Source organism: Chelonoidis abingdonii, chromosome 2 (assembly GCF_003597395.2).
Source record: "Chelonoidis abingdonii isolate Lonesome George chromosome 2, CheloAbing_2.0, whole genome shotgun sequence".
Classification (NCBI taxonomy): domain Eukaryota; kingdom Metazoa; phylum Chordata; order Testudines; family Testudinidae; genus Chelonoidis; species Chelonoidis abingdonii.
The window spans coordinates 150,332,821-150,476,999 of NC_133770.1; the positions used below are offsets into that span (position 1 = coordinate 150,332,821).

Below are 144,179 nucleotides of genomic sequence, written 5' to 3' on the forward strand. Positions count from 1 at the left end.
ATCTTCCTTCTTGGGGTTACCCTGTGAGCCCCAATCTCAGCACTGGGACCTTCCCTGTCCCCTTTTCCTAGAGGATTGTGATCTGTGCTCTCTGGGCTAAGAGTATCTGCTCTTTGGTCAGATGTACCTTTTCCCAGCAGCTTACTCGGCTGCTTTCTGTGTCTTACCAGCCTGTGTCTTACCCCCTCCCTTCTGCCAGCTGGGTCCTTTGCATGTTCACAGACAACCTCTGCCTGGCAACTTTCTGGACTCCACTTCTTGGCTGTTACAGGTGTGGGAGCTACATCTTAACTAAAGAGACACAGTTACTTTCCACAAGCATATCAGGAACCAGTGGCCTGGAAAATGGACCTGGATTGGGCTACCCTCCATCACCCCTCTCTCTGTTCCCGAGAGGTCAGCTGTGTGACTGCTCCCCTCCGGAAGGTCAGCTGCACAGTTTCCTCTCAAAACCTGAGTCGCAGGCTGCCAGCCTGGGTGCACAGATGCTGAATCAGTCCCTCTGTCCTGGGCAATTCTCTCCCAAGTGAGCACCAGTGAGGAGACATTCATGTTCTCCCTCTATTCTTACTCCATTTTCCTTCTGTGGGATCCCTCCAGGACAGATGTCTCTGTGCCGTGTAGAGTGGGGTCTGTCCCTGGTTCAGCTGCAAAGGGCTCACCGCTGGAACAGTTCTCTCAGTGATAGGCACTCCACCCCCCTTCCTCCCTGAGGAGAGCTGCCTTCAGCTGCAGTGCAGGAGCGGGTCTCAGAGATCCCCCCCTCCCCCCAACACACATACCTGGAAGCATGCTGCTTCCTTCTGCTGCAGAGGAATCAAAGAGACTTTCTCTCTTTCCTTCAGCTGTTCCTGGCGCTTTACCCTTTTCCTCAGGGATCCCAGCAAGATGATTCTTCTTACTGCTTCCCAGCATGAGCTACATGGAAAAAATCATTTCCCATAAGCCTATCAATGGGGATATCGTCCACCACTCCCATCTGTAATATACTTTCTAAACCCTCAGTTTCTATGTGCATTTTGGCCAGAGGCACATGAATCCTGACACCTCTTACTAATAAAAGCTCTGCCATCTGCCCTGGCAATGTGGCACCTTCTCGAATTACGCTCTGCTTAATCACAGAAATCTCTGCACCTGTATCTTCCCATCCTAAGTATTCCCTGCCATTCATTTTGACAACCTTTATGTGCTCCAGTCCCACACAACCAGTGTGATACGTGTCAGGTGTCTCCGAGGCTTCTGTGCTAAGGACAGCAGTATTAACATGGGCTTCGGGCTGTCTGCTTCCTCCCAGCACAGGGCATGTATTCCTCAGGTGATCAGTGGAATTACAATGATAGCACCTTCTGGGCTCTTCTGTTTTTACAGGGGGGTTGGGATGGGGATTAGAAGAATGGTTTTGGGGAGGTGAGTGCCCAGTCTCCCATCCATCCTTCTTTTTCCCAAGCGGAAAATGGGATCCTCCCTTCCCACTAGGTTTAAACCCTTCTGTCTATAGTTTACTCTCAATAGATGCCTGGGTCTGCTCAAAGGCATTGACTAGAGACACCAGCTCATTCACAGGTTTCACCTTTTCACCCCTCAGACACTGTTTCACATTAGCTTTACATATACTTAGGAAATGCTCCTGAGCAACATGGTCAAATATTTGTTCAAAACTTTCAACACCTTTTCCTCTCACTCACTTTCCCTTTAGATCTTTCATCCTGTTTACCTATTCTCCATTACTCAGACCAGCATTTCTCTTAAGATTTCTAAATTTCATCCTATATGTTTCAGGGGTAATCAAAAATTGTTTCAAGACAATTTCTTTGAATTTACACTAGCCGAAAGCATCTTGAACTGGCAGTTCACTGAATATATTCAGAGCTCTACCAGTTAACTTTGCAACCAAAGTGGGGATCTTCTTGTTATCAGAAATTTCATGAACTGCACTCAGCCTCTCCAAATATTCCATGCTATCACCTGTCTCTTTGTATGCAGGACTCAGCTGGTCCCATTTGTGGAATTTTGGAGCGATGGGAATCAGTGGGGCGGGAGGGTCCTGGTTCTACTTTTTCTAGCAAGTCTGGTGTCTGTGCTCCCCTTCCTTCTCCTCAGCTTCTTTGGCTTGCAGATCTCGGAACTATTGATGTGCTGCTCCCTCTACCTGCTTCAGTTCCAAGCCCTCCAACAAGCTAACACCTTGGCTTGTTTCTGGGCTCTAATTTCTAGTTCTGTCAGTTTCATGGCCCTTTCATGTGCAGCTTCCTCCTTGGCCTTTTCTGCCTCTTTTAGCTTCAAGATTCATTGGTGCACTTTCTCCTTTTCTGCTGCTTGCAGTTTCTACAGCACCAATCTTCCAACTGCATCACCCTCACTCCATGTCCTTTTCATGCCTTTCTGTTTCTACTTCCCTTTCCCAAAGTAAGCAAGCAGAAAATAAAAGGCAGTTACCTTTTCCGTAACAGGTGTTCTTCGAGATGTGTGGCTTATGTCTATTCCGCAGCAGGTGTGAGCACTCACCACGTGCACCGGTGCTGGAAGTTTTTCCCCTAGCAGTACCCGTGGAGCGGGGAGCTCCCCCCGTGAACCCTGGAGTGGCCCCTGCCTGGCGCGGTGTCAGGGGAGCTGTGCGTTCCCTCCACCCTCAGTTCCTTCTTGCCAGACAACTCCAGCTGCGGGGAAGGAGAGCGGGATGTGGAATAGACATGAGCAACACATTGCGAAGAACACCAGTTACGGGAAAGGTAACTGCCTTTTCTTCTTCGAGTGATTGCTCATGTGTATGCCACAGTAGGTGATTCCAAGCTGTATCTGCTGGAGGTGTGTAGGAGTTCACACGTCCTTGGGATAGAGTACCGCACCCTGCCAAACCTGGCGTCATCCCTGGTTTGGGAGACTATCGCATAGTGCGAGGTAAACGGTGTGAACCTAAGACCACGTGGTGGACCTACAAATGTCCTGAATAGGGACGTGGGCCACGAAGGCAGCCGATGAGGCCTGCGCCTGAGTCAAGTGTGCCCTAATAATGGGCAGCAGGAGGACACTCATCAGCTCATAACAGAAGCGGATGCATGAAGTGATTCAGTTGGAAAGCTGCTGAGTGGAAATCAGCTGGACGACGTGATAGCAACCAGGAAGGCCACCTTCCATGAGAGGTGAGACCAGGAACACAAGGCTAACGGTTCAAATGGGGCCCCCGTAAGACGAGCCAGCACCAGATTCAGGTCCCATTGTGGGACCAGGGGCTTAGAATGTGGGTAAAGCCAGTCCAAACCCTTCAGGAACCGGCCGGTCATAGCATGGGAGAATGCAGTGTGTCCTTGCACCGGGTGTTGGAAAGGCAATATGGCTGCCGGATACACCCTGACTGACGAGGGCATCAGGCCCTGGGCCCTCAGGCGAAGAAGATAATCAAGGATAAGCTGGATCGGGGCGGCCGTTGGGGACACTCCTTGGTCTGCCTCCCACCTAGAAAACTGAGACCACTTTGCCATGTAGGAGCGGCAAGTGGAAGGCCATCTTCTTTCGAGGAGGAGCGCTGAACCTGTTCTGAGCATGTCCTCTCCTCGCCACCTAGTCACTGAGCAGCCACACCGTGAGGTGAAGAGCTGCCAGGTTGAGGTGGAGGAGGTGGCCTTGATCCTGAGAGAGCAGGTCCAGGCGGAGCGGCAACAGCCATGGCGGACCCACCGCCAGGCCCAGGAGGGTCCCATACCAGTGCTGCCTGGGCCATGCCGGGGCAATGAGGAAGACCCTGGCCTTGTCCGTCTTTATTTTCTTTAGGACCCTGCTGATCAACGGGAATGGGGGGAAGGCAGGACCTGGCTGTCATCATCGGGAACCTTATGATCGAGTCGATGAGCCTTTAGGGGTCTCAAACCTATCTGGGGGGAGAGAGGCCCTGGCCAACGTTGTGTCCAGGAGCGCCCCAATAAACTCTATGCACTGGACTGGGACTACCGTGGACTTGGTGTTGTTTGCCAACAGGCCCAGGATGGTGCACGTGAACAGGAAGAGTGCCACATGATCCCTCACCTGCGACCGGGAGGTGCCCTTCACCAGCTAGTGGTCCAGATAGGGGAATATCTGGACCCCTCGGGGTCTGAGATAGGTCACTACTATCGACATGCACTTTGTAAAGACCCTGGGGGCAGTGGACAGACCAAATGGGAGGACTGTGAATTGGGTAGTGATTCTGTCCCACCACAAAACAGAGGAAGCGCCTGTGCCCCTCGAATATGTGGATGTGGAAGTACGCGTCCTGTAGATCGAGGGCCGCGTACCAATCCCTGGGATCCAGGGATGGGATGATGGAGGCCAGGGAAACCATGCAGAACTTGAGTTTCGCCATGTACTTGTTCAGGCCTCGCAGGTCCATGATTGGCCTGAACCCCAGTTTGGCCTTTGGGATAAGGAAATACCAGGAGTAATACCCATTGCCCAGGAACTCCTTGGGCACCGCCTCTATCGTTCCTAGTTTCAGGAGCCACCCGACCTCCTGCTTGAGCAGAGACTCGTGCGATGGGTCCCCCAAGAGGGACTGGAGCAGGGTGTGGTTGGGCAGGGAGGAGGTAAACTGTAGGGTGTAACCTTGCGAGATGGTGTTGAGGGCTAATCTGTCTGAGGTGAGCTGTGACCATTCCAGGAGGAACGCACACAATCGATTGGAAAAAGGGAGTTTTTTGGGGTGTGGATCCCTGCTGAGAACTGGCGGGATATCCCTGAGTGTCCCATCAAAACCGCCTTTTACCCACTTGCTTGCCGTTAGAGGATCCAGGCTGGGGGGCAGGCCGGTATTGTCTTTGTGGGTGTTTCTTATAGTCCCGTTGCTTTTTATGGGTGGCCTTATACTTCAGGAGGGTGGCCTGGCTGGGAGCCTGCTGCGGCTTGAACTTGGGCTTTGCCGGAGCAGGGACATAGAGGCCCAAGGTCTGGAGGGTCGTGAGGGAATCTTTCATGCCGTGCAGCCTTGTGTCTGTTTCCTCAGCAAACAGCACCTTACCGTCAAAAGGGAGATCCTGCATTGATGACTGCACTTTGCTGGATAGCCCAGAGAGCAGGAGCCAGGACACCCGTCTCATGGACACCACTGAGGCCATAGACCGCGCGGCTGTGTCCATTGCATCTGAAGTGGCTTGCAGGGATGCCCTTGCGGCCGCTGCCCCTTCCTCCATGAGCACCTTAAACTCCTTTCTATAGCGCTCCCGGAGAGAGTCCTCAAACTTGGGGATCCCAGAGATTAAACTACTAGCGATCCAGGAGAGGCTGATGGTTTGCTACTCTCAGCTGGAAGCTTGACGATGAATAAACTTTCCCCCTGAAAGCATCCAGCCTCCGAGAGTCTTTGTTCTTTGGGATTGAGGCTGGCTGCCCCTGCCGTTCTCTGTGGTTGACCGACTCGACCACCAAGGAGTTGGGTGCTGGGGGCATAAACAAATACTCGTAGCCCTCTGAGGGCTCCTCCATCTCCTGTGCCACCCTTTTAAGAGGTCTTGGTGGGCCCAGTAGTCCTCCTGTGGGATGGAGGGGGGCGGGGCCGCAATGAGCTCCTCCGGACAGGGCAGGGAGGCCGATGCGGTGCTTTGGGTGTCGGCCGGCACCAGAAGATCCACCACCTGGTCAGACTCTGGGCACGGTGCTGAGGATACGGGTCCCACCATCTCCTTTCTTGGCGGTCTAGGGATGGAGGCCAATGGTGCTTCCGATGCCCCAGCCACCGAGCAAGTCCCCACTGGGGGCTGCGCCGGAGGCCACAGTGCCCACTGGTACCACTGGGCTGGCCACGATGCTCGGTGCCACTGCACTTGCTGAGGCACCAGCAGGGCTGGCTGTTCGGGCTGGGTAGCCTGGCCTGTAGATGGGCAGCTGTGAGCAGAGGCTGGGCTGGCGTATGACCCACTGCTGCCTCTGGACCTGGAGTAGTGGCGATGCCGGGATCTATGTCGGCCAAGGGACCGTGATCTCGAGGTGGAGGAATGGCTCCGATGGTAGTAGCTGCTCCGCGAACGGCCTCAATGGGTGGACCTGCGACGGCAAGATGCTGGCGATCGACGCCCGGGGCTATGGTGCTTTGGTGGAGACTTGGAGCGGGATTCCGAGTGGGAACAGCATCGACGGTTGTGCCACAACTGACTGCGATCCTGCCTTCGAGACGAGGACCGTTGGTGGCGTCCCATCTGTGCTCACTCCATGAAGATGAGCAGAGCCGGGAGTCCCGGTTGGAAGGCACCCATCCAGACAGTTTAGCCGGCGTCGAGGGTGATCCACATGGACTGAGCCCTGAATGATTGCTGGGTGGTGAGAGGTGTCGGGAATGTTCCCTCGACCAAGACCGGTACCAGGCCGACAGAGACTGCGGCGATACCAGCAGCGGTTTGCCTCTGGAGCATGGGGACAACATTGGCGGAGCTCCTGGCACTGGCATGGACATGACATCCCTGGCCGCCTGGAGGGCTTAGGGCATAGATGGCATCCAGACATCTGGAAAGGCCTGCTCCGAAGAGGCCGGGCTACTCCGCTCAATGTGAGTCCGAGGCCTAGGGCCCAGTGGGGATCGAGGGCTGCCCGACATGGGTCTAGCCTCTATCCCAGACTTCCCTCTGTGCTGTTGCGAAGAGGGAGTCTTTCTGGTCCTCTTGGCATGCTCTGTGCAAGGGGAGCGGTGCGGACTGGTCGATGGTACCAGAGGGTCTCCAAGTACCAATGCCGCGGTGCTGGGTACTGGTTTGGAGCGGCATGCTGGGGTCAGGACCAGTGCCAATTCCATCTGGATGGCCCAGAATCTAATGTCCCTTTCTTTTTTGATCCAGGGCTTGAACGACTTGCAGATCTTGCATCTTTCGCTGATATGGGTTTCTCCCAAGCAGCGCAGACAGTCTGCGTGCGGGTCACTCCTTAGCACACAACACCTACAACGCACGACTCACTAACTAACTAAGCTAACTGAAATAGCTCACTGACAACAGGTACTAATGAACGAAGGAACAGTTCTGGGGACAAGCTGCAGCAAAGCTGGAGCTGAGCAGTTCCAATGCACCTTCACTGGCAGCAAGAAGGAACTGGTGGGGGGGTGCCACTCCAAGGATCGCGGGGGGGTGCTCCTCCCCCCCACGGGTACTGGTAGGGGAAAAACTTCTGGCACCAGTGCATGTGGAATACACATTAGCAATCACTCGAAGAAGAAAAAAAGTGTGACGTTCCCCTGATGTTATCTGGACTGGTGATCTGCTAGGTCACTCCAATCCTCGACTCTGGGAGCCAGCCTTCCCTGCTGTGCTGTGAGACCCCGCACTCCTGGGCTGTCCATGCACAGCCTCTGGCATGTAGGCTGCTTTCAGTTATGTGAGTGACTTTGGGACAGCTGCTGCTTGGATTGTGCAACCGAATGACACCAGCCAATATCTTCGGTCCCAGACACAACCCTAGGAACCTCCGTCTTGCAGTGCCCAGTTATGCCCGCTCAATGTTGCAAGCTTATATAAGTTTGTCAATTTAACAAAGAAACTGCTATGTACCAGGCATGTTATCCCAAGGGGAGTCTCTGACACACTGCAAGCCAGACGCACTGCTTCAGGTAGAATAAACAGACCGATTTATTAACTACAAAAGATAGATTTTAAGTGATTACAAGTCAGAGCATAACAAGTCAGATTTGGTCAAATGAAATAAAAGCAAAACTCATTCTAAGCTGATCTTAACGCTTTCAACGTCCTCACAAACTTAGCTGCTTCTCACCACAGGCTGGCTGGTTGCCCTTCAGTCAGGCTCTCCCTTTTGATCAGCGCTTCAGTCGCATGGTGATGGTGTCTGTAGATGTAGGTGGAAGAGAGAGAACAGGGCAAAGGTCTCTCCCTTTTATCGTGTTCTTTCTTCCCTCATGGCTTCCCCCCACCCCCCCAATCAGGGTCAGGTGAGCATTACCTCATCACAGTCCCAAACTGACCAAGGGAAGGGAGGTGACTCACTCGAGAGTCCAACACATCCTTTTGTTGCTGCCTAGCCAGTGTCCTTTGTTCCCGTGAGGCTGGGCTGGGTTTGTCCCATACATGCCCTGATGAGGTGTGAACTGCCCCTCTGCTTCTGGAGAGTTTTTGCCTGGGTTTGTTTTAGCCATGAGCAACATTTTCAGCCTCATAACTATATACATGAAATTATAACCTATAACATCACTATAACAACACTGCTCAGTACATCATGAGCCTTCCGAAGACACCCGACATGACAAACTTTGCACTGATACCACACAAACATTTTACAACAATGGACATGTGGGTGCAGGGTGTTCCCCTGATGTACAGCATGGCAGAAAAAGTGTAACCTTTCCTTGACTATTTCTAGCCTCTACACTTGAAGTCTCACTTAAAATCTCTACAGTGGCGTATGAAGAGCAAATCTCACTCAGAGCTGCTCGCTGTGCCACTGTGATGGGATGCCTGGGGTACAGCCTGAAACTGTGGGACTGCTGGGCCCCCTTACCTCTCTAGCCTGGGATGTCTGTCATAAAGCTATGCCAGTGACAAACAGCAACCCCCTTCAGGTGCTGAGATCACTCAGCCATCAGCATGTGGAGACCCACATCCAGCTAAATTGCATGTAGGATCTCCAAGCCAGGCATGAATTATACAGAGGGGTGCCAGCCAATCACCCAGCCCTGCACCCCAGAACTACACTGTCTTACACTGCTCAAGAGTCCCTTGGACAGTGCAAGCTCGTCAGTTAGTTCACCACTCCTACAAAAGATAGGGTCCTAGAGGCTGAGGTGTCCAATATGGGCTCTCCAGCAGAACCCCCAAAGCATTCAAATAAGCAGTGGCCCCTGCTGGCCTATGTTGGAAGCACAAGACTGAGAGGGAGATTTTCACTCAATAAGAGCAGCAAGTCTCCGGTGGGGCCGGGACAGAGGAGCTGGGATCCCGTCCCCCAGGGGGACAGGTGCAAGGCAGAGGGATTGTGGTGAAGAGGGAGGATTGGAGGGGAGTTTGATTCTCCCAGTCAAGGCACCTGGCTGCTCACACCTCCCCTGCTCCTGGCCCACACACATGGGGAGGTAAATGTAGGTTCTTTGGCCAGGGGTGTGGAGGGTCACAGTGCTGTCACAAGGCGGGTGCCGGATGCCCCCACACTGTCCTGGAGGGAGAGTTTGGCACAGGGCACTCAGCTGTAAAAGCTGGCGCCAGACACCGCCTCTTGGCAAGCAGCAGCTGTCGAGCTCCGAGCGTGACACAGACCAGCCAGCACTGACGTGACTGGTGACGTAAGGTATTGCTCATGTGGCCACCTTTGCACCAATCCAGAAAAGACAATGAGAACCCAGCAAAGGCAGATTATAAATGCTGTGTGTGTGTGTGTTATAGGACAGTGTGTGTGTGAGATAGAACTCTGTGTGTGTGTGTGTGAGAGAGAAAGAGCTAGGACAGCGTGTGTGTGTGTGTGTGTGTGTGTGTGTGTGTGTGAGAGAGAGAGAGAGAGAGGACAGCATGTGTGTGAGAGAGATTGAACGAGCAAGAGCACTAGGGGTGTGTGTATGTATGTGTGTGTGTGTGTGCATGCATGTGTCTGTGTGTGTGTGTGCGCGTGCATGCCAGAAGCCTAATGCAGTACAACCCAGAGTGTTAGGACCCACTGTACCCATTCCCTGAGGCTGTACCTCGATGACTTGGGGCTTTATGAAACGCTGGGCCTCCCTGCTGGGTTGCAAGTGCTGCAGGCCTGCCGTGGGGGTGAGATGCTGCTTGCTGAGCTCGGATGAGACTATTCATGCCCGGAGGCCTAGCTCGTGTTCTATCGTATCTGTTGTGCTGTAACCAGCTGTGGCCATCACTCACACTCGCTTCTGTTTAAGTCTCTGTTTTCCCTGGTAACACATTTCCTTTTGCTTCACTCTCCTTGGCCTGCAGGGCTGTGTGTGGCCCGGGAGAGCTGGGTGATGGGAAAGCTGCTACGCTGTGGTGTTGGGGTTTCTGTGGGGATCCCGTGATCAGGGGCTGGACACTGTGAGGGGCACGTTGAAGGGACTCTGGGGCTGGGGTGCAACCCACAGGAAAAAGGTAGGGCTGGTGCAGCCTGGAGGAGTGTGTGTGAGTGGCAGGGAGCTCACCCTCCAGCTGGCACAGGCAGCAGAGCCCCTCATGCTGGGGGCAGGCAGCCCTGGGTACCCTGAGAAGCATCAGAGGGGGTCAGCTGCATCATTCCCAGCTGATTTGGGGCCCTGATTTGTGAGGTGCTGAGGCTGCCTGGGCCCCTGTTCTCTCCTGGCCATCAGTCTGCTCCCTCAAGACCCGTCTGGGACTTCCCACACCTGCGCCTCCCTTGCTAGCGGCCCCTTTCCTAGCTTGCTGCATAGGGCCCATGCTGACACCCCCGGGCCAGATGGCAACCCCTCAGCCCTCCAGCATGCTGCCAAATTGCTCAGGAGTCCTTGGGAGCATAAGCTGGGTGGGGGCTGCTCACGCTGGTGCCCAGGGCCTTTCACCACCACGGAGCCTGGCTCAGAGGGAGTGCGGGCAGGACACACAGGCCGCTCCCGGCAGCCTGTGGGCCACGTTATTGGCACCTCTGGCTCCTCTCTCAGCCTCCCCAGGCCTGGCTGAAAGAGGGGGAATGGGAAGCAGGACAGGGGGACTGTATTGCTCCCCCTGTCTCGCGTCTCTTGCTGCCAGGCAGGGTGAATGGCTGTTGCTGTGGTGACAGCAGCTATGCTCCCCCTCTGCTTCGTTAGCCCTACCCCAGTGGTTAGCCAGGCGGCCTTAAGGGGAACTGCTGAATCTCTGCCTCCTGCCCCACAGGTGGATCCAGCTGCCCCCTCACCCACCTCAGGATAGCCATCAGCTGGGGAGGAGGGGGGAATGCTGTGAACTGGGAGGGACAGCCAGAGGAGATATGGGCAGGAAGCTGGGGGAATGGTGTGGCTGGGTCTCCCTCTGCCTTCGGGGACGTTCTCTGGAGCGCTGGGATTAAAACTTCCCCCTGGTTCAGTCTCTCTCAAACACTGATGCGTCACTTTCTCCAGTCCCCACCCCCAATTTTAATTGGGTTCCCCCCGTATGACAGACCCCATCTCCTGTCTCAGGCTGGAGGAGGTCCTGCTCCATGGCCATGGGGAGAAAGGAAGCAGGCGGGGAGCAGGAGGCCAGGAAATGACTCATCCAGGGAGCAGCTCCTTTTCCCTTTCTGAGGGGCTGGAGCAAAGGTCCAGTTTGGCCAGTCACTGCCCAGGTCCCCGCCATAATGTTCCCCATGGGCTCCAGCACTTACAGGCCGGTGCTCAAGAGAAGCCAGACTTGTGCAGGAAGCAGCAGGGCCAGGATGGGCGTGAGATGAGCCCCCCCTGCCTTTTGGCTCCAAGGTCATGTGTCCAAAGCCAGCCCAGGCTCAGAGCTGCTGCAATCCCACGGGGGCTCCGTGGCTCCCACAGGATGGGACTCAGTGCACAGAGAAACCAAGGAGTGAGGAAGGGGTCAGGGACCTTGGACCAGCCTGGCCATGTGGGCAGGGTGGCATAGGGCTCCCAGAGCATTGTCGGCCAAAGGCCGAATCCTGCTTGGCCTCACGCTACTGAGACGTGCTAGAAGAAACCAAAAGTAACAGCTCATGTCTTGGTTAGTGACACCTCTGCCCAGGGTAACCACAGAACTGTGCCCAACAGGGCATGACATCTGTCCCTCCTGAGCTGCCCCTGCAGCCAGCTCAAGGCTTTTGGTCTTAACTTCCCACGTCAGGATCTGCCTTCAGCAGAGCTGGCCTCTCCACCCACCACCCTACCCCACTGTGGCAATGCAGCTCCATGGCAGCGTGGGTGTGTATCAGTGGAGGGCTCCTGCCAGGGGGACCAGCAGATGCTTAACCCTCCCACTGAACCCAAGGGCATATCTGTTCTGATGACCTCTAGAGCATGTAAATGGCTGGATGTGCCTCTGAGATCCTACAGGGTGCAAGAAATCCTAGAGGAGAGAAGGAAACTCCCCACCTGGGGTAAGAAGTGCACAGCACTGCTGGGGTTTTGATAGGCTTTATACACCCACCTCATAGAGCTGGAAGGGACCCTGAAAGGTCATAGAGCCCAGCCCCTGCCTTCAGTAGCAGGACCAAGTACTGATTTTTGCCCCAGATCCCTAAGTGGCCCCCTCAAGAACTGAACTCACAACCCTTGGTTTAGCAGTCCAACGCTCAAACCACTGAGCTAACCCTCCTCCCTTTCTCTCAGGGCCGCAATACCAGCCCTTCTGGTCTTGTCTGCCTGGCTTTTTGGCTGCTTCTGCCCCTTCTCTCAGAGGCATACGCTCCCACCAAACATCGTCAAGTAAAACCTCCTTCACCCACCTAGTTCTGAGTCCTGAGCAGACCCACGTGGGCCACATTTGGGGTGAAGACTGCTATTATCTCATAATGGAGTCACACTGTTTTGTACAGCTATCGTAGCTGAAGAATGGCAAGTAGACACCCCCTGCCCCAGGCTTAATGACGTGTCACCCAACCCACAGCAGCTTTTAGCCTCATGACACCTCTGCGTGGCAGGGCAGAGCTATTGTCCCCATTATACGGATGGGAAACTGAGGCACACATACTCAGCTCTATGAAATCAATGGGCATGGGGCACCCAATACCTCAAAGGCCTTCATGTAGGCCTGACTGACCTACCTGAAGTCACATGGTGGGTCTATGGCAGAGTAGAAATCTGAACGCTAGCTCCCTAACCATTGGACAATCCTTCCTCTCAAACTAAGTGGCATGGGCTTATGTTCTCCCTCTAGTTTTATGACCTCCATGCCTCCCTTGGTTATTTCTCCATCCTCACTGGTATCCACAGCCCTGCCCCATCTAGCCAATGCAATTAATGAACGTTCCCTCCTCTCTCTCTTCCAGCTCGTTAAAGAGAAGAAATAAAACCAAGTAGGAGGCAGGTTCCCACAGCACCTAACTAAACACCGCCACCCTAACTCAGCACTGTGTGGGTTGACCCTTTCATCATGGGCCCCCAGCTGAGTTTTCAATCCCAATTTAACAGAATCCGTGTGTAAGAATGCAGGCAACACATGACCAAACTCTCAGTGTCAGTCCATTGTGAAATCCTCCCCAGCCAGGAGTTTGACTGTTTGGTTATTTTTAAGCACGTCCGTGGCATATTCCTCATGGTTCCTCCGGAAGCTTTGGGTGTCTGATTTCTTCTATTATTTCACAAGGGTCAGAAGTTAATTAATAAATAACATTAATAGTTAGCACTAAGTCATCACCAGGATCCTTTTGCTTAGTGGTACCACATTTGCTTTTATCCCAAGCTCCCACTACCTCCCTTTTCCAAAATAATCCTCAGGCTCATTTTGCTCTGGCAATTGCCCAAAGATTAATCGATTTAAATGGCCCGAGGGTGTCTGCCTCTATTTTGTAAATTCTTCCTGCTCATCTACTTTCATTCATTGACATCAGACTTAAGAGTTCAGGGTCTCATTGTTAAGTTCACCTCCTGACCTTGGTTATTAACGGATGTGCTTTCTCTCTGTGCTGATGGAGTTTCAAAATTCCCTCTCGCTCTAGTTCCGTGGCTCAAACTTTTGTACTGGTGACCCCTTTGACATAACAAGTCTCTGAGTGAGACACCCCTTTATGAATTAAAAACATTTGTTTATATATTTAACACCATTATAAATGCTGGAGGCAAAGCAGGGTTTGGGGTGGAGCCTGACAGCTCACAACCCCCCATGTAATAACCTCACGACCCCCTGAGGCGCCTGCTCTAGTTAGCGTTTTGGCTGTGGTCTTTACTTTGCCCTGCCTGACACCATGGGGACATTCACACTCACGCCCAAATCAAAATCTGCCCCCCCGTGCACCAGTCTAGTTGCCGCTCAGTGTTGGGAGAAGCAGGCCCGGTATGTTTTCCTTACAAATCTTCGCCAAGGGAATACGTGTAATTAGAAGCCTCTGCACTTCAGGCTGGGTTCTTCTGTCAGCTCCAAGCAGCCCCTGCCTGATTCTTTTGTGTGAGCTTCTCTCTCTCTGGAATTATTGTGTCGTATCCTGTGTTCCCCCACTGGCAGATGTTAATATTCCTTCCTGCTACACCTCCCTCACTAGCTTCCTTGTCCGACTCCTTCGGGGCCTCGGGTCAGCCCATTTCAGATGATTCCTGAGCGCCCAATGGCTCTTTCATTTGCAGCGCTTTCCTCTGGGTCAGACTGGCACCAAAGAGCGCAGTATGGGAGGGCGGGGGTGCTACTTTGGATTAAGAGTCAAGGATTGAAATATAAAGGGGAATGAGCAATGGGGGGGTCAGCTCCCAGGCTGGGAAAGGAGGGGTAGCCAAGCACTGGCACCAGCACTATGAGCGTGCCCGGCCTCTGCAGGAGCAGGCAAAATGCCATGAAAATTGACGATCCTATCGCTGCACCAAAACCCAAAAACCCAACCCTGGGCTTCCCTCCCTGTCCCAGCTTTTCTGGTACATCTCAGTCCTGACCTGCAGACCTCTGCTATCTCAGCCCTGGACTCCCCCTGCATATACAGCTCTGCCAGTGCCCCTCAGTCCTGACCCACTGTGCATTGCTATCCCAGCCCTGGGCTCCCTTCCCACACTGCTCTCCTGGTGCACCTCTGTCCTGACCTGCACTCCCCCTGCTATCCCAGTGCTGGGCTCCCCCACTCCAGCTTAAGGTGACCAGATATAAAGTGTGAAAAATTGAGACAGGTGGGGCGGGGGCGGTTATAGGTGCCTATATAAGAAAAATTCCCAAATATTGGGACTGGCCCTATAAAATCGAGACATCTGGTCACCCTACCCCCTGCTCTGCCAGTGCCCCTCAATCCTGACCCACAGGCCCCTGCTAACACAGCCCTGCATCCATCTCCCCACAGTTCTGCCAACCCCACCACATCCCAATGTGCAGCCATTCTAGCCCTAGGCTGAACAGAAACGGCCAATTACACCAAGCCTCTGGCGTTTGTGGGAAGTACAGAAACGTCCCTGTGGGTGGGGGAAAGCCAGAGAACAGACATTTCCTCTGAGCAAGGCCAGTGCTCAGCCCTCCTGCACCATGCTCCCCCAAGCACTACCCACACGCCCACAGCCCTGCCTCTTGCCAGCCAGGTGCCCTCTTCTACTGTCTCTGGGTGTAAGATGGTTCCTGGGCTCTGCCGCCCTGGGCCTGTGGCTCCTTTGCTGATACTCTGCCACTATGTAGTGGCCCTGAGGATGGAATAATTAACGCTGGAGCTGTGCAGCTAGCTGCTGGGCCCCTCCTTGTCCCACTCATCTAACCCGTTGCCTTTGTCAAAGGTGACGATCCCTGCTGCTGGGGAACAGGATTCCAAACTCCATTCCCAGCCTGGAACCCTAGATCCAGCCAGTTTGAGAGCAGAGGGGGCTGCCTAGCCAGCAAGGCCTGGAAGTGAATGCTAGTTCTGATAAGGCAGACACAGCCCTAAACCAGGGGGTGCCCAGGTATCCCATCACGGGGCTGGTCGCATTTCCCCAGAGGAGGCTGAGGGGGCATGTGAAGGCAAGGGGAACTCTGCTTCTCATGAACGTGAGAGCCCTGCCATCTTCACCAACACTAGGGCATGAGCCAGGGGCAGTACCAGTCAGAGCAAGAGACTGGGGCTGCAACACGCTCAGAGCCACTGTGAATGGGGCTGCGAAGGGACCCCTCACACACACTGATGCTGGCACCCTTGGGGAAGTGCCACCGGGCTGGAGCACAGGCATGCTTGGGGCCAGGAGACCCCCCGCTGCACAGCAAAGAGACAAGAGGCTGACATGGGGGTTGGGGAGGGGAAGAGCAGGGCAGTAGTTTGCAGGTTCAGGCCTCCCGAGGCGCCCACCTAGGATGAAATCCTAGCTGTGATCCAGGCAGCCGGGCCCTGAGCTGAGCTAAGGTGCTGCTGGAAGCAGCACGCAGCCGTGGGCAGAGCCCTCTGTGCCCAGGGGCAAAGACTGCATGTGCATTGCTCCCCACCCCCCTGTGAGGGATGCACAGGGGTGGAGGGCTGGGTTCACACAGGGTTACCATCCACTCACAGCCCTGACAGGCACCAACCTTGTCAGTGCTTGGGTGGGAGGTCAAGGAAGAGAAGAGGGCTACTGACCCCAGCACAGTAGTAGGGGGCACTGTGCTGCAGGGAGCAGGGTCGGGAGCTCAGCAGGGGGTGCACCCCCCCATAGTCCCCACTGACCCCAATGCAGTGGAGGGGTGCTGTGCCATCTGCAGGGCAGGGCTCAGCACGGGGCATGCTGCCTCTAAGCCCCTGGACTGACCACAGCAATGGGCTGCGGCGCTGGAAGGGCAGATGAGCAGCCCTGCTCCTGGCCAGGTGCTGGGAAGGGAAAGGCCCTTGGCCCCTGAGATTTCTGGGCCCATGGGAAGGAGCCACACCCTGCATCCCCGTTGCCTGACATACCCCACATGGGGCAAGGTTGCCCCACTCACCTGCCTCTGTAGCACACGAGGGACACCTAGTGGATGCAGCTTGCATGACTGGTGCCCCCTGGCTGTAACCCAGGCCCAGCTTTCTCCATGCAGCCCCACGGCCCCGAGGGATCAGGAGGGTGGGGGGATAGTAGGGGGAGTTTTGCTAGAACCAGCCGTGGAGCTGCATCACTGCTGCTCGACCTCTGAAGCCAGGTCTCCCCAGGGAAGAGAGGCTGAAGGCCAATCGCTGCCCCTAGCACAGGGCAATTCCTGGGCCTAGGGAGCACACGGCTGCTCTAACGGGTGCTAGGCTCAGGCCAAGTGACCCCTATCCTGGGCAGAGGTAGGTATTAGCCAAGCTGGGACTCCAGCCCTCTTCCAGGGAGAATAGATTGCATAAGCTGGGAGCAGGCAGTGCAGGACCTGAGCTTCCCCAGGGAGAAGGCAGAGGCAGGAGTGCTGAACTCCAGGGCACTGTACAGGACTGGAGCCAGAAGTACACAGGCATGGTTCCTGGGTGCTGGCAGGCCCATTTGACGGGGCCCAGATGGGTGAAGGGCCCAGCAGTGGGCACCAAACGGAATGAGAGGAGCCTCAGCTTTTAATGGGGAAGCCAGAGACAAGCTCAGGACTTAGTTCTTTTTTCTTCAATAAGTCACTCAGTCTGAGAGTGTGAGGGGTGGCAAAGCAATGCCCCGGGGCAACATGGCTTGCACCACTCTACTCCACCTGGCTTTGGCCCAGCGAGATCAGAGCTGCAGGAGCAGCCTTCACCCTTAAGAGATGTTGGATGTTTCAGTGCCAGGAGCAAGAAGCCAGGACGGACCCTGCAGCCCAGGCCCTGGTCACACGGTGTGGGGAAGAGGCTGGGCCAGCCCCCTGGCTAGAAGTTTTTATTCCCAAGCTGCAGCCAGGATCCCAGGAACCAGCACACACAATGTGATGCGGTGCTCCGGGGAAGGGGGACTGAGGCAAAAGGCAAAACAGTGGGGCTCCTGTGGAAATGAGGAAAAAGCTGCAGCAAGCCCACGGGGGGAAATTCTCCAACACAGGGACAAGTGAGCAGCTTGCACAGAGCAGTCTGAAGAGCTCAGGGGAGAGACCTGACTGACAAGGGGGCACCTATGGGTGCTGGATGGCCCAGGAAGGGATGGTTCCCCAGGGCTGGGCTCCCGGGGGAATGAGTCTCAAGAGCACCGGCCTGCTAAATGCCAGACGCATCCTCAGGCAGTGCCCAGAGAGCTGAGTGAAAGCCTCACGCCATGCTGGGAGGGGAGTGAGTAGGTTCCCCAGAGGGGCTTGGAGAGGGCCTGTGCTGGGAGCTCAGGAAGGCACCAGGCTAGCATCTCTGTTCACATGGAGGACAGAGGGGTGCTGGTGTCTCACCCATAGCAGCTGGGAGCAGGGTGCATCTCATGGAAATGACCCAGAGCCCCTTGGGGCTGAGCAGCAGAGGAAGAGCCCTTGGCTCAGGGTGTTCCCCACCCAAGCAGATTTGGCGGATGCTGGCTGTTCAAAGAGATGCACAGGGCTGCATTGGGCTGCCCTGGGGCTGGGCCATGGGCTTGCGCTGCCCAGGCTGTCAGGCTAAGGGGCTCCCTGTACTGGGGATGACAGGCTCCAGCAACGAGGCCTGAAAGGCAGCAAACATGCGGCTAGGACTGCCCACCAGGGATGCGGAGAGGAGAGTGCAAGGGCAGAGATTTGATGGACTCTCCTGTGATGTAAGCAGAGCTCTGCAGAGATCCACGCTGACCAACACTGGCTTTTCCAGCACCCGCAGGTCCCTTGCTGCAGTGTTTAGAAACCACCCCAGACTCCATGCAACCCTGGAGATTAAATGGTAAGTGGTAGGGAAGCCGTTTAAAGTCAAGTGGCCCCTTCCTTCTAGGGAGAGATGGGCCTTAGCAGGGACTGCCATGAGGAACCTGCCAGCCCTTTTCAGAGGCGCTGTGCCACTAGCCCCGGGCTCCCCCTTCAGCGGAGCACAGCACAGCACACACCAAGATCCCTGTCTCATGTTTCCCTGTCCCCCCACTAGAGCCAGTCCTGCGGGGCTCAGCCAAGCAGCGAGTGCCTGTGATTCAGCCAATGGCCACTTTGAAAATCCAACACTGGGTTCCTTTGACAGCAGCTGCGGGGTGGACAGGCAGGAGGGACATGAGGGATGTGTGTGCCATGCCTGGGGTTTGTTAGCAAGGTGGCAGGGATCTGGGGTTACACAGCTGGGAGTGGGCTCCATGGCAGATTAACACACAGGCCCACAGGATCATGCCCAGGGTCCCCACCAAAATCTTGCTACTCACCTGCCCGAGGCCCTTTTTGGCAAAACTGGGTATTTGTCAGGATGTCTGGTTCAAGGCTTAAAAAGGGGACTGTCCTGGCTGAAACGGGACACATGCTCACCATAAGCTGTGGTACAGCAGCCCAGACGCCCTGGGCAGCTCCTAGGGAGCCCTGGCCCCTCCACCTGCCCTGGCAGCCCCAAAAGCAACTCCTGGCCTGTGTTCCTATCCCCCAGGGCATGGGGAGGGTCTAGGCCTCCCCACAGCAGCCAAGACACCCTAGGCAGCTTTTACCATGGTCCAGCTCTGGCTTTGGGCTGGGTCAGGCCAGGGGAAAAGCATGAGGGATCCAAATGTTCTTTGTGCCTAGGACCCCACTAAATCTTAATCCGCCTGAGCGGGCTACAGTGCCAGCGGCCCGAGGCTATGACCCAAGCACAGCCAGCCAGGAGCGATTGAGGAGGTTAGCCACAGAGGCTCTGAGCTTTGGGAAAGAACCACCACAGGCAGAAGGAAAAAGGAACTGTCTCCTTCTTATGGAGAACTTAACTGCATCCCCTGCTGCTGGCAGCTTTCCTCTGCGTGGGAGAGGTGTGCTTGCAATGTCCCTCCTCCTGGCTCTGCCAACCCCAGCTGCTGCCCCGAGCCAGATACAAGGCAGCATGGCAGCCCCATAGGGAGGGGACGGGCGGGCTAAGGACAAAAACTAGCAGAGGCTGAGCGCCAGACCTCCTGAACTGACTAGTGCTACAAGCTTTCGGGGTAGTGTTGGGATAGAGTTGGCCACTCAGGAGGCCACAGAGACTGAAGCCCCTCAAGGACAGGGCAAGGGGGGAGTTAAAACCCAAGCATCCTGCAGAGGTATTTCAGTGAAAGGCAACAAGCCAGAGCGATGAACAAGGACTCCAGGCGTGGGCATTTAGTTTACAAGGTCTGTAGTTAAGAACGGAGACAGGAGGTGAGCAAGAGCCAGACAGCATGCAGCAGCAGCTGCGTGGGGTCTAGGTGAAGGCCTTATAAGCATCCAGGTTGAAGGCAGTGTCCAGGAAGCGCTGGAGCTCAGTCAGGTGGGTTTTCTTGTTGCCAGTGGCTGGTGCAGCAGCTGGGTCGCGGCCGGCGTACCTATGGCAAGGGAGGGAGAAGCAGCAGCTCAGATGAGGGCCAGCACAGGGACGGGATTGCACACTGTACTCAGGTCTGGGAAGACTACATACAGGCCTGGTCTAGCAACAGGAAAGCTGGATAGAAGAGACGGCCAGCGGCTGCAAAGATCTAGCCACCCAGCCTAGAAAGAAACGCTGTATCATGTGCAGACCCCACTGCCCAAAGCCCAAACGCTCACCAACCAGGGACCAGCCCCTGCTGCCTGCAGCATCCCCCCTGGGCTGCTAGCCACAGTACAGACCCTGTATCGAGCTCTTGTCCCTCATTCAGTTACCATCTTGTGGAGAGTGCAACGAGACCAACGTGCCCACTGTGACTGTATTATTTTGTACGTGAGCCTATGAGTCTTACTGTTTTGCATGAATGCTGTGTATGCCTCAGTTTCCCTGTGTATTGCACCAATGCCTAGATGATGGGAATAAGGGTGAGATTTTTCCTGGGACTCTCAGGGGCAGGTGATGAGGCTCCAGCTGCCTCCACACAAGTGATGGCCAATGCCTTTCATAACCTGAGACCCAGGAGAAGGGTGAGACTAGGTGACACTGTGCCCCGGAAGGAAGACAAAGACCAGGAGGAGGGGGAACAGGCACATCAGAGGTCAGGTCACTGGAAGCTGGGCCATCTTCTGTTTGGGACTCTGAGGGGGGAGTCCAGGGCATCTGGCCTGGGGTCTGCCTCCCCAAGATGGACTTGGCTGAAAGTCACTGATTTCTGTGCTAACAAGCTCTGTTCTACGCTGTGTTCCTGTTGACTAATAAACCTGTGTTAACATGCTAGCTGAGAGTTGCAGTTGACTGCAGAGTGGGGATGTAGGGCCCTCTGGCTTCCCCAGAGGGCCCGTCCAGGTGGACCTGCCAAGGGGAAGTGTGTGATATGAACAGGGATGCTGAAAGCTCCAAGGTCAGTCCCAGGGAGGCTGTAGCCGAGGAGGCTTTTTGCCCTGGACAGCATGTCCTGAGGGTAGTCACGCTACCCCAGAGTCCTGGCTAGCCTCATACAGAGCAGTTCCAGAGCATCGGGCCTATGATTCTGTCACACCCACCCAAGAGACCTCCCTCCCCAGCCCACACTACCTACGCCCAGTGCCACTGAGAGATCTCTATCCCCGCTCCCACATGATACTGAAACCCATTGGGGAGCTAGTGGCCTCAGATGTACCACCCATGGCACCACACTGCGCATCTGTGGGGAGGTCCCGAGAGCAGGACAAGATGTGGCTGCCACCCATGGCACTAGTCCATCATGGCGCGGAGGGGTGGCCCTTACCACACAGGCTTGGCGCGGTCGATGGTCGTGCGGAGCCGGGGTTTCACATAGTCGTAGTAGCCCTGGTTCTTGTGCTCCTCCTGGCACCAGACCAGCTCGGCATTGGGGTACTTCAGTGCTTCCTTCTGGAGGAGGTCGAAGGGGAATGGAGACAGCTGCAGGGGAACATGGACAGCTCAGTTCCACTGGGGCACGCAAGCCTAGGGCAGCCAGCAGTGGAGGCAGGATGCAGGCAGCTGCAGGTGGGCTGTGGAGTGGGCCATGCAGCCTCCATGCTCACTGTTCAGCCTGTGCTGCCTCAGCAGCATCTCCCGATCCCACACAGCTCTGACATTACACACTTAGAGGGTCTGGGGTTGCCTAGCGTGAGCCTGAACGACCCTTCCAGGCCCAGGAGATTATATAGTGGGGTGCATGCTGGGCTGGCCAACACCACTCCCACCACCAACAGTCTCTTCCCTGCAAACCTGCAGATATCCCAGCTCTGCCCTCCAAGGGGTGCTGCGCAGCGTCTCCTGGACTCAGACTGAAGACACAGGATCAAGCTGGCCCCTCCATCCATCTCTTCTCAGGTGTGGTGATGGCGTATTTCTGCCTGCTTTCTGCCCTGAGGCTGGGCTGGGACATTCAGCAGTGGGAGTGGGACGAGGGACAGAGCGCTTTGTGTCTGAGCCATAGCGGACATGTTGTGGATTAAACTCCTCATGCTCCTGGTGACGTGGAGCAAGCCAGCAACAGGACTGACTATTGGCCCCTGGCCTACGTGGAGCCCCGTGTGGTACAGACATGCTCACCTGCTCCACCCTTGTGATGGCCACGTCTGGCTCCATGTCCTGGGCCTTGCGCTCCCGGGTGAGCTCGTAATACACTTTGCCGGTGCAGAAGAGCACCCTCTTGACGTTGTCGGGGTTCTGGGCTGCAGGGCCGCTCTCAGGGATTACGCGCAGGAAGTTAGTGCCTGTAGGAGAGCACAGACAACCATGGGGGACATGCCTCAACAGCCCAGGGGCCACACATGGTGGGAGGGGGAATGCTAATGGGGGCCAGCTACAGGCCTGGACCCTGTGGGATTGGCTATGCCTGCAAAAGGACTGGGCTAGCTCAGAGATGATTAAGGCCTAGAGACCCCACTGAGATCAGGGCCCCATTGAGCTGGCAGTTGTGCAAGGAGAGAGACAGGGGTGGGGGGGGAGAGAAACAGTCTGAAGCACACACCGTCCTGGTGCAGTTCTGGACTGTCATACATGTGGACAGGAGTCAGAATCCAGAGGCTCCTGGGAACAGGGCAGGGTCCTGTAAAGACGAGAACAAGCGCAGAGTCCTGCACTTAGGACAGAAGACTCCCATGCACGGCTACAGACTAGGGACCGAGTGGCTAGGCAGCAGTTCTGCGGAAAAGGGCTTAGGGGTTACAGTGGATGAGAAGCTGGATATGAGTCAGTGTGCTCTTGTCGCCAAGAAGGCCAACAGCATTTTGGGCTGTATAAGTAGGAGCATTGCCAGCAGATCAAGGGATGTGATCATCCCCCTCTATTCGGCATTGGTGAGCGCGTTCATCTGGAGTACTGTTGATCCAGTTTTGGGCCCCACACTACAAGAAGGATGAGGAAAATTGAGAGAGTCTAGCAGAGGGCAACAAAATGATCAGGGGGCTGGAGCACGTGACTTCAGGAGAGGCTGAAGAAACTGGGATTGTTTAGTCTACAGAAGAGAAGAATGAGGGGGATTTGATAGCTGCTTTCAACTACCTGAAAGGAGATTCCAGACAGGATTGATCTAGACTGTCTCAGTGTATCAGTAATGACAGAACAAGGAGCAATGGTCTCAATTTGCAGTGGGGAGGTTAGGTTGGATATCAGGAAAAAAAAAAAAACTTTCACTAGGAGGGGGGGTGAAGTTATGGAATGGGTTCCCTAGGGAGGTGGTGGAAAATCCTTCCTTAGAGATTTTTAAGGTCAGGCTTGACAAAGCCCTGGCTGGGATGATTTAGTTGGGGATTGGTCCTGCTTTGAGCAGGGGGTTGGACTAGATACCTCCTGAGGTCCCTTCCAACCCTGATATGCTAGGATTCTATGAAAGAGAAGACAAACACTGCCCTCTTGTGGTATGAGCCCTGCTCTGCATCTCTCCAGTTCAACGGCACCTCTGGACACTGACAACACCCTTCATACCTGGCAACATATCATCAAAGCTGGAGCGGGCTTCGGGGTGGCGCAGCAGCGACTTTGGAGTGAAGATGATCAGCTGGAAGATCAAGGCAAGGCAATCAGAAGGGGCTGGAAATAGCCTTTTGGCATACAAGTTGCACATTGTGGACTGGATCATCACTATGAGAGCCAGAGCACAGACCCTCCTGCTACATCCCATTGTCTTTGGTCAGTTAGTTCTGGCCTGGCCCCTGTCCAGCCCCCTAATTCAAGTGCCATTGATGAACTGTGCATTTAACCCAGACAGGAATCACAGGAACGTCTCAATTCTCCCATGCCGGCCAGAGAGAAAGACTGAAGCCAAACACTGTTCTGGGGCAAGGCAATTTGAAGTGGTGTGCAGAACTCTGGTGCTGTCAGCAGGTCTGGCTGCAGGTTGCCTTCTTTGCACAGCACTCAGAATTACCTTCTCCTCTAGCCCTTTTGTTATGGAATAATGTGCAGGCAGCTCACAAATGCTGCTGCCCAGACAGGACAAGCGTTTCCAGTCTGGGCAGAGCTCAACTGAACCTTGGCAGACACAGGTATTTAATAAGTGCAAGTCACAGGGCCCCAGTGTGCTTGGGAATGTACAGCTCACCTGTAACAGTGATCACAGCACAGATCAGCAGGCACAGACTGGAGTAATATGAAGTTTTTAATCTCCAACACCTCATGCTCAGTCATGAGCCCACTGGCTATTGGATGCTCTGCATACATGTCTGGGATACTCTTACCAGATCCAATAGTCTATAACGTGCCACAGGACTCTGTCGCTTTTTACAGCTCCAGACTAACACAGCCACCCCTCTGATACTTAATACTGGTATCTCTTATCAGGCAATACACCTTTACCAGGGGTTGTTAGTACCTATCCATTAACCAGGTAAAGGGTGGAGCACAGAGCTGGTCAGACAAGTTGGAGTTTTTGGCAAAATATTTCAATCCTGAAATGCCACCGCGCTGCCCCATGGGAGTAGTAGTTCTCTATAGGCTAGGCCAGGAGTTGGCAACCTTTCAGAAGTGCTGTGCCGAGTCTTCATTTATTCACTCTGATTTAATGTTTCGCGTGCCAGTAATACATTTTAATGTTTTTAGAAGGTCTCTTTCTATAAGTCTATAATATATAGTTAAACTATTGCTGTATGTAAAGTAAATACCATTTTTAAAATGTTTAAGAAGCTTCATTTAAAATTAAATTAAAATGCAGAGCCCCCGGACCAGTGGCCAGGAACTGGGCAGTGTGAGTGCCACTGAAAATCAGTTTGCGTGCTGCCTTCGGCACGCGTGCTATAGGTTGCCTACCCCTGGGCTAGGCTCCCAGCTTGGACTACATCTCCCATGATGCATCACAGTCACCACTCTTAGTGAGAGGAAGCTAAGCTCTATGGCAATCAGGAGACTGTAGTGCACCATTGGAAATGTACTCTGGCTGGGGAACCCAGCTCATAGAACATGAAGCACCTGAATAACAAGTCCCACGAGGCACCGCAGCAGCATTCCAGAATTGAAGTATTTTAGTTTTAGGTGCTCAGTTTTTTTGTTTTATTTTTGGACAAAAATTTTGTTTTTTTGCATGGAAAGCAAACACATTTTGCAAAAAATTTTGTTCGGTCAAAATCTCAATTTTATGCTGAAAAACGGTTTTGGTGGAAACTTTGACTAGCCCTACTGGAGCACTCGAGAAGTTAGCTTCAAATCCAAGTCCTAAGCCCTTCTGGCACCAGCACCCATGCCCCACCTGCCAAGCGCTGGCTTTAACCTAGCACTTGAGCTACAAGGCAATGGTGCGTGACTGGGTCCATACCAGGGCAGTGTCTAGAACTCACTGACCGGTTTCCGGAATGGCAGGTGTATCTGCCTCCGCAGGACGTGGAAGAAGTTCGCTGGAGTGGAGCAGTTTACAACAATCCAGTTGCAGTCGTACAGCTGGCGTACGTCAAAGTCATCGAGTTTCTACAGCACATGAGAAGTAGAAACGGTTTAGACAAAATTGTGACTGTCCCCACATTAACATCCTGCATTTACATCTGCAGGCAGCTCCAGTATGAACAGAGAGAGGCCATGTGAGTCAACTCGAGTACCCCAACATGAGGGCCAGGAGTTTCTCTTGCTCATCACTTGCCCAGGACCAGGGGTTAGCTGAATGCGGCGGCCCTAACCTGCAAGCTCAACCTAGAGTGTTTCAAGTCCAGGCAAATTGGGAGAACTTGGCTCTTAAAGTCAAGTTTAGTTAAGTGCTTCACTTTAGTTTTTCCATTTCAACTGAGGTAGGATTTTAGCAGCAAGTATCTGGAGTCCCAGCTCTATACTGTCCATTGCTTTCCCGGCCTAGCAGAGCTTTTAGGACACTGCTCAAGAATGAACACAGCAAATTCTGGGCCAGTGTAACTTCCTGCTTTCCCTTTTCCACTATCCTCTCAGGTGGTTTTCAGCCTATCCCGGTCTCTTAGTGCCTCTGTGTCCCTAACCCAAAAAGGGACTGCCTCCCTAAGTGCATGGGCCAGCTATGCAGACAGCACAGGCTGAGAACAGGAGAGCTGCCATGTTTGCACAGGGCTTTGAAGCGCACTTGGAAATACTCCGATAAACCCCCTGACTATGAAACCGGGAAAATCGCTCCCTAATAAAACATGAGCAAATGGGCCTGAGAGCAATGGGTGTCTCTGATGACAGCTTTTGGGGAAAGCCAAGGAGGAAAGAGCAGAAGCCATGGAAACAGAGTTCCATGCACTGGCCTTGCTTGGGTTACAGCCAGCCTTTACTGCCCCACATCAGCGCACTAACTAGAGCTCTGCTCATTCTGTGCTAACACAGCAACGGACATTTCCGAGTCCCCCTCGATAACCCAGCCTAAGTCTTCCTGACTCTGGGGGCAGAGGAAGCCCAGGAGTCATTAAATGCAAGTCACCAGCACAGCACTGCTTCCTATATCCTGCTCCCCTCGGCCTGCTGCCCAGAATCTGGGTGCCCTGTAAAATTGTTCCATGTGTTACCATCCCATCAGCAAAATCCCCCAAAGCTGTTTCTGGAAGCCTTTGCTGTGTAGTAATCAGAGTCAGGGACAGAGCAAGTGCTCCAAGATGCAGGAGGGGAGAGATGGGATAGGCCCCAAAGGGGAAAAGTGAGAGTTTAGCACAGCCAGACACTTACAGGGTAGACATCTGGATCGTCATTGCACATCTGCAAGAATCGCTCTGGTCTGGCTGACGAGTGCTCAGGACCCTGTGGGCAAAACCAACAAGAGGTGAAGCGAACCACACATGCGAGTTTCCTTCTTTAGGAGAGCTCTCCAAGCCTCGTAGAGCAGCTGGGTGTAGAGCCAGCTGATGCTAGTCACTGTTTGAGGAGGAACTTGGTATGTGCTGCCCAGCAGGATTTCACTCTGGTGTAAAAGTTTTGATTTTTACTAAGAAGTAGGTCCAACAGCTGCAGCCGCCCTTTAGTACTGAACTTTAGACTCCACTCCCCTGGCCCCAACAAGCCCCTGTGCTGAGACCTGTTGCTCCCAATCCTCTTCCGTTCAGCCGCACACTCTAACCTGTAGAGGGGCTGGCACTGCTCCCAACCACAGGGAGTCCAGGCCCCTCTGCAGACTGTTAACACACAGCTGTATGGGAAGCAGTGACATGGGCTGGTGAGGCCAGGTGACACAGGCAATCTCTGAATTGCAGGACTACCCCCATGCTCCCAGGTGACTGGTCACACAGAGACCTGGTCTGTGCAGTGTTTGGCCTGGGGAAGTGTCCTGGGGCACTTCGGGAACCGTGACATTGAGCTGTCAGTGCTGCCCAGAAAGATGGGAAGCGAGTGCATCCTTACCATGCCCTCCATGCCATGGGGCAGCAACAGCACGATGCCATTCTGTCTCACCCACTTGGCCTGGCCAGGGCAGATGAACTGGTCAATGATGCACTGAGCAGTGTTGTGGAAGTCACCGAACTGGGCCTCCCACAGCACTAAGGCATTGGGACTAGCCATAGCAAAGCCCAGCTCGAAACCTGCAGAGAAGAGAGGAAGAGTGAAGATGCCATATTCACCAGCACCTGGCACAGACAACCCAGCACGAACTAGCCCTGTGGCTGTCGTGAGCCAGGGGGAGATTCCCCAGTGTTACTAACCTAGGACTCCGTACTCCGACAGGGAGCTGTTGCAGACAGTGTAAGGAGCCTGGTTTGGCCAGAGGTGATTCATGGGGATACAGGTCCTCTTGTCTACGTTCTGGTCATGCAGTACATGGTGACGATGGCTGTGGGAGGAAACAACGGCCAGCAGTAATGTTACTGAAGTGTGACCCTAGCCAGTGGGTCAGAGCAAGTGCCTGCGTGCAAGTGGCCGTCTGGCTCACGCTGCTCTGTTGAGAGGCTTGGCTTGCAACTGCAGAATGCAATGAAACCAGGTTACGATTGTATCTAGGAGCTGCCCATACTAACACCATTAAGTGCTGTGAAAGAGACCCCGACACCCCCAATCTGGACTCCCCCCTGGCCTTTCAGCAGAGCTCCAGCACAACAGGCAACCTACAGATGGCCTCTTCCACTCCCACTCAGCAGCCTCTTGAGGAAGGCTAGAATCCCCTTTTACTGGGGGAAACTGCCGGCTTTACCTGAATGTCCCCCTCTCGACATCCTGGCCGCTCAGTCGGATGTGGATTCCCTCTTTGAGGAGGGAGCCAAATGCCATATACTCTGCCAAGGCCCAGTCTACTGTCCTGTTCTTAACCAACATCCCACGGGTTTTCAGAATCCGGCTCAAACCTGCAGACAAAAAAAACAAAAACAAAAACAAACAAAAAAAAAAACAGTTTGCAGCCCGTTGGGGAGGAAATGCAGTGATGTACTATGCAAGCAGCCTTAGGCTGGAACAAGATGGCTCATGCTATCAACCCATCTATTGGCAGGCTGGATTCCCTAACATGCAGATGCTCTGGAAATAAAGGGACAAAAGGGAGGTGGACTGTTCCAGCCTAGCACAGGGTGAAGCACATACAGGTAAGGAGCAGAGGAGACCAGCTTTGAGAAACAACTGGAGTTGCTGGCCATTCTGTTTTCTTTATCTAATGTGCTTTTTGCTGAGCCAACTTCACCTGCATTAGGAGCACTCACTGCCAGACATGGCTGCCCAGGAGAGGAGACCTGAACTCTAACTTCAGAGGAGTCCAAGCGGTAGTGGAGAGAACCGTTTGAGTGCTGGGTCAAAATCATGGGCATTGCCAGGTCCACGACCAGAAGGTACTGGGGATGAGGGGTCTAGATTCATGTCACCAGACTGTGAAACTCACAAGAAGCTCTAAAGGTCAAGAACTTAGTACCAGCTGGAGACTTTGGCCACTGCCATAAGGTTTTTTTTTTTTTTTTGGGAGAGGAAGTATGGGACACTGGGTTCAAGTCCCTGCTCTGGCACAGGCTGCCTGCATTACCTGAGCTAATCCCTTAGCCTCTCTGGGCCTCAGTTTCCCCTCTGAACAATGGCGATACAAGTCCTGCTTGCCCCACAGAGGTATGAGAGGATAAACACATTGAAGATGGGAAGCATCTCAGATACTAGTGATGGGGGACAGATAAGCACCCTCAGAAGTCTCATTAGCACTCATTCCCATCCTAACCAACCATCATATTTTGGGTCTGAACCACCACATGGAAGTCCTCATTCACTCAGATTTGAAGATCTAGTCCTGTACAGCAGTGGTTCTCAAACCAGGGCCGCCGCTTGTTCCGGGAAAGCCCCTGGCGGGCCGGGCTGGTTTGTTTATCTGCTGCATCTGCAGGTTTGGCCAACCGTGGCTCCCACTGGCTGCAGTTTGCCACTCCAGGCCAATGGGGGCTGCAGGAAGGGTGGCCAGCACGTCCCTTGGCCCATGCCGCTTCCTGCGGCTCCCATTGGCCTGGAATGGCGAACCGCAGACAGTGGGAGCTGCAATTGGACAAACCTGCTGACGTGGCAGGTAAACAAGCTGGCCCGGCCCGCCAGGGGCTTTCCCTGAACAAGTGGCAGCTCCAGTTTGAGAGCCAGTGCTGTATAGCACACGGGCCATGGAATTTCATCCAGTTACCCCTTCGCTGGCCCAACAACTTGTGTATGACTAAAGCATCTCCAGGAAGGCAGCCAGTCTGTCTGAAGACACCAAGAGAGGGAGAACCCACCATTTCCCTTAGTAGCTTGTTCCAAGAGTTAACCATTCTAGCAGACCTTCTCCCTCCCACTCCCCAGGCTGGCCTATGGCTTCAGTCTACAGCACCAGAGACCATGACTCCCTGTAGATTGTGGTGGAACAACTTCCACTCACAGTATTAACCATATCCTCTACTCTGTAAAGCCTCCAGCTCTACAAAGAATAAACCCCTAGAGTCTGGGGTGCCAGGGGCATCTACTCCAGCACGTTTGTACCTCCATGAATTGTGAAATCCTCAACAGGCACGGAGCTGGCCACCTTGCCTATATGGGCCAAGTCTTCTTCATTCAGACCAGTAGAGGGACAGGTCATGCTCCGAGGCTGGCCCTCGAGAGTGAAGAAACCTGGGGAAGGAGGAGAGATCATCTGTGACCTGGTGAAGGCCAAGCTGGCGCTGTAGTAAGAGCATTTGATAACTATGTTACAGGCCCTTCTGTACTCTCTGATGTGGAAGAGGATTTGGGATGCAGAGCAAACCCTGAGCTGCTCCACCTCTGTCAGTCCCCCATGCTTTCCCGATGGGTGCATTTTCTTCACCAGGCTGGAGTGGTGTATTTCCCACTCTCTTCATTACACGTCCCTGGAGACACACGGCTCCTATCTGTGACGGAAGTCGAAGGTCTAATCCACTGGAGGCAGAAGTGGTTCCTGAGTTCTGGCCATTTGTCAGGGAAGCTGCTAGTTACTTACCAGGCCAAGGGGAATCCAGCCAGTGCTTGATGTGCAGGATTTTTTCATTCTTGGATCTGGCATGGGCCTCTTCACAGATCCTATCATACTTGGAAATTTCCTCCTGAGAGCAATAGGGCAGAATATTGTCACTGAGAAGCAGCCAAAGTAAGAGCGCTGGGGTTAAAGGCCATGCCTCTTGTTGCTGCTCTCTCTCCATTTCAGCCCAAGTCTATGTGGATCCCAGAGGGGGCATTTTCACATCCAACTCCTCTCCAGATACTTTAACCTCCATGAATTTAAAGTAGAGTTTAAGTCCATTAATGGCTATTAGCCAGGATGGGTAAGGAATGGTGTCCCTGGCCTCTGTTTGTCAAAGGGTGGAAGTGGATGTCAGGAGAGAGATCACTTGATTATTATCCCTCTGGGGCACCTGGCATTGGCCACTGTAGGTAGATGGGATACTGGGCGAGATGGACCTTTCGTCTGACCCAGTATGGCTGTTCTTATGTTATGTACCCTGACTCATGGGTTAGGACCTGGACCACAAACGTGCCTCGCACCACATTCATGGCTGCTGCACGCTGCCATGCTTGTGCCTGACCATACAACACTAGGAACAAAAGATCAGCACTGCCAGGGTACAGCCTATTGCTGACTGTGCGCCAGTTAAAACCTTATGTCTTTCGCTGATGCCAAAGTTGCATAAAATACAAAAGCCCAGTTCCAGTGAGGCATCCCAAATACCCCTGACATTAGGAAATGCCACAGCCAGCAAATGGGTCTGAATGCTCAAGAGGCAGAATAAAGCACTTTTCAGTTACGTCCCATCGACACAGTGCCAGCAACTATGTAAGCAGCACAGGTACAATGCTGTCTGATCTTATAGTGCAGGCAAGGCTAAGCCAGGAGTCACTTGCGTTCCTGAACTACGTCTACAGCCCTGAGAGTTTTGCCACTGACTTTGGTGAGGCCAGGATTTCACCCCAAGACTGCAACATGGCTCACAGTTAATTACTGCTGTGCTCCAAATACAGAGAAGGGGGAATGATATTGGCACAATTACTGTATTGTAAGTGGGTAACCAAAATGGTAGCATGTAAAGCGTAGATTGGACCACAGACCTTATTCACAGTGGGACTATAACTGTACCAACTACAACTGGGTTTAAATGGAGTCCATGTGTTTCCAGGACCAGTGAAGAGAGGGATTTTTTGCCCAAGGGCCAGGTACTAACCAGAAGCATGGATAGGCTTGTGCTGCTCTCAGAAAACAGCTTTAGCTTCTTTAGTCAGGAGAACCTTGCTAGGAATGCTAGCAACAAGTGCTGAGGCCCCTTGGATGTCTAACTCTGAGCTCCTACCTTCCAAACACATCAGCAGATCTTTGGGTACCTCTTTAGCCCTCCCCTGCCCAGACCCCTTAGGGCAAGGCAACGCTACACCACACTGCTGAGTCTGCAGGGAGGGGCGCAGTCATGCTATGCAACAATGGCAATACTGGTAACCTTCATGTATTTCTTGCATGATATTAATTTGCATTTTCCCCCACTCAACATTGTTATTTGCCAACTAGATTTAAGGGGTTGTGACTGATCACTGACTGCACCTTTCTTTTAGAGCACTGGGTAACAGTACCTCGTACTCTGGTTGATTTACCACCCCCTCTGAAATTAACATCTCAGCGTATTTTTGCAGCACAGGTTTCTGCTTCCGGATCTGATTATACATCAACGGCTGGGTGAACATGGGTTCGTCCATCTCGTTATGACCATTGCGCCTGTAACACACCTAGTGCATTCAAGGAAAGAAAGCCATAAAAAATAGCCAGTCTTCAATCCCTATGTCAGACACCAAAAAAGCAGTCACATTTACATTGATCTGTATGTGGGATGCACCCATGATGAAGAAAATCATGTACAGCCTGAAGGCAGAGGGCCTGATTTTGATCTCATTTAGACTAGTGTAAAATCAGGAGTAGGTTCCACTGAAGTCAATGGAGCGACACTGGTGTAAAACTAGAGTAACTAATGACTTAATGGAATGGTTTCATCCCAGTTTAAAAGAAAAACTGCAGCTATTTGAGCAGTTACAGGAAAATTAGCATCTCCTTTCCTTCAAGCACAACACAGCTACATTTTCAGTGTCTTGTTTTCACTTAAATATTTCTTTAGATGTCCCCCCCCCCCAACCACTAGACCCAAAGAACAAAGGGTTAAGGTGCAAAGAAACACAAGACGGGCATTATTTATTATTTGGATTACAGTAGCACCTCTGAGCCCCAGTCATGGCCCAGGGTTCCATTGTGCTAGCTGCTGTACAACCACAGTCCAAGATGCCTCCAATGGTTCATCTGAAGAGCATTTTGTCATTTCCCCAGAAGTTCACTAAACAAAGCCAGGATTTTAGCAAAGCCCGAACTGGTTCCCAATCACCTACCAAGTCAACCACCACGTCTTTGTGAAAAGTGCTTCTCCATTCTGCTGCTACATTGCACACATACACCACTGCCTCTGGGTCATCTGCATTGACATGGAAAATGGGTGCATTCACCACCCGGGCAACGTCGGTTGGGTACGGAGAGGAACGGGCCATACGAGGGTCTGTAGTGAATCCAATCTGGAAACAGAGCAATTTGGGACCATCATGGAAAATTGCAGAAGGCAGACACAAAAAAGGTCTAGAAAATAGTTAGGCTTGGCAATCAAATAGCGCTCATCTGAGCATCTCAAAGTGCTTCACACAGAGTGGGAGGAGAGAGAGTTCCCTCCACTTTGCAGAAGGAAAACAGACAGATTTTAAGCAAGTTGTTGGCAGAGCTGGGAGTAAATTTGCAAGCTTCCAACTACCTACCAGTCCCTGCTCTAACCACAAGACCACACTGCCTCCATGTCAGGTTAGACCAAAGAGCTGTCATGATTGATAAGAGATTTTTACAATAATTTACCCCACCTGCTGGATAACAGATCTCCAACCAGAGGTAAGTATTACAGAACAACTATTACCTTTCCTGGAGAAAGCTTCTCAGGCCAGTAAAGGGAGCCCCAGTTATTACATTGGTCTAGCTAGAGAAGCTACCCAAGTCAGTTTTAAGTTAGTTCTGTTCTGACTTCGTTATGCTCTGTTCAGCAGAGGGAGGGTGGTCACCGGAGGAGAGCATTAATGGAGTCCACATAAAGGGCGGTGCTTTGAGAGGTAAGACAGGGTAAAGACTCTTTCAGAGAGATCATATAAAGCTCAAACAGTCCCCCTCCTTCTTCCACTGGGCGCTGCTCAGAACCAGTCTGCCCAGCATCAGTGAACGGGATATCAATCCAGCCACTGTCACCTGACCTCAAAACAGAACAGGGGATCAAAAAGACAATAATTTAGGGCAAGTCTACACTACAGACTTACGTCCACCTATGTTTGGTGGCTGTAAGTCAACCTCTGCAGTGGTTCATGTCCACACCCCCCTCCTCCTGTCGGTGATGCACGTCATCATCAGGAACGCTTCCACCGACTTAAGAGGGACAGTGTAAGGGGGTTGAGAGCATAAGCTGTCAGCTCTGCATGCAGCTCCCTGCTCAGGAGCCCCTGGGCAGTGGGAGGCAGCTGGGCTGGGAGCCAGGACCGGGGGAGCAGCTGGGCTGGGAAAGGGGAGCCCATGTAGCTGGCAGGCTGAGAGTGGGCAGATGGGACCCAGGGAACAGTCGGGCTTTAGCTGGAGCCCTCTCCACATCCTGGAGTCGACAGCCCCGCTTTCTTGTCAATTTCAGGATGCCAGCATGGAGCCATGAAATTGATAAGAATGACAGCCAACAGCCCATGTAAGTAACCCGCAGTGACACTGCGTCACCCTAACTACACCAACATAAGCCCATCTCCACAAGAGGCATAGGAGGTACATCGGCACTTACACCAGTGGGAGCAAGGCTGTAGTGTGTACACTGACTTAATTAGGCTGAAGTAACCTGTCTTATGTCAACCTAAGCCTGTAGTGTAGACCAGGCCCTAGACACTAGAAACTTAACTGTTATAGCCCAGAGCAAGTTATCATCAGTTGTTCTTGTTCCTTAGCCTTGTCTCATAGAAGCTCTCCTGCTTATGGATCTGCCTATAGTCATCCCCAGAAGCCCTAATTCCAGCAGTGAACCATAACTGGAGTTTCACAGGTACAACACAGCAGCATTTTAGTGGGAGAAGACCCTGATGCAGGGCCCCATCCCTAGGATAAAACACATCCTTGACACATGCTTACTAGTGCTAGCGCACGAGCATGATACATCAGAGACTGACAAACTACTATCCCTGCCCTGGGCATTTAAAGTGCATGTTCTCAAAGATTCTGGTATCAGTGGAGCTGAAGGACCCAGTCCTGCAACGAAGGGGCCCAGTTTTTACCTGGTTATTCACAACCACGTGAACTGTCCCATGTGTGGTATAGGATGGCAAGTCGCTCAAGTGGAACGTCTCATACACTATGCCCTGCCCGGCAAAAGCCGCATCTCCGTGCAAGAGAATGGACATCACCTGTGGAGATAAGAAGGCCAAGCTGAAGGCTGGGGGCTTGTTGGCTTACTTTCAGCATTAAAGGTGCCCAGAAGTGCACACAGACGGGGCCCGGCAGTACTGGGGAAGGAGGGGCTATTGGCTAGAGTGGGGAAGCAGCCACAAGCAGGCTCTGACTGGGCATGGAAAAGAAAATTCTCTATCTCCACATCTCTCTGGTGGCAGCTCCTTTGCCTCATCCTTTCCATTGTCTGTCCATAACCTTCATGGCAAGGAAAATCTGATGCTTTAGCCCCCAGGTGACTGCACTAGGGAGTGAGGATCCAGTTTGATGTTTCGACAAAGCTCTTCCATGTGAAGCTGGATCTGACAAGACTATGGCTAGTGTCTCTGGTGCAATGACTCAGGAAGATACTGAGTGGATTCAGAGCTCTCTCCTCCTGAAATTCTAGAGGACTATGTTAAAACTAGGGCTGTTAAATTGAACAAAAAATTAATCGCAATTAATTGCATGATTAAAAATATTAATCGCGATTAATCACGCTGTTAAATAATAGAATACCATTTATTTAAATATTTTTGGATGTTTTCTACATTTTCAAATATACTGATTTCAATTACAACACAGAATACAAAGTGTACAGTTCTCACTATTTATTTTTGATTACAAGTATTTGCACTGTAAAAAACAAAGAAATAGTAATTTTTCAATTCACCTAATACAAGTACTGTAGTGCAAGCTCTTTATCATGAAAGTTGAACTTACAAATGTAGAATTATGTACAAAAAAGACCAGCATTCAAAATAAAACCATGTAAAATTTTAAAGCCTGCATGTCCACTCAGTCCTGCTTGAGCCAAATCGCTCAGACAAACAAGTTTGGTTACAATTTGCAGGAGATAATGCTGCCTGCTTCTTGTTCACGTCACCTGAAAGTGAGAATAAGCATTCTCATGGCACTTTTGTAGCTGGCGCCACAAGGTATTTACGTGCCATATGCGCTAAAGATTCATATATCCCTTCGTGTTTCAACCACCATTCCAGAGGACGTGTCCATGCTGATGTGGGTTCTGCTTGATAACAATCCAAAGCAATGCAGACTGAACATGTTCATTTTCATCATCTGAGACAGATGCCACCAGCAGAAGGTTGATTTTCTTTTGTGGTGGTTCGGGTTCTGTAGTTTTTGCATCTGAGTGTTGCTCTTTTAAGTCTTCTGAAAGCATGTTACACACCTCATCCCTCCCAGATTTTGGAAGGCACTTCAGATTCTTAAACTTTGGGCAGAGAGCTGTAGCTATTTTTAGAAATCTCACATTGGTACCTTCTTTGCATTTTGTCAAATCTGCTGTGAAAGTGTTCTTAAAACAAACATGTGTTGGGTCATCATCCGAGACAGCTATGACATGAAACATACGGCAGAATGCCGGTAAAACAGAACAGGAGACATACAATTCTCCCCAATGGAGCTCAGTCACAAACGTAATTAATGCATTATTATTTTTTTTTTTTTTTAATGAGCATCATCAGCATGAAAGTATGTCCTCTGGAATGGTGGCTGAAGAATGAAGGGGCATATGAATGTTTAGCATATCTAACATGTAAATACCTTGCAGTGCTGGCTACAGGAGTGCCATGAGAATGCCTGTTCTCACCTTCAGCTGACATTGTAAACAAGAAGCTGGCAGCATTATCTCCCGTAAATTTTAACCAAACTTGTTTGTCTGAGCGATTGGCTGAAGTAGGACCGAGTGGACTTGTCGGCTCTAATGTTTTACATTGTTTTATTTTTGAATGCAGTTATTTTTCTGTACATAATTCTACAATTTGTAAGTTCAATTTCCATGATGAAGAGATTGCACTACAGTACTTGTATTAGGTGAACTGAAAAATACTATTTCTTTGGTTTTTTACAGTACAAATATTTGTAATAAAAAAATATAAAGTGAACACTATACACTTTGTATTCTGTGTTGTAATTGAAATCAGTATATTTGAAAACATAGAAAACGTCCACAAATATTTAATAAATTTCAATTGGCATTCTGTTTAACAGTGCGATTAATCATGATTTTTTTTTTTTGGAGTTAATCGCATGAGTTAATGGCGATTAATTTACAGCCTTAGTTAAAACATGATTTTTGGAATTAAAGGCAATCAGTGGATTATGCCAATTAACTGATCTACTGTTGAGTGTTACACTGGAACCAGTCCCAGTGGTGGATAAAGTTTACTGAGCACCAGCCTGTGCCCATCTCACTTCTCCAGCTTTTGGAAAAAGGGAATAATCCTAAATGAAAATTAGTGGTTGCTTTTCATTTTACTGCTGACAGACTTCCCTCCCAAGCGTGGGTTGAAAAAATTCATCCGCATAGAGAAAGGATGTGCATTTCACAAGCCACCTCAAACATTAGTAAGGACACTTCAGGTGCAGCAATTAAAATGGGAATTCCACTAGCATCTGTGTGAGGCTGCTGCCTAACCACGCTAGACGTGGAATGCTGTCTACAGATGCCGCCATACTAGAGGAAAGTGTTCGTCTTGGTATATTCTCTGTCCTCCCACAAAGGGCCAGGGCTATTTTTGATCTTGTTGAATCTCACTCTTACACCTCTCCCAGGGTATTGGATACATGTTTGTTGTAAGCAACTTCAGTGTCTGGCTTATAACAGTCCATTTTTTACAGCTTGTTCTTTCACATCAGGATACAGGTTGAAGGACACAGCTGTTCTCTCTCAAGGAATGGATCCTCTGTTCCTCACTACCTATTTCAAGCCAAGGAGACATCTCAGGATCAGTGATCCTCAATTTACATTCAGTTCCTTCAGTATGGTCAGGTTTATCTGGGGAGGAAGTTTGTTTATAGTCATTTTCTATAAGAGAAGGTGACTCCCTGCTGCACAACATGCCTCTAGACATGCAACTCCTGACTACACTGAAGTTAGTGGCCAAACTCTCACCAACTGCAATGGAACCAGGACTTCACCCAGACACTCTCACACCTGGTTACTTATCGCAGAGATCTCCTGCCGCAAAAGGGACCTCCCTCCCCATTCCGTGATGCCTTAGGCTGCATCACTGCAGCCCGACTCTCACATTACTCCCTCTCGAGGTTCCTTAGTGTTATTTCTCTGGTCGCTGGGGTCTGCAATTCTAGAGTGGGTCTGCTTGTTAACCACTCTTTCAGAATGGATCTAACCCCAATCCCACTGACGACTCTCATGCGTCATTCGCTGGGGCTTTCCACTACCGCACTTTACAATATGCCTTAAGGCTTTGTCCAGACCCTAAAAGAGAGTATCCCTATACAAGGGCATCTGAACTAAATGAGACACTTGATCAAACAAACAAACAAACAAACAAACAAACTCCATCCTCTGTGTCCTCTTCCTCCACTACATTTTGTTAGTAGACCAAAGTGAAGAAGAGTCTGCGATGATTCCACATAAGCCCATTTCTCTTACTGAACATGGGCCACTCACTCATATGGTGTCTTTTTACAAGGGAATGGATTAATGGCTGGTAAATTGCCAGCATAATTCTATTTTTCTTTGAGGATCTGCACCACAGATATTTTTCTCCAACCCTTTCTGCTGTTCTCTGTCTCCAGTCTCTGCTGTTCTCAGTGAACTTCCAGAGTAACTGGCAGTGGTTCTCAGTCTGAGTGAATCCCCTTTGCATCACCTAGTCATGGTGACGTCTAGATGTGCAATCCACCACTATAGCCACCAAATATTGGCTTATCCCTTTCCAGCAAGTTATACAAAGCTTACTTGTGGCATCTTTCAGCCTTCTACCATCTTACCGACTTCAATATCTCCTCCCATTTCCATCCCCAGTCCCTCTGAGAATACTACCAAGGCCTCTCGCTGCTGCTAAGTAGCAGCACAGCACAAGCTGATTTTTTTTATTTTTAAAATGACCACCGATTTGGGATGCCTTGGTTCTCAGATACCTCAGCACCCTGAGCCCCATTTTCAGAGGTGCTGAACACCCACCCCTTCCCCTGACTTGAACTGGAGATTTGTGCATTCACCGTTCCTAGCAAATCTGGCCTCCCACTCCAAAACACCCAAAATCAGAGAGGACGTTTTGGCTGAGCCGCTACTTCCGCTGCTCGCCATGGCTTGGTTAAGTTGGAGCAGGCCAGAAGCAGCACTGCTCTGACTATTGATGGAGGAATAAAACAGGAGAGGATGCTTTATGTAGGACCAGAACTCTGTGACAGACAGCATTCCAGATCTCTGGGGAAATTTAGAATGGAAAACAAACCACATGGATTTCTTCGGCTAATCTGGCTCCCTGATGGAGCAGCAGTTTGCCTCCCTTCAGTCAGCTACAAGCTGAGTTTGAATAAACTTGTAGCAGACACTAGATCAGAGATATTCGGTGCCCTTTACCTTCTTTCCTTTAGTGTCTCCACAATAAAACTGCTCTGCCTTTGTTTTGCCCATAACCACTGGATCTGCAGCCTCCAAGTGAGAGGGGTTTGCCACCAAGGAGAGGGTGATGTTCCTCTCAGTGACACGGTTAATCCTCCGGTGGTACATTCCCAAGTGGTACTTCACGTCTCCTGAGCCCTGGAGAGAAAGAGCAGAGTCAAGAGAGGAGACTGGGCGGCAGAGCTCGGGGAGATTTCGGATGAGAGCAGGAGTTCCTGATGCCTCCCGCAGTCAATAGGCTCACAGCATGGGTACGCAGCATCTACTAGTGCCGTGTGGAGTACACAAGTGTCATGAATTTCGAGTTCTTCAGCTAGAGCTGCAATTACCAGAAACACTGAACCCACAGAGCAAGTGCATTTGCTGATATCACAGAGTAACAGCAGCACAGAGGTGCCCCAAATATTGGCCACAAAGGTGAAAAATCATTTATATTGTTTAAGAACCGAGTCCTGCTCCCATTGAAGCCAAGGAAGGGCTCTTGTTTGGGTACCTAGGTACTACTAGCTTTAAACATCCAAGTTCAACAACATAGGCTCTGGTCACCAGCTGTATTCTGTGCACCTCTGATAAGCATCTGACCTCATTTATACTCTAGAGATGGGAGAACCAAAGGGTATTGAGGGTGGGACAGCAGCCAGGAGGTAGAAGCACTGAGGAAAGGAGGTAAGTGCATGGGATCTGGAGAGAGCAAGGGAGGTGGATGGGGCAGGGGGGAGAGGAGAGAAGAGAAGGAAGCGGGGTCTGGAAGTGGGAATAAACTCACTAGGGTGGGAGAAAAAGATTGGGACATGTGAAGTAAAATCATGTAAGTGTAAGAAGGGGCACAAATATACACAAGCTTCCCCTTCCCCCCCAAAAGACAGTTACCTTTCCGTAACTCGTGTTCCTTGAGAGGTGTTGCTCATGTCCATTCCACAATAGGTGTGTGCTCACCATGTGCAGCAGTGCCGGAAGTTCCCTTAGCAGTACCCATAGGAGAGCGACTCTCGTGAGTGCAGCGCCGCCCTGGCACAGTATAAGGGGTGCTGCGCGCTCGCCCCACCCTCAGTTCCTTCTTGCCAGACAGCTCTGACAGTGGCGATGAACTATTGAGAGCACTTTCTGAATGGTTTCGTACTTTTCAGGTAAAAGGCCAGGGCCTCTCTCACATCCAGCATGTGGAGGCAGAGCTCATCACTGGACGCATGAGGTTTGGGACAGAGTATTGTCAGGAAAACGTCTTGGTCCATATGGTAGGTGGAGAGACATAACGTCTCAAGCCGCCTGCAGGGCATCCGGCATGGAGGGCACCCAAATGTGGCCACTGGCATCCAGGGAGGTCAGCTCGGAGTGGGCTGGGCTACTCCGCTCAACTTGAGTCGGAGGCCACGAGGCCGACTAGGACCGAGAGCTGCCCAGCGTAGCTCTAGTCCCTCCTCCAGTCTTGCTCTGGTGTCTCGGTGGACAAGACCTCTTCTTCGCCTTTTTAGTGTGTTCCATGGACGAGGAGTGGCGCCGACTGGTGGAGGGCACCGTTGGGTCACCGTGCACTGATGCCACGGTGCTGACTTGGAGCGGCGCAGTGGTGTCAAAATGGCTTGGAGCCAAACGTCCTGCTCCTTCTTGGTCCGAGGTTTGAAAGATCTGCAAATCTTGCTGCGGTCACTGAGATGGGGTCCCCCAGACAGCATAAACAGTCTGCGTGCGGCTCACTCACGGGCACAGGCTATTTGCAAGTGTTACACGACTTAAAGCCTGGAGCACAGGGCACACCCCGACCCAGGCGCACTTAACTAATTCTAACTAAAGCTACTTTTTGTTTTTGTTTAAACTACAGGGACAACTAACAGAGTCCAATAGGGAAAGTAACAGCAGAGTTGGAGCAGAGCAGTTCCGAGGCACGTTCACTGGCAGCAAGAAGAAACTGAGGGTGGGGGGAGCACGCAGCGCCCCTTATACCACACCAGGGCGGCGCCACACCATGGGTCACTAGGGGCGCTCTCCCCATGAGTACTGCAAAGGGAAAAACTTCCGGCACCGGTGCACATGGCAAGCATGCACACCTGCTGTGGAATGCACATGAGCAATCACTCAACGAGGAACAAGGAATTACTATAGCTGCTAGTGGCATGGCATGTGGCCAAAAATCAGAACATGCTACAGAGGGGAGGTGCTCCCTAAGATGATCTCTCTACCAACACGTGGGCCACGCTACAGAAGAAAGGGGGAAGCCTGACCTAGAAGCTCATCATACGATAGAGACAGATCAGCCCAGCTTGTGTCAACGAACAACCACATCTCTAATCCGCTAGCATCTCTGACAGCAAGGTAGAGGCTACAGGAGAACCAAGATTCATAATTTACTGGACTCTCAAGACTATTTTGAAGAGGCTACCAAGTCTCACAAGAAGCTATTAAGGTAAACAAAACAGTCATGGGATAAAGTACTGTCTTGGCTTGGAAACTGGATCAACTGAGACAAGACATTTAAAACAACAACATTTACCCTGCAGAATTCACTGCCACAGGGTAATCGAGGCCATGAACTGAGCAGGATCAATAAATAACTAGTTATCCACCTGGATAAGGAGAACGCCCAACGTTAAGTCACAGGATAAGAAAAACAGAAGGGTTACGAACCTTCCTGGTTCAGGGCAAGCCAACCACTAACTGATGAGGGTCAGGAACAGGCAGAGGTTTCCCGTATGGACAGTTATTCCAGAATTGCCCACTAAGGGGATTCTTGCACCTCCCTCTGATACAGCTGGTGCTGGCCACTGTCAGAGATGGGATACCAGGCTAGATGGGACCCTAGGCCCAACAACTCATGTGGTCTTCTGCTGGGGCCTCTAGGAACAGGGATTGCCAAGTGTTGTCTGCTGCCTGGAGAAAGAGCCCTGCTGCATACTGTACCTATACTCTCATGCAGCTGCTTGCTTAGATTCTACTCAAACCTCACTCACCTCATCAGCAGCCTCCAGCTTGGAATCAAACTGACAGAAGATCTGCTCCAGCTCCTTCCTGATCACGTTGGCGAGAACATTCAGACGCCCTCTGTGAAATCAGTGCCACAGGTCAGCTACAGGTGGACAGCTCACCTTGCACTCTATGCTGTCTGTCTGGAGAGAGTGCTTCTCACCCCACCATCTATGCTTCAAACCAAGGCAAAGGACCCATTCTTCCTTCTATTTTACACCAAGAACAAGCAGTTTTACTTCTCCCACGCCCCCCAAACTGGTGGTACAGTCTGTGGCAAGAAACTCCAATACCCTGCACTCCTTCTGAAGAGGAAAGCAAGGTGGGTCACCCGGCAGCACCCTGTCCCATGAGGGGTTCTGTCTGCAATACTATGATTTACTCATGCCGGACTCTGGCAGAAACAGCCACAGGAGATTCCCCTATGCTGGCAGCCACCTCAGGAAGACCATTCTTTACACTTCCCAATTAATTTGGGCCCAGATGCCAGTTAAATCTGCGTTGCAAGGCCAGACCTCTTAAAACACAAGTCCAAATTGCTTAGTATTGTGCACCTGAGCAACAGGGCCTCAACCCCTGGCTCCTCTGCAGGAGGTACAACACATACCCTAGATTAAGGGCTTACTGGACATTTTGTTTAGAAAGGCACAGGGTGTTCCCTGTACGTTAAGATACATTTCCTGCAGCCTTGTATAATGGGTGATGTTAGCTATGAATGAGTGATGCTAATGCCCAAGATGCATTTGAATCTCAATTTGATTGAAAATGGTATCAACCAACTAAACTTAATAATCTTTGGAAAAACAGTCATCTCATGCTAAGAGCAAGAGTTCTAGGGGAAGCCAGCTTCCCTTTACATCTCAGCCCCACCAACCGCCACTTGCCTACATCTTTCTGACGTGCCAGCTGCCCCCGTCGCCAAAATATGGGGTGGAGAGAAGGATCCTGTTACCTGTGTGGCATTCCCATGATAACATAATCCACTCCATTCTCACTTGACTTGTCAATGATGGTCTTTAGGGCTGGGATAAGCACCTCACAGCCTTCCAAGCCAAATCGCTTCTCCGAAGACCATTTCCGATGGAGGAACTCCTCAAACCTGAAAGGCAGAGTCAGACAGAAGTCAATGGTCAGGCTACAGCCTATTGCATGGGCCAGAGAACCCACAGGGACGTTAGTGGGAGAGTCACAGATGGATGATATAGACCGACAGATCACTTGTGCAAATGATTCTTCTATGCACCATTGGCTGTGTTATGCCCTTATAATTATTACTACCAGCACAGCACGCACTATGTACAAAGTGCTAGCCACGTCCAGCACAGTCCCTGCCCAACACTGGTCCTAATCTAAGAATGAAAGGAACACATGAAGGGCAAGAGAGAAGGATAAAATATAAAATCTAAATATAGCTTTAAGTAAATGCCAAGAATTCCCATGAGCAGCCAACAGCCAGCTGGCTAACAGGCAACGGTAGGCTGAAGTGGTGGAAACCAAAAGGGGGGTGTCAAGATTTCAAAATGGAACGTCATAATCAAGAGCACCAAAAGCTGCAGAGGGGTGGAAGAAGAGGGCCTCGAGAAGCAGCTGCAAAGTGGAACTTGGTAAGAGCGGATGCAGTGAATGGAATGGAGAGTCCAAGTGGGGAGGTGCAGGGGGCAGTGGTAGTGAATGCAGATGGGGTGGAAAGGGGGACAAGGCAAAGGTAGGGAGCAATCAGAAACCTCTGTCTGTGACAGAAGAGAAGAAGGGAAGTAGGGGCTGGTGGAAGACTCATAATCTTGTTGATCTCCTTGAAGGAGCTGAGAAGACCTTGAACAGGGAGGGGAAAGATGCAAGATGGGGGGCATTTCAGAAGGGAGGCAAAGGATGAGTGTCTGTGAGCTGGAACCAGTGGGCAGTGATGAATAGCACTGTATGGAAAAGAGGAGGGAAGGACTGAAGGAAGAGAAACTCTCCCTGGAAACATTCAGGAGCAGAGGAATCAGGCACTAGGGGAAATGGGGGATAGCTGAGCGAAGTTCCACAACAAAAATCGACAAAGGAAACATCTGAGAACAGCAAGGCCATCAAAGGCATTGACGGTTTGGAGACCACAGAAAGCTTCGGGGTAGTGGGCAGAAGGTGATGTTGAAAGAGATGAGATGGTGGCCTGAGAGAAGGAACTTGGTGATGAGAGATTGGTGAGAGCAGTGCTCAGACAAAAGTTGAGAGAGGAGCCATTGCAAGAAGTGTGGGAATTAACACAGGGTTAAGGTCAACAAGCAGGCAGTGGAAAAGAAATGGGAGGCCGAGGAGTCAGGACATCAGTGAGATAGCTGAAGTCTCAGAGAATGAGGTTGCTAGAGATCAGACTCAATACAGGAAAAAAAAAAACGCATTATTCACCTTTTGTAACTGTTCTTCGAGATGTGTTGCTCATAGCTATTCCAGTTAGGTGTGCGTGTGCCGCATGCTCGGCTGTCGGAAACTTTCCCCTAGCAGCTACTCGTTGGGCTGGCTGTGAAGCCCCCTGGAGTGGCGGTCTATATACGACCCTGCCGGACCGACCCTCCTTCAGTTCCTTCTTGCTGGCTACTCCGACAGAGGGGAAGGTTTGGGGGAATGGAATAGATACGAGCAACACATCTCGAAGAACAGTTACAAAAGGTGAGTAACCGTTTTTTCTTCGAGTGCTTGCTTATATCAATTCCAGTTAGGTGACTTCCAAGCCTCGCCTGCAATCACATTCGCCAACTCCTTTAGCACCCTTGGATGCAGTGCATCCAGCCCCATGGACTTGTGCTCGTCAAGTTTTTCTAAACAGTCCCGAACCACTTCTTTCTCCACAGAGGGCTGGTCACCTTCTACCCATGCTGTGTTGCCCAGTGCAGCAGTCTGGGAACTGACCTTGTTCGTGAAGACAGAGGCAAAAAAAGCATTGAGTACGTTAGCTTTTTCCACATTCTCTGTCACTAGGTTGCCTCCCTCATTCAGTAAGGGGCCATGCTTTCCTTGACTTTCTTCTTGTTGCTAAGATACCTGAAGAAACCTCTTGTTACTCTTAACATCTCTTGCTAGCTGCAACTCCAAGTGTTATTTGGCCTTCCTGATTTCACTCCTGCATTCCTGAGCAATATTTTTATACTCCTTCCTGGTCATTTGTCCAACCTTCCACTTCTTGTAGGCTTCTTTTTTGCATTTAAGATCAGCAAGGATTTCTCTGTTAAGCCAAGCTGGTCACCTGCCATATTTACTGTTCTTTCTACATATCGGGATGTTTCTTCCTGCAATCTCAATAAGGATTCTTTAAAATACAAGCTGATATTTGTCCTGGCCTTCTAGCCACTGGCCTGTACCTCCCTGGTCCTGGGAGTGATAGCCACCTTGTGAGCATGAAGACAGAGGTGGAGCGAGATGGCCAAGACGGTGCTGTACGTGCCGGTGCAGAGTACCCCAGTGCTGTACGGTGCCGGGGACCGGTGCCGTGAGACAGAACTGTACTGAAACGTTGATCGGTGCCTGCGGTCGTATCGGTACGAGGAGCCTGATCTGGATCTCGATGGCGACCTCCAGTGAGATCGGTGTCAGAATCAGCTCCAGGTTGAGCGCCACTCGGTACCGGCGGTAACACAATCCGGATCTCCACAAGCCGTAGTGGCGCTGCAAGTACAACCGGCGCTGAGAATAAGAACGGTGCCGGGACTGCGAGCGACATCATGATGGGTGCCAGAAAGAAGATCGGGACCGGGACCAGTGTCGTCCTCCTTCACTCAGCAACAGTGGTCGCATGAGGGACAGCTTTCCCTTGGACAGCACCGTCTGTGCTGCCAGTAGCAGAAGAGTTGGCTCCATGAGTGCGATCACGTCCCACGCCATTGAAAAGGTCTCTGGTGTGGAGGGTAGTCTCAGCTCGACCGTGGTGTACACTGGGGAGCTTATGTGCACCGGACTCGACAGTCCTTGTGGCGCGAGTCGATGGTGCAGGAGCCTTAGGCAAGAGTCATGGAGGTCTCCCATTGGCATCGATCTCTGGCAAGCCAAGCACGGTTTGAAGCCTGGAGACCCAGGCATGGGCCTGGGTACCAGAATAGGGGAGAAGGGAGAAGACCCCGTCCCCCCCACTAATTAAACTAACTAACTATACTAAGTAATTCACAACTATTAACAACTAATCAGAAACTACTAACAGGTACTAAAGAGAATGCTAGGGACAGTGGAGATCAGCTAAGCCACGCTCCACAGGTCCAAAAACCATCATGGGTGGTAAGAAGGAACTGAGGGGGCATTGGGTCGGTCGGGGCATATATACAGCGCCTTTAAGGCGCCGCTTTAGGAGGCGCCTCAGCTGACCAACCAAATGTTGGTAGGGTAAAAATCTTCCGACAATCGTGCATGCAGCGCACACACACACCTAATTGGAATCGATATGAGCAAGCACTCGAAGAACCACCCTGAATTCAAGTCCCTGCTCTGCTACAGACTTGGGCAAGTCCTGTAGCCTCTCTGTGCCTCAACTGCCCCATTTGTATAACAGGGCATCATGGGATAAATACATTAAAGAGTGAGATTCAGATACATAGGTGACGGGGCTGGACAAGTACCATAGGCAAATCAGTGGCACTAAGAGCTCCGTGGGACATCACCGAACCACCTCATCCATACAGCAACAGAGGGACACCAAAAGGTAGACAGAATACCTGGTTGAGCGCACCAGCCTTGCTAGTAGGGTTCGTTTCTCATCAGTGGTAAACTGCATGATTCCTGGAGTCTCAAATTTCTGCCGTATCCACTGACATTGCTCCAGGTCATTAATAAACATGAACTCCACGCCAATGTGCTGGCAGTAAGCCATCTATTTAACACAGGAAAGGGGAACAGAAGGCAAAGCAGGAGATTTAAGTCACTTTTGCCCTGCAAAGTATAAAATGTAATAAATGCCTGTCACCGCATGTGGCATGGGCTCCTCGTTCAGAATTCAAGGAGCCCTGCAAATGGCACAGAAGGCCCAAGCAGTACTAGAACGGCCTCCTGCATCCCCCTAACACCAGGGCATGTTGGGCCTCTGGCATATCAGAAAGCGAAGAGACCTGCTAGTGTTGTGAAATCCAGCCCTGCTACAGACTGCTCACTCCTCTCCTGTGCTATTCCCCAGTACTGCACTAAGCTGATGAGGTTGTATCAGCCATAGGGTCACTCCAGGGAGCTGGTTAGTCCATACTTACAGAATAGAGGTATTCTGCAGAAGGCACTGGCATAGCCCCAATGAAGTCGTGTGGGAGATGCATTGTCAACAGCACAGTGCATACTAGGGAGTTACCTGGAACAAGAACCTGCCTAGAACCAGAGAAGGGTATGCTGAGGCAAAAGATATATGGAGCCAGATTGTTGCAAGAGCTCAGGACCCAACACATTCAGCTTTCTTAGAAATCTGGTCCTTAATGTTAGCATATAGGACTAGCGGTCAGGACTCGATGTTGAAGGTAGGAAGAGACTATGGCTTGGCAGGTGCTGTCCTGTTTAAGCTGTGCTGATGGTTTCAGACTAGATGCATCTTACTGAGAAAATGTGCTGTATCTGAGACTGTGAACCATAGATTACACACTGTTTTCTGAACACTGACTGGTTCTGAGAGCAACAGCTCCAAAAAACACAGCCCTCAGGACAGAACAGTTACCATGCACAGCTCCTCCTTTCATAATCAAGGTAACATAGCATGTGCAATATTCTATCATCTGGGGTTTGCACAACCCCTTGAAATACATGATGTGTTACAGCGCAGCTGCCACCATTGATGCATAAAAGGAGGTGATCACAGTCCTTCTACGGACTAGGGTGAAGCATGAAACTCAGTGGCTCCTAGGGAGAAGGGAGCTTCGTAGTGTGAATGAACAAAGCTGGGCTGGGCAGGAGCTGCTGAGGGCTGGGCAGCTGGATGGTTGCACCTGGTGTGACTAGGTGCATAAAGAAGTGACAGTGCCCGAGTAACTGGCTCCTTGCCCTACTTCCTTCATTGGAAGCATGATCAGCAGCACCTGCTCCCTCCCTGCTCCTGCAAGAGCAGCAGGCCAAGGGTACATGCTCCAACCACTGACAGAGCACGGAGTCTGCTTGTGCCAGGGCTGCTCTTCCCCCATCTCAATTCCTTAGTGAATCTGTCCAAGGGATGGTGCCCAGCTCTCCCTCCTTGTGCCTGCCCACCCCATAACAGCAGGCTAACTTTGGCCATCACTTCAGTCCTCCATCCACAGACATCCAGTGGGTTTAGCACCCACCATCCTAACAAGCATCTGGCTCTCATTCTCCCTACAGTGGCTCCTTGGATGAGGCAGAAAGGAGCACAAGTTACTTATGACAGCACCCCACTGCCCTGTAGCACCAGTCCCTGAGATCCAACTCCTGGAATGAGAGCACAACTATGAGTTGAAAAGATCTGCTTCAATCCCAGACTGAGGCTCTGAACCTTCCAGATACATAACATGGCTGCTGGAAGAGAGGAGTACTACAAATGTCCATCATGGGCCAGAAAGCTTTCTCCCTGCCAAGCCTTGAGTTACAGGTCCCAGCTGCTTCCTCCATCCACTGTTATCTTGAGTGCAGAGCTGGGAGTGACATTCTCCTGCTTTCAATACTGTTTTGGGGATGTCTGCAATGGGTCAGGCTCTCAGTGTTACTAATTCTCATAATATTTATGAGTCGTACGATATCTATTTTTTTTCTTCAATTTCCAACTCCTGGAGTCTTGTGATGATGGGAGAATCTCACCTTTCATAAGTGAAAGGTTTCTATTCCCTCATGATCGCAGAGTGTGGCTGGAAAATGTGATCCTAAAGGCTCAAAATCCAGAAGGCAAATAATAAAAGTACTCCCAAATTTATTAAGATCTCATGATTATTGGGGAGGGACTGCACTTATGAAATCTATACACTTGGGGCTGGCAATACCGGTCCCTGGATTGGTAGTAAGCAGAACTTGGTTAGGTCACAGTGACCTAACTCACTGTGTGATCTTGGGCATATCACAATCTCTCATAGCCTCTCTTCCTCCAGCTGTCAAATGGTGATAACAGCACCTCCTATTGCTGAAAAGAGCTTGGAGATCCATGGATGAACAGTGCCATGTTAAGGGCTGACTATGAGTAATAAAGGAAAGGGGAACAGAGAATTCTGATCTCTGGTGAGGCAAGGGGAAGTAGCATTCAGAGTTGTGTTATTAAATCTCCCGATACAGATCCCGAATTGGGAAGCAAATGGAACAGCCTAGTTTTCTGAAGGCTGTGCAATTCCCCTGCACTTGTCTTACCTCCAGCCGGCGGATGATCTCGCGGAGTGGAAGAGCTGACTCATTGCCTCCAATGAAAGTGGTCGTGGGCAAGTGGAAGACCTTGTCGAGATCCGATTCATCAAGTCCATAAAACCCTGCAGGATTTCATGGGTAGGACAAGCCAAAGCAGGAGAGAGAGAGAAGGGTGTGTTTCGGACATGGACAGTCACACAGGAACCAGGGTTGTGGAGAGGATGACAAAAAAGCAGCACAAAAACCAAAAATAAGCATGAAGGAGGTTTGTGTGGATAAATAACCAAGCAGTAATTAAACAAAACACAGGCACAGAACAAAAAGGTTATTACAAAAGGCACGCAGGCAATGCCAGGATACAAACACATCAAAGCAATATATATGCATATAAATTGGTAATTAAATTGAGTGTTGAATAGAGATGGATTGAGTCCCACATACACAAAATACATTTTAAGAATATAATATAGGGGAGAGAAGGAAAACAAAGAGGATTGGCCAGAGTCATTGAGCAAACAGATTTCACCATGTTTGGAATTAACAAAACAAAGTTGAAGCAGAAAACAAAAAGGTTAAACGGACCGACCCAAAACAATAAAAAATAAGGAAGGAAAGCAAGATAAAGAAAGCTGCGTCAGTTTCAGGATTCTGCAGTGGACTCTTCTGAATAGCTCATGCGGGGGAGAGAAGTATTTTACAATAAATGGGACCCATGTGCTTTGAGCAAGGCCCTCTTCGTAGGTAGGCAGGCAGGAGGGTTTCGCTACTCTGCCCAAGAGATGGCCTCATTAGCCTGCTCAGGCCTATGAGTTTAAACATGGCCACTCTTGGAGCTCTTTGTTTTCCCCTGTGGTGGATAGGTTCTTACACTAAGCCCACCACACCTTGGTACCTGAGGAGGCGATGCTGAAGCCTTCAGCATAGTAAATGGGAAGTTTCAGCTTGAAATAAATTAATGGTCTGTAAGGAAATTTACATGGGACTCAAATACAGGGCTCAAAGCAAAGAACTGGCAAGGGGGAGGCGAGGTGCTCAGAACATGGCAGCAAGGCCTATGCAACATCCCATTACCAGAGGCAATCCCTTAATGATTGACCTGTACGCCAGTGATAACCAGAGATGTTACTGATATGGCCCTATATGTGCCATTCCTCCTCTACCAACAAGCCAATTGTGCTATAAGGTTTCTTCCCCACCAAGGTCCCCCCAGACATTACCAAAGCTGTACGCTGGCCCACATGATTACAATTTAAACACCATCACAACTGTCTCTCTGAGCAGATCATCTCCTTTTAGAAGCAGGCAGCTAGGTGGCAGTGTTTGGCTAGTACACACACCCTTGTTTACATACTTTCTTTTGTTTTTTTTAAATCTGCTGCCTACTAATTTCATTTGGTGCCCCCCAGGTCATGATTTTATAGACCTCTGTCATATCCCCCCCTTAGTCATCTCTTTTCCAAGCTGAAAAGCCCCAGTCTTATTAATCTCTCCTCATATGGCAGCCATTCCATACCTCTAATCATTTGTTGACCTTTTCTGAACTTTTTCCAAATTCAATATATCTTTTTAGAGTAACTCAGCCCTGCTCCTTGTACCTCGTTTCAAAGCAGATAGAGATCTGCGAAGAAATTCTATTTTCATTCCATATTTTTTGGACTAGCAATAACTCCTCTGAGCAGACAGAGCTCCTGACCTGCCTGCGGTAACTGGAGTCCACTGATAGGAGCCATCCTGTGTCCATGCAGTGGTTTGTCTACATCCTCAGCTGCCAAGTGGCTGGTCTACACTACGGGGTAAAATCGATTTTAGATACGCAATTTCAGCTACGTGAATAACGTAGCTGAAGTCGAATATCTAAAATCGATTTACTCACCCGTCCTCACCGCACGGGATCGATGTCCGCGGCTCGCCATGTTGATTCCGGAACTCCGTTGGGGTTGGTGGAGTTCCGGAATCGATATAAGCACGCTCAGGGATCGATATATCCCGTCTAGATTAGACACGATATATCGATCCCCGAGCAATCGATTTTAATGCGCCGATACGGCGCGTAGTCTAGACATGGCCAAGGTCACTCCATGTTAATGGCTCTTCAGGGCTCCCTCTATCAGAGCACTTCTCAGTGCCCACTTTTGAAAGTGGAAGGACTTCTGATTTAAAAGTGAGCACTGATGGAGCAATTTAATCATGGACGATGTGCTGGCATGAATATATCTGAAGGTAGTTTAACATTGTTTGAAGGCACTAGTAAAACAGCCAGATAATTAGTACAGCTAATTACCGGCATGCTCCCAGCAGCTTTTATACTGTCAAGCCTTTTTTTCAGAGGGCATAAATAGGCCACAGAACCAAGCTGGAACTCTGGACAGGAAGTTTCAAGTTGTGAAGGGGGTATTTTTAAATCCACAAAAATAATCTTCCTGTTGATGTTCAATAATTACTATCCTGCCCTATAGCACCTCAGTGGAACTCAAAGTGAGTGACAAACATGAAACCACCACCTCTGTGAGGTAGGTCAAAATGCTTGAGGCAGAGAAACTGAGGCACTGAAAAGGACTTTCCTTTCATAATCCAGCGGCAGATCTGGGATCAGAACCCTGGAATCCTGACCACCAGTCCCCTGTTCTAACCATTAGGCCACACTTACGTATCAACTAGAAGTGCGGTGAACTAGTAAAAGCAAACAAACAGCATTTGTTCTCTCTTGGTGCTGAAAAATCTGCTTAGCTTTGATATAAGGTTTAATCTGGCCCAGGGCTCAGGCCATCCCACTTGCATCTGTGCAGTCACTGCAGCTCCTCTGCACTTGTATGGGGAGCAATAGCCATGTGCCATAAACAGTGCCAACTCTGGAATCCTGCCACACACATGTTGGCAGGATGACACCAAAGGGATGGGTAAGGTCATGGAGTAAGATTGTTACTGGGTGGCTAAATACACATTTACAGAGTGACAAGTGCCTTCCACAGGAAGGGTTAGGGACCACATGGCAGTATACACTTTCCATGAAATGGCTGAAGCCTGAATGACACAGAAGAGTCATTGTAGCTCATATCAACACTCCAGTCTTTGAATGCATGTGATCCTCTCTAGGTCTACAGTCAGGCCCTCTAAAGTCTCAACTCTGTATTACGCAGTCCCTACATTGCCCACACTGTACGTACTGTGCTACAGGAGGCCACAATGCATGACGTTAGAAATATGGATGCTGTTTAGAATTTCCTGCCTTGGTGGGAGGGTGCAACTTTAATAACGCACAAATTTAAGCCTGCAGTTAAAGCCTCAGTCAGCTAGAGTGGAGTTTCCATAAGGTAGGGACCTGTCTGTGGCAAGTTCCTGGTCTATCTTCTTGGCTTTTTAGTTCTCAAATCACAGCAGTGCTGGGTTACTTCAATGGGCATATCTCTGTGCTACTGTACTACAGGTGAGTCATCCTGGCGATGGGCAAGTGATGAGCAACGTGGCAGCCACTCCCTGTGGGGGTGAAGGAACAGCTGGTCTCACTGGAGTTCCACAGAGTCCTGCTGCTGGCACATGCACTGCATTCGTGTCTCCAAGATGCTCGTGCCCTGTCCAGGCCAAGCTGGTTAGATCTGGGGCCTCCAGCTGAACTGCAGTGGCAGGTGGTTTGTGCTGCTGAATGCCTCCTCTCCACAATAGGATTTTACACCTCTGGGGCAAGGGAGGGAAAACTATGGCTCATGGGCCAGATCCGGCCCATCAGGGCTTTCCAATCCGGCCCACAGGATTGCCACTCTCAGAAGTGGCCAGCACCACGTCCCTGCACACACACCTCCACTGGGGACAGGAAAGAGGGCAGAGGGCTCCATGCACTGCCCTCACCTGAAGGCACTGCCCCCAGCAGCTCCCATTGGACAGGAACAAGGAACCACAGCCAACGGGAGCTCTGGAGATGGTACCTGCATGTGAGGCGGTGTGCAGTGGTGCCTCCTGTCTCCCCTGCTCACCCACAGGAGCCACTGCCAGACATGTTGGACACTTCTGGGAGCAGTGCAGGACCAGGGCGGGCAGGTAGCCTGCTTTAACCCCGCTGCACGCCACTGCCACCCTGGAGCTGCTTGAGGTAAGCAATGCCAGGCTGGAGCCTGCACCTTAACTCCCTGCCCTAAGCCCCCCCAATCCCATCTTGAGCCCCCCGCCGCACTCTGTACCTCCTCCTGCACCCCAATCCCTTACCCTGAGCCCCTTCTTGCATACCACACTCCCCTCCCCATGCTCTCTCCCATACCCCAACCCCCTGCCCCAGCCCTACACAAAATTTCCCCATCCAGATGTGGCCCTTGGGCCAAAAAGTTTGCCCACCCCTGCTCTGGGGTAAAATGGAGCCCACTGCCTTCAGAGGGAGTAAAGGGCAGAATCTGGCTCCATACTCATAAGAGTTGGTCTCTTTACCTCCTCTATCACTTATTGCTTGCCCAGCAACTGCTCAACTCAGCCTTTGCTTTTGGCAGTGTTGAGCAATTAAACACAATTTAAGTGAAGCTGTTGTTTATATATAAATTACACACACCGGGGTGAAGCCAAAACAGCCTGTGTGAGATGCGGCAAGGTCACCAGGTAGGAGATGGGACTACACTGCACAGAGTGCCTGGCTCCTTCTCCATGACTAGCAGGCAGCCACCTGAACAGTCCTAGGCTGGGGATTTTCTAATGCCAAAGAAAATGCTGAGAGCCTCAGGAATGTTATGTTAGTGACTAGATTAACATCAGTTTCCACTGCAGTCACAAGGAAGTTATTCCCCAATAGGAGTAAGGATGTGTAATGGGAAATCTACATAAGGAAATTTATCAGAATAATTCCCATAGTGGACACCTATTCTGAAATACCAATAGTGCTTTAAATTCACACCTTACCTTATTCTGGAGCAATTTCCCCATGTAGTCATGAACATGCTACCTTTTGGCAAAAATGTGGCCTCAAGAAGGAAGTGGGTGCTTAATGCCAATGAGTTTCGTGAAAAGCCACCTGTCATTTGGAAACTCTCTGGTACTAGGCTGGGGCCCTCTGAGCCTGCCTGCCACACTGGCAAGGGAGGCTCCCCGTAGGCTGGGAGAGAGACCTTAGCTGTGGGCAGGCTTGCCCCCGGCCACATTCCGGAACCCAAACAGGACACTAGCAAGGGAAGAAGGTGAACCACAGACCCAGCAGATAGAGGAGCATTCCTTTACCTTTCCTGACAGTTGCTAGAGGTGTGCAGGCTGTTTGCCTCCTCTTGCTCTTTGCAAGGTGGTTGCTCACCCACTACTTCATCCTCCACTCTACAGGATGGGGGTTTGGGGGTACCTGGGCAGGGGTGCTGAATTGTATCAGCCCCTGGTGTCCATGCTCTAGTAATATTCAGGGCCCTGGGGGAAGGCTCCACCAACGTTCAGGGGCAGGTCTCTCCTGTCTGCAGCCCCAACTCGCCTCCCCTGGAACATCTCCTGGCCCTGCCTGCTGCCCCTAGGCAATTTAGAGGGCCTGGGGGGGCACCGGCTGCTGCCATCACCACCCTGCCTTAGCCCTGCTGTGCTGCCATCTGCCCACCCTTGCTCCGCGCCACTCCCAGAAGCAGTCAGCATGTCCCTGTGGCCCCAGGAGGGACGTGTGTCTCCGCGCGCTGTACCAGCCCCAACTCTGCAGCTCCCACAACTGCAGCCAATGGGAGCTGCGGGGATAGTGCCTGTGGGCAGCAGTATGCAGAGACCCCTCAGCCCCCTGCCTAGGAGCTACTGCCAGAGAGGTGTGTAGGTCCCTTTCGGGAGCTGCCCAAGGTAAGAGCTGCACTCCTCACCCTCTCCCGCACGCCAATCTCCCTCCAACTCCCAAACTCCCACCCAGAGCCTTAGGCAGGTGGGGGCGGGGGTGTGGGTGAAAGAGAGGAGAGAGAGACTTGGACCTGTTCTGGGCACCACCAAAAATTACACAAACCTGCTGCCCCTGCACCTGGGAACAATGGGACTGCAGTTACAGATTCAGGTTTCTGAGCTTCCCTTGATTTTTTGCTTTAATTTTATGGTGGCTACGTGAACACTAGGATCAACGTCCAGGGTTATTTTCAGACCTTTGTTTCTCTGCTCCCTTGCTATGCTCCAGTTTTGTTTTTGTTTTTTTTTTATTAATGTCAGTATTTACAGAAACCAGAGATCAATTCATATAACTGGGTGTGAGAGGGTGTGGATTAGGGGCAGAGTTCGCACACAGGCAATTTAGATCTAGGTCAGATGCAAGCCAGGAGGGCAAGATTCAAGGATCAGGTGACAGCAGGAAAAAGGAATATAATCAGTCTGTAAGTGGGCACATCTGATTGTGGGCTGTTTCCAGCCCACACAGCTGGGACAAATTCCCTTGTTACTCACCCCCATACTCCTCCATGTCACCGCATGTAACTTGTAGAACAGGACTATGAAGAAGCACACAGACATGGTCCAATGGCAGTACAGTGTGGTCAGGCTCTCCCTAACCTTTCTATTTATTCACTATATAGGGTTATTTTATTCTAACACAGAGATCACCTCTTTAAAACACTGGCCCAAAATTCCCCAGTTTGGATGCCTGGAAGTTAGGCAGTTCCTTTAGGTGCTTGATTTTTCAAATCTGCTAAGCACAGGGAAGTCAATGGCAACACAGATGCTCAGCAACTCTGACAGACTGTTTAGAGGCGGAAACTGAGAAGGGCCTGACCTTAGGTGCCCAACAGGGAAAACTGGCCTCCATGCACAACAACAACAACTCAGATGAAAGCAAAGTGGACCTAGTAATATGAATGTTATCTGGTCAAAGAAAGGTAGGTGCATTGAAAGCTACTCAACTATTATGCCAATTCAAAACAGGCTGTAGGCTCTAGAAGATATCAGGATACCAGAGAATGATTGAGCACAATGAAATAGGATTTCTGGCAAGCCAGACATGCAAGTGGACAGTATGGAAAGCACCTGAAAAACTCAGGATTAAAATGAGTCTATGCATATTGGCAGCATCACTAACCAAGCATTTAGCTCAGGCACTGTTATTCAGAGAGAAATTAAAAAACAATACAAAAACACTTGACACTGTTGATGAAACATGGAAGGATTTTGTAACTTTACCCGCTCTGCACATGCCCAGAATAACCTATTCAAAGAGTCCTGAACTCCAGAAGGGTTAAAAGCTCATTATTTGCATACCTCCTACTGTTAGCAATCTCAGCCGCTCCTTGAACACTGCAAGATCTGGGAGGGGAGGGAAAGATGGGATGCAGAAGGGAGAAGACAGAGAGATGCAGTCAAAGTTAGTAAAACCAGAACTGTGAAGAGAAGTCATGGAAAGCACAAGTTAAAAAAAAATAAAAATAAATAAAAGTATTCAAATATAGTCAAAATCACCTTAGGAGGGAAGGCTTAGAATGGGGGATGACTACGCATTATACTAGCGAAGAGATCCATGAGGAAATCCTTCAGAATGCCAGCTGCAAAGAGGGTGCAGGTGAAAGTGAGAGGTGTCACTGACACTGGGGAGCAATTGAGCTGCATGGTTTGAGATCTCCTCTTATTGTTCCCCTAAACAAAACATCCTTGCTGCTGGCGGGAGACAGGATTTTCAAGGTCATCCCTAAAGAGTAACAATGGATTGCTGACAGCATTCAGCTACAAGGAAATTGGATGTAGAGCCACAGTGCAGCTGCCTCTGCAACATCAGTGCAAGGCACAGACAGAGGAGAACAGGTTCTCTGCACGCTGACAGACACAGAGATGCACACCTGTCCTTACAGGGATAATGTTCTGATCACAGTCTATGCACTGACTCGAGTGTGCCCTGTGTATAAAAGTGTTATTAATGGCTTGCTCATTTAATGGAGAGCCACGCATGCAAGATGCCTTGTTGTTTCTGACACTAGTTGTGAGCATGCTGGATGGAGTCGGACATGCTGGGGACACAGGCAGTCAACACGCTGGACTCCTGCGCAGGATGGGCTACAGCTGGTTAGCAGTGCCAAATCTCCATTTGTGGGTTAGAAAGACTGGGGGCTCAACCATTTTCATAGCATGGACCACATGTGAGACATCTCTCCTCCCTTTGGCTGTTCCACAATGCCCCTAGGCAATTGCTTGCATGGAGAACAGTGACATATGCAGTGTAGTTTTTAAGCTGTCTTAATGACATTTTAGCAGCCGGAAAGGAGGCAAGCCAGCAACAGATGAGCAGCCAGCTCTCAGTAGATCACACACTGGGAACCTCTACAGCAGAAAACATGGAGCATAAACCCCCAGTGTGAACTGGGAAGGCTAAGTTCACAGCTGTCTCGGTGAGAAAGGAAGCAGTACACTTCCATATAGGGGATCTAGGCAAGACTGGATCTGACCAACGTGCTACTGAAACTTACTGGCTTGTGGAATGAGATTTTCAGGCAGAGAAAATGTTCAGGCACACCAAATTTACCCATCCATTCATACTCCTGATCAGAGAGACCACACCTCCCTCAGCCCATCTCTTCTAATCACTCGTGAGCTTGCTGAACTACTCCACGTGATTGCCTGGTCATTTCAGAGCTAGAGGTTAGATGCCACTATCTTTTACTTACATAAGATCAAGGACAAGCAGCATATGTTGGCTTGTGAGAGAGGTCAGAGCCTGAATGATTACAAGAACACAGACAGATGCAGGCTCAGGACAGTCCATTCCATGCAACTCTTTTCAGGGTTACTTTAACATGCTTTTCCAAAAGGGCATTTGGACCAGGAATAGGAGCTGCTCTACAATTTGACAACTCAGAGGGGATGTGTAGGACAGCATAAAATGCTTATACCAGATTAAGCAGGTAAAGCCAGGCTTGGATACAACAACTATCAGGGAGTTATCAAGAAGTTACAGTGGGGAGGAAAGGGGGCTGTGGGGGTGGGGAGAAAAACTGGTTCAATGTCTGAGTACCCAAGTTAAAGCGGGAGAAGGAAGACAGCAGTTTGAAAAGGGGAGGAAGGTTTGGGAGTCTCTGGTTACAAATAATCCTGTATGCTGCCCAGTGATCACATAAGCAACACAGAAGATCAATCTGGGTTTGGGAAATCACCTGCTTGTTGAGCCTCTTGGAGCTAGATTTTGAAGAGGAAGGCGCAACAGGGCCACAAGCACCACTGATGAATGCGCCCAACAACTCATCCAGGGGCATAAACGGGCTCACTGGCTAACTTGCTGTACCTTGATTTCAATACATTCCCCCCCCTTAGCATCTAGCATAGGGTGGAATCTGCTGCAAAGACTCAAGGCACACCTTGGATTTTAATTGCTAACATGGTTCTCTTTGTATCACTGTCCATCAGATCCATTACTGGCAGCAGGGAGTTTGGCTGGAATTTTCAAAGGAAAATAAGGAAGTTCAGCACCAACACCCCACTAACATTCCAGAGAAACTGGGTGCTTAAGTCTTTCTGGAGATCCCAACCTCAAACTTCTTCTCACACAGGCTTCAATACCCTTACACATTTCTTGGCATAAATGGGGTCACATTGTTTTTAAGTCAAAAGGAGTTTCTAAAAGAGCAGCAATAGCAGCAAATTGCTAAATAAAAGCCCTTTGAAAAGCAAGAGATCAGTTTCGGAAACTAGCTCTGTGCTACTCCCCTCTTAATTACAGCATACACTCAACAGTATCTTGTACCCAAGCTATTAGCTGCAGAACTTGTACTAAAGCTGATCTCCATGTATTTCACTGCATGGACATTGAAAGCAGATCATGTCACCAGGACAAATAAAAATCAGAGTAATTAACCATTCTGCTCGTTAACTGCAGACCAAGTGTCAAGAAACCATTTTAAGATAACATCGAGCAGGATTTGCTTAGAAATTAGCTTCGTATGTGATAAACAGGCTACTGCAGATCCTAGGCCAGTGACCAGAATATTTGTACTTGTCTTGCTGGTGACTCAAAGTTTGCAAGATCAAGTTGTAAGAGAAGGCCTAGGTGTTCTTCCTCTCTTTAATGATCCCTGAGCTACCAGCCAGTGAATAGCATTGGCAGAGAGGTCTGCTAAGTGCCCCCCAGTGGCAAGAGTAACAGTACATGACCTCCTGATACTAGTATAGCATTTCCCCACAGTTAAAGCACTTTACCAACAGTATATAGGTCGCAGCAGTCCTGAATGACAAGCAAGTATTACCTCTAGATGAGGAAATGGAGGCATAAGTGTCTTTGCCTAAGGCCAGGGGGGTACCAGTGCTGAAATTGGGATTTAGATGAATGATAACACTAAATCTGAAGGATTCAGTTTTTCAGTCCCACATCATCCTCTCATATAAGGCACACATAGGGAAAAGGCATTAAACCAAGAGACACACAGACCCCTATCGTCCTCTCCCCCACCCACTTCAGTGATTCATACCACTGTAAGTGAGATCAGAATGAGGCTCACAGCTTCTCACTCCTGGAAGAGAGGAGAGGAGGAGGAGGAGTGAGAGATACCTCAGTAAAAACAGAGGTGACCAGTATGCAGCTGACAGGTTACATGGCTAGACATGGCCCACAGTGCTCTGTGGTTGCCCTCAGTTTTATTCTAGAGGTTAAACGTCCAGCTGTGTAATGAGACTGGTCTGCTCTGATCAAAGTGGCATAATGCACTCTGGGTCCTGTAATCCCCACAGTTGTACATCTCTACACTCCTGGGCCTTGTGGCAAGATGCCAGCCTAGCTCTTGTTAGGCAGCTGTGGATGCCCTGGAATAGCAGAGCAAGGCAACCTCTTCACTTGTCCCTAGATTATATCATGTGCCAACAGCCATCCAACCTGAATCTTAGTTTTCAATACAATAACTTTATGAATTATTCCGTTTAGTACCTCTCCTCTGTTTATAGCAGAGAAGTCTGAAGAAGGGGAAATTATTGCTTTCTGACTGTGCTCTTTGGCATCTGAAAAACATCTGGTTTTGTCCTATTTCTTAGGAAGCAACTTTGTTTACTTGCTTGGGCAGTGGCAGCCCGAATGGGTGGGGCTAATTAGGGAACAGTGAGAAAACGAAGCTGCATAGCTGGCAGATCAGTTGTATCTTGTTGTCAGTCACCACTTTTTTTTAAGCTTTAAAAACACTGACTGCACAAGAGCTTTTTAGCTTGCCTTTTCCAAAATCTAATACAATAGGCCAGGGCTGTGTGTTAATTTGCACCTCTTCAAACCCACTGGTTTCAGATTGAACTCAGCAGCCACATATGGCTTTTAGGACAGCAAAGATCTGAACTAGCTTGGCTATGGTGTCACATCAGAACAAAATCCTCATTAATCCAGACCCATTTTCTGGCTCTGGAGATTGTCATCAGTTTAAAAAAGGAAATCCTGGCAACACACTGCCTGCCAATGATGTAGGATTTTGGAGCTGGGCTTGACTCAGTCTTGCATATAAATGTTGTAGCTAATGGCATTCCAAATGCTCCAGAGAAGGTCAGGTCAGCACTTGCAGTATAAATATATGTATTGGATGTGTCCTCTGCTGTACCTGCCTATGGCATTGTCACCAATATTTTCCTATGGGCGCTCTCATTCACAAATGAGAGAAAGAGTGTTTGTTTCCAAGCTAGTATTGCTAAGTTTAGTTTTCCCATTAACTCATCTGCTGCAGAAGGCCCTCCATTGGGCCTCAGGCCTGCTTCTCTGAAGTCTGCAATGATTTACCTATTTTGGTAAAACAGATCACACCCCTAGCCAAAAGTTAAACCAGTACAAGAACCATGCATAGCCTAGCTCCTTGAGACTATCATTCTGAGGAGAGCTTTCAGATAGTCATAATTAAACAAAATTCATGGTGTAGATAGGATAGTCTAGATATGCTTAATCCTGCCTCAGTGCTGGGGATGGACTACGTGACCTCTTGAGGTCCCTTCCGGCTCTACATTTCTATTATTCATCTCAACAAATGAGATGGAACTGCCCCATCAAAGCCGTTATGATGTTCATTCTGACTCTTCTCTTGCTCCCATTTGCAACTTCACACTGATGTTGGTGTGAATAGCGCCATGTATTCAGCATTATGACTTCATGACACGGTCAGACACAATCCACACTGCCCTGCAAAAGGAAAAGGCAGCACAGAGAAACGCTATGCCAGATTATCTCCTACACCATCAGCACCAGAGAAAGAAGGGAACATTAGGTAACCAGCTACAGCTCCCAGACCCTCCAGCACCATCATCACCTGGAACTGCTGATAAGCAGCTCTAAGTTGCACCACAGATGTAGGGTCCTTAATGGAACCCACAGTCTACACCAGTGAGGGAACCAACATAGTGAACTCTGGCAAGCTCCTTCCCTCCTCACTACACTGATGGTGGGCCAGGTACAGACAGGGCTCAGATCAAGCACATCTGAGCCAGCAGAGAGCCCCTCTATACCAGAGGAAATTTCTGCAGGTCAGTTGCAGCCCATTCCCAGCTGCCTTGCACAGCCTGAGCAGTCACATTTGATCCCAATACAGCATTTGGCCCACACACCAAGTAAATGCACAGGACATTTCCCCACTCCACGGCCCTCTGGTTAGAGCTAGTGTCAGAGTCTCTCTGTAGAAAGGAATCCTAGACATTTGCTTTGTAGATTTAGTTTCCTTCCCTGCACTGCTAAATCCTCCACAAGTCTCCCTGGGTTGCTCTTCACCACTCTGGTTTTAATCTCTTCTAAAGAGAGCTGAACTGAAATTCTTGCCGGGTTAAGCACTTGGGGCCAGATGCTCATTTAGGTCTGGCCTACCCCCAGATTTTGTACTGCTATAAACTAGGTTGGCTTGGGATGCATTTTTTTTTAAACTGATCTAGTTATACAAGTAAAATCCCTAGCATGGTTGCATGTGTGTGTGTATTGTGTTTTAACTACTTAACTATATCGGCGTAGTTAACACGGTACATCTTGTGTGTTTAGATAAGGCCTTTGGCTCCTAAATGAAGGGACCAGCTTTTCAAACACATGCCGGTTTAGCTGCTGGGCACAGCGGTCTTCTAAAAGTCTGTTCCCTCAAGCATAACTCGATTATACCTGTTAGTAAGACTATTTCTTCCTTTGGAGTCACAGGCCACGTCTACACTACGGGACAAAATCGAATTTGCTAAAATCGGTTTTATAAAACTGATATTATAATTTCGATTTCATGCGGCCACACTAGGCACAGTAATTCGGCGTTGTGCGTCCATGCTCCGCAGGCTAGTAGATTCTGAAGCGTTGCATTGTGGGTGCACTTCCGTAGCTTCCATAGTCCCGCAGTCTCGCTCTTGGAAATTCAGGGTTGAATCTTAATTGTCGGGGGGTTGATAAAGTCGTCAGTCCATTCCTTCTCGGGAAACATCAGCTAACACCTTTCGCGAGCGTTTTTCCTGGATTGCCCTGGAAAAGACAAACAGACCATAAGCACGGCAACCATGGAGCCCGTTCAGCCTTTTTTTTTTTCCGACCGTAGTGTACTGGATCCGTGGAGAGAGAGGCGATACTCCAGCGTAACACAGACATTCACTTGCTTTTGCCAATGATAGCAGAGATGGTTACCGGTCGTTTGTACCGCTACTGCGGAGAACATGCATGAGATGATGTTATCTCTTCCTCTGTATGTCCGCTGGCTATCATAGTGCCCCTGCTGAAACGCGCCGGCGAACGCAAAAGCAAAATTGGGATTGACTCACTTGGAACTAGTCAATCCCTCCCTTACATGTTTAAAATAGAGTCAGTCCGCCTAGAATAAGGGGCAAGTGTATTAGAGACCAGTGTATCAGAAGCACGCTCTTGTGTCAGTATTACAAGGGGGTCCCCACAACCTCCACGCTGCTATCCCTCCTCCCCCAAGCTTCTGGGCTACCGTGCACTGTCCCCCTCCATTTGTGGTCATGAAGTTAAAAGAATGCAGGAATAGAATAGAACAAGAGGGGACCCTTGGTTTTTTTTTTTTTTTGAATAAATGAGGGGGGGGCAGCCTCCGGCATGAAGTCAGCGGAGGTACAGAAGGTTTCTTTAACATCAGGGAAGGAGGGGGCTGAAGCCCAGTTGCTATGATGAAGATGCTTATAGCTGTTCTGTCTATCCTATGGGAAGTACCAGGAATCATTCCTCATGAATTGATCAGTTATAGCCTGGGGTTTTGAGGAGGTTACCTGTCTGACTGCACGCTACAAGGGGAGGGGGAGAGAGCGGATAGTGCCTCACGCTGTAGATCGCGTCTACAGCAGCATTCAGTACACATAGGGTGAACACTGAGAAGTAAGAAATGATTTTTCCTTTCTTTCACATGGGGGAGGGGGGGGACTGAGGAGCCATTCTAACACGCCAGACATGTTTGAACTACAGACTTGGGAGCTCAGCCAAGAATGCAAATACTTTTCCAGAGATGCTGTGGACTGTGGATAGCTGGAGTCTCAGTACCCTCCCTCCCTATGACGTCATTTGAGTCTTGGTCGTTACGCCTGTCACGCAGCGGTGTGTAGGCTGGAGATTTTTTTTCGAACCGCTTTGGCATTTCATGTTCTGTAACGGAGCTCTGATACAACAGATTGTCTCCCATAAAGCGACCATCAGGTATCTCGTAGCGGTCATGCTGGAGCTTTTTTGGATTGAGACTGCATGCACCGTCGATCAGAGCTCCCACGCTGGCAAACAGGAAACGTAATTCAAGAAGTTTGCGGGGCTTTCTGTTTACCTGCCCGTCATCCGAGTTCAGATTGCTGTCCAGAGCGGTCAGTGGTGCACTGTGGATACCGGCACGGCGGCCAATAACATCAGTTTCCGTCCACACTAACTGTAATCCGATAAGTTAATATCGAATTTAGCGCTGCTCCTCTCGTCGAGGTGGAGTACAGAAATCGATTTAAAGAGCCCTTTATATCGACATAAAGGGCATTGTAGTGTGGACAGGTACAGCGTTAAATCGATTTAACGCTCTTTAAATCAATTTAAACGCGTAGTGTAGACCAGGCCATAGCTGATGCATATCTGCTCACAGCTAAGCCAGCTAACTTCATTTAGAACTTCCTGACCGATCAGATTCCTTCACAATGAGTTTTAACTGCAGCAGGGAAAGCTGAGACACTCAAAGACAAAAGTTCTACAACATTCTTATTGGCTTCTTATCTTGTTCTTGAACAACTTTAGGATTTTACTCGACACAGATTTTCACAGATTGCAGGAACTCTTCAGCAGACATCTGTGTTAGTGCTTACTTTTCTCTTGTGCTTGCTGACCCATCCGGTGTTCCTACAGCCTTTCCAAAGCACTGTTCCTGCTTTTAGATCTTGCAATGCCCATTTGGGGGAAGACATCCAGTTTTAAATTATTTTTCTTTAATGAAGCAAACACTCTGATCCTGGTGAGGATTGTGCCAGAGCAGAACAACCTGTGTTTAACCGGATGCTCAGATGTACTGTTATACTTCTCATATCCGGAATCTTTCCACACATGGCTGAATTCTACAGCCATCCTCTTATTTAATGACAAGTTCCCTTTCACATTCATGTAGCAACTGTTCCCTTGACAGGATGAGAAAAATGCTGTAAATAGTAACCCTGCTAATGTTGAAAATCTTATGCAGCTTTTTACACTGATCTTAGTAAAGACTGGGGGAAAAGATGTTAAGAACAAGATTTCAGAAGTAACTGGTGACTTCGGGTGTTATTTTTAGAAAACATGTTAATACATCCCCAAGTCTAGTCAGGGTCTAGAATCAGCAGATATCCTCAGACTTTAAGTGGTGTGTATGCACCAGTTTAAGACATACAGCCTACAGGTAGGTTTTGTGCTGGCCCTCAATTTCTCCCTTAATGGATTTCAGCCTGCTCTGCTCCAGCTCTATTCTAGCTCATACATCAACAGAATGTTACTAAAGTTAAAACGTGTTTTCTGTCAGTACTGCAAAACTGGCGAGCTGAGAATAAGAGCAGAATCCCAACAGAAAACACAATTTTGCATTTAAATGAACAGATGTGCTTGAACCTGTGAGGCAGAAACCTACTATGCCTTTAAAGACAAGGCATTTTCCAGATTAGAACAGTACTCAGCTCAGTGCTAAATTTAGTTCAGTTCAAGAAGTTTCTTCCTTTTAGTGCTGTGATACGGGGCCCCAATTCTTACCTACACTAATGCCCCTTTGGCAGCATAAAAGTTGCCTCGGAGGGCAGAAACAGCCTTATGAGAATACTGAGCACAGAGACCTCCCCAGCTGGTGTACAGCCTGCTGTAAGAGTCTACACTGGCCCAACTCTCAAACATCCCCCCAGCTGTAGGGGGTGCATTGGAGTCATGGCTGTAACACACTCACTATGACTATTCTTTGCTTTCCAGGGCTTACAGGAAGTAGAGCTTAAAATTAAAGCAGCACAAGGCTGTTCTACTTTACATGAGGGGGTGTGCAGGGTGCCACACAATCTCAGAATCCAGGGAGCACAAGATGTGGCTCAAAACCACCTTTACCCATCTTGCTTCCACAAACATAGGCACAGGACTAGACTAAGAGCCACCAAGTGATTTTAAATGCTCATCAGCTGTTTCCAGTGATGCAGTTAGCAGACATCAGATTAAACATTCCTTTTTTTTCCTGGATCTGGACTCTTGGGAACTGACAGGCTAAGCCATCAACATGAAGAGATACCAGCCACAGAACTAGCTCCACCCAGAGTTCACTGGTCTTTGGGGCACAGACCCAGACAACTCTATTTAGATACGCGTTTTCTGGACATTGGGCCGAGATTGCGAAAGGTTTTCCCTTGTTTGATGAATCTGGGTGTCTAAAAGCAAGCCTCTCATCACTGCTCACTGATGGAGTCAGCACCAGCTAAGATTGTTTGTTTTGAAGTTGTACTGGACTACAAAGGACTGAATGGCTAATGATAAACCTGAATACAAAAATCAGACCCAAATGTCAAGAGCTCTAGGAACAATGAATGATCGTAGACAGAATTACCTGACCTTCATAGCTACAATGCAACCACTGCTTCAATAATCCTGTATGCTTCAGCCAAGCCAAACAAGTTGATTTTTTAAATTATTTCCCCTTGCACATTCCTGAGTAGATTCCAGCAGCATGTTCCTGTTCCTGTACTGATAGCTGGACAAGACATCATCAAATACATTTACATGCACAATATCTTCCGAACAGGTGTTTCACTCATGTCAGGGTTAGTGGTCAATACTCTTGCTCTAGTCTAAGTTAGAAGCATGCTGCTTAGGAGAGCTTACAGAATCAGGTTTAAAAACCCTTGGAAAGCACCAGCAAGTTAAGAGAGCTCAGCCACCATGATCTAGACTAGAAGAATGGCAGCACACTACAGACATCAAAATTAGACACTGCTGTGAGGTACTGGAATTTCAGCACCTTTCGGACAGAATGGCAAGTACTGAACACCACACACACACACCTTCCAACCAAAAGCACGGTATTTCCAACCTCTCTACTTAATATGGGAAGACATTCCAAAGCTTCCTTGTCATGATCACTAGCAGACAATTATTGGTCAGAGTTGAAACTGTGCAATCAACTTGTTTTAAAGTTCCACAGCAAGCCAAGGAACTAAGGAATGCAACAGCATTGTCACAAAATTAGCACCATGACATTGACTGTGGATAATTCAAGAGATTTCTTTTTGATGGCACTATTCTTGCATGGAGAATACCAAAGCTCCTGTCTTCTCCAACCTGCTGAGGGCTACCACCATGCCCTCCAGAAGCAGCAGCAGCCTGTTGGGGAGAAAGCAGCAATGCGCTTTGAGGATTCCAGTAGCAAAGGATGCTAAGGAAAGGAAGCATGAACACCCGTCTCCATGATATCTGTCTCCCCCATCACTTTACATTTCCACAGAAATGCAATTGTTTGCACCACTGGACTAGTCAATCCACTAACCGCAATGTGAAATTAACAAATGTTGATAGGAGACGAGAGATAACATGGCTCCTAGCTCTACCATATGGCACAACACACGTCCACTAGGATAACTAGGAGTAGTCGTAGTAGAACTTTTGCGCTGCTGCTAGTCTGGTGAAGCCAGCATTTCACCAGATACAAATTTAGAACGTGATCATTACTAAGGAAACTTAAGACCCCTCTTCCTGGTGAAGCGCTCTATCTACAACAAAGCTGTGAAAGTGAGAGGAGGAGCTCAAGCAATGCGGCACTAACTGCTCTCAAAGCCCTCACCCAGTTTGTCTGAGGATGTGATAATATCAGCTGGAACGCACGAGTCCAGATCTGCATCCAAGATTCCCAGGGGGTCGAGCTGTGCTACATGATGCCCTCGAATCTATGAAATGGGCCAGGAATGGAAAGGAAAGTGGATACCAAAAACAGAGGGGGGGAAAGGAAAGGGAAGGGATAAAAAAAAGTTAAATTACATTCGAATTAATTTGCAGAGTAATTCTCACCGACGTTTGGAGAAACAGTTACTGGTGCATCATCAAAATTTACACAACTAATGCCGAGAGGATCAAGCTTTGCAATGTGGTGACCCCTGACCTGGAAGCAACAACACAGATCAGTTATTAAACAAGTTCATTAAAAGAGACATACATTTTCACATTCCACCCATTCTGCAAAGCCACTGTACAAAAGGGATCCATTGCATGTAATGTATAAAGAAGTTGCCCATAAACATCACAACTTGCGTTTAAGAGCAACATGGAGTATACACCATATACAAAGTTTATCAGCATGGCCCTGGAACTTCCCTCCACCGCTCCGCTCCACCCCTCTCCTGCCCCCGCCCTGAGTTAACCATTATTAACTCCATTTTACAGTTCAAAGTAAGCTGTGGAGGGGATATTACTTAGACTGTAAGTGCTTTGGGGAAGGGATTATGTCTTCATGTTCTGCAGAGGGACTTTTGAGCTCTGTCAGATAATTTCTGAAAGCATTTCCTAAATTACAGGTCAAGGGATTGACAAGCATGACCTGAACATATGCCTAAGAGAAACATTATTAATAGCCTCCTGGTCCCAATCAGATCCTAGGGCTCCCTTTCAACCCACAGTAGCTAGGACACAAGAAAGTAGATCTATTGTATGTTGTGTGGTTTGGTAAGTTGTTCTTATTTTGTTTCCGCTTGGATTGCTAGGATGTCCTGGTTTCATATTTAAACATTTACAGCGTGAAGTTTCTCAGCTCAACACCAGATAGCAGCCCAGAAGGCTCACATGGTTATGAATGCAGCAGAACACCTTCTCTACAGTGAAGAAATTTATAACACTGGGGGGCAAATTCAATATAGGCAAAGCAAAGATTTTCTTCTCCACTGAAAGATTCTCGAAGATCAGAGAAGTGATCCCAAAGCAAAGAGTAGACCTACCACCACCTTGGATCTGTACAGGAGAGGCACTTGTTATCATACAAGTTTCCAGAATTTAAAAACTAAACCATGACTATTTCTTGTAAGCATCATAGCATGTTAAGAGTCAGCTCCCAGGTTAACAATCCTAGGGGTCAGACTAATGCCAAGTTGGCTGGCAGGCTTAAACGTGAATGACTAGTTAGTGCAGAGAATATATAGTCCTGTTGCATTGCAACAATCATCCAAAGAGAAGGAGTTGTGGGTTGGCTTGGGAGCACAAGAGCAGCTAGTAATGCTCCAAGACTGAAGTTAGGTAGACACATCAGTTCAATTTCATAAATGGTTGACTGAACCAAGGAACAAGACTTAAAACCACTCAACAAGTTTAAGCACAGAAATAGCAAAGTGCTTTCAGCACAGAGGATGGTCCTAAGGTGACTCTCAAATAGTTTAGTCTTCTTCATTCTAGCGTAGCCCCCACCTTACCATTGACACCAAGTTCCAAACTAAGCAGGATGTTACCCATCAAAGGCCAATATTACAAGTCAGGTTTGAAGCTCATCTTTCTAAAGAGCTTTAGACTGTTAAGGAATAAGTATGGGCACCTAGATACCACAGCGAGGAGCACAGTATAGACACCCAAACACAGAATTATCAAACATTGGTTTGATAAAGGATGTTTCTCAATCCATCTCTGGTCTATTACAGACTTTGGGTAGTTTTCTACTTATGTGAATTGTTAGGTATTCTTCAGACACAGCTTTGGGAGTTCTTCTTCTGATATCAGAAAAGCTTGGGAAGATACCACTCAAACTCAGAAAAAAGTGTTACTGAGGGTTCAGATCTGGCTATTGCTCACATGTGCAGAGACCCAACACCACAAAGAGATATTATGCCAGATCCGAATTTAGTTTTTTGAATAAGTCTCATGCCAAACTGTTTCCTGCTGATGAGTTATGAGTTCTTCCCTCAGAAACCACTAGGGTCATTTCCACCAACTGCTTGCTCAGCTGCTGAAACTTTGAGTTAATAGCTTCTATTTTCAATATCTCTAGTTTTTATTCTCCAGCTAGGAGGTTGTTGTCCAGAAGCTGCAGATGGGTGTATCTGTCTGGGCCTTAAACTCTGTCTCCTGGCCCCCTAACTGAAACATCAGGTCAGTTTCAAAATCAGCTGACACCAGTGGAATAAACAGCAGCAGTGTTTTGATTTCTGAAAGCTTACTACAAGTTGAAGGCAGTATGTTGCCTGATCTTGGCGACCAGGCCTCTAGATTTTGCAGACATTTTAACTCCCTTGCTGATCAGCTTCCACTCTGAGCTGCAAGTTAAGATATCATATTTGCAGTTCCCACTCAAGTGTGGACCCAGTTATACAGATATAACACCACCTTACAGTGCTATAGCTTATTTCCTTTCCTGAACATAACTGTGGTGTGGTACCGCTTTAGTTATATTGGGATAGTTAGTGGTACAACTTGGATGTATAGGCAAGGCCTTAGTACTGTAAAGGATTCCACTGAGGTTTGGGAAGTGATTTCTGTGGTTTAATCCGTTGAGAAACCAGAATTTAGGGCTTGATATTAGGGGAACTCATTGAGAAAGCACTGAGCGCCCGCATCACGTGACCTCTCCAGAGTTATTGCTGATGACTCCCCACAGTCTTGGATTAGAATAATAAAAACGTTCCCCTGCACTAGTCTTGGACCCACTCCCCACCCTTTGAACAGGCATGTGATAATCCATGAGGATTGTTCTGTAACTGAAAGATGGAGAGAGATCCATTAGATCAACTAGTTCAGCTTCTCAAATCATGCATGTCAAGGGATCTGAGGTTCCAATGCTGGACATCATGTTCTTTGGTAACTATGAACAGAGGAGGGTCAGTTTGGCTAGTTATGGCTATCAAACAGCTCAGAACTCAGAGCATCAGGAGATGGATTTGATAGTTGTCTGGTTTCTAACCCAAGTCCCAAATCCCTGAATGTGTGTGAGAGCTGGAAGAAATTACTTTCCTTTTATCTCCTAGATTTAACACAAAGCAGCTCTGCAGTGCAGGCATGCTGAACTGTGTAGGCAGCCATGAGAGCAGCAAGGTATGGAATTCCACTTGAGTGGGTAGCATATGACTATTTCCTTCATTATAATCGTACAAAGGCAGATTGTTTTCCTGCCTCAAAAGCCTCTATCAGCCATTACAAAAATTAAATCAGATGCATAACTACCGGTATGATTAGAAAGTAAAAGGCAGTTACCTTTTCCGTAACTGGTGTTCTTCGAGATGTGTTGCTCATGTCTACTCCACAGCAGGTGTGCATGCTTGCCAAGTGCACTGGTGCTGGAAGTTTTTACCCTAGCAGTACCCGGGGGGGGGGGGGGAAGAGCGCACCCCCTGTGAACCCTGGAGTGGCCCCTACCTGGTGCAGTGTAAGGGGAGCTGCGCGTTCCCTCCACCCTCCGTTCCTTCTTGCCAGACAACTCCAGCTGCGGGGAGGGCAGGATGTGGAATAGACATGAGCAACACATCTCGAAGAACACCAGTTACGGGAAAGATAACTGTCTTTTCTTCTGCGAGAGATTGCTCATGTGTATTCTACAGTAGGTGATTCCAAGCTGTATCTGCTGGAGGTGGGTAGGAGTTCACAAGTTCTCGGGATGGAGTACCGCACCCTGCCAAACCTGGCGTCATCCCTGGTTTGGGAGACTACTGCACAGTGTGAGGTAAACGTGTGAACTGAAGATCACGTGGTGGCCCTACAAATGTCCTGAATAGGACGTGGGCCATGAAGGCAGCCGACGAGGCCTGCACTCACGTCGATGGTCATGCCGCGACCGACTACTATACTGCCTTCAAGACGAGGACTGTTAGCGATGTCCGCCACAGTCCCATCTGTGCTCATTCCATGAAGATAAGTGGTGCCGGGAGTCCTGATTGAGCAGCACCCATCCAGACAGTCTAGATTGTGTCGAAGGTGATCCACATGGACTGAGCCCTGTACCGTCATTGGGTGGCGAGTGGTGTCGGGAACGTTCCCTCGACCGAGATGGCGGTAACTGCGGTGATCGCAATGGCGGCTTGCTTCTGGAGCGTGGGGCCCAACATCGGTGGTGCTCCCAGCACCAGCATGGACACAACTTCCTTAGCCGCCTGGAGGACTTTGGGTGTAGATGGCATCCAGAGAGGCCTGCTCCGAAGGGGCCGGGCTACTCTGCTCTGTGTGAGTCAGAGGCCTAGGGCCCGATGGGGACTGAGGACTACTCGACATGGGCCTACCCTCTGTCCCAGACTTCCCTCGGTGCCATCGCAAAGAGGGAGTCTTTCTGGTTCTCTTGCCATGCCCCGTGGAAGGGGAGCAGTGCCAACTAGTTGAAGGTACTGGAGGGTCTCCGCGTACCAATGCCGTGGTGCCGGTACCAGATCAGAGCGGCGTGCCAGGGTTGGGACCAGCGCTGATTCCATCAGGATGGCCCAGAGTCTGATGTCCCTTTCTTTTTTGGTCCGGGGCTTCAACAACTTGCAGATCCTGCACCTTTTGCTGATATGGGTTTCTCCCACGCAGCGCAGATAGTCTGCGTGTGGGTCACTCCTTGGCACAGACTGCCTATAAGAGCCGCATGACTTAAATCCCGGGGCATGCCCTGGCCCAGGCTCACTAACTAAACTTCACTGAAAACTAAACTGACTACAGGTACTGCTGAACGAACAGTTCTGGGGACAAGCTGCAGCAAGGCTGGAGCTAAGCAGTTCCAACGTACTTCACTAGAGGCAAGAAGGAACTGAGGGTGGGGAGAGGCGCCACTCCAGGGGTCGCTGGGGGTGTTCCCCCCCATGGGTACTGCTAGGGGAAAAACTTCTGGCACTGGTGCATGTGGCGAGCATGCCCACCTACTGTGGAATACACATGAGCAAGTCATTCGAAGAAGAAACCGCCATTCCTGCCATTATGAAACTCAGCAGTTTCTTCTTCCCCTATAATTAATTTGGAGATATTCAAGTTCAATCCAGTTTTTAAGATGGTAATTGCCTCGTGCTTTTAAAGAGGCCATATGTTACAAACATCTGCTTTATCTGCCAGGCTCTGTAGTCTTTTCTTTAAGGGCTTCTCTCCACGGGAAAGATATCCTGGCACTACTTGACTAGAATAGTTATACCAGTATAACTCACTGTGTGGACACTCTTATTCTGCCATTTCAAAGGCTGTGGCAGGGAAAGAAAAGGAAGAAACGGGGATTTGATATTCACCAGTAATTGGATTTAAAAAACAAAACAAAACCCACAATAACCTCAGGCTGGACTACGTGTACACAACTAAAATCCAAGTATTTTTCTTTTTGGCTTGCCTGCTTATTCTACAAACCAAGAATGGGCAGACATTGGGTTTAGCTGCTAACATGAATTAGCATTGGTACTGAGGGAAGTAGAGTGAAGTGGATGATTCTGCCATACAATCAGGGATGAGATCCAAAATCATCCACAGCAGATTTCAACTTGACCTTGAGCGATGGCCTGACTTTTGGCCTAGAACCAGTGCCTATGCATTACCAAGCAGGGTATGAGCTAAATACTGCAAACTTGACCTCTTGTTCCATGAGCATGCAAGGCCTAGAGTTCTGCAGAGGAGAGACAGCTCTGCAGCAGGAGGGGCAGAAGCAGAGGCACCACAATGTCGCTCAACAGCAATCCTGCTGGAACAACAGCTGTATTAACTGAGCTCATTTCAGCTCTCCCGGTGGGGAGACAGTTCAGGTAACAAGGTTTGCATTCGGGGCTAGGAAAACAAACCTAGCCTTTATGAAAGTATAGGCGTGACCCAATTTCCTAGGCAACAGTTCCAAATGTGATAACACCCCTACAATGCCTGGAGTGATCCCAACTTCTCATGGGAGCTCTTCCCTAGCGGCACGCCAGACAGCAGCTGGGAGATGGTGAGACACGAGTTAAGAATAAAGAGTTCTGAATGGTAATTAGCAGTTTTGCAAACCTGCTACAGGGGCTGCTAATAAAGGGGACAATGTGTACGGAGTTGAGGGGTGATCAGATGAGATTACTTTCTTTTTGAAGTGTATAAATCGTGAGACACTTGTCCACAATAAAGATCACAGGTCTGACAAAGTGGAGAGCAATTAAAAATATATGAACCACCCTCAGCAACAGCATACGAAACCACTAAACCACAAAAAAGGGTAAATTTAAGAGCATCTTGAGAAAAACCAGCCTCTGCAAGGAAATCAGAAGCAGCAAAGATTCCATAGTTTATAGATGTTCTCTCCAAGAGAGAGGACGCCTGCTCCCCTTGACAGGTTGATTTTTGGCGTCAAGCTTTGTATTGATCCATATGTTTCAGTCAGCATATTTAAACATATTTAAGTAGCCAGCGACAGCATGGCCTCTTCCTAACTGCAGATGAGAAATGGATCCTTCATTTTTGTTTTAGGATATCAGGGATTAATCCTGGAAGTATGTTGGAACACTGGAGACAGAGTTGTTGCACAGCAGCACGTTTTAAGCTAGGAATGAAGTGGGAGAGGAATTATTGTTAAGAAGTTAATTCTAGAAACTCATTATCAACCAAACAGTCAGGGGTGGGCAAAAGTATGTCTCTTGTTTTGCAGCTGATGGGATGGGGTTAATAACTAGCTTAGCTGTAATAATCACTTTATTTGGGTAAAAACAATGGTTTTGGCTCTTATTTAGGAAGTGTCAGCTAATGCATCCTCCCAATAGATCAGTGGCTTGCAGTTAAAATTAGGTAGATTTTACACACAGAACAGCAAGAAAACATTCTTAAGCTATACTTACCATGTAAATGCAACACAGAACAGCCAGAACCATGGAAGCCTTTTCCAGCACTCAAGGGTAACAAGTTTAGTTCCACCAGTAGTTCAGAAAAGTGACACAGCATGCAGTTTGCTTACCCAGTCACCAAAATTCTGCATGTGACTTCAGGCAACAACCTGAATAGTAACAGGGCTGATTCTTCATTACACTGCCCTTTGTCTAGGAGGCACTGACACTAGTGCAAGGCAAGTGGCAATGACTATACAAGCTGCAGGAAGTCAAGAATCAGGCCCCGTGTCTTTAAAAAGGAGCAAATCCTGAACTGAAGACTGGCATCCATTCACCATCACCACACAAAAGCGTTCTTACCTGATATGCCCTGATAAGAGATTGCACTGCAAGATGGTCGTCCACTAGTTTATCTACATTCGGTTGTGCTTGAACCAGCGACTGTGCTTGCGTCAGTGCAGACAGGCTGGTGCTCAGTGGAGGGGGGCTTTGGTAAGCAGTACCTGGAGCAGCCCCAGCATTGGCATTGCGAAAGAATATGTCCCATGACTAAGGAGACAAAAAGGAAAAAGCAGAGTGATAGATCCATTGCACAAAAATTCAGAAGAATTAAATTCCATCCCAAACCTTGTCTACACTAGCATTAGGATTGATCTACATTCAAAAGTTAGGTCGACCCAGCTACATCACACAGGGATGTGAAAAATCCACACACCCCTTAATGATTAGTTAAGCCAACTTAACCTCTAGTGTAGACAGGGCTAGGTTTCTGGAAAAATTCTTCTGTCAACTTAGCTACTCCTTGGGGGGGGGGATTTCAGGGAGAGTGAAGGGGTGCCCTAACTACATCAACAGGAGAACCCCCTCCTGCCAGCATGGGTAGTGTCTACACTGAAGAGCTATAGCAGCACAGCTACAGCTGTGCCACTGTAGTGTTTCAAGTGTAGACAGGCTCCCAGTAGCCTAAAATCTCCCACTTACTCAGTTGCCATTTCACACAGCTAAACACTCTGACAGCAGCTAGAGAGTCAGATCTGACAGCCAGAAGGCATCATTGTGGTAGTGTAGTCTAAGCCCCTGCATAAGACAGACCATATGACTGCCCTGAATTAATTCCTGCTGAAAGTCCAATTGCTGTGCATGAACTAGAGCATATCTTTTAGAAAGACATCCAAACTTGATTTACAAATTTTCCATTGAAGCAGAATCCACCACAATTGTTGGAAAGTTGTTCCAACCATCAGTTACCCTGATTGTTAAAAATGTGTGCCTTATTTCCAGTTAGAATTTGTCTAGCTTCAACTTTCAGCCATTGGATTCTGTTATACTTTTTCCCTGCCACACTGAAGAGCCCTCATGATATTATACTCCATATTCTTTATGAAAATATGCTTGCAATAGGAATGACATAACTAAGATGTACTTTAAGCAAGATAGGCCTTGTAGGGTATCATCGGATAGGTGATTTACTGAATATTATCCTATTTGTACGCACGTGTCATGTCTGTATCTGAAATTAGGAATATTGACTACATATCTATATTTCAACTGTGTTAGTTTGGGTGACGCCCCCTGCTAACGCTTCAGGTACAACAATGAAAAAGCCCGTGAAGCCTGTGAAGAATGGCTACAGGGGCCCTACAGAGGCATGTGACCATGTCACCTCATCTGGAACCCATCTCGAATTCTGTACTTTTCCACGAGAAGAGGGGGGGCAGGGGTCACACTAGGAAACAAAAGAAGATGTGGGGACCAAGGTAATCCAGGTTGTGAGTTCCACCCTGCTACCCCACCCAAGATGAATGCAGGAAACAACTAAGACTGAACTGGGGGAAAGAACTGGCCCCTTGGCTGGAAGGGCGTCTGGCCTGTGAAGATTATTAGAATCAGAACTTACATGTAACCAGTTTCTTTAGTGTATTAAGCTTAGTTTGCATGCTCTGGTTTATTTTCTTCATAATCTGCCTTGTTCTGAATGCTACCTCCTTAACTACTGAAAATATACCTGTTATAGTTAATAAATTTATTTCTAGTTTACAATATAACCCAATTTATGTGATTTCTAACTGGGGCACGGAGCGGGGGGGGGGGGGAGAAGTTGTGCATATCCTCCTCAACATTGAGAGAAGAGGTGAATTTCATATTATTTTGAGTTTGTACTCCAAGGGGTGGTGGACATCTGGGTTCTGTGGCAAGCCCCTCAAGCTGAGCCTTCTCAGAGCAGATCTCGGTCTCTCTGTGCAGCTGGGTGCGGTCCTGCCTGTGTGCTTAGCCGGAAAAGGCTGGGGAGCCTAGCCTAGCAAGACCAGGTAAAAAGGGGGCCCAGGCTGGCAGAATAGTCAGCTCAGCACACCAGGTGACATCCCAGGGTGTCCAACCCATCACACCTCTATTACCAAATTTCTGTTCCCCACGCAAGTACTTACAGACCGCTCAAGTCATCTCTTAACCTTCTCTCTGTTAAGCTAAAGAGATTGAGTTCTTTGACTCTTTCAGTCAAAGGCAGGTTTTCCAATCCTTCATATCATTCTCATGGCTCTTCTCCAAACCCTCTCCAATTGATCAACATCCTTGGATTTTGACACTAGAACTGGACACAGTATTCCAGCTGCAGTCACACCAGAGCCAAACACAGAGATAACAGAACCTCTTTACTCTAGAGACTAGTCTACACTCTTGCTACCTTCGTGGCAGCCAACAGTGATGAATTTTAAGGTATTGGGGGAAGAGACACAGCTGCCTCATGACCATGCCCCACCCTAGAGGCCAAGCACACAATTTAAGATTTTACACATTAAACAATGCAGACTTGCTAACATTTAGCATTAAATGAATTCGTAGATTTTTGTCCAACACAGCTCCACATGAATGGCACACATTGCATAACTGGGACAAATCCCCCCTCCACAACATATTTAAGGTAATAATGTGTACAATTCACAGAAAGCTGAGAGGGCAAGAGATGGCATTGACAAGGTTCCTGACCCAAGAGTACTTAGGATCTGTGACAAAATGAGAGACCATACAACACACCGGATAGAATTAGCATGGGACAAGGAGAAGGGTTACAGTAATAAGGTTACACGATTACTATACTCTGGTATGAGCTTATAAACTATTTACACACATAAATATTTTCAATAGGAGGATTCATTTGTGAGTAACATGGAAGTAGCAGGCGTATAGGAGGAATGAATGGTAGAGCCAAAGCACTCAGGGGGATATTTCCATGCACAGGGGTAGAGATTGGAATGAAGTTTACTACATTAAACCCGTTCTCTATGGATTTAAGGTTCAAAACCTGGTGAGAGGGAGGAATTTTAAGTCGTCCCCCACTTTAGCTCCCCCATCCCCTAAAAGCTGTGGATGTGCGAGTGTGGTGGAGCGACAGTATTAACCACAAAAGTTAGTGAGGTAAAAATCTTTTCTTGGAGCAACTTCTGTTGGTGAAAGAGACAAGCTTTTGAAGAACTCTATAGCTCAAAAGCTTGTCTTTTTCACCAACAGAAGTTGCTCCAAGAAAAGATTTTACTTCACCCACCTTGTCTCTCTAGCATCCTGGAACTGACATCTACACCACCACCGCAGACAGCTCTGAGCACACACATTAGCTCAATGATTCTCAATCCTGCTCCAGTGAAGGCGGCAGATAAGCACTGCCCTCATTTTACAGATGAGGAAACGGAGTCCTGAGGGTAAGAGTCTGATTTTTTTGGGTGCAGAGCATCTCAAGAAAGCAGGTCCCCACACCACTTGGCCACGGCCAAACAGCAATTCAGAGGCAGGAATGGGAGAAAAACTCTGGAGTTCACAGCTCCCAGCCCTATGCAGATGCACTGCAAGCAGCAGTCATTCAAGCTGCCTCACACAGGCTGCTCTGCGAAGGTCTCTCGATCTTGACCTGGTGGGGCACCTCTAAGAGTGAAGGGATAGATGGGCCTGCATGACTCCTCTAATCCTAGTTCTCTCTTTGGAGGCTGCTAATGATGCACTCAGATACTGCTGGGAAGTAGGCCACATAGGTACCTAGATATAAGGCCATGTACAATTTGGGACAGTTGCATGATAGGAAGGTCAATTTGTTTTACAACAGCCAACAAAGCCATCCATTCACGAGGGCTTTGGTCACTACTGTGCTTTGAACCAGTGACCTAGAAGTCAGAAGAGGACCCATCCTCTGTCAGCTCTCTCCCCACTCAGACTGTCAAGTTTCTGTTCAAATGGTTGTGTTACTTTTAAAGACAACCAGCATTTTCAAATGCTAGCCCTCACACTCTATGCTAGAAAGAAAGCCAAACTAATGGCCGAGGGTGACTGTATAACAAGTTTATTGCAAGCATCTGTATTTTACAGAGGAGTGACCAAAAGCTTGTCTTAAAGGATGGTCCTTTGTTGGTTTACACATAAGCTCAAATTCCTACCATCCAGCTGTCCCAAGTTGTACATGGCCTATTCAGTACCAACACAGCCCACTTCACTGCAATGCAAACAGGCTGCTCAGCATTTTGAGCATCATATTGATTAGCCATGACACACTGTTAAAAAACTATGTGCAGCAACTGGTGGTCTGTTCACGTTAACTGGTGTTAGCAACACTGGGAGCACTAAACTGAACAGATTACATGTGCATAACGGTCCCTTCTGGCCTTGAAGTCTATGAACTAGTATTAACAGCAGTGGGAAGTTTATAAAGAAGAAACTCCTGTAAGATAAAAGGGAAGAACTAAAAAAAAAAAAAAATACATGTGTCTGAGGAAGTGGGTATTCACCCACAAAAGCTTATGCTCCAATACGTCTGTTAGTCTATAAGGTGCCACGGGACTCTGTTGCTTTTTACAGACCCAGACTAACACGGCTACTGCTCTGATAAATAAGAAATAGTTCCATAATGTCAGCTCTTCCTATTCTTAGAAAAACACAGTCTCATGGTTACAGTGTGGCAGTCATGAGTTCTTGGCCCCTTTGCTGACACTACACTGGTGCTGTGTTACCACTGGCTAGTCACTTCCCTTCTCTGTGCTTTCCTCTCTTCACCTCTGAAACATACATAGTATCTCCCTGCACAGGGGGCCTTTGTGAGAAGTTTGTGAAGAGCTTTGAAATTAATCCTCAAAATGAAAGAAGAGAAAGGAGGGCAACGCAAAAGGTCAGGTTCGAAAAGGAGATGTAAAATACCACCACACAGACCTTGCTACAACATGCAGTAGCTTTTATAGGGGTACACCTTATCCACTGCAGCAGTTAAAGTATTGAACATAATTTTGGCTAAGACTAGGACGGCCTTCAGATCCATTTCAGTGTCTTTTCTGTTCAAGTGTCAGAAAAAAAACTGAGTTTACAGGTGTCAGGAAATAGCGAGTACTATTGAAAGCCAGAACACACACATCCAGACTCTGCAGAAAGCAGACTAGGCTCTTCTCTGCTACCAGGTGTTTTCCAGGGACTGGTGTTCCGCCATCACAGCAGCAGCTCTGCTCTGATCACATGGTAATGGGAAGCTATTTCCAGCAGTTCTGATTTACAGACTACCATTCACATGGCTCCACAAAGGTGATAAATTTAGAAAGAGGTCATAATGCAGGAAAATAAGCTGTGGTTTTTAAAAATTCACTTATTGATCCTGGTGCCAAAGTTCTCTCTTTATTTTAATCACGTTCATCATGCATAAGACTAGCCAGGGCACAAAAAAGGGACCCTTTGTGTCACAGTGCCCATTCTGACACTTCTAGTAACTAATCTGGAACAATACCAAATTAGCCACACACTAGCCTGAGTCTGCAATGTTGACTGAGCAGAAACATATACCCTACCCATTTATTTTCTTCGGATTTAAAAAACCATGGTGCTGTATAAATCTGATGAATTCTAGCAGTCAAATACCTATGTCTTTTCTCCATACCTATCCTGATAAGCATCACTCTGGTCTGACAGCTACTTGTCATAGCAGAGCTAGGTACAAGGATTCTGAAACAAAGCAAACACGTTTAGTCAATACCTGTGGAAAGCTGCAGGACTCTTTTAGACATCACAATGGCTCAGACATTACAATAGTGGGTGTGGTTTAAGAATCTGAAGAGATAATTAATGCTGCTTGTGATAGGAGGGAGTTTGTCTCTGTGCTTTGGTTTCCTACAGATTAGAAAAGCCTGAATTTCGAGACCAAAGAAAGGTCTGGGAAGGGGACTGAGAAATGGAAAGACGGCACCAGAGAGATTCCCTCCTCAGTTGACAGTATCCTGTGCTGCTGCCAGATTTCTCAAGACAGATGTAAATGTGGGACTCTGAGCAGGGTGAAGACTCTGGTGGCTTTGGCTTTTGTCAGGTTTAAGGAGGAGTTTCCAACTGCTGGGTCTCAGACACGGGATGTCAAATTGATCTTCCCATTCAGGGGCTCAGAGGTTAGAACCACCACATAGGTGGACATGAGCAACTTAAACACCCCCACCCCCTGATCTGGCACTCTAACATTATCAGCTCTTAGATCTTAAAGCACCTCAAAGGAGGTCAGCATCATTATCCCTATTTTACAGAAGGGGAAACTGAGGCACAGAGTTTATATGACTTGCCTAAGATCACCCAGTAGCGAATAGAAACTCCAAGTCTCAGTCCATTGCTTTATCCACTAGGCAAAACAAGGGTTATAACATTTAAACACACAAAAGCAGTAGCTTCTTCCTCAAAGGAAATGTAGAAAGTAACTTTTGCTCTCCATGTATCATAGGCAGGACCAAATGCCCAGCAGTGCTCCAGCCTGTCCACCTGTTCTTTTCCTTGCCTAACTGAGCAACAGCTCTTCAGTGACAGACCACCACAAATTACTGTGTTCAAACAAATGCTAGAGGTATGATAAACAAAAATGAAAAGCCTTCAGAGATCACACTGAATCTCAGTTCTTCACTCATCCGCATGAGGAATCTTTTTGTTCAACTATAACACTCTTTCTCCATCTCATACAGGTCTTTCAGTGCCAAAACAGTCTTTTAGATAAATCCTGCAACAAGGAGTTATATCTACCATCAAAACTTATAGGCCACAAATACCTCTTTGATGGGCTAAAGCTGAATGACAACCAGAAGTACTAACAAGGCACCCATTTCAGCAACAGTGCCATCCTGTTTTTTAGAATCAGAGTATCAGGGTTGGAAGGGACCTCAGGAGGTATTTAGTCCAACCCTCTGCTCAGACCCCTAAATGGCCCACATCAAGGACTGAACTCACAACCCTGGGTTTAGCAGGCCAATGCTCAAACCACTGAGCTATCCTTCCCCCCAGTCTCTCTCATCCAGTTTCTAGCACTGGATGAGTCAGAAGACAGGGAAACTAATGCAACTCACCTAAACACACAGTGTTACAGGCTTTTGGGGTTGGGGTGGGGAGAAGAAAAGCTATGCTATCTTGTGTTGGTGTCAGTATGCATCCTGAAACATGCTGGTTGATTCTCTTCCATCACACCTCTTCACTTAACAAGTTCATCAATGGTCACTTATAGCTAAGGCTAGGGACAATAAAAAAAATTCACAGAAGCCAGTGACCTATCCCTGACTTTTACTAAAAATATTCATGACAAAATGGAGAACTGCTGTGCAGCTGAAAGGGCCAGGTGGGAGCTCCAGGGGCCCCCATCTGTGGGGCTGAAGTCCAGGGTCCCCCCTGTAGCAGCTCAGAACTTGGGGGCTCTGCTGTGGGCAGGCAGGGTACCCCGCAGCTCCCAGCCACCAATGGTGGAAGTCACAGAGGTCTTTGGAAGTCCCGGATTCTGTGACCTCCGTGACAAAATTGTAGCCCTACTTATAGCTAAGGCTCTTCGTTCTCAGTTTAAACTGATTTAATTGAAAGATTCCTAGGTTTTACAAAAATTATTCATTTTTTTCTGATATTCACCCTACTTTTGTATCATTCAAATATATGAAAAATAACTTGTTTTATCAGGAAAATACATTAGTCTGTGGGTATATGCAAAGCTGCCTGTTGAAGAAAGGCTATTTGCTAGTCGTGAAGATACACACAAACAGGTACGCATGCAAGCTCTGAAGTACTGATGAATCTCACACCCACCACATACACATTTCAAGCTATTAGCAGATAATGGTTTAAAGATCTGATACACTAAAATAGGAAGAAAATGAAAATCTGTATCAGAATGTGTTTCAGAACAAGAAAATATTTGAAAGTTTTAAAACACAAAAACAGGAGAAAAGGATGAAGTTGAGTGTAGGTACATACTTGTAGACTCAGAACTATTAGTCTATAACAGTCAACTGTTTATTAAAACTTTTCATTTGGTGATTAGAGATTTATTGTTTTCTTAAACTCAGAGGTAGCACTGTGTTTTGAGTTCCATTTTAGTTCTGCAGCAAATCACATTGATGAACGGAATTCAAAGCATTAATCTGCTGAATACATTTTTCCCCTGTCTTTCCATCTACCAAAATAAACCCGGATATTTACCCAGAAAAAATTAATAGCTTTTTGCATGGATTTTCACCTGGTTTTGTTGTTGCGGTAATAAACACTGATGAATTTCTTGGAAAAAATTAAATAGAAACTGAAAACAGAGCCCTACATATAGCCTAGCTCACATGACACCACCACAGTTATGGTTATCACTAGCATAAGCACTGACTGCGTGGGTGCTCTGGCAACCAACCTCCCCCTGCCTCCTCCCTTGGGCATGCTGCATTCCTGCTCCTCCCCCTCTCTCCCAGCACTTCTGCCTGCTGCCAAAACAGCTGTTTGGCAGTGCTCTGGGAGGGAGGGTGAGGAGCGGGGGCACAGCATGCTCAAGGGAGGAGGTGGGAAAGAGGTAGGGTAGGGGCAGGGACTTGGGGAAGGGGGTGGAATGGGAGCAGAGCCGGGGGCAGAAGAGGGTTGAGCACCCACCTGCGGGAGCAGAAGTTGGTGCCCATGATCACTAGCCCCTGGTGCCTGAGCCTTCAAGCTACCCATTAGGCTGAAAGTAGAGTAAATTAGACAATATTTCATTCAGCCATTTCCAAACTGTGGCACACACTCAGGCTCAGATATGTTTTTCCAGGTACTTTATCGCACTGGATAACTCCCAGACATTTCAAACCTACTACAAGCTTCGCCCCCACTAAGGGCTGCTAATCTGATGTATTTGAAGTTATAGAAGTTGATGATTATTGTGTTGCTCCCAACTTTGGCAAAGTCAGCAAAACCAGGAGATTTGAGAACATGGAGCACTGAGGATTAATGGAGTCTGGGGGCTGCATTTGTTCTGCCCTTTGGAAACCTTTATACTGCACAGATATTTTTGAAAGTGACTAAATATCCTCCTCCCAAGTGCTATCTTTGCTTATCATAGGACAATGTACTTTGACTTTTACCTCAGCAAATGCTGAAGGTCAATTGCAGCATGTAATTAGTCTAATCAGGTTTCCCTCTTGTGACCTTCCTTTGTACTCATGTCGTGTTCTAAGCATTGCTCAAATGAGTGAAGATAAATTCAATTCTAAACCTTGCTACTACAAGAGACTAGTGGAAAGAACTGGTTTGCATGAGTGCTCTAGCTTTTTGAGCAGCACCCACCTTGGCAAACAGAAGATCATTGCCAAAACTCCTTGTTCTTTCCCTCCTGCTCTTACTTGTTCTGGCTAACTGAGCCCAGAGCAATTCTGATACACACTTGCTGTACTGGAATTACAGACAAAGCTACTAGTGGTACTGTACTCCCTCCAAATACAGCTTCCTTTGTCCACTTCCAGGTTTGAGAGCTTGTTTATTCATAACACCACCAGACCCCTTCATATGGAGCATTAAGGGTAAGTTAGATGTAGCTACCACATGTCAAGAGAACATTATACATCTATACATTTGGAAGCCTGGACATTTTTATTTTACCTGAATTAGTCTATTTCAGTTTTTGCTTCTCATGCTTTAGAAGCACGGCAGAGTTAATTACTCTCAAAAATGAGAGTAACAGACCTCCACAACAGTCTTCCTAATAACCAGCACCCTCCAGAGAGAGTGAACCCTTTGAGGATACCTTACTAAGCATATAAAAACATATCTCCTCTCCCTTTCACTTCTTTCCTTGCAGCTGAAGTCCCATCTTTTCAGTGCTCTCCCTACATAGCCTTGTTCCTCCATAACTCTTCCGCATATCCTTGATCATCTTCTCCCCCCACCACTGATTCCCTACAGCCAAATGCCCCCCTTCCCCTAGATTTCCTCTCACAAAAAACTACTCCACTTGTCTTGGCTCTTGAGAAAGCTTCTGCATAGTTTGCCAGTGGAAACATAACAGGGTGGTGGTAAGTAGGAGTGTTAGGGGAAACAGCTGTGTGGTAGGTGGTGGTGAAGAGATTTTGGGTATGGACAGGGGCTATGAAAGAGCAGTTTCTCTGCATCATGCTTAAAGAACTCTCCTGACACTGCGCCCTAAGGGCTTCACTGGCTTTGTGAGCCAGGGAGCAGTGGCAGCCAATGCTGAGACACTCCACAGGCACTGCTGTTGCCTGACATGTCAGAGTCAAAGCTTCAGTGCAGGGGAACTAAGGTGCCTGCACCCAGGCACTAGCAGTAGCTAGGCCAGGGGTAGGCAACCTGTGGCACGCGAGCTGATTCAGTGGCACTCATAGGGTCCGAGTCCTGGCCACCGGTCCGGGGGGCTCTGCATTTTAACTTAAAGCTTCTTAAACATTTTTAAAACCTTATTTACTCTACATACAGCAGTTGAGTTTATATATTATAGACTTATAGAAAGACCTTCTAAAAACGTTAAAATGCATTACTGGTGCACGAAATGAATAAATGAAGACTTGGCACACCATTTCTGAAAGGTTGCCAATCGCTGAGCTAGGCACCTCTGAGTCTGTGCTCAGAGAACAAGAACAGCATTGTTAGGAAGCCCTTTATATGCTAATATCTTGGCAAACCATTATGGAAAGTTTCAGCTGCCCTTCACAGGGTTATGGTGTCAAGCTTGGAAACTAACAAACTATTGGTCCAAGAGAGGGATGTTAGTTCTGCTTGGAAAGCAAGTCACAGCACAACATTAACTAGAGAGTCATTAGACACTTCCACAGTGCGCACACAGAATGTCATCTTTCCCTTTCAGTAACTACCGGATCAGATTTTGACTGGTTTTAGTGAGAAGCTTACTCTGGTGCCCATTAGGATATGCCATTCTGTCCCCAGAGACTCCTATTTCCATCAGTGAAGTTGGGACCCCATTTTTACATCTGTATGGCCACTTGCTGGTTGACCTGTGTGTATCGCAGGGGGGATTTGTGATAATTACAATAGTGCCCATAAACCTTGATCAGGACTCAGGTCCTCCTGTGCTAGGATCTGTACAAAGGGAGACGGGTCTCTGCAAAGATAATTGAAGGCTCCCAGCATTACCTAGCTGTGGCTGTTCCCTTCCTGTGCAACTATTACGCTTATAATTGGATTGACTCCTAAAAGCATGCAAGCACCCTCAAGAAACGCTCATTATAGACTTCAAACCAGGCAGTGCTTACTGCTTAATAAAAGCTAGCTTTGTACTGTGCACAGGAAACAATGGCAAGTTCAGAGCTTTGGGACTGCTATTGCTCATTAGTGAACCACAGCAACTACAGTAGCGTGCGTCCAATTTACAACAGATGACCTTTGACTTGTGGGGTAGCTGTCACTTCTCATTAGTATGGCTATGAAAGCTCTCTCCACTACAAGCTTGTTCTGAGTAATACAAGTACGTACAATTAAGGCCTGGTCTACACCAGGGGTTCCCATACTTGGTTCGCAGTTTGTTCATGGTAAGCCCCTGGCGGGCCGCGAGATGCTTTGTTTACCTGAGCATCCGCAGGTACAAACGTTCGCAGCTCCCAGTGGCCGCAGTTTGCAGTTCTGGGCCAATAGGAGCTGTGGGAAGTGACAAGGGCCAGGCCACTGCTTCCCACAACTCCCATTGGCCAGGAACAGTGAACTGCGGCCGCTGGGAGCTGCAATCAGCAGTACCTGCAGATGCTCAGGTAAACAAAGCATCTCACGGCCTGGCAGGGGCTTACCCTGAACAAAACCATGAACTAAGTTTGGAAACCCCTGGTCCACACTAAAAAGTTAAGTTGACCCAGCTACATCGCTCAGGGGCGCACAAAAATCCACACTGAGTAAATTAAGCTGATTTAACTCCCAATTTAGGCAGTAGTGGGTCAAATAAGAATTCTTCCATCAACCTAGCTACCGCCTCTTGGGGAGGCAAGTTACCTCCACCAAGTGGAGAAACCCTCCCATCAGCATAGGTAGTGTCTACACTGTGGTGCTATAGCATTGCAGCTGCAATGTTGCAGCTGTGCCACTGTACTGTTTCAAGAGTAGATATAGCTTCAAAGTTTATCCTATTTTGAAGATCTGTGGTGAAATCCTGCTCCATTCAAGTTAGTGGCAAAACTGACTTCAGCAGGCCCCTGATCTCTTGTGGTTCATATATGCTTGTGAAGAACTACATAGGGACAAATATCTTCTGCTTCTGTATTAGCTTTGGATAGGTAAAGCAAGGCTAGCTGAGTCAGAAGGTAGTATCCTGGCTCCACTGAATGGGAGTTCTGCCATCAACCTTAATGTAGCTAGGATGTCAGCCATGGTATGCTACTGTCACCAGTTTTAAAATTGCCATCCCAAGTGTAAAAAGCAGCTGTATTTGATTATTCCAGACTAGAATTTGGGATACAACCTCTTCAGGGCACAAAGATGGCTTACACATTGCCTTGCACAATGGAGACCCAACCCTTGTAGAGACTTCAAGGCACTATTGTACAACACGGCCTACACAAGGATTTTGTATTGCTATTATTTCTATTGGGGTATCTGAGTTTTTACTGAGGCTACACCTAGGCTACAAGTGCTGCTGTGCTACAGCAATGCTCTGCAGCTACAGCATCACAATACCGTATAGACATTTCCTGCAGCAATGGAAGGGTACCATTAAAGTGGTACAATCTGTGCATTTAGACCAGCACTCGTATAATGCTTTTTCATCCACAGATCACGAAGCTCTTTTACCAGGGGGAAAAAGAAGAGATTTGAGTGACTTGCCAAGGTCACACAGTGAGCAGGAGTGCTGTGAACACGCCCAGTACGCTGATTCTATCACTAATCACTGGCAACCTCCTGCCAAACAAGTTAGTTGGCAAGTGCTTACCAGTCAGCTACAGGGAAAAAGGGCACCTTTTAATAGGAGCAAGCCACAAGAGTAGTCATCAGCATGCACCCCTTTCACTATGGGACCCACAAATACACATGATCTGCTTTGCAGAAGAGAACCAAGACCTCCACTTTAAATATCATCTTTCCACAACTGCATGTTTAAGTTTTCCCTCATGAACATATACCTATTAGAAACCCTACAGTTGCATTTCTCTCTCACTCTATCAGTAACCAGAACAGTATCAGATGTTTCCCTTACCTCACTGCTAGCAGTACCCCACATACCTATCACCCCCAGGCCACGAGGCTCACCTAGTCAATCTAGCCTCCAGTTTTCCACTGGTCATTCTACCCTCCCAGGATGCAACTCTTGTTCCAATCCAGCTTCTGCTCTCTGCACCTATGCTGGCATCACACACACACACTTACTTGATAGTGGGGGTGAGGGGGTAACTAAACCATATAGGATGAAAATAGACATCTATAAATTTGCTTGGCATAATTTGAGTTTTTTTTAATAATTTCAATGGATAATTTTTAAAGCATTTTTTAAATTATCCATTAAATTTTCATTTGGGCCAAAAAGTGGTTGGGGGGGGGTCAGAAAATTACTTAATGACAGTGAAATCGAGATGCAAAAAGTTAAAGCTTCATAACTATTACAAACAAATGGTCAACATCACACGTCAAAACAAACAAAGTGAAGAAACAGATTGACAAAGCCAGAAGAGTACCCACAAGTCAACTACTACAGGACAGGCCGATAAAGAAAACAGAACGCCACTAGCCATCACCTTCAGCCCCCAACTAAAACCTCTCCAGCGCACCATCAAAGATCTACAACTACCCTCAAACATGATCCCTCACTCTCACAGATCTTGGGAGACAGGTCAGTCCTCGCTTATAGACAGTTCCCCAACCTGAAGCAAATACTCACCAGCAACCACATATCACACAACAAAAACACACTAACCCAGGAACCTATCCTTGCAACAAAGGCCCGATGCCAGCCTGTCCACCTCTCTATTCAAGTGACACCATCATAGGACCAATCACATCAGCCACGCCATCAGGGCTCGTTCACCTGCACATCTATCAATGTGATATATGCCATCATGTGCCAGCAATGCTCTCTGCCATGTACATTGGCCAAACCGAACAGTCTCTATTGGCAAAGACTAAATGGACACAAATCTGACATCAGGAATCATAACATTCAAAAACCAGTAGGAGAACACTTCAACCTCTCTGGTCACTCAGTAACAGACTTAAAGGTGGCAATTTTGCAACAGAAAAGCTTCAAAAACAGACTCCAATGAGAAACTGCTGAACTTGAATTAATATGTAAACTAGATACCATCAACTTTGGCTTGGAGAGAGACTGGGAGTGGCTGGGTCATTACACAAATTGAATCTATTTCCCCATGTTAATATCCTCACACCTTTTTGTCAACTGTCTGAAATGGGGCATCTTGATTACTTCTACAAAAGTTTTTTTTCCTCCTACTGATAATAGCTCATCTTAATTAATTAGCCTCTTAGAGTTGGTATGGCAACTTCCACCTTTTCATGGGGTGTGTGTGTTTGTTCCATTCTATGCATCTGATGAAGTGGGCTGTAGCCCATGAAAGCTTATGTTCAAATAAATGTTAGTCTCTAAGGTGCCCCAAGTATTTCTGTTCTTTTGGCGGATACAGACTAACACGCCTGCTACTCTGAATGGTTACAGTTAGTTTGGAACCCATCATCTGGGTATGAGTAGTTTAATGACTTTGCACTTGCCTGCACAGTATCTCAACAGCTACTGTGGTGCCCATGTTAAGTCCTCCTGAAGAAATTAGGTAAGTAATAAATTGCATCATCTGCAAGTTTCGCTTTTACAGATCAATATGTATGTACTGACACCCCTGTTCTTGCCATGCATCAATGCAGCACCCTGCTATCAGCCTCTTCCCATGTTGAAAAATGATCTCCTTTCTGATCCAGTTTGTAAGGCATTAGAGATCTTAGTTTTTCACCCAATGACTAGCTATCATCATCACCACCACCAGGTCTTTATCAGAGGCTTTTTCAAAGTTTGATCTCCTCTCCTCCACTAGTTTGCTGGCTCCACAAAATTCAAATGGAATAGAAGAGTCATTCTCCTTTACAAAAAAAGTCATGCTGGCATGACCCCATCATATGTGCACCTAAGGTGGGTTTTAAGACTGTTTCAGTTCATTTAACCAATACTGAAGATCTAATTCCCAGAGTGACTATTGGCATGCATTTTTAAGTGGCAAGTACAATACTACCTATCATTCAGTATCACAGTACAGTAACCAGTTGAAATTATAAGTGAACACATTTTTATGTTAGCAGTTTACCGACTGCTTCTCAAATATCCTCAGACTTTAACAGTGCTGCGTGGAACAAAGGGCTGATCTGCACTACAGAAGTCTGTGCAGATCTCAGTGCAGTCCTTCACATGCTGTCACACTAGAATGGCACAAAAAGGGACTATCTGTGTGAAAATACCTCTACATATGCCGGCCAAAACTGAATTCACTTTTTATTGCTCCTGCAGTGCACAGATATTGTCGCCCATAGGATTCTTTAAGTTATTACTGCTTAAATTTCTCCCTCCACTGAAATCAGTAGTTCAGATGCAAATATTAGGGAAAAAATACAAACACACTTTTCTGCCTAGGTGCCTGTATTCCTCTTTGTCTTCACCAGAATGTGTGACTTTCCAGGTCAGTATCCTCAAATGCTTTCCTGCTCAATCCCTTATGTTTATGGTCCTTTGGCCAGTTTCGATGCCACGTGGCACTTCTATATTTAAGCCAGTTTGAATTAATATTGCAATTAAGACTGAGATGTTGTATCAGATTGCTTGGGCTAGAACCCAAGTGACACATCTACCGCTTCTGTGATTCTGTCCAAAAGGCTAATCAAATTTGCCTGGCTCTCCAGCTCCATAGAGCCAGAAATAGTCTGATATTTCTACAGTAGTTTATATACATGCTTACCTTTCCTCCATTATAACATGTGCATGAAATGCTGCCCCCACTTCCCCCAACATCATAGATCTCAGTGAGGCAAGGATTTTAATCTTGGGTTTAATCCTGCTGAGTGCATAAGTAGTGTCCATTAGATACAAAAGCAACAACGGGACACAGCCCAATTGTATGTAACACAACTTAGAAAGCTCTGCCTAGTCATTTCCATAGGGTGGGGGCAAGGATGTGGGCAAGAGAGAGTCAAGAAAGCCATCAGTAGGATTTTCTGCAAGAGTGGGCATATAGATTTGAATTTACAGTAACTCCTCACTTAACATTGTAGTTATGTCCCTGAAAAATGAAACTTTCAGTGAAATGATGCTAAATGAATCCAATTTTCCCCATAAGATTTAATGTAAATGCAGGGGGTCAGGTTCCAAGAAAGTTTTTTGGGGGCAGAGAAAAGGCATTATATACTGTACAGTACTGTACAGTGGTGGGGAGGTGCCCCTGGCTTACCCCTGGGGCTTAGGGCTAGGGGTGCAGGGTCTGGGAGGGAGTTAGGGTGCAGAAGGAGGCTCAGGGCTGGGGCAGGCAGAAGCTGCAGAGTACTTACCTGGGGCAGCTCCTGTTTGGTACAAGAGGTGTGCAGGTGGCTCTGAAAAGCACAGCACCACCCCCATGGCCGCAATTCTGGGAGCTGCTCCCCCACCAGCAGGCAAGTCCACCCGGAAGGCAGGGGCTTTAGGGGCCACAGGGCCCTGGGCTAAGTCGGTTCCCAGACTACTGCACTGGGCAGCACAGTATGGGGAGGAGGTGACCAGTTCTCTGTGGAGAAAGAAGTGGTTCAGGACTATTTAGAAAAGCTGGACGAGCACAAGTCCATGGGGCCGGATGCACTGCATCCGAGGGTGCTAAAGGAGTTGGCGAATGTGATTGCGGAGCCATTGGCCATTATCTTTGAAAACTCATGGCGATCGGGGGAGGTCCTGGTTGACTGGAAAAAGGCTAATGTAGTGCCCATCTTTAAGAAAAAAAGGAAGGAGGAGGATCTGGGGAACTACAGGCCAGTCAGCCTCACCTCAGTCCCTGGAAAAATCATGGAGCAGGTCCCCAAGGAATGCATTTAGGGATTAACAACAAGAATTTTTGTTGTAAAATGGGGACGCATCAGCTGGAAGTAACAGAAGAGAAGAAAGACCTCAGAGTATTGGTTGAGCCGTCAATGTGATATGGCCACGAAAAAAAGCTAATGCTATCTTGCGATGTATCAGGCGAGATATTTCTAGTAGAGATAAGGAGATGTTAGTACCGTTACACAAGGCACTGGTGAGACTTCATCTAGAATACAGTGTGCAGTTCTGGTCTCCCATGTTTAAGAAGGATGAATTCAGACTGGAACAGGAACAGAAAAGGGCTACTAGGATGATCCGAGGAATGGAAAACCTGTCTTATGAAAGGAGATTCCAAGAGCCGGGCTTGTTTAGCCTAACCAAAAGAAGGCTGAGGGGAGATATGATTGCTCTCTATAAATGTATCAGAGGGATAAATACCAGGAAGAGAGGAAATATTTAAGCTCAGTACCAATGTGGATACAAGAACAAATGGATATAAACAGGCCATTAGGAAGTTTAAACTTGAAATTAGACAAACGTTTCTAACCATCAAAGGAGTGAAGTTCTCGAACAGCCTTCGAAAGGGAACAGTGGGGGCAAAAGAGACGTCTGGCTTCAGGACTAAGCTTGTTAAGTCTATGAAGGGGATGGTAATTGGCAATTAGTTGATCTTTAACTATAGTGGTAAATATGCCCAATGGACTGTGGTGGGATGTTAGATGATGTGGGATCTGAGTTATACAGAGAATTCTTTCCTGGGTGTCTAGCTGATGAGTCTTGCCCACATGCTCAGGGTTTAGCTGATTGCAATATTTGGGGTTGGGAAGAAATTTTCCTCCAGGGCAGATTGGCAGAGGCCCTGGGATTTTTTTTTGCCTTCCTCTGCAGCGTGGGGCATGGGTCACTTGCTGGAGGATTCTCTGCACTTTGAAGTCTTTACACCACAATTTGAGAACTTCAATAGCTCAGACATAGATTAAGGGTTTGATACAGGAGAGGGTGGGTGAGATTCTGTGGCCTGCATTGTGCAGGAGGTCAGACTAGATGATTTTACAATGGTCCCTTCTGACCTTGAAGTCTGATTCTATGAATGTTCTCATAACGAGAATAGTGTGCCATTTTGTGATTGTGGATAGTTTGAACTAGACTCACAGCACAAATACAATTTCATAAGCAGATCCCTTACTAGCCCAGTTGCTCAGCAACATCTCACCAAACAGCATCCAGACAGCTCCACACACTCCCCTGATGAGTGAGCTCTGGTTGGAAAGGGCTCACACTCCACCGTGGGTTTCGGTGCCCATGGAATGCAGTAGGCTGGCAGCGCACAAGCACTGTACAGAGGCTCACTAAAGCACAGGAGAAAGTCAGTGCCAGTTACTGGAGCATGATCAGTACTAGGCCAGGTATCGTTCCCTGGATACCACAAAATGGACACAGTATTAAAATCTAGATTGGTGATTAGGAACCACTGAAGCACACAGAGTTGGATCTGTCTCTAACAGCATGTGTGTAATATGTAAGGGAAAATGCATCTTTCCCTACTACAGTCAGTAAAGGCCACCTTACTGACCTCTTGTTTTCTTTCAGATGGTCTCCTCAACAATTTGATTCCCAGCTGCCCATGGCTGACTGCTCTCACACCTGATCTACAGAGAAACACAGACCTTGTATCATCACCGCTGTCAGGTATTAAGTGATTGCTAGTCAGTCACATCTTGTTCAAGAGGAGCCAGATGAAAAACGGGTTGATCTGAAAGTTACTCTGATCCAACTGTCTCTGATTGGAGCAAAACATGCACCAATAGACTTAGGAACCAATGACCACTTAGAGACCTCGACGGCCACCTACTGTCTTGGTCTGATCGTTTAGGAGATCAGGCATTAAAGGGTCCAGTACATTGGAAAGCTGGGATCCTTAGCTTTCATCACCACAACTTCATTTGATTGCAAAGGGCAATGTCAGCCAAACAAGCCTGTTTGAGTCATGCCAGAAAAACTTTTGAGATGAGACTTTGTACACTGACAGACCTTGTGAATTCTGCAAAACATATTGCAACAAAACCTGTCTTCAACATGGACCTTGAAGGGAATCATTTATCACCTCAGTTTACCCAAATGTGTGTGCTGTACTTTGGACTATAAACAACTAGATATGTTTGAAGTGTGGATGCTAGCCCAGAAGCTCTACATAATTTACTACTAGCAATCTCAGGTCTCTTTTGCCTTGACACCCAAGTTCCCATTCCCGGCAGAGACACCAGGCGCATACATCCATTGATTTTTTACAACACTCCCCCACAGCTGGAACACTCAGCTGGGGTCTATACTGAACTTACATCTAGTTCAGTATTTAGCTTAAGCTAAAAATCTTTGCAGTCATTTATAATTGCCTGACAGTGTTGCTGAACAAAAGGATGGATGCCCAGGAACCCAGACAGGACTGCAAATACCTACACTTCAGACTTGCTGCCAAGAGAAGATTACTGAAGGAAACAGACTAACCTCTAGAGAAAGTTTAATTAATTGTTCCTGTTTTTATGGTGGGGAAGCAGAGAACGGCATCTAATTTTCCGTTTCTCTTGGTCCCAGAATTAACTGTTACAATATTAGAAAATGGTTTGAAAGAAGATGAGTCACTACATTGTGACTGGATTGCATACTTGTGTTTTAAAGTCACCCTCACAGAGTAAGGAACTGAGGCTTTAATATCAAAGCAAGTTGTGTTTAAGAAGCTGGATCATGTGATGACTTTTACTGGCCTGGCTTTAGAGGCAATCAGTCAACCAGCACACAGCATTCATTTTTAGCTCCATGGATTTTAAGATCTTCCACCTCCTCTAGCCCTCCTCCCGAGGTCCCAGAGGGACAGCTGTACTCCTGGATCCCTTTCCGCTCTAGAGGAAAGGCAGAGATGCTGTCTGGGAGCCAGTACTGCTGCAAACAGTTCCCAGGAAAAGGGAGCAATTTCCTGTCTGGGGAGGAGAAAGCATGAATTCCTGCTTGATGGCCTATTTCAAACTAAAAGTGTTTTTCTGGACAGAATTCCCCCTCCCCCCCCCCCACTTCCTCCCTCCCCCAAAGAATGCAGAAATTCCTGCACTACTGTTATAGTAGCTATTTCCATAGCTCTCACCTTGCAGGTATCATAGCAGCCTAATTGCTTTTTCCAACCTTCATGCAGGGGGGGTAAGGCAACCCCAGCGCTCACACAGACAGGGTGGCTAACATACCTGAGTAAAAAGGTCACTTGCTGGGCTGCATTCATCCCTAGTAGAACTGCAGTGAAGTCTATAGTGTACACTGGGGGCATAAATATGACCCATTATGTTCAGCAGGCAAACAAGAGGCCAGACATATCAGGCTGTGTTGAGCAACTGCCAGATGTGTACAATACAAGGTTTACAAAATAGCCAGACAGCTTGGGCACATCTTTTAAAAGACAGGAGCACAGAGAAGCATTATTCAACCTTCTCCCCTCTGTGCTAAGATTAAACTGACTTTAAAAGCTTCATTGTGTACATCCCAATTCTTCTATAGTGTGTAATTACACCAATTCTCAATAGGAACTCAAGATGATTAAGACGAAGTGCCCATGCTACAGCAAATTCAACTACAAGTCTTGTCTGGCATGTCTACACATAAGTTATAGTGCTTTAACCACACTGATATAGTGAAAATTGGTACAAACTCCCTTCTAATAGTGTGGATACTATTGTACTGACATAAGTGCTTATAATAGTATAGCTTATATGGGAAGGGGAATAAGCTATACCGGGATAACTGTCTTTATACACCTCTACCCCGATATAACACAATAAAGCAAAGCTCCGGGGGGTGGGGGGTCTGCGCACTCTGGTGGATCAAAGCAAGTTCAATATAACGCGGTAAGATTTTTTAGCTCCCGAGGACAGTGTTATATCGAGGTAGAGGTGTACTTGTATAGCTGTCTACAATTGGGCTTGTATGGTATAACTATATCAGGAGGAAAAAAGTCAGACCCCAAACACAGTTGAGGGTGAAACTTGAAAGTTTAGACCAGGCCTTAGGGATCCCACAGGAATATCTTGTCTGTCATTTGCTGAGCACACTCACTGCATGGGACAGGAGGAGCAAACATGATACAGCACCTTGCTCTTAATACTAAGCCAAAGTTCAAGGCTAGTCTCATGTTTTAAAATCATACATATTACAACACCAGTTTTTGTTTTTTTGTTTTTTTTTTAAGTTTTCCTTCAAGAACATCTCCCCCGCCACCAATCTCTGCTGAGTCGTAATGGATTATACAGAGCACTCACAGGCCAGGTCTACACTACGAGATTAAATCGATTTTAGATACGCAATAGCGTAGCTGAAATCGAATATCTAAAATCGATTTACTCACCCGTCTTCACCGCACGGGATCGATCCGCGCGGCTCGTTGTGTCGAATCCGGAAGTCCGGTCGTCTAGCTGGAGTTCCGGAATCGATCTAAGCACGCTCTGGGATCGAGATATCGCGTCCAGACCAGACGCGATATTTCGATCCCCGAGCAATCAATTTTAACGCGCCGATCCGGCGCGTAGTCTAGACATGGCCACACAGAACTCTCCAGCCCTCTCTTCAAAAGTCAGGGAGCCAGCCAGCCTTCTCTGCCCAATGATGCTGCACCAGCTGGCTCCAAACTAAGCAGCCAGAGCCTTACTTCTTTGCATGACATTGTACATTAACCTGAAAAGAACCACCTAGCTTTTGTTTTCCTTTCATCTTTCTGCAGACTCAGAGATCCTATTGCAAGGAAATATTTAATACCACATGGTTTTACAAGACTCAGTTACTATCATCAATAGTTCCAAGTGGCCCTAGGGATACACTGCATGATAATATGCCAGACAACTTCAGTTATACCCAAGGATGAGTCCACAGATTTGGTCATCTCACAGCAGTGCAGTTCTCTCACATGGAGCTTGCCCTACTCATGAACAGTACTGGATTGATGGTAACATAGATCAAGCTGATACTTCATTTCAATGTGGCAGTGTGAAAGTGAAACTTATTAATCAAGGCTCAGAACAGGTGTATCCCAGCTATAACTAATAGTAATATATACAGGAAGAGTTGTAGTTTGCTGCAGCTAGCACTAGCCAATCCCTCCACCTCCTGCCTGAAAAGTATTAGTGTAACCTTGCTAACCATTCAAGCAAGGCGCCACCAGGTCTCTTACATCACCCTATACATTAGGGGTCCAATCCTGCAACCCTTACAGTAATAAAGATTACATAACTGGGCCCTAGATGGGGAAACAAGTGTTTGTTACTATCAGTGTCAAGACTGAAGCTATAGGCAGCTAAAAAAGACTGAAGACCTTCTATGTACCCTAGCTCTCTCCATACCCATGCACAGGAGTAAGGTGCATAAAAACACCTCCTCCCTGCCCTATGCGGATTGCTCACATGGCTGGGCTGTAAGTAGAGAGTGGGTGGGGAGCACTGCTTTGCTCACTGCAACACACTAGCCAGCGCAGCTGAGTCAGTTCGAAAGGGGGATGGGAGTAAACAGAACTAGGTATAGGACTGGCACAGCTTACCTCTCCCTTGAGCAAGGACTTCAAGTTACAGTACAGTTCCTGGGCTGGTCTCTGTGCCATCCCTCACTTGGAGCTCATGGTAACTCCACAAACTAGGCCTACATTAGATGCAACAGGGAAAAATGACAAGGGGTACGGGACATGAATAAGAGCAGAGAGGGGAGATAACAAGGCTTACACAGAGTGATGTCAAGGTTAGATTTGCACTTAAATTGTACTAGTTTGACCTTTTTAGGTTTAAGACGTTAAATAGTACAGTGCAAGGCTGTCACAGATTCTATTCAATGTGTTAGATATAGATACACACGGTTTTTGCCTGGTCACTGAAAACAAGGGTTAAGTGAAACAAGTCTGCCCTGGGAGCATGAGGGAGGCACTGGAGCATTACCACATCACTGCATTCGAGATGCATCTTTTGCACACATATGAAACAGGGTTTATACAAAATTTGCAGGACTCTTTCTACAGTGGCATGTGTGACTATGTCACAGGTTTGCTTCACTTTACATGTGAAGAATTAGTTACACTGCAGCTGTGGTTTTGTTTAATGTGAAGCTCTTCAGGGTCAACCCAGCTCAGGACTTTGATGGGAGTTCACCAAGGAAACCCACAACGTTGCAGAGGACCATGCCTCTGGGGAATAAGTATTAAACCAATACCCCAGGACTATGTTAGCAGGCTCTGAACAGCTGGATAAACCATCTTATCAAAGAAACAGAAGGAGAGGAGGTTCAGATCACGCATTGGCATGAAAGCCTTCTCTATACTAGAAAACTGTACTGCTTTAACTATACCAGTATATAACCTGCACAACATGGATGCACTTCTATGGGCATCAGGATGCTTATACTGGTATAGTTGTCATCATACAGGAAAGGGAATAAGCTATATGAGTATAACTGATTCCACATTTGGGGATGAACTGCTTTAACTGTATTGGGGATAGAGTGTACCTGTGCACGTGAGAGATGCACAATCCGGACACCGCAGTGCAAAAGCCATTTAGAAAAGGCCTCAGAAGATCCCAATATTTACACTAGCTTAAACCCTCCCCACAAAAGGTTAGTTTCAAGTTTGTGGGTTAAATGAATTATAAGATGACTCAGGGGTTAGAGTTTGAGCGATTGTATGTATGGGGAAATAAAAAAAACTAATCAGCATTAACTTTAGTCAACAAAGTGACTAGAGTACATTTTGTGGACCAGTTTTCACAAGTTATAACTCCTGGGGGAAATTCTGTGAAAGTTTTTTCTTTGTACTAAAACTGAGATTGTGTGATTAGCATTGGACCATCATGTTACATGCTGTGTGTAACACAGATGTAGGACCAAGAAAAGGCCTATTATACACTAGTACAATATATGAGAGCCAGCTGAGTTCACATATCCAGCTGTAAATGCTCAGATACCACCACCACCACCACAGGAAAGACTAAAGTATTCCAAGGATAGACCCATAGTCCCTAAATCACTTTGGAAGCCTTCAAATGAATGGCACTATACAAGTACACCTAAACAGCAACAAACCTAATGGGAAAATAAAGCGCTACAGTCTCAGAGACCACACAGAGCCCATTCAGTGTTCCAAAAACATCACCTGACAGAGCAAGCTTGTATTTGCTGCCAAGACCATTCAAACGTATGCACACAAGATGGGATTACCCTGGATCATTGGCAATGCTCTTTGCACAGCACGTGCCTAACCACTGCCAAGCTTTTTGCAGGCACCATGGCTGAGAAGAGCTCTAAAGGAGGACAATGAGGTGGCTCTGCCAATGTTTGTGGGGAGCTTCTCCCAGGCATGGTGGAAAGCACAAAGGAGCTGGTCTGAAAGGATAGCAAGTGGACAATGAAGGCTGCCATGATTGGCAGAGCAGAGGCAGCTGTCAACACCTCGCTAGCACCCGAGATGACAGGTAGGATAGGGACATGCTGCAAAGGGCTTTGGAAGTGACGATAAGTAGCCTATGTTTGATGGGATGGGGGGGGGGGGGGGGGTGACGTGGTTAGAGAGACAGGCCAAAAAGATTTTTACAGCAGTATTGTGAATGGATATGAGCAAGGCAAGATGGGATTTCTCAAGGCTAGAGAGGAGGACACAAGAGAATGACACTAACTTGGACATGATGGGTCATAAAACTGTGCCCACTAAAATCAGCATGCACTGAAGACAGTTATCCATGTGCAGAGTGCAACAAAGCCTCAAACATTAGTTCCACTATCACAGCCACTTGAGAAGCAGAAAGAATCTGGAGAGCAGGAGGGAGTGGTACATTGACTAGTCTGAAACACCTGTTTCCGGTCTGGTGCTGCTTGCTTGAGATGGCAGCCTCTACTTAAATGGTGATCCAGCTTACTCGCTCTCATCAGGAGATCTCAGAGTGCTGTCATTATTTTACACACAGAGAAACTGAGGTAGAAGGGACATAACTTGCCCAAGGTTATATAGGTGACTGGGGCAGAGCAAGGAGTTGAATCTAGTCCCCATACCCTTCTGAGTCCCAGTGCCTTGGTCTATCCATTAGGTTGCTTAAAGCAATATACAACAAAAGTACTATGAAAAGAGCGCAGGTTTGTTTTCAGTAAGGTAAAACACCCACTCTGAGCAATGCTAATTCTGGAGAGGCTTCACAGGCTTCACTGCTGTCCATTGTTCCTGTGAGGACAGGTCTGGAGCTCCCTCAACCAATCATAGTTCCCCTTTCCCCACCAAGATTCTATGATATCAAGTTGTAACCCTACTGAACGAATTCACCATGGACAGACATAACACTAGTGCACTCAAGTGCACACAAGGATCAGTGCCCTGTTTGCTCCCGGAGAAGCTAGAAGAACAATCTGTACTACTGTGGAATAATAAATGCACTGCACTAATTACTGCAATAACTGGGTGTGTCAGCACGCAGTGAAAACCAGATAAGGAAGCTAACTCCTTGTTGCTAGAGTCAAAAGGAAGCTTGCTGTCAGACTTGTGAGAACAAGTTCAGAGGAACAGAGCAGAAAAACAAGATGTTTGAGGGGGAGGGTAAGAAAGCTAGTGAAAAATCCATCCTGTCAAGTGTTTACTTAATAACACTGCACAGGAAAGGTACAGAAACAGAAAGTGATCTTATGGTCATATAGAGGGCAGGTAAGAATGTGATGATTAACAGGCCCATAAGAGAGAAAATTTCACATCCTGTTTTTTGGTCCAAATAAGATACTGCTGACAGTATACATTACCCCCATCAATCCAGCAGCACTTGGGACTGGACTAAGGGTACTTTGTGCGTGTTAGTATATTTTTATTTTAAGAGGCTATTTAGGGATGTTGGTGGGGGAGGGATTTCTAAGCCACTGATAAATGGCACCTCAGATTTATGGCCATCTGGCCCTCAACTAAATAACCACCAGCATGACATTGATGGTGTTGCATTATGAGTGTTAGTGCCAGAACTGGAAGAGACTGTCCGGTTTGGCCAATGTACATGGCAGAGGGGCATTGCTGGCACATATCACATTGGTAGATGTGCAGGTGAACGAGCCCTGGATGGTGTGGCTGATGTGGTTAGGTCCTGTGATGATGTCCCAGAACAGGCACCGGGGACAGTCTCTACACAAAAGAATACATGGACACAAATCTGACATCAGAAATCATAACATCCAAAAACTAGTAGAACATTTCAATCTCTGGTCATTCAGTAACAGACCTCAAAGCGGCAATTCTTCAAACAACAAAAACTTCAAAAACAGACTCCAGTGTGAAGCCGCAGAACTGGAATTAGTGTGCCAACTAGATACCATCAAATTAGTCCTGAATAAAGACTGGGAGTGGCTGGGTCACTACAAAATCTAAACTTAATTTCCCCAATACTAATTTATCCCTACTGTTACTCATACCTTCTTGTCAACTGTCTGTAATGGGCCTCTCTCTTACCACTTCAAAAGAGATTTTTCCTCCCTTAGTATCCTGTGTTGATTTATCTCGTTAGACTAACCTCACACTTGGTAAAGCACCCCCATCCTTTCATGTAATTATACCTGCTCTTGTATTTTTTACTTCATACGTCTGATGAAGTGGGTTCTAGCCCACGAAAGCTTATGTCCAAATAAATTTGTTAGTCAGCTGCTGATTTTAGAAGTCTTCTGCTCCTGCAGCATGTGAAACATCAAAGCACAAGAGAGTTGGAAATTCAGAGAGTATTAAATATTCTTACACTTTACAAATACAGTCCAGAAACATTTTCCAAGTAGTATCTAGTGCCAGATACCTGCATTTCTCAGAGTTAAGGGGTTTTGCTTATGCTAGCAAGAACTATACACCTTGGATAGCGTTCTGGCTTACACTGAGGCCTAGTCACAAGAAATTGTGATGAAATTCCATGGCATGTAGTGTGCAGGAGGTGAGACTAGAGGATCTAATGGTCTCATCTGCCTTAAGATCTATCAATGTGTCTATATAAAGAAAAATGTAACCCTTTTATTTTAGGGTCACAGCCAGCATGCAGCCTGCCTTAATAAAAAAGAGTGGGGGGGTGGGGTGGGATTTTTGAAAAGCCCAACGTGCCCTGAAATTACTCACAGGACACCTGCAACAGATTGCTCTCAGTTTATTACCAGGTCAGTGTTTTGCCTTGAACATCCCTTGAAGGACATGTTAAGTAGGGTCTGTGGACTGGCAAAACAATCACCTTCTAAAGAAGTCTGTTGTGGGGCTCTGTAAGAGGTGTAGTTACATGTATCAAGAGGATGAGTGCTATGACACCTACTCACTTTACTATAAGTTAGATTATAAGACTAAGATGCATGTGTAGCAGTTTAGAAGTTTTATATACCATCTTTTAAAATAAATTATTCCACATAACAGAAAATCTGCATGAAAAATACACAACTTTCTTCTTAAATTACTGCTGTGCCAAATGGCACATAATCCAAAAATACGTAGTTTTGTTCTTTCAGAGTTAAGTGCTCTGAGTCAATAATTAAACACAGAAAGCCTTGACTGGGAGCAGGTCTGTATTTTGGTGCCCCACCCCCACAATTCTAGAAAAAACACCCAGTGTTTTAAAAATAACTTGTTTATTTAAGAGGAAGACCAAAATTTGGCTTTCCTCCCATCAGAAAACCTTTGGGCCAAGTATCATCCCAGAGATAGATAGGGCTGTGTATTCTAGCTGTATGAGACCACTACTGAAATTTCACAGGTATTTAATATTGCCCTGCATGTCTGTTGCAGGCAGAATAAATCAGTGAGTTCTGGTTTGTGGGATGTTTGTTCTGGTGTTCATTACAGTTCACTGACCAGGAACTGAAATACTGTTCTGTTGCTTTGTATCTCAAGGGACACATAGATCTCACAGGGCAATCTTTATAAATTCCCATGGTACTGGAAGATCTGAATTACATAGAAGAGAAATCTCTCTGCAAGTGCCAGAATAAGAGGGACATGCAGTAGACTTTCAGAACTCCAGTTCCCTTCACCCACTTCTAGGTCTCAGTTAACAGCCTCTCCAAAGCTTGGCCAGAGATGAGAAGACAAAGCAGACTCTACTTAGACATGAGGCTGAAGATTACCTCCTAGCCCTACGAACCATTCCTTCCTAGTGGCAGTGTTTTTATTTCACATTTTATAACTGTAAGACTACACAGTGTACAGCAACAGCAGCCTTAGTTCCATGTCTATTAGCTTCTCACAGTTATTCCTCAGACTTCCCAGAGATACTTCCCTTGGTAATGGCTCCTGGCAATTACCATCCAACTGACAACATTCTGCAGTCCAATTCAGCCTTGCTGAAGAGGGATTTAAGTGACACTTATGTCAAATAGAGTTGCACACATTTATATATGGTTGAATATGGCCTTCTAATAGGGCTACAAGTTTCAGTGTATAGTAATTTACCACAGGAGTGTGGCCAAAGTTTGATTGTACTCTGATGGCTATTAGCCCAAAGCTATGTGTATGTTAGTGACAGATTTTGAGATGGCATGCTCCCCGAAACTAACTCTGGGTAGACTAATGCCCACTACAGTTCTGCACCCTTAAACCGTATAACAGTTATCTTCTTAAGTGAGTTGCTTGAGGGAAAGTTAAGAAATGGCTGGTAGAAAGATCACTGCTCACCACAGTGGGGGATTTGAACCAGTTCCACCACCAAGCTGTAGTGGCAGGCTGAATTTTATAGCCACGTTTCTGCCATCCAAATGGTGTTATAAGAACAACTCTAAAGCAGAGTCAGTGTACTTACACATACAGCAAATACAGCAGCGTCGAGCAAAACTTGTATTACACATTAATAGCGGAATGGACAAAGATCAGAATTTGAACTCAATTCCCTCCTCCCTGTTCTCCCAACATGTCATCACAAAGGAAAAGCAGCAGCTCAGCAAAAGGGGGGGATTCCCAAGAAAGGCAACTCCTCCTCTTCGTATCCATGTTTGAGTCCCGAAGTGGAATATCCAGTATTGAGGGAATGCTCAGGGCTTGTTGGATTCAATCCAGAACAAAGAAGAATCAGATCGTTTCGCTACTGCTCAGCTAAATGCTGTTGATTCTTTTCGCAAAAGCAGATGTGGATGATACATGATTCACAGGCTCTTCGTGCCAAATTCCCTCTCGACATTTGCACTTACCTGAACATGCCATTTGGCTCTCTCTCTCACACATACACACACAGAGGAGATGAAGTAACAATATCCTGGGGCAGTTGCTCCTCCTTACCTTATGGACACTTTTGGGATTTTCCAGCCAAGCATAGTACATTTCCTCCACATAGTTCGAACTAGTCCCACTCAGAAATGGCTCAGCAGCAACAGGTGCACTGTAGCTCCTGATTTGTTGAAACGTCCGTGGTGCTGCCGGCTTGTGTTGGGAAATTGTCTTAACAGTCTGTGAGGCCGTCAATGGCCTCAATTTAGCAGCACAAGTCCTTAAGTGAAACATTTTTGTCCTGCAGCCGCTTACAGCCTCCTGTTGGTATAGGAATAAGAAGCATTTTAGACATTACAGCAGAACAATGCACAATATACAAAAAGAAATCAACCTAATAACCACATTGCTGTTATTTAGCATTTTTCATCCATAGATCTCAAAGCCCTTCTCAAAGATCAGTCTCAATCTCCATTTTACAGATGGGGAAATGAAGGCACAGAGAGGTCACCCAGCAGACCAGTAGCAGAGCCACTAACAGGTCTCCCATGTTCTAGCACAGGGGTAGGCAACCTATGGCACGGGTGCTGAAGGCGGCACTCACGCTGCCTGGGTCCTGGTCGCCAGTCCGGGGGCTCTGCATTTTAATTTAATTTTAAATGAAACTTCTTAAACTTTTAAAAACCTTATTTACTTTACATACAACAGTTTCGTTATATATTATAGACTTATAGAAAGAGACCTTCTAAAAAACATTAAGATGTATTACTGGCGTGCAAAACCTTAAATCAGAGTGAATAAATGAAGACTTGCCACACCATTTCTGAAAGGTTGCCGACCCCTGTCCTAGCGCAATGCTCCATCCATGAGGCCACACTGCCTTCCCTACATAATCTGACTTCTAATTTGGTTACTTGAAACCCAATAGTTTAATACAGGTATTAGCATTGCACAACCATTAATTTAAGATATGGACTAGTATCCCTTTGGGTTACCACTCCAGCCAGTCGCAGCCAGTCATTAAGGGAAGGGAATTTAAGCAGGAAATGGAACAGATTTTTTTGGGGGGTGGGGTGGGGGGTAGTTATCACTTATGGCTTTGAACCAAACATCTACATTTGCCAACCAAACCTAGCATCAATGTTTTCTCTCCTATTTTGTTTTCAGTTTATATTATGTGCAACTGATTTTAATATCTTAACTTCGAAGTTTCACATTTATCTAGTACTACTACATTGTGAATAGATGTTCTATTTTTTCTGATGACAGCTGATAAAAGGAGAAATCTCATCATTTATACTTGTCGGGGCACAGGAATGGAGGATGGAAGGCATGGCTGTAAATTTTATCAGAGAAAGCTGGTCATTAGGTTCTTGACTAAGACCGTCAGAAGCAAGGTTAGAGAAGAGATAAGGATGATTATAAACAAAAGGGATAGTGGGGAAAAAAGGAATTTATTGACAGGAGCAGGCACCCCAACAGAGAATGTAATTATAACTAATGGGAAGCAGCAGCAGCAAAGTGGTTATTTCATGCTGATAAGACTGCCACTCAGACAGCCACACTTCTGCCGAACTGTATTCCCATTCCCACCTCTCTGCAGTTCTCTTCACCTTTTTGCCCTTATTAGTGTCCATATATTGCACATTTCCACACTTCTGAAACAGGGAAAAAGCAGTCCTTCCTTGCAGCACAGTGCCTGCATGCATTTCACAGCATGTGCTCCATTGTTCCCTACTTGCACTAGGAAGAGGTCCTTAAAGCTTCAGAGTAAAAATTACCAGCTATTCTTATGCAAAATTAAAGAAGTTACATGTGAGAAGTATAAAAGGACAAAGTCTTAATGGATTTGCTGTCCAACTAAGAATGCTGAGAGCTGGAAACCCATATTTCCATTTTTTAAGAGTGGAGGACTGGAATTCAGAGGTTATGCCTTCCCTGGAAAAAAATAAAAAGGTTCCATTTTAACATCTCAAAGCAAAAACTTAGGCCTGATCTACACAGGCGAGGGCGGGGTGTCGATGTAAGATACGCAACTTCAGCTACGGGAATACCATAGCTGAAGTCGAAGTATCTTATTCCGACTTACCTCCTGTCCTCACAGCGCGAGATCGACATCTGCAGCTCCCCTGTCGACTCCACTACTGCCGCTCGCTCCGGTGGAGTTCCGGAGTCAACGAGAAGCGCATTCGGGGATCGATATATCACGTCTAGATGAGACGTGATATATCGATCCCCGTTAAATCGATTGCTACCCGCCGATATGGCGGGTAGTCTGGACATATCCTTAGCGGAGACAAGATAAAAATATTTCTTGCCTCTGTGTAGCTACATGGAGATAAACTCCAGGTGGAGAGGAGAAATTATAGGGTTGACTACAAGTAGCCACATTGATGTAAAAACTACCTGTGCCTTTTCTCCACTAGGATTTTACATCAAGACAGCGATTTCCATATTTAAAAAAATGCAGTTTTTTTTTTTTGCAGTGAAGACTTAGCCTTAGTTAGCCAGACTCCTAGAATTATTTTATGCCTAAAGCATATTAATTACAGTACCTTCTCAGCTGAATTATCAAGTCAATTTCAAAAAAGCTTCAAATAATTTCTGGTCCTTCTGCCAATTCCTTTTACAGTTGCCTTTTCCCATTTAAAAAATGGAATTTTTTTTTAATGGGAGTGGAACACATTTGAAAAATCTGGCCCTTACACCTCTGTTCACCTCACCAGCTATTCCTGTTAACATTTCAAATCAAGTGCTTGAGATAAACACTCACTCCCCTTTAAAAGAGAATGACCGTGCAAAAGTTATGACGGCATCTAGTTGCACAGATAAAACGGAATATTTCAGGATCATTCTGTTAGCAGAGCAGCCATCATTATGCCATAGAATACCAAGCAGTTTGTTTTGTTTTTTAAAAGGAGAGGAAAGTCAGTGACCACTCAGGCTATGTCTACACTACCACAGCAAGTCGACCTACGCTATGCAACTCCAATTACGTTAGTCGATGTACCTTAGGTCAAGTTACACCCAGGGGGTTGACGGGAGAAAATCTCCCGTTGACTTACCTTACTCTTCTTGTCAGGAGTAGAGTACAGAGATCGACTGGAGAGCGATCTGCAGTCAATTTGGCAGGTCTTTACTAGACACGCTAAATTGACTGCCAGTGGATCGATCTCAGAGCATTGATCCTGCCATAGGGTAGGCCTGCCCTTAGTAACCTTCCTAGGACAGTGACACAGGAGCTGGAAATTCCTTCCACAGAATTAGTATACTGGCTTGCAAGTTTGAGAAAGTGTTTGGAGGAAGATTGGGAGGAGATTGTAGTTAAGCTTTTGGTTTACAAAACATTCACATAAAAAACCTAACAAGTTTGTTCACTGAGTACCCATTAAATGGACATCAAAACAAATCTATCCCTAGCAGAGCATTGGGAGGGTTTGTCTGGCAGCTGGATTTTAGTGCTCAATGTCACGTTTTCTCATTTCCAGTCTAATGCGAAGATGATGTACTCAAACAGCGCACAGCTCTCCATCACAGCCAAAGCCACAAGAAAACAGCTTCAGTTACATGAATGCAGCTTAGAAACATTTTCCATTATCCCCATTCCTATTTAGCAGGCACTGGCTGAGAGTTAAACTGGTTAACTGGAACGGCACTTTTTTTCCCCCCCAAGTGCAATTGTTGCATTGCTCACTCAGCAGTCATTGTGCTTTTGACCCAGATTCAATCAAGTCCTAGTTGAAAAGTATAGTACCTTTCTTCCTATGCACCTATCACAGCACTATTAAAAAGGGAGCTCGTGAAGACAAAGAACACAGGTCATAGAACTGAATGCCTCAGGAAACTTGTGACAGGATACAGAACAGTTGGTCACATTAGGAAAGGACACCTGTGAAATGAGTTAGGGCCTCAGTTCTGCTCCTAGGAGGCAGGTGCTCACATCAAAGGCTCCTTGCAACAGGTTCTTTTATTAGAGGTCTCAGAACAGGGATCAAGAACTTGAAAGGCCACAACCCTATGGTGTATCTTCACTAGGAAAAAAGTTATGTTCTTAATCTGAGTTAGCTAACGGGTGGTACAATCCTCATGAAGATAAGGTAGGCTGCAGTTTTTCACGACTTAGCACATCAGTATAAACCCTAAGCTCCTTCCCACTCTCTGCCAGAAAGGAGTGACATCTTACAGCAAGATAACTCACTCTAACCCACTTCCCCACACCCCTTTTGGCAGTGAAAACATAGCCCTTAAGTTGGCTTGCTAACCTGTATGAAAAACTATACACTGCTTTGTCTTCACTTGGATTTTACCTCATGGTAGTTACCTCACGCCGAGAGGCTTATGGACCAAGTTTTCATTTAATTTAGGAGCCCAACCTAAGACATTTTGGATCTGACCTTCAAAGATGTTGAGCACTAACAGTTTTCAATCACTGCTGTGAGAGCTCAACACCTCTGAAAGTCAGGTCTAAGCATTCCAATTAGAACTTGTCTAATGTGACAAGCTTGTCTTGCGTGAGAGACCTTTGTACAATTGCATAGCAAAAGCTTTGGCTAAAATTGTAGCACCACAATGACTAAAGAAACTGGCCTGGAATTACTACATAGTGCAAGTTCTTTCCCAGGTTTAGGAATAACTGAAACAACAGCTTCTGTTAGAGTAGGTGAGAGAGTTTGCTGATTCTTGGCCTCACTAAACAAATTCAATAATATAGGCGTTAAAGTTTCAGAAAACTTTTTGTAAAATTCAATTGTGAATCCATCTGCTCCAGGAGTCTTTCCAACTTTCATTTCCTTCATAGCCTAATTACTGCAGTTTCCAGAGGAGCATCAGAAAGTTCTGAGTCTCAGAAGTATGACAGAGACAATCCACTAAAAAAAAGTCCAGTAGGGCATCTTTACTGATTCCCCTTTGGCTATAGTTTTGAATAAAATTGTTGAAATTGTTTATTAATATTTGACAGTTGTATATAATTTATTGCTACTATCGCAAATAGCAGCAAACTTATTTCTGTTCACCTTTTGCTTATTCGTATGCCAACAGCTTGCCAACTCTCTTGCCAGATTCCCAATAGTTTTGCTTCAAACAGAATAAAACAAAAATGCAGCCTTTTGAGACACAAGTTTGTTTATTTCATATCTTCGATTGATGGGGATTCTGAGACTCTCCCTGAAGAAAGCAGAAACAAGCAACAGCTATTATTAATTCCAAGTGTAGACACTTATTTTTGAACAAAAGTGTCTTGCTCCTGTTTAGCTTAACCCACTTTAAAATAGGAACAGGACACTCTTGTTCCAAAACAACAGTGTCTACACATGGAGTTATTAAGGAACAACTCTGTGTTCCTAAGCTCTTATTAGACTCCTAAGAACTGAGGTATCCATTGGCCCAACTCCAAATAGAGCGCTTGAGCTTGTCTATATACAGAAGCTGCGCAGGTTTAACTTGAATCAGTTTAGTTACATCATAAGAACTTCTGTCTGTGGGGTCTCATATTGGTTTAAAATGAGATACAATAGTTTAGCTTGTGCCTGTACGTTTACTGATACAAGATAAACTGATAAGAGTTTAGACACTAAGCCGCAACAGTTTAACTAAAACAGTATTAAAGCGTACAACGTATCACACGTACAACTTTCTGTGTGGACAAGGCTTTTAGCATTAAAGCTGGATTTGAACTCACAAAATTCCCCAATTCTGTTTTTAGTGTTTTCACTGAAAGATCAATGAATGAAATATTCAGAGTAAACCTAGTATTCAAACTATGCAAGGGTATACTATTAAACAAGGTAGATTAAGCTACCAATTTGGCCTCAAAGCACCCAGAAGAGTCAATGAAAGCTGCCACCGAAGACAGACTCTTAGGAATTGTTTTTGCTTAAACCAGAACCAAGCCAAACAAACAGAAGATTAAGATAGAATTAATGTTTGATTAAAGGAAAATCAGGTTGTTAAGTAAGTGTAATGAACCCAATGTATATAAGCATCAGAGTAACAGGAAAACAAAAATCTTGAAGTGTCTGAGTTTTGTTAACATTTGTTAAGTGTTTTGAGAATGCTAAGTGTTATTAGTTTTAAAACACAGGTTCCTTACTAGGTGACCAAATGATGGTTGTATTTTTTTTAAATTGGTAAAAACTATTAGTTTGCACTTTTTTGTTGAATGGGGCCTAGCATGTCTGAGTATGTGTAGCATTAACTACTGCTGTAGAGGGTCATTTTATTTTTAAAGATGGTATGTACTTATCCAAGGTCACCTCGAACAAGATAAGTCCTTATAACTGTTCAGTCAGGACCTATGACAATTAAGTCTAGTACTATCAAAACAGAGGAAATGGAGTGAGTTTTCCCTCCACTCAGCTAGGGCTGAAAACTCATTTGGAGTTTAAAAGAAAAAGATGCACTAAAAAAGTCAGTCTAGTCATGTTCCCAATAACTAAAACCCCGACACACACATTTAGTGCAACCCCGTTAAACAAACTGATCCAGACGTGATGGGACAGTAGTTTCCAAACAAACTACAGAACACATGCTATCAGTTTGTTTAACCTTAAGCTATTCAGTAGTGCCTACTGAGAAAATAAAGATTCCGGACAATTAGCTCTTACAACTAGGACTAATAACAAGGTAAATTACAAGGTAAAAATGCCCCCACAATCTTGACCACTTCCCTTCAAAATATTGAAGAGTTTTCTGCAGGACATTCTGTCTAAATGAGGTTCCTGATCACATTTATCCTATAGGAATCTATGCAGATCATAGCTTTTCGCCCCCAAGATATAATCGCTGAGCTGTTTACTATTATTATAAAGTGAATGGTGCACATTCATCCGAGGTATAACTCCCTTGAAGTCAACAGGATATAAACCAATAATGAATTTATCAGTATGAAAATAAAACTTTCCAACTTTATTAAAAGGCAAAGCAAGCATATTCTATTCTGTGTATAGAACTGGCACTTGCATTCCTCTCCTGTCAGCATATTTCAACCTCTTTGTGCAAGATATTTCTGATTGTAGGGAAGACATATCCAAAGACAAACAAAGTTAACACAGGCTCTCACATGGGTTTTAGTCCAAGTCCCTGTACTACCCACACGCAAAAAACTTTTGACCCAGGTTTGGAGGTTCTTTGGGCCTGCATTACCTTATCTGGCTGAGGGTACAGGTCAGAACCCTGGTTCTGCTTTAATTCAGACTGTAACCTGTTCATTTAGTAGTATGGATCTAGCTATAATCCAAGTTATTTAACTAAGTGTTGACAGTCCTCCAATACCATCCCACAATTCCCTCAGGGGTGTATTTTCCTATCCTTCTACCCACTTCCTCCTTCTGCACCAGCACTCAGCACTTATATACACCAGTTTGGCACTTAAACCCACTCCACACAGCCCACCACACTGCTACAAGCACTTGAATAGAGTGATGTCATCCTCATCCTAGCATGCTGTTACCTGGCCAGAGGTTCACATCACAGAGCACTGCAGCGCTAAGAACCATGGGATACCATAAATCCTACCACTTAACCCAGGTTACTGAAGCATCAGAGTAGATGCAGCTCACCAGTATGACTTGGGTGTGAGCATCCACCCTGAGAAACCGCACTCAACCTTGGCCAGTCTGGGTTCCCAGATCTGCATTAACTGCAGTGAGGACATACCTTCTGTGTATAATGAGTTTCTTACATTCAACTCCCTATCCAATTTTTAAGTCGAAACAATCATGACATCGAGCAGAAAATCAAGCAGTAAGAATACTTTTCATACCAACCCTACATTTCCCTGACTTGAGTCAATTAAACCTGCTGAATTTCACTATTAGAATTCCCTTTTTCAAACAGGCCAAGTGGGCATGAAGGGACATTTAACAACATTCACTGAGGATTGTGACTATGATTGAGGCTAAGTCTACACTGCAGACAAATATATTGGTATAACTACGTCGCTTAGGGATGTGAAAAAACCACACCACTGAGCAACGTAATTATACTGACCTAAACCCCAGTGTACCCAGTGCTATGTAAATGGAAGAGTTTCTCCCACCAACACAGCTACCTCTCACGGAGGTGGATTAATTACACTGCTTCTCCATCGTGCAGTAGAATCTTCATGTGCAGTAAGACAACAAAGCAGCTGCACATGAAGACAAGCACTGACTCACGCGATAGTTAATGCCCAGAAGGGACAGACCTGGACCAACAGCTTCCTTTTTGCTCTAACAATGTTTCCAATTCCTGCTGGGAGGTGCTACGCAGAAAAGCAGGACACATTCCCCAGAGGTTGACATTTGTTTACATGAAAGTGTTTAAATCATGCAAAAGGAGAAATGGAGGTCATAGCCTAGACAAGTGTGCTAGATACCTTCTAACAAGGCAAAACCCACCAACCATAGGTCAACATGAAGGTGAGTAGGGTACCCACAAGTATGCTCCTTGGGAAACGCTCGAGGGAGCAGGCTGGCACCCACCCCTAAGGGGTGAGAAGCAAAAGGACTCTGGGCTTCTCAGCACGATACTGACCGCAGATGAACTTTTAAATTGACCTCTGGCTAGGAGGTACCTGATGTCATGGAAGCTGTTCTTACCACCATCTGACCGCTAAGGGGAAGGGGCTCTCCCGCCTCCAGGAACAAAGACTCCCGGGGAGGGGAGAGATACGGGCTCTCCACTACTAGGCCGCTGCATTATTTGGGGGGGGGGGGGGGGGCGGAAACACCCCCACTCCAGGAACCAGCCCAGTGCCTGCCTCTGAGGTACCCAAGTCACAGCGCCACGGGGGGAGAGAACAACGCTGTGCTCAGTGCCAAGCCCCGATGGGGCCGGGCAGAGCCGGCCGGGCGCTCGGGCTCAAGCCCTGGCCCAGCCCCTGACTCGCTCTGTACCTCAGTTTCCCCGCCTGCGCGAGAGGGCTGATGCTGCCGGCTCCCGCCCCAGAGCGCAGGGGCCAGGCCCCGCAGGGGAGGGGGGACCCCCCACCCCAGCTCCCTCCACGTGGGGCCGCGCTCCCCTGCAGTCTGCGGAGCTGGGGTCTCGGCCGCTCGCGCTTTGCGGCCCCGCCCCCCACCATCCAATCAGCGAGCGGCCCCGCCTCAGCTCACAGCCGCTCCCCGACAGCCCGACCTATCACAGCGGCGATGGCAGCGCGCCGCCTCCTTACTGGCCGCTGCCGCCATCACTCCCCGTGACCTCACCCGCCCCTCGGCTGAGGCGCCCGGGCGGCGGCGCCAAGGACACTCCGGGCTCAGGGGCACGAGGCAGCGCCCTGCTCCCCGCGGACCAGCTCCCTAGGCCTGGTCAGCGCCCACCCCCCAGGCCACGCGGTACCTGCCGCCGCGTCCGTCCCGCCCGCCCGCGGCTCTGCTCTGACAGCCGCCGCCGCTCTGCGCGCCAAGTACCGCCGCCCCGCCCCCTGCGTGCTGCGTCACCGCGCTTCCCCGCCTGCTCCCGGGTCACGTGTCAGGGATTCGCCCTTGACCCGCTCCGTAGTGGTGCGCTGGGATCCGCGCCCGTGTGTGCGGCCCCGTCTCGCCACCACGTGACCAATAGCGGGGCGGGGCGGGACACTGAGGGGGAGGGGGCGCGAGGCAGTGGTGGGCATGTGGCTGGGGGGATGGCGAAGAGGCATTGGGGGCAGTGGGGGAGGGAGGTGTTGGGAGATAGATGCAGGACTAGGGTGTGGGGTGGGTGCAGGACATTGAAGGGTGAGGTAGCTGGGGGGCTGGGTGCAGGACATTGGGGCTGATAGGCATTGGGGAGATGGCATGGGGCACTGGAGGTGCTTGGTTTTGGGGGGGGCAGGGTAGGTGGTGATGGGGAGGTGCAGGACAAGGGGGGAGGTATAGGTCGGAGGGGGTGCCAGTCACTGGAGGGCATGTGGTGGAGGCATCAGTCAAGCCTGAGTGATGATTTGAGGCATAGAGGATTGGGACAGTGTTGCCTGTGTCCATTCACCCACTTCAGGAAGGCTCTTTGGCTGGCCATGCCAGCTCCATGCACTGCTGCCTGTATGTCTGAACCAGGTCACAGACTCACAGATCGTGCCCACTTTTGGCCCCGTGGAGGGTGCCCCTTTGAATGCGACAGCCTTTCTCGGGGTTCAACTCTCTCTCGGAGTCAGGCCTCTCCGCCTCCTGGAGCCACACCTCTCTGAGCCTTAGCATGTCTGTCTCTCTCCATGGTCCCCCCTCAGGGAGTCCATGCTCTCTGGACCCCCTGGGCCTCCTCACCCCCGAAGGGGTTCATGCAACCCTGTTCTTTAGACCAGAGTGACTCTCAGCTAGCATAAAACAGGGGGTTTATTGAGAGTGGACACGCCAGAAGTCTCCGGGACTCAGGCCTGGCGTCGCTCGGTACAGCACATCCAGCCCTGCATCCAGGTGGACTCCGCTGCTCCCCTCTCAGCCCAGAGCCCCCCCCCCCCCCCGTTCCAGCTGGGCTCCATATCCTTGGCCCTAAGCCCCGCCTGTCGGTGTCTTCTCTCACGGTAAATAGGGTCATAACAGGATTGCCTGGGTCTCTCTCCTTCAGCTCCTCTGGCCCCTCTGGCTGGAGCGACTGTCTCTCTTCGCAGACCCATTGTCCTCCACTGGCCAACCGATGTGACTCCTGAGCTGGGTCTAGGTCACCAGGTCACGATCGCTGGGGTCTCCATCTCCAGACCGTTGCGGGTCCACGTTCCTTCTCCGGTCTCTGTAACAACAAATCCCTTTCCCTCACTCGTAAACAGTACGCTGGGGACACTGAGTCCCTCCTTGGATGCAACCACTGGAAACACAGAAAAACCAAGAAACCCCCCACTTTGTCACACATTTCCGCAGGGTGGCTGTGGGCACCTTCACAGCCTAGTCGGGGAGATCCAACACCTGCAACCTCAGGATGATGCCAGTGCTGCCCTGAACAATGTGTGAGATCACCTGAGAAGTTGCCATGTCGATCGCAGGGCTTTACAACTGTGATAAAAGCACCTGCAGTTGCAGCACCTTGTCAGCATTAGCTGACGTGGGACTGGAACAGAACTCCTGGGTTTTTGTCTTGGGGGTGGGGGGGGGCATGTTGCTAGGTGTTTAGAGCACTGACCAGGCTCGTGTCTGGCTCTGCTAACTGACCTGGTGTGTAGCTCAGACAAGTTTCTTCTCTCCGTCAGCTGTAAATGGAGAGGTAATAATTACCCATGCCACCAGCCCCAGGCTTCATTACGTTTGGCATGTTCTTTTTATCGTATGGAACTAAGGGCAATTAACAAGTTTATGAGCTGAGAAGGAGGCTTCGAGCCAGGCCCTATTAAAATTGTGCAGGGATGCTGTCTGCAGACTAGTACAAGAACCATAAGCTTCTTCAGGGAAAGATGAATGCACTTTAAGCTGCCTGACCTGTGAAGATAAAACAGGATTAGAGCAGCCTGTGCTGCCAACAGTGGCCAGGCCAGAGACAGGGAAGTCGTCATTTATGCAATTCCTTATGTGCAGGCTTATGGGAAGTCTCCTCTACTTCAACACAATGAACTTTTACTACACGGGCTCTCCTGCCCTGCCTACCCCAGTGCTGGGCACTGGGAGCACTACCCCAGTGTGAGAGCAATAGTCAGTTGCTTCACTAATCTGCATGTCTATGCTGGCTTGCCCAGTCAGCAATATAGCAGCTAATCACTTAGAAGGGCCTTCGGGTGCGGGCCTTGCTGGCTCCAGGCAGCTGTTTCTTTTTCGTCTCAGAAGCCTGATAGAGTAGATGGCTTAATCATCCCTCTGCCATTAAACCTTCTGTAATATTCTCTTGGCCAGGCGAATCAGGGCCAGGGGCCAAAGGGAGCGAACAGCCTCCCCTCTATTAGTTGTCAACTTCCAATGTATAACTAGGTGTGGAAATAGGACCACTTCCAAAGTAGAATAACAGTCCCAGGGGAGTGGAACTGTGGGCAGCAGTACACCTTGCAGATGCAGTTTGCCATCTGATGTCAACCTGGTAGAGGAGCAGGGCTCAAGAGTTGATGGGACGCATGTAGACCCAGAAGCCATCGTGAGAACTAAAAGCTTAGCAGTGTCCGAAGATAGATAATGCCACTGAAGAGTGTGACTCCCCAAGGAGCTTGGTATTGTCTCCTCCTATGCATGTTAATCAGATTGCTGATGAGAACATAAAGCTTAGCAGTGTCCGAAGATAGATAATGCCACTGAAGAGTGTGACTCCCCAAGGAGCTTGGTATTGTCTCCTCCTATGCATGTTAATCAGATTGCTGCTGATCAGCCGAAAGGGTGAGAAGAGGAGAAACAAGGAAGAGGACCCAGTCACCCAGCTGCAAAACTCACCCCTGACACAAACCTTGCCCTCACACCCACACCCTTTTTCGAACTCTTTGTTTAAGTCAGTTTCAATTACCCTGTGGCCCTGGAAAGGTACCAGGGAAGTGCTCTCCAAAGTATCTGCCTGGGGCAGGCAGAATTGCACTAATGGGGGAGATAGATACAAGGGGCCCAGTTTGCAGGATATCTTAAAGGACTGCCTGAAACTCCATGTGTTCAATGTGCCATTCCCAGGAGAGCGAGACATTTACTAACACAGCTGGCTTTTTATTAACCAATTGATTCCAAATGTACCTGCTGTGACAGGTTGGGTCATAGAAACCCCCTTGGGAACTGCCAGCTGATGTGCGGAGACTGCCTCTGAGCCCGTTTTCCCTGGCAGCTTGAGACTTCAGTGCCCTGCCTGGTTTGAGCCAGACATGCTAGCCTGCTACAAACACAGACCCAGGTCTGAACCACGTCCCCCAAAAGCTTCAGGCTTAACTGAAAACAGCTTAAGAAGTGTTGTTGTCTCCAACACTCAGGTTCCCAACTCCGAGGCCCCTTCCTCAAATATGGCATCCCCATATCATGCTGCCAACCAGGCTGGGGCATCTAATGCCATTTTGGGACATGGTGTGGGTGGTGGAGCCAGGTCAGAAACATAGATGATGGAACTAGGGGTGCTGCCTCACCCCCTGACTCAAAGTGGTTTCCATCATATACAGGGTTTACAGTTTGGTTCAGTGGCTTTCAGAACCCCCTCTGTACAAATTGTTCCAGCCCCTCGGTCAGAGGATTGTCTTACACAGAACGAAAGGGTTAGAATAGGGGTCGACAACGTATGGTACACATGCCAAAGATGGCACACAAGCTGATTTTTGATGGCATGGGGGGCTTACTGAGCCGCTCAGCCCACCGCCGTGCTGGGGGTTCCTGCTGCTGGCCCCTTGCCAGCTGGGGTCCCTCCGCTGGTCCCACTCAGGACCTGCTACAGGCCTAAGGGAAGGAACCCCAGGCTGGCAGCGGGCTGAGATTCCAGCTGGCAGGAGCCAGTGGCCAAAACCCCAGAGCGGGGCGGGCCGAGTGTGATGCGGTAGGGATTGTCTGTGTGGGGGACGGGAGAGCCGAGGATGACTTTAGGTGAGGCAAAGGACCTAAGCCTGTAACCTGAGCCAGGGAGGGGGGAGGTGTGTGAGCACCTTTGCCCAGGATGCCGGACAAAGGAAGGGGCAGGCTGGAGGGAGTTCAGTTCAGTTTCGGTTTTGGGCTGGGTGGTTGGAATTTAGGGAATCCCAAGCTGGGGATTAAGCTTCCTGAACCTCAGAAGGACTTGACTGAGGGGTTCTGCTTGTGCCTACAAGCTCTGCTGTATCCTTCGTTCCTGTTGTCCAATAAACCTTCTGTTTTAGTGGCTGGCTGAGAGTCACTGTAAGTCCCAGGAAGAGGAGTGCTGTGCCGGACTCCCCCACACTCCATGACAACTGGTGGTAGCAGTGGGATCTACTTCACCCCGTGGACGGCGCTTCCTGCAGTAAGTGACTGGGGAGCAGTAAAACAAAGGGACGATTTTAGGGGTGATTAACCCCTGGGAGTGTGTGACCAGAGAGAAGGACTTTGCAGTAACAGGATCCCCTGGGGGATTGCAGCAAGCGGTCCCAGGGGCGGAGGAGTCTGCAGCTCGGCCCTGGCAGAGAGGTGGTGACCTCAAGAAGGGCTGGTGCACTAGCAGTCTCCCTGGAAACCGTGGGGAGCAGCAAGCACCCCGGCCTGTGAGTGGCCAGCAGAAAGATGTATGCCAAGTGGCTTAAGTTCGACCTGGTGGAGCTGTGCAAGCAGAAGGGGCTGCGCAGAGGGAGGCTCACCAAAGACCAGCTGATTGCCCAGCTGGAGGAGGGAGATCGCTTGAATGAACTGATCCCTGTCTCTGAAGGAAGCAGCCTGGCAGATGCAGCGCATGCACCAGTGTCTGTCCCCGCTGGGAGTGGTCAGCCAGCGGCTGAGGGCTTCCCAAGACCCCTCCTTCCTATGCCTAGGGGAAGGGTGAGGAGGAGCCCAGCGACTACTGAGGGCACCGTGACCCCCTGGCCAGCAGAGGATCCTCCCGGTGAAGCTCGCTCGCCAGCAGGGGATTGTCCCGGCGACGCTCGGCATCCGAGGAGCAGAAGTGGCTGGAATGGGAGAGAGAGCTAAAACAGAGAGCTGGAGGATCGTGAGAGACAGAGGGAACTTGAGGAGAGACAAAGACAGTGGGAACTGGAGGAGAAAGAGAGCGTCATCATGAGCTGGAACTGGCGAGGCTGAGGGGCAGCAGGCCCCCGGCTGCAGTGAGTGAGGGTGGGCCTAGGACTGCAAGGAGCTTTGACAAGTGCATCCTGGCCCAGCGTAAGGAGTGGGAGGACATGGATGACTTTCTGGATGCCTTTGAGATAGCCTGTGAGCTGCACCAAGTAGATCCTGCGGTCAGGCTCTGGGTTCTCATCCCCTTACTGGACCCCAAAGCCGTGGCACTGTACCGCCAGCTGGGAGAGGAGGAGAAAGGGAACTACGAACTATTCAAGCAGGCCCTGCTGCGTGAGTTTGGGCTGACTCCTGAGATGTACCGGGAGAGGTTCCGGAGTCAGGATAAAACCCCTGAGGTCTCATATCTGCAACTAGCCATCCACCGTGAGGTCACATACCTACAACTGGTCAACCGGCGCAGGGGTACGCCCGCAAGTGAACAGCTGGGGCCCAAACTAAAGAGGACCTGCTTGACCTATTCATACTGGAGCACCTGTACGAGCAGTGTCCATCCGACCTGAGGCTGTGGTTGATGGACCAGAAGCCAGAGAACCCGCAGCACGCAGGCCAGCTGGCCGACCAATTTGTGGACAGTTGGGCAGGGGATAACAGGGAGGAATCTCGAAGGAGCAGACCAGACCTTGCCTCAACGCAGAGAGAGAGTCACCATGGGACCTCCAGCGGGGGCCTATGGAGAACCCCACCAAAGGGGAACATCCAGCGTCAGGTCCATCCGACCCACTCGAGGGGACCCACAAGACATGGGTTGCTATCACTGTGGCCAACGAGGCCACATACGGGCCCAGTGCCCAAGCTCAGGGACAAACCGAGCAGACCCAACCCGCAGAGGTTGACTGGGTAAAGACCCAGTCGGATGAGGGCAACATTCCCAGGAAAGGGGGGCTGGCAGTTACCACCTGTGAAGGAGGGAGGAGGTCCCCAGGTCAGCTCCTCCGGGGGCTGGATGCTCCAGGCTCGAGGTTTTTGGTTTACAGGGTGGGTGCAGGGCTGCCCCTCTGGAGAGAGTGCCTGGTTTCCCTGGAGGTAGATGGGAGGAAGGTCACTGGGTACTGGGACACGGGCGCAGAGGTGACGCTGGCCCGGCCCAGGTGGGTGCCTTCAGATCGGATGGTGCCTGACACCTACCTGACCCTGATGGCGTGGGCGGGACCCCATTCAAGGTACCCCCCGTGGCGAGGGTACACCTAAAGTGGGGGACCAAGAAGGGCCCCAAGGACGTGGAGGTACACCCACATTTGCCCATGGAGGTGTTAATGAGGGGGTACCTGGAGGTCTGGACAAGCAATGCTGGGGATGTCCTGGTTGTGACCCGCAGTCAGAGTCAGCACTGCACCCTGACAATGGGGAAGGTACTCTGCCCGAGGCTCAGGACCCTAACCCGGTGGGGAGGAAACACCCAGGGACACGGCTCAGAGAGGCTGTGACCTCAGACCCAGCCAGCAAGAGAGAGCAGGTCCCCATCCCTTTCCCAGCTGCTGAGTTCCAAGCTGACTTGCAGAAAGATCCCTCCTTGTGGAAGCCCAGGGACCGGGCTAACCTCAGTGCAGTACAGACCATGAGGAGAGGTTGCAAGGAGAGGTTCCTGTGGGAGAAGGGGTTCCTGTACCGAGAATGGGCTCCCTCAGGGGAAGTAGAGTCATGGGGGATCAGGAGGTGGCTGGTGGTTCCCCAGAAGTTTCGCCACAAGCTACTGTACCTGGCCCACGACATCCCTCTCGCAGGGCACCAGGGAATCCGGCGCACCAGGCAGAGGCTGCTACAGAACTTTTACTGGCCTGGGGTCTTTACCCATGTCCGACAGTACTGCCAATCCTGTGACCCCTGCCAGAGGGTGGGGAAGGCCCGGGGCAAGGGGAAAGTGGTTTTGAGGCCTTTACCCATCATAGAAGAACCTTTCCAGAAGGTGGCCATGGACATAGTGGGACCTCTCAGCAAGACGACCCAGTTGGGGAAGAAATACATTCTGGTGGTGGCAGATTTCGCCACTCGCTACCCCGAGACGGTGGCCTTGTCCTCTATTGAAGCAGACACCGTGGCACATGCGCTGCTGACCCTTTTCAGCCAGGTGGGGTTCCCCAAGGAAGCCTTAATGGACCAGGAGTCCAACTTCATGTCGGCCCTTCTCCGGTGCTTGTGGGAGAAATGTGGGGTTCGGCACAATTGGGCCTCAGCGTATCACCCCTCGTCCAATGGGCTGGTGGAAAGGTTTAGCGGGACGCTAAAGATGATGTTAAAAACATTTATGAACCAGCACCCGCAGGACTGGGACAGTTACTTACCTCACCTGCTGTTTGCATACAGGGAGGTACCCCAGGAATCTACCGGGTTTTCGCCTTTCGAACTGTCATATGGGAGGCAGGTAAGGGGGCCCCTGGACCTGATGAGAGACGAATGGGAGGGGAAGGCCATTCATGATGGAGAGTCGGTGGTTGAGTATGTCCTGACCTTCTGGGAAAGACTTGCCGAGTTCATGGGCCTGGCCAGGGAGAATCTGGCCCGAGCCCAGAGGAAGCAGAAGGTCTAGTATGACTGCACGGTGCGGGCCCGCGCCTTCGCCACCGGGAATCAGGTGATGGTTCTCATCCCTGTGAGAAAGAACAAACTCCAGGCCACCTGGGAAGGGCCCTTCAAGGTTATCAAGCAACGAAATGAGGTAACCTATGTGGTGGAGCTGTCGAACCGGGCGCACTACTGCCGGGTGTACCGTGTGAATATGATGAAGCCATACTATGACGGGGGAATGTGGTGTTGGCCATGTGTGGACATTGGGAGGAGCAGGGAGATGACCCTTTAGTGGATCTATTCCATGGGACAAAAGCTGGTTCCCCCCTGGAGGCAATTCCCCTCTCTGATCAGCTGACCCTGGCCCAGCATGCTGAGATCAGAGGGTTGCTGCATCTACACCAACAGCTGTTTTCCAACCAGCCTGGACTCACTAATTTGACTGTCCACCGGGTGGAGACCAGGTCACATCCCCCTATAAGATGCTCTACTTTTTGGGTCACCGGGAAAACTGTCCAGGACCTAGGAAGAGAGGTCAGGGACATGCTGGCTTTGGGGGTGATCCAGCTGTCTTCCAGCTCTTGGGCCTCATCAGTGACGCTGGTCCCCAAAAGGGGTGGGTCGATCCGATTCTGCGTGGACTATCGAAAGCTCAATGCCATCACTGTATCTGATGCCTACCCCATGCCCAGGCCTGACGAGCTCCTAGACAAGCTGGGAGGTGCTTGGGACCTCACCACCATGGATCTTACAAAGGGCTACTGGCAAGTGCCACTGGACGCAGATGCCAGGCTGAAATCGGCCTTTATTACCCCTCTGGGGCTCTATGAGTTTCTAACCCTGCCCTTTGGCCTCAAGGGAGCGTCGACCACCTTCCAGCACCTGGTGGATCAGCTACTGCGGGGGATGGAGAGTTTTGTCATGGCATATATTGACGACATCTGTGTCTTTAGCCAGACCTGAGAGGACCACGTGTCCTAGGTTAAACAAGTCCTGGACTGACTCCGGGAGGCTGGGCTGACCGCAAAGGCTGAGAAGTGCAAGGTGGGGATGGCTGAAGTATCTTATCTGGGCCATCGGGTGGGGAGCGGCTGCCTAAAGCCAGAACCAGCCAAGGTGGATGTGACCAGAGACTGGCCCACTCCCCAGACCAAAAAGCAGATCCAGGCCTTTATTCGGATGGCAGGGTACTATCGAAGGTTCGTGCCCCACTTTAGCACCAAGCCGCCCCCATCACTGAGTTGTGCAAGAAGGGGAAGCCAGACAAGGTGGTCTGGACGCGAGCAGTGCCAGCAGGCTCTCCAGTGCTGAAGGAGGCTCTGGTTAGTGACCCAGTTCTGGCAAACCCAGACTTTGACAAGCCCTTTATGGTGTTCCGACGCGACACCTCAGACACGGGACTGGGGCGGTGTTAATGCAGGGGGATGAAAAAGGGGGAGAGACACCCATTCGTGTACCTGAGCAAGAAGTTGCCACTACTCCGGGAGCAGAACTACGCGGCCATCGAGAAGGAATGCCTGGCCATGGTGTGGGCCCTTAAGAAACCTAGAGCCATATCTCTTTGGGCGACACTTCACCGTGTACACAGACCACTCTCCCCTGACCTGGCTGCACCAGATGAAAGGAGCCAACACCAAGCTCCTGAGGTGGAGCCTGCTTCTGCAGGATTATGACATGGACGTGGTCCATGTGAAGGGAAGCACCAACCTGATAGCAGACGTGTTGTCCTGGAGAGGGGGCCCTGAACTTCCCCAGGTCACTGGGCAGAGTTCAGTCTCAAGGGGGGAGAGACGTTGTCACGGAGTGTGAGGGAGTCTGGCACAGCACTCCTCTTCCTGGGACTCACAGTGACTCTCAGCCAGCCAGTAAGACAGAAGGTTTATTGGACAACAGGAACACAGGCTACAGCAGAGCTTGTGGGCACAGCCAGGACCCCTCAATCAAGTCCTTCTGAGGTTCAGGAAGCTTAGTCCCCAGCTTGGGATTCCCTGAATTCCAACCACCCAGCCCAAAACCAAAACTGAACTGAACTCCCTCCAGCCGGCCCCTTCCTTTTGTCTGGCTTCCTGGGCAAAGGTGCTGACCCCCTCCCCCCCACCTGGCTCAGGTTACAGGCTTAGGTCCTGTCCCTCACCTAAAGTCATCCCCGGCTCTCCCATCCCCCACACAGACAGTCCCTACTGCATCACACTGAGCCACTCAGCCTGCCACTGCTTTGGGGTTCCCACTGCTGGCCCCTTGCCAGCCAGGGTCCTGCTGCTGGCCCCACTCAGCGCCCGCTGCTGGTCTGGGTGAAGGGACCCCAGGCTCGTAGTGGGCTGAGACCCCGGCTGGCAGAAGCCGGTGGCTGAAACCCCAGAGAGGGGCTGGCGGAGACGCTCAGCCCACCCCTGAAACCTCAGAGCTGGGCAGGCTGACCTGCTTAGCCCACCCCCGCTCTGGGGTTCTGGCTGCTGGCCCCTTGCCAGCCAGAGTCCCCGCAGCCCCACTCACCTTGCTCCCAGCGCAGGCCCCCTGCCAAACAGGGTCCAGGCTTCTGGCCCTGCTCAGCACTACTAGCCGATCTGGGGTTCCAGCCGCTGACCTTCTGCCAGCCGGTTATCAGCTAATAACTCAGAAGCCTGCGTGCAGCTTAAAGTATCCAAATATGTGCCACCAGACATTGGAAAACTCAGCAAGGAAAAGCCAGGGCAAGGATCACACTAAACTAATAAGATCTGCATTTTAATTTAATTTTAAATAAAGCTTCTGAAACATTTTGAAAACCTTTTTTACTTTACATATAACAGTAGTTTGGTTATATATTATAGACTTGTAGAGAGACCTTCTAAAAAATGTTAAAATGTATTACCGACATGCAAAGCCTTAAATTAGAGTATATACGTGAAGACTCGGCACAGCACTGCTGAAAGGTTGCCAATCCCTGGGTTAGAACATGGATGTCTAGCCGCGCTAGACAAATAAACCCATGGGCCCTAAGGAGGGATGTGGATTGGTCCTATTGGTGTGTGTGTGTGTGTGTGGATGGGCCTATGGAAGGCAGGGGAGCTGTGGATGGGCCCCAGGAGAGTGTATATGAGCCCTACAGTGGATAATGGGGGCTGCAGATGGGCCATACAGGGTATGTGTGGAGGACGGTCTCACAGGAAGAAAGGGGCTATTGATGGGCCCTACGGGTAACGGGTGTGTGGAAGAGTCCCAGACAGGAGACCGGCTTCTGCCCAGTTAGTACCCTGCAGGAAAGGAGAACCATCAAGGAACAGGGAGGGGTGAGTGAATGTGAGGATGATAGATGTCACATAAGGCAAAAGGACCTGTGGAACTGACTGCCACAAGAACTCTGTGAGGCCAAGGGATCAGAGGTTGATGTGTAGAATGGGAACTGTCACTCTTTCTTTAGGGCACAAGCCAGTCTTGAATTCATGAGGGGCCTTTCCTAAGGGGCAGGTCACTCTGTCAAGGCAGGGGGCTCCTTGCACCATCCTCTGATGCAGTTGGGACTGAGCCTGTCAGAGATAGGACACTGGGTGACACAGGCCCCTGGGCTGATCTATTCTGCCAGCCCCAGGGTTGCTATGAGGGTTGAGAAGGACTAAGGAGATGAATGATGGAGGAAGAGGAGTGATGTCAGGGAGGGGAGAGGCGGCTCAGGGGGGCACTGCCTGCCTGCCAGGAGCTTGTTAAATTCAGATTGAAAGCCTCAAAAGACAGGTCTGTTCCTCCTAGAAGGGAGACAGAGGAGGGTGTTGTGCTGCTATAGGGCATGGCAAGGCATGATATGAGATATGATACAATCCCGTCCCTGCATGGTGTATACTTCTTGAGCTTGAGGCATTCAAGCAGCAGGGAAAGCATATTTAGCCAGAGCCCTTTGCTCAGCTGCAGGATTCCTGCCCGTGAAGGGTGAGTTCCTGCGCAGATCTGAGCTGCTGAGCTTTCCTCTTGCCCTGTCCTGGTCCTGCTACAGGTAGGGCTTGAGCGGGTGTTAGGAATACCCAGGAATATACCACTACTCTCCCCACAGCTTTCTCAGTGGCACCACATTCAAAATGGCTGTTGATGGAGCAGAGACCAGTGTGCCTGCCAGGCAGTTGCTGTATCAGGTGGGCCAGCAGGCGCCACTCAGCCACGCCGAGCTGCTGGAGAAGAAGCTGTCACAACCAAGTCCCTGTGTTGTGGCAGGAGGGGTTGTGGTTGGGGCAGACCTGCACCCCTGCAATGGTCTACAGGGGCTATTGTAACAGGGACACAAGTGAGAACTGCCCTATCCTGCACTGGGGGCAGCCTCTGAATGTCCCTGCCCTCAGGGGCCTGCTTTCAGAAAAATTTCAGAGGACGGAGATGTGGCAGCATACAGAGCATTACATGCAATTCTATTGTATCCTGCAAAGCCTGGGGAAGGGGCGGTGTGGGATACGTAATGGAAAAAGTGTGTATGTGCGTGTGGGGGTATCAAGATCTGGGAGGGGCCAACTGCCCCACTTGCCCCACAGCAGATGATGCCCTTGTCTGCACTGGGGTGGAGCTGGCCCAGTGCCATTCATGCCACACATAGTTTGGGCTTAAAGTTCAGCATGTGCCAAATCGGGAGCTCATTGCTTAAGTCCCTGCAGAAAGGGTTGATCCATAGAGCCCTACAAATTTGCAGATATCCGCGGGCCGTGTTCGTGGATCGCTGGTCAGATGCAAATACAAATTTTGTATCTGCGCAGGGCTCATCAACTCATGGAGGCAGTGCCATTGCTGCTGCCCCACTAGGGGGAGCTAGAAGCTAACATTCCCCAGCTTCGCTGCCATCCTCATCCCAGCCTCCCTGTGTCTGGTCGCAGCTCCTTCCATCTGCCCATAGGTGCTGGAGCTTGGGCTGCTGGGGGTGCGGCTTCACTCCCTGGCTTGAAATGGTTTCCATCATATACAGGATTTACAGTTTGGTTCAACGGCTCTCAGCACCCCCACTATGCACATTGTTCCAGCACCCGTGCATCCACCCTGCAGATCGGGAAACTGAGGCACAGAAAGAGGCAATAGCTTCACACCATGGCAGAGCAGAGAGCAGAAGCGAGGACCTGGCTCTAACCACTAGACTCTGCTGTCTCCAGCTCCTAAGTGTTAGCTACAGCTGTAACCCAGACACTCCCTCCCTCAGCTCTGGGCTGTGTGAGTTTCCAATGGCAATAAAGCCATTCCCCCATTTTCCCCTAAAGGCTGCGTGTTACTCTGCAGGCATGTACGTGAGTGTGCTGAAGGTGCGATGTAGCACTCAGCGCTAGGCCTGGGCTCCCCTCTGCCGAGGAGGGGCAGGGGATTGGGAGAGGGGTGTGTAGAGGGCTGGTGTCGGTGGCTCCATGGCCTGCTTTCCCTCTCCTCCACCAGAGAGGCTGGGCTGAGGGGTAGAGTCTCTCCAGGACACCATCCCCCCTCCCACTGGAAACAAGGCAGTGTAACCAGGGCAGCTAGTTAACCAGGGAGCAGCTGGCCTAGGGAGGTGGTGGATTCTCCATTGCTTGGAGAGTCTACATCAAGACTGGATGTCTCTATCTATAAGATCCCTTCTAGCTCAACCATCTGATATGGGCTGGATGCAGGAATCGCTGGCTAAGGTTCTCTGGGTTCTCTGTGTATTGCATGATGTCAGCTCAATGGTCACAATGGGCCCTTCTGACCTTGAAGCCTACAGCTCGATGAGATCTGACAGCAATTTGGCATCTCACTTTATACCTGCTCTGTCAGTCCCATCTGAAGCTCTTTCTTCCTGCCAGAGAGCCCCTCCTGTCAGTATTGCAGCACCCCTTGCCCCTCTTGGTATTGCACCTCCCTCTCGGTATTGCAGATACTTGGGAAAATAAAGTCTCAGGCAGTGCCTGAATGGATCACATTATATAATTTGCCATAGTTTCCTTTCCTGCAAGGCACCAGATCTCCCTGCTGAGCCTCCCTAAGACTGAGTTTTTCACTGCCCAGGAGTCGGGGAGTGTCAGGGTTGGTCTTAGGGCTGGTCCGCCTGGGCAACCGCCCAGGGCACCAGGGTCAAAAAATGCTGTGCAGCAGTGCACAGGTGCCATACTTCTGGGTCCTGCGGTGGCTGTAACTCAGCCTTGTGTGCATGCAGCACACACAGGTGTGTGCAGAGCCAAGGGGAGCACAAAGGCAGGATGGTCTAGTGGTTAGGATTCTACCCTGGGACTCAGGAACCCCAGGTTCAGTTAGCTGTTCTGCCACAGACAGCTTGCATTACTCTCAGGGCCTCACCTCTGCCCTGGCCCTCAGAACTGGGTACTTGGAGCCGGGCAGACCACGGAAGGCTGAGACCCACCGTCTCTGCAGGATTCCCCTGAGGACAGTTGCAATCTGCTCTAGTGGATTAATATTAAACCTGTGGCTCAGGCCCCTGTCGCGTTGCCAACAGAGTAGTAGCTGGGTAAAAGTTAGGTGCTCAAATGTGTCCCATAGCTTGAGTCGTATGTACCGTGTGACTGGATGCAGTGGAGGGGGTCGGGAGGTGCCTTGTTTGACCGTTTGGAAAAGAAGCCACTTCCCAGTGGGGCATGTATGGAGGGTCTATGATATCACTGCAATACAGCACTGGGGCCAGCTGGGTGCAGGACCTGGCACTGCACGGATAGGTGGGTGCTCACGGGTGCCTGGGTGCAAGAGTCTGAGTGCGGGTGGATGCCTGGCAGGAGTTGAGGTTCTGGGGCTGGGTGGGCGCTGAGACTCTGGGCGGCAGACAGGTGAGACAGCCTGGAGCCGGCATCTAGCCCCTCATCAGGCTGCCTCCTTAGCTGCCTTCTCCTCCAGCCACCACTGCCTCCCAGCTGCTCCTTCCTGTCCAGCTCCAGCAGCGAGGGGAGGTGCCAGGCAGGCACCCTGCTCTGCAGGCACAAGAGCATCCCCTAGCAGTGAAAAGGTGCAAGTGCAGGCAAATGTCTGGCCCCTCCCCTGACGGTTGCATGAGAATCCAGCCAAGCAAGAGGAATGCAGACGGGGCTGCGGGCCGTGTGATTGTCCCCCGAGCCCTGCACAGGGCGAAAGAGAAAAGGGGCCTGGGCCCTTTTCTGCTTCTTCATGAGCAGGAGATTAATTCATAGGCTGATAAAGCTATAGCCTTAGGCCATCCTATTTTTAGGCCCCACTGTAGGCCCTCTATTCCATACTGAAGTAACAGCTGAGCCACGGTAGCATAGCCATCAAATTTTTTTTGTCTCATTAGATATTGCTTTGTACAAATTAATCCATCAAGATTGTGAATTCAGTTGATGGTGGTTGTGATTTTGTCTTTGTGGGCTAAGGAAGTGTTTGTGGGCCCAAGCAATGTTGAACTTCATACACAGTAGGCCTACACTGGGCAATAGAAATCATCTCAAAGAAAAGAGGATAGTAGAAATTGAAGGAGGCCAAAGAAAGACGGCAAAGACAAGGTGCAGTGCTGGAAGGAACTTCTCCCCTAACGTTTTTTCCTCCTACTAAATCTGGTTGTGAGGAAATCCAGACAAGTACCTGCCCAAGTGAATATGCTGCACCTGCACCTAATGAAAAGGAGCAGCCTCCTGTGACTTCTCTAGCTGCAGTCTGACCCCACTCTTCTGAAGACTTACCCAGTGATAGTAATACAAAAATATCCTTCTCCAATGATCCAGGTGAGTGGGACATTACTTCTCAAGATTTTATTGCATGTTGGACCGAGAAGGGCCCACAGAAATGCCAGAATCTAGATTCTGACTTATTGACAAAGCAAGAGTACACCAATCAGAATCGCTATCTGATCAAATCAATGTTTGACTATGTGAAGCCTAACAAACAGATTGGCACACAAGAATTGTTCATCTATTTGCCTTCTAAGAAGAAAGTGTACTGTTTTTATTGCCACCTGTTTTCTGATACCAAAAAGTGGGGCATGTTCTGCAAAGGCTTCAATGATTGGAAGAATACTGTATATATTACCAATCATGCAATGAGTGAGCAGCATACACTGTCAGTTAGCTGAAGATATGAATGCAGTTGTTCTGAGATACCCCAACATCCTTGAAGCGCTAGAGAGCATCAAGAATAATGAATCTAAAAAATCAGCAACAAGAAAAGATGCGAAGAACCTGAGTGATGCAATGCGCACTTTGGAAACTGGTATTTTGTGTGAGGTCTGGAATGATGTACTTCAGCCATTCAGCCGGCGCAGTCTAAGCTTGCAAAGTGCTCAAATTGACCTTTCCACTGCTGTAAACTTAACAAGGATGCTTTCCACTGCTGTAAACTTAACAGTCTTGGAACTGTTATTCAACAAATGCAGGATAGTTTTGATGAGTATGAAATTCAGGGGGCTGCAAGGACTGCTAACCATGAGTACAAGTCGGCCAAACGCGGCAAAAGACATGGAATGATGCAACTGACCACTTATTCAGTGACAAGGAGGCCTCCAGAGTTAATACCTTCATCACAATCATCGACCAACTGAAGAGTTCATTAGAAGACCGGATTGAGGCTTATGAAAATATTAGGAAAACCTTTAGTGTGCTGACAAACTTTTTTTTCCTAACATTTCAAGTTCCGAAGTCAGTGAAGGTATCAGATGTCTGTGTCAGAAGTACCCAGACGATCTCCCAGTAGATTTTACTAAATAATTTCTTCAATTTGTTGAATTCACATCACCCTCAGATAAAGAGAGAAAAGATGACGAAAGCAAATGTATTTGTATGTACCAAGTCACTGAACATTCATGCGATTGAATGTTTCCCAAATGTTGAAACTGCCTTATGGCTGTATTTGTCATTAATGATCACTAGCTGTGGTGGAGAACATTCCTGCTCTCTTCCAACAAGGGTAAAAAAGGTCCTCGATCCACCATGACTCAAGAGCATCTTGGTGCTCTTTCCCTCTTGAGCACTGGGAATGAAATCATCAGGTCTTTGAATTATGATGACATCATTCATGACTTTGCCACAGCTAAAGCTGGTGGGGGGAAATGGTTTGTTTGAAGATCTGAGTGTCATGAGAGTAGAATAAACTTGTTAATTTTACATAAATAAATATGTAAATATGTGTGTAGACACAAGTTTGATGACTTCATAATTTTTTTTGCAATATGTAATTCATACTTAGGCCCTTCCCTCCCATTAGCCTTACGCCCTTCATAACCCTAATCTGGCCCTGTTCATGAGGCAGGCTGGGGTCTTTTCCTCCCTTCACACAGCCAGGCACAGACTGGCCCTTTGGGCCACAGCTGCCAGAAATCCTTGCTGATCTCTACTACAGGCTGGGAGGTTCGCTGCGGGCTATTGCTGACAGCTGTGGCTGAGAATAGCAAGGGAACAACATGTGATGAACTCCTTGGGGAACCTGGCTCCCACAGCCTCTGTGTCGCAGGGTTATTCCCAAGAATGGGTCAGTTTGGATTCTTCCTGCTCGACAGCCTGGTCATAAATCACCTGTCATGTCCCTTGCGAAAAGAATGTAATCTACTAACGACGAGTGTAATTAAACTGATGCACGTGTGACCGTAGATCACTCCAGCCCTCTCTTTGCTGTGGAAATCTCTGCTGAGAAACAGGGATCCTGATCCAAGCTGCCCTCCCTCCCCCTGAACGCTGTGAGCATTCAAAATCCCAAATCCAAATGACCTTGATTTATAATGGACCAAAGGAAATACCCAGGTGCAAATAAGAGGGGGCTGGAAACCCAGCAATGCCTGTAGCAGCATGACCACCTCTCTGGCTGCTGAGAAGGCTGAGGGTGGGTGGATGGATGGGTGAAGCAGGAGCCACCCAAAGGAGCATCCTTTATTTGCCATCTTTCCTGCTGTGGAAAACCTGGAACTGCCCTAAAGTGACACACACCCAGTGAGGAAGAGACTGAAAATCCCCGCTGGGAGGGAAGTGAGACTGTGATGGAAGCGCCTTCGCTTGAGCAATCTTGCCAAAGAGCAATGTGGGTATTTCTCTGCCACTGGGGAATTCACGCTGTGGCAGAAGAACAGGCAGGGAACTACCCATCCACACACCACATCCTTCTGTCCAGCTTCAGAACTGTCAGCCATAGCATCTGTGGGGAAACTCAGTGTGGTGCCATTGAAGTTACTAGGTCTAGGGAAGCAGGCTAGCCTAATGGTTAGGATGCACACCTAGGACTTTGGAGACCTGGGTTCCAATACCAACTCTACCCTGTGTGACCTTTGGCAAATCTTTCAGCCAGTGAAATCCCAGACTCCAGATGGGAGTAGGCAAGTAATGCAGCCTCTGTATTCTGAGGTTCCCCCACCTATCCCAGTTCTTAGTGATTTCATGGGGTGGGGAGAACCTCACTGCTGCATTTCACCTCCACACCAGGTCCTAGCCTATTGGCGATTTCAGCTCTAGTGATCACCAAACAGCTACAAGAAGCCTCCAGCTGAGTCTGATCAGCCCTGAGTACAGTTCTGCTGCCCATTAGTCAGACAATAAGAAAAACATTTCATTACCATCAATTTGTCCAAGACTTAAGTGAACTCTAACCCAAAACAGCCAAAACTGATCACTTTGGCAAAGCAAATCTGACTGCTTATCAGCTAGGCAAAGTAGGTATGTCTATGCAAATGAGACCTGCTCCTGTGGTCTCTTCCCCCAGTTTGTTAATAGCTGGTAGGAGAGTGCTCATTCAGACCCTGGCTTACATCTGGGATAATAGCACTGCCCTGCCTTGCAGAGGTGTGATGAGTCGCTCAGATACTATGGTGATGATAGATAAGTATCTTACATTATGTCTATACTGCAATCATGAGGTGTAATTGCTGCTTGAGTAGACAAACCAGAGCTAGCTTTAATCTAGATCAGGGGTAGGCAACCTATGGCACGGGTGCCGAAGGCGGCATGCGAGCTGATTTTCAGTGGCACTCACACTGCCCGGGTCCTGGCCACCAGTCTGGGGGGCTCTGCATTTTAATTTAATTTTAAATGAAGCTTCTTAAGCATTTTGAAAACCTTATTTACTTTACATACAACAATAGTTTAGTTCTATATTATAGACTTAGAGAAAGAGACCTTCTAAAAACATTAAAATGTATTACCAGCAGACGGAACCTTAAATCAGAGTGAATAAATGAAGACTTGGCACAGCACTTCTGAGAGGTTGCCGACCCCTGATCTAGATTCATAGATTCCAAGGCCAGAAGGAACCATTGTGATCAGCTGATCTGAGCTCTTGTATCACACCGGCCAGAGACCTTCCTCAAAATAATTCCTAGAGCAGATCTTTTAGAAAACCATCCAAGCTTGATTTTAAAATGGTCCATGATGGAGAATCCACAATGGCCCTTGGATTCAATGGTCCATTGTCCCAATGGCTAATTACCCTCCCTGCTAAAAATTAGTGCCTTATTTCTAGTTTGAATTTGTCTAGCTTCAACTTCCGGCTGTTGTGTCATGTTAGACCTTTCTCTGCTAGGTTGAAGAGCCCATTATTGATGCTATAACCGTGTCTCCATTAGGGCTTTTGCTGGCATAACTATGTCAGCGGAAACTTCCCCCCCATCCCCTCCCGGACCAACACAGATCTAGCAGCAAAACTTTTCAGCATAGAGACCAGGCTTCATTGTGAAATTACACAAGCTCTGTATCATAGACTCTTAGACAACATGGCAGAGAGAAGGGTTTGCTGGTCAGGGAGTCCAGCATTGGATGCAGTGTCTATGTGAAGAACAAGGACCTGGCAGAGTGTGATGGGGAGCAGGCCCCCAACTGGAAAAGGGTCTGACCCCACACTCAGGGATTAGAAAAGCCAATATAACTGGATCACTTGGAACTGTCCAACATAGCTTGACCTGCAGTACGGACATGACTCTGCTGGGCTCCTTTGCTATTGCTAATTAGGACAGGACACTTGCACCATCGGTTTCCTCTTATGAATTGCAGAGAATGTCGGATACGTCTCCTGACCTCAGAGTGACTGTGGCCACTGAGTTCCCATGCGTCACGGCTTTAGGCCCAGCTTGGGGTTCCAGAACAGACACTTCCTGCAAATAAAAAAATACTCCAGCCTCCTACTTCCTGACCTGCATGTGAGCTGAAAACCAGCAACCCGTTATAGCCTGCGAGCACTTTCCTGTTCTTCTGCAACTGAAGTCACAGAGTGTGACCACAGCTACAACTTCCCACTTTTCCCCTGCAAAACTCCCCATCAGAACCCTGGGAAGGAACCTATGCCTGGATACTGCCTGGATGGCCACTTTCTATAGGCAGAGAGAAAATCAAATAACTACTTTTCCTCTGCTGAGATAAAGGTGCTCTCACCCCTTTGTTGAGAAGGATGGGGGTCTCGACACAGTAAGGTTCCCATGTGCTTCCACCCTCCCCTCTAAGGCCCCATCTAAACTGGATTTTTCTGACCCCAATGCAGCACCACTGATGCAATCCACCAGTGCAGATGTGCTGGCCCAGTCAGATGCACCAGTACCAACCTCATTTTACACTGGTTCAGTGTGTCTATATGTGACATCCTGGCACCCCCATATTCACTATTGAGATAGGATTATGATAATGTTTAGTACAATGCAGGCCTTGTGAGGTATTAGTCTAAAAATCTTGATCTGTTGCACATTACTATCCTGTTGGATTGTATGTGCTGTCATTGTATCTGAAATCATGAATATTGACTGTCTGTCAGTATTTCAAATGTGTTTGCTCCTGGGGTGACACCCACAAGGTAGTTTACATCCAGTCTAGGCAGCACATTGTGAATGGTCTATTCAAAGTTGATGGCCCATCAGGTAATACAATGGGCCTTAGTGGGAGCTCATCCCCACCCCATGGGCCTTCCTGTGAATGCTTGAGCTAGTATATGGATAATGGCTGCCATAACTCATCAAAGCATGCAAGGACATGTGACTACATCATGTGATAGTGGACTCCATCTTCTGCCTGTACTTTTCCACTGCTGGGCTGGGAACTCTCCTTGGAACAATGATGTTCCCTCCCCATGAAAGAAACTCTAAAAGGGGGAAGTGACATTGTCACTTGGGCTCACTCCCCTCCCCCTTGGAAACACGGCTAGAGGACAAAGACTTTGATTGAGAAGGGGGGTCCCAGGATGGAAAGGAGGAACCCCAGCCCGTGTGTGGAAGATTGGTGAACTGTTTGTACCATCAGGGTGAGACACTGCTTAATTTAAATCCTGTCTAGTTAATAGAACTTGGATTGTGAATTTGCTTTATTTTTTAGGTAATCAACTTTGATCTGTTTTATACTTATTACTTATAATCACTTAAAATATTTCTGTATTTAATAAATCTGCTGTATATTTTACCTAAAAGCAGTGTGGTTTGAGTGAAGTGCATGAAAAAAATCTTAGCTCAGTTAACAAAAACCTGTGCATGTCCTCTCCACTTTCAGGGAGGGGCAGAATGGGTTATAAACTTATAAACTGGTCAGGCTTCTGACCAGGGCAGGATGGTACAATTCTGGGGTCCTAGACTGCGGAGCTGTGGGGAATCGGCTGGAGCCTCCCTATTGTTGGTTCATGAGTGGCTGGCAAAAGCATTCATGTAACGCTGCTGGGTGCGTCCTTGCCTATGAATGTCTGTGTTAAGTGCAGTTCCTGAAGAGGTTTGCAGCTTGTCACGTTATCACAGTGTGAGAGGGAGCTCAGGCTGGTGAGACAGAGGGCTCAGCGGTACCCCAGTTCCAGATTGTACCCTGGGGAAGTACATCACACTATATCAGGGGTTCCTCAACCCAGACCAGCCCCAAGTTCCTTCAGAATGTTCCCTGGCTCTTGCCACAATGCACCTGTGTTCTGCAACTGGAGGCATAGAGTGAGGCGCATCGGGCGAGTGGGTCTGAGATCTCGGGACTTGGAGAAGGTGAGCTCAGTCCTGCTCCTGTTGAGGTCAATAGCAAAATTCCCATTGAGGTCCAGGGGGAGCAGGACTGGCCCTGTTGGGTTAACAGGTGTTGGCTGAGTCATATCTCAGAAATGGCCTGTGTTAGATCAGTGGGGCTTGCTGTGAAGGAAAGCTAGGAAGAATAGCAAGAGGTCTATCTGGCTCCATCAGGAGCTCTTTGATGACCTGAAAATCAAAAAGTATCCCTACAGAGAAGTGAAAGTGAAAACCGGGACAAATTGCTAAAGAGGAGTGCAGAAGAGCAGTGCAAGCATGTAGGGATGAAAACAGAAAGGTTCAGGCACCTGGCCAGGGACATGAAAGGCAATGAAAAGCGGTACTTTAAATACATTAGGAGCAAGAGAAAGACACGGGAAGTGTAGGTTCACTACTTAGCAGGAAAGGTGAGCTAATAACAGATGACATCAAAAAGGTGGAGGTGTTTAATGTCTTCTTTACTCCAGTCTTCACTAGAAAGGTAAATTGTGGCCAGATATTTAACACAATTAATGTTAACAAGGGGGAAGAAACACAAGCCCAAATAGGGAAAGAGAAGGTTCAAGTCTATTTAGATAAGTTAGATATATTCAGTTCAGGAGGGCCTGATGAAATGCTCTGTAACTGTTTAAAAAACTAGCTGCAACAATCTCCGAACCATTAGCAGTTACCTTTGAGAACTCATGGAGGATGGGTGAGGTCCCAGAGTACTGAGAAGGGCAAACATAGCACCTATCTTTAAAAATGTGGGCAAATGAGGACTCAAGGAATTATAGACCAGTCAATCTAACTTCAATACCTGGAAAGGTACAGGTTCGTAAGCACTTAGAGGATAACAGGCTTATAAGGAATAGCCAACATCAATTAGTCAAGAACAAATCATGCCAAACCAACTTAATCTCCTTCTTTGACAGAGTTACTGGCCTAGTGGATGGGGAGAGTGAGCTACAGATGTGATACAGCTTGATTTTTGTAAGGCTTTTGACACAGTTCCATATGATTCTCATAAGCAAATTAGGGACATGTGGTCTAGGTGAAATTACTACTAGGTGGATGCAAAGTTGGTTGAAAGATCCTACTTAAAGAGTAGTTATCAATGGTTTACTATCAAATTGGGGGGATGTATCTAGCAGGGCCCCACAGGGGTCAATCCCAGTCTGATACTAGTCAACATTTTCATTAATGACTTAGATAATGGAGTGGGAAGTAGGCGTATAAAATTTGCAGATGGCACCAAGCTGGGAGGGGTTGCAAGCACTTTGGAAGACAGGATTAGAATTCAAAACGACCTTGACAAATTGGAGAATTGGTCTGAAATCAATGAGATGAAATTGAATAAAGACTGCATTTAGGAAGGAAAAAAATCAAATGCACAACTACAAAATGGGGAATAACTGGCGAGGCAGTAGTACTGCTGCAAAGGATCCGGGGGTCGTAGCGGATCATAAATTGAATATGAGCCAACACTGTGATGCAGTTGTAAAAAAGGCTAATACTATTCTGGGGTGAATGAACAGGAGCGTTGTATGTAAGACACTGGAGGTAACTGTCCTACTCTACTTGGCACTGGTGAAGTCTCAGCTGGAGTCTGTGTCCAGTTCTGGGCACCACACTTTAGCAAAGATGGGGACAAACTGGAGAGCGTTGCGATGAGAGCAACAGAAATGGTCAAAGTTTAGAAAACCTGACCTGTAAGGAAAGGTTAAAAAACTGGGCACATTTAGTCTTGAGAAAAGCAGACTAAGGGGAGACCTGATAACAGTCTTCAATCATGTTAACGGCTGTTAGAAAGAGGACTGTGATCAACCGTTCTCCACGTCCACTGAAGGCAGAACAAGAAGCAATGGGCTTAGTCTGCAGTAAGGGAGATTTAGGTTAGATAGCAGGAAAAACTTTCTGTCTCTCAGGGTAGTTAAGCTCTGGATGAGACTCCCAGAGGAGGTTGTGGAATCCCCGTCATTGGAGGTTTTTAAGAACAGGTTGGACAAACCCCTGTCAGGGCTAGTCTTGGTTTACTTGCTCCTGCCTGAGTGCAGGGGACTGGACTAGATGTTCTGTCGAGGGCCCTTCCAGCCCAGCATTTCTGTGATTTATACCAGCACACTTGAAACTGACTAGTAAGGGGATTCAGTAAATAGAAAAGGAAAAGCCAATGAGGCAACACTTTGAAGGGGAAGTAGATTGAGCATGCACCTCCGGCACAGAGCTACTGGTCTGCACACTCAGCAGCTTCTGCCGGCCAGCTGGGAGATGGCTTAGTGAGGTGCAGAGGTGCTGGAACTAGGGGTGCAGCACCACCCCCTGGCTTGAAGTGGTTTCCACTATATCCAGAGTTTACAGTATGGTTCAACAGCTCTCAGCACCCCCACTATGCACATTGTTCCAGCACCCCTGGTGAAGGACGATGCTGAGTTGGTGTCAGTAACACTAAATCCTTCTTAATTTGCACAGGCATAACTCTACCTCTTATTGATTACCCGGAGTGCTGGACTGACCAGCAGCCCCTGTCCTGGACTAGGACCCCATTGTGCCAGCTCTGTACAAACCCAAGACAAAACCACAGCCCCCGCCCTGAAGAACTGACAACCTCATCTGAGATCAGCCCTCATTTGCTCTGCGTTTGCCTCCAGGAGGCTTCTGTCACTCACCTGCGGCTGGCGATGAATCTGATCTGGTGACCCCCATCTAGCAGCCAAAGGCCTAATAAGCAGAGTGAAGCTAGACAAATTCAGACTGGGAATGCGGTGCAGATCTTTAAAAGTGAGAGCAATTCCGCATTGGAAAAATATACCCTGGGCTGGGGTGGAGGGTCCATCATGGATCATTTTAAACTCAAGCTGGGATGTTTTTCTAACAGATTGGCTCAAGGTCAAGCAGGAGGTAATGCAGGGCAGTCCTTTGGCCTGTGCTGTGCAGGAGATCAGACTAGATGACCACTGTGGTCCCTTCTGGCTTTAGACTCTATGGCCCAGCTCTGCAGAGGATCTGGGCTCACAAATCTGCTGTCATTCCCCTCTAGCAGGTGGGCCTAGTGTCAGGGATCCTGAACTCCACCCCATATGGTGCACACACTGATGAGCGCGCTGAGCTGGGTGCAGGCAGAGACCTGCCCTGACAAGGTTACAATCTGCGTTTGGGCAGAAGAATGCTAGAGGCGAGGATAACAAATTGGCAAAGCACTGGAACTGGTGAGGCTGGGTAGGCAGCTGCAGTACTGAGATTATGCAAGGCAGGGGCACCGGAACAGGGGGGGCCAGGGGCCTTAAGGGTAAATGATGGCAGGGAGAAGCTGGCGGAGAGGTGTGAGTCGCAGGCAGGGCCTCAGAGGAACGGGTGGAGCGGGAGTGGGAAGAGGAAGAGGGAAGAGGCAGGGTGGGGCTTTGGGGCAGAGCATGGGTGTGGCCCTGGGGATAGAGGTGGGGTGTGGGCAGGGCCTCGAGGGGAGGATGGAGCGGGGCAGGGTCACGGTCCAGAGGCCTCTGGCCCTCCCACTTCTAGGGAGCTTCTGGCATGCCTGCATCGCAAGGCCTAATCTCGCTCCCATTGGAAGCTTCCCATTCCCTTAAAGGCAGGGGGATTGGGCCCGTTACAGCCTGCTGCTGATCAGTGCTCCGAACAGTAACTCCCTCGGTGCAGGGGAACCAGCTGCAGTTCCTGGCTAGGAGCAGGAGGGGACTGGGCACTCTGGTAGGGCTCTACGTTCCAGTGTCCCCTCAGTGTCATGGGAACTGCTCCACTGGGATGCTGCGGGGTGTCGTTGTCCTTTGGACACTGCTGGGGGTGAGGGTCCAGTGACGGAGATCGTGTTGGATAGAAATAATGCTAGACTTGTCCTGCCCTTGAGGAGAAGAGACCCGGCTGTGAGGAAGGATGTGTAGGGTCATGTTAGCACACGAAGGGAAGTCGTTCTGACTTGCTCACGCTTCTCTAAGCAGAAGTTGCTCAGGTAGTAAAGGAGGAAATTCAGGGCAATTGTCGTTAGTCAGGGAGCAGGGCCTGGGCCAGCACCAGGGCCCCTGGCTTCTTGTAACCTCTTTTGCAATCTCTGGGCTGAGCCTTGTTTGATTCACCTTGTGTGATCTCATTTCCTCTCTTTCACACTCATTAGCCCAGCCCTGCACGCCAGAGGGAGGTGCCTGGGACAGTGTCAGAGGAAAGACATGGCTCTCACGCACAAACTGCACAGGGCTGTGATGTATGTTGGATTCCCTACACCATACGCCTCAGTCAGAAGCAGCTGGTAACGACAGTGTCTGAGCTACTGCCTTCAGATCTGGATTCCAAACGTTTTCAGAGCCTGGAGTGTTTGGCTTCTGTGTTGGTCCCGGCTTTGATAAACTCACAGACTTTACAGTCAGAAGGGTCCATCCTGATCATCTAGTCTCACCTCCTGCACATGGCAGGCCACAGAACTGCACCCACCACCTCCTGTAACAGACCCAGAACCTCTGGCTGAGTGACTGATGTCCTCAAATCATGGTTTAAAGAACCCAAGTTACAGAGACTCCATCATTTACACTAGTTTAAACCTGCAAGTGACCCAGGTCCCATGCTGCAGAGGGAGGTGAAACCCCCCAGGGTCTCTGCCAATCTGACCTTGGGGAAAATTCCTTCCTGATCCCAAATCTGGTGATCAGTTCGACCCTGAGCATCTGAGCAGGACCCACCAGCCAGACACCTGGGAAAGAATTCTCTGTAGTAACTCGGAGCCTTCCCCAGCCAGTGTCCCATCTCCGTCCGGTGGAGATATTTGCTGCACAACATGGATCCACTAGTGCTAAAAACAAAGCAGGTGAGGGATTAACCAGCCAACATCACTTGCCTTGCCTGAGCAACTTCCAGAAGGACATTTAGGATGAACTGTTACAACTAGCTGTAGGTCTGCAAGAGGAACTGCCACAAGCTGAACCAGTGCAGGCAAACTGTCAGACCCAGCTGGTGTTGGGTAACTGAGCGAAAGATTCAGATGCACAGGCAGTTAAAGAGTGGCTCTGTGCTGAAAAGTGACAGTCAGAAGAGGATCATGGGCTCCAGGTTTATTGTGACTCCAGGTCAAAGCTCCATCCAAACCCACTCTGGGATCTGAGAGCTAAACTGGGTTCTTCCCGGCCCATGCATCAACCCCTAGAAAGATTCCCACACCTGGAACGACTGTTGTCGATGTGCGAACCAGGCTGCAGGTTAGCCCCCTCATCCAGGGCAGGGTTGGTTCTTGTGGAGCTAATGGGAGTAGATGAAAATCTTTTAGCTCTGTAAATGCTGCAGGTGAGCGTGGGACAGCTGGGGAACAGATCCGCAGAGCAAGAAAGGGCCAGTTAACAGAGCAAATATCTGTCATTTACCCAGCACCAAAGATCACCTTTTCCCAGACTTGCTATGGGGTGTTCAGGAGGGGTTAAAAAAGCACAGCCAGGGTGGCACAGGTCAGAGCAGACCCAGACAGACCTATATGAATCCTGGGTCCACCCAGAACTAAAGACCCACCCCAGGAACTGACTCCTCAGCAAGACCCAAAAAACAACAGGTTTCAGGCGACAAAAACTGATGGTGGTGGAGGTCCAAGGGAGGGCGCCAAAGGAGGATACTGAGCAGAGAACCTGGACAGTTCTCAGCTGTCCGCGAAGGATCCCCATGAGTCGCAGAATCAGGCAGGAAACAGTAAGCAGAAGTATGAGCCATGGGCCAACTCTATCCATTCCCCAGCAGCGTCCCAGGAGCAGGACTGAGGGGAGCTGGACTGGAGCCTGCCTTGCTGTGCTGCATCCTTCGGTAGAGGTGAGTGATGTTTCCAGGTGGGGGGGGGAGGGCAGAAGGGGACTATTTACACCCATCAATAAACCAAGCAAAAAGGACAAAGAAACAAACTGGAGAGGCAGGCATGTGAGAGGTGCCGGTGCTGCCTGGGAATCTCCACATACTGCCAGAGCCAACTGGGCCTGTTCCCCACTGCCTAGGGCCACAGGGGGTCTCTTGACGTGGCTGAGTCACAAGGACAAGGAAATGTATCCAGGCTCATGGCAATGGACTAGAGCAGGCGGGAGTGGATGCAGTACAGGGTGGCAAACACTAGAGGGAGTTTTGGGGTGACCTGTGACATTAAAAAAATGGGGCTTTGGTTCCTTTGCATTAGGTGAAGACCTTACAGGTGTTTGTTTTGCAGGTGTTTTGTGTTTTTTTCTCCACTGCAAAGTTCAGAGGCAGAGACAAAATTCAGGCCTCGCCCTGTCCAGGATGACTCTCAGGATGAGCAGGAAACTCGTCAAATCCTGACTGCTAAGGAAGCGAAGCACGCTCAGGCAGGCCCAATATTTACAACTCTTTATATGGTTATTGCTACACCCGTTTAACTTGAGCAAGCAGGTTGAGTTAGTGGGCTGGTCTCCCCTTCAAGCCCTGCGTTGTTCATGTTGCATAGACTGCTCCGTCCTGCCTTCGGCAGTGACGAGGAAGATGACAAACGCATGGGAGGGGCCAGCTGCTTGGAGATGCTGTTGGGAACAGGGTTGCCAGGTGTCTGGTTTTCGACTGGAACGCCCAGTCAAAAAAGGATCCTGGCAGCTCCGGTCATCATCATCAACTGGGCTGTTAAAAGTCAGGTCGGCGGCATAGCAGAGGCTTTCAAGTAAGGCAGGCTCTCTGACTGGCCTAGTTTCACACAGCTCCTGGAAGTGGCCGCCAGGTCCTTGTGGCCCCTAGGCTCATGGGCAGCCAGGGATGCTCCGTGTGCTGCCCTTGCCCCTAGTACTAGCTCTACAGCTCCCATTGCCCAGGAACCACAACCAATGGGAGCTGCAGGGGCGATGCCTGTGGGCAGCATGCAGACCCTCCTTGGCCGTCCATATGCCTAAGGGCTGCACTGCAGGGACCTCATGGCCGCTTCCTGGGTAAGTGCTACTGGGCCCCTGCATCTCGAACCCCCACCCGCACTCCAACCCCCTGCTCCAGTCCAGAGTCCCCTGTTGTACCCAAAGTCCTGGAGCCCGCAGCCTCCCCAACACCCCAAGCTCCTGCCCCAGGCCTGAGCCCTTTTCTTCACCCCAAACCTCTCATCCCTGGTGTAATGATGCTGGTTCTGGCAGGACCTGACTGAGAGTGCCAATTCAGGACAAATTGCTTAAAGCAGGGCTGGGGCCAAGGTTGGGGTTTTTCCACTTCTAAGGCAAACCAAACCAGCCAGACAAAGAGGACTTTGGTTTCGCCCCACTGGCTAACCACGAATCACACAAGCAATTCCCTTACACTCTCCAGTTTCCCAGTATCACCACCAATACCCCAGTAAAAGAAAAAGGGTTCTCGTGATGCCAAAGAACCAAGCCCCAGACCCAGGTCAATATACAACTCAGATCTTATCCACAAATCAAGCTGTTGCCAATCCTTTAGAATCTAAAATCTAAAAGTTTATTCATAAAAGAAAGAAATATCGATGAGAGCTAGAATTGGTTAAATGGAATCAATTACATTCAGTAATGGCCGAGTTCTTAGTTCAGGCTTGTAGCAGTGATAGAATAAACTGCAGGTTCAAATCAAGTCTCTGGAACATCCACAGCTGGGATGGGTCATTCAGTCCTTTGTTCAGAGCTTCCGTTTGTATCACAGTCCTTCCAGAGGTAAGAAACACGATTCAAGACAAGATGGAGATGAGGCATCAGTCTTTTATAGTCTTTTCCAGGTGTAAGAATCTCTTTGTTCTTACTGTGGAAAATTATAGCACAATGGAGTCTGAAGTCACATGGGCAAGTTCCTGCATACTTTGCTGAGTCTCAAGGCATGTTTGCCTTCTCTCAATGGGTCAGTTATATAGCTGATGGTCCTTAATGGACCATCAAGCAGGCTAGACAGAGCTGACACCAGCTTGTCTGGGGTGTCACCCAGAAGCACAGCATAATTTTGAAATACAGATAGTTTACAGCCAATACTTATAACTTTAAATACAAAAATGATACATGCATTCAGACAGCATAATCATAACCAGCAACCCATAACCTGGTCTTAGACACCTTATTTGACCTCCTTTATACCAGATTTGGTGCCACTACAGGACCTTGGTTGCAACAATGATCTATACGGTCCCAGTTCATGTCAATAATGTCACATCTGGCCCCACCACAGAATGCACACACACCCTGCATCTCAACCCCCTGCCTCAGCCCTGAGCCCCCTCCTGCATCCCAAGCCCCTTATCCCCAGCCCCACCACAGAGCCCGCACCTCCAGCTGGAGCCTTCACCCCCAGCCTGGTAAAGGTGAGTGAGGGTGGGGGAGAGCAAATGATAGAGGGAGGGGGGAATGGAATGAATGGGGATGGGACCCAGACCCCAAAGCAGCCTGGGCATTCCAGTGTGTAAAGGGAAGGGTGGGGGGTCTTCACACTTGCATGCTGCAGCTCTTTGCTCTAGGAGGCTTCATCTACACTGCCACAGATGGGCTTGGGAGGCAGCCGGAGAAGGGTCCCAGTGATAGCTGTGACTGCACAGATCCATTGGATGTACCCCCTCTCAGAGAGCAAGCATGATGGGTAGGGCAGAGTGGGGGTGGGGCTTCTACAGCCACAAAGGGGGGTTCTTTCCCTTCCCCGCATGAAGGACCACATGAAGCTTATGACAGACCAATATTTATATAGGATGATGCGGGTCACTAGAGAGCAATTAGCCTGATGTCCATCCCAAGCTGATCCAGAATCGAACGAACAAAAAGTTACTAGACGACAGGGTAATATGCACCAGTCAGCATGAAAAGCAGGTCTTGTCAATTAAATCTGACTTTTTTTCCTAATGAGATTACACGTTGGGCTCACAAACGTAGCTGTGTTAACAAAACAAGATTCTGGCAGGCATTTGATTTAGTATCACGAGATGTTCTGATTACAAAATTAGCCTCGAACCAAATCAGTGAGTCCCTATTAAATACCGGCTCACTGACCGATCTCAAGCGTAAACCTCCATGGGGAATTGTCATTGCCTCAGGACCTGGCCTAATCTCATATCTTTGCTGGGGCCATCCCAGGCTCCCCTCCTCTGTGGATCGGGCACAGAGGGGCCCTGGAACACGCACTCACCAGTGGGTTACACACCTGCACTAGACACTCCCCATTGCATCTCCTAGTCCAGAGGTCGGCAGCCTTTCAGAAGTGCTGTGCTGAGTCTTCATTTATTCACTCTAATTTAAGGTTTCGTGTGCCAGTAATACATTTTAACGTTTTTAGAAGGTCTCTTTCTATAAGTCTATACATACAATAGTTTAGTTATATATTAAAGTAAATAAGGTTTTTAAAATGTTTAAGAAGCTTCATTTAAAATTAAATTAAAATGCAGAGCCCTCCAGACCGGTGGTCAGGATTCGGGCAGTGTGAGTGCCACTGAAAATCAGCTCACGTGCCGCCTTTGGCACACGTGCCATAGGTTGCCTACCCCTGTCCTAGTTCAAGCTCACCAAGTGGTCACGTGATTGCAGCTTTGCTGCTGCTGGGACCACTACAGGAGTCCTAGACCTGCCAAGCTCAGCAAGCA

General features: G+C 48.6%; 1 protein-coding gene across 5 annotated transcripts; it reads right to left on the reverse strand.

Moving 5' to 3' along the window:
- Positions 1-19,588: 19,588 nt before the first annotated feature.
- OGDH (oxoglutarate dehydrogenase) lies at positions 19,589-113,193 on the reverse strand. 5 transcript variants are annotated; one of them, XM_032774507.2, is made up of 24 exons: positions 113,078-113,177; positions 103,832-104,080; positions 74,682-74,870; positions 67,633-67,723; positions 56,460-56,504; positions 49,299-49,414; positions 46,697-46,851; positions 42,970-43,116; positions 42,005-42,095; positions 39,018-39,197; positions 34,510-34,638; positions 32,566-32,745; positions 31,765-31,917; positions 30,149-30,251; positions 29,674-29,802; positions 27,893-28,043; positions 27,408-27,535; positions 27,109-27,287; positions 26,440-26,511; positions 25,120-25,242; positions 23,272-23,344; positions 21,895-22,058; positions 21,101-21,255; positions 19,589-19,792 (listed from the first exon to the last, which is right to left on the reverse strand). In XM_032774507.2, exons 2-24 carry the CDS (start codon positions 104,051-104,053, stop codon positions 19,672-19,674), a joined length of 3,096 nt encoding a protein of 1,031 aa, XP_032630398.1. In that variant the 5' UTR covers positions 104,054-104,080; positions 113,078-113,177; the 3' UTR covers positions 19,589-19,671. The 5 variants fall into 5 exon arrangements, with proteins under 5 accessions (XP_032630398.1, XP_032630396.1, XP_032630399.1 ...); XM_032774505.2 differs by lacking the exon at positions 67,633-67,723 and adding an exon at positions 67,409-67,511 and having other exon boundaries at positions 113,078-113,165; XM_032774508.2 differs by lacking the exons at positions 56,460-56,504; positions 67,633-67,723 and adding an exon at positions 67,409-67,511 and having other exon boundaries at positions 113,078-113,193.
- Between the last annotated feature and the right edge of the window lie 30,986 nt (positions 113,194-144,179).

What these genes read in the sequence shown, in the direction of transcription:
- OGDH (XM_032774505.2), bottom strand. Translation starts at nt 104,053, where the DNA reads ATGTTTCACTTAAGGACTTGTGCTGCTAAATTGAGGCCATTGACGGCC. An exon ending in GAGACACTAAAGGAAAGAAG is followed by an intron (nt 34,639 to 39,017) that starts GTAAAGGGCACC and finishes TTATCTCCACAG; the next exon opens with GTGATGTCCATTCTCTTGCA. An exon ending in GCTGGATTCCCCTTGGCCTG is followed by an intron (nt 29,803 to 30,148) that starts GTAAGTAACTAG and finishes CTCCTTCCCCAG; the next exon opens with GTTTCTTCACTCTCGAGGGC.